The following is a 142,073-nucleotide window of genomic DNA, read 5'->3' on the forward strand; positions in this document are numbered from 1 at the left end:
ATTGGGTGCTGGGAACTGAACTTGGGTCCTCTGCAAGATGGACTTGGGAATTAACTCAGGTTTTCATGTTTGCAGGGCAAGCATTTTACCAGCTAAACCCTTTCCTGGCTCCTCTTAGGTTTTGATTTTGATTTTAATTTTACATCCATTTACTAGGAACTGAATTTGTAGTTCAGAGGTAGAGCGTTTGCCTAGCTCTGTTCAAGTTCCTAAGTTTGATTCCCAACATTGTGCTGTGCATACAAAACCTTACATAAGCTAAAACCAAAAAACACAACCTTTGAAAAACAGGCCTCAAGTGTCGGCTCAGGCCTTTAATCCTAGTATTCAGTAAGATCCGAGTTCAAGCCCAGCCTGGCATACATAATGAGTTCTAGGCTGACCAAGGCTGGATATCAAATTTCTACCTTAAAAAGAAAAGTGGCATGTGTAAGAGCCAGAAGCCTAGGTGACGTAACAGGTCATTGTGCCTTCACACTACCTCAGCCATCTTGACAGGCAGGGTTTCACTCTGTGACAAGGTTGGCTTTGAACTTGAGGTCTTCCTACCTTAGCCATCGGACTGCTAAAATTAGAGGAGTGTGTCACCAAATCTCACTTTTGCCCTGCTAGAGAAAGAACCTTGGACCTCATGCATGTCCAAGCACTACCAAACAGTACCTCCCAGTAGTACACCTCACTTTCAGTGGATTCTTAAAAAACTATTTTACATGTATTTATGTGTGTATGCGTGGCGTGTGTGCCCCAGCCTGTATATGGTGGTTAGGGGACAACGTTAAGGAGCCAGTTCTCTCTATAGGTCCCAGGGATTGAACTCAAAGTCACCAAGCTTGCAGCATGTGCCTTTACCTGCAGAGCCTCTTGCTAGCCATTGTTGGGTTTAAATTTGTTTAACTTGCTTTATTATTATTATTTTGAGAAAAAAAAACTGGGTTTGATTTTTTGAAACAGGTTTCACTGTGAGATCCTGCCTGCAGGAACTCACTTCATAGACCAGGCTGTCCTGATTTTGACAGATATGTCTGCCTCTGCTTCCCAGGTGCTGGGTTTAAAGGCTTGTGCCTCCACACCTGGCTTGACTGGCTTCTTTGACTTTACTCTTTGCTCTGTTTCTTGTAGTAAGTGCATGTCAGTATCCAAGATCAATAGGAGATTGTGTGTATGCATTCACATGTGTATATGCATACGTATGGAGGCCTAAAGTTGACACTGAGTGTCTTCCTTGGTTTCCTGATTCTATTTATTGAGGCAGGAGCTCTAAAATGAATCTAGAGCTTATGGATAGGCTAGCATAGTTAGCTCCAAGAATCTCCTGTCTCTGCCTTTTGAGTGTTGAGTACTACCTAGCTACTAAGTGGGTTCATGGCATACAAACTCTAGTCCTGGTCCCTGTGAGGTAATGTTTATATCCACTGAGCCATTTCCTCCTCCCTGTTATCTTGTTTTAATTTTAGTGGTACAGGGGATTAAACCTAGAGCCTCACACATACGAGGCAAGCACTCTACCACTGAACTATATCCTCGTCCCTCATTTATTTTACAAGACATTGATTCTTCATTTGTTTTTACATTTTTTGTTTCCCCTTTTCATTTTCCTCTTCCTCCCCCCTTTTCCAAGACAGGGTTTCTCTGTGCAGCCCTGGCTGTCCCAGAACTCACACCGTAGACTAAGCTGGCCTTGAACTCAGGCATCTGCCTGCCTCTGTCTTCTGAGGACTAGGACTAAAGGCGGGCATGTATCACTACCACCTGGCTTTAAAAAACATTATATATAAACATACATATGTATGTATAATTTATATTTTATATACTTGTATATAAATGTATATATAAACATGCATATATTAAATGTATACATATATATGTATATATAAATTTTAAAATACATATTTAAGATTTTAACATAGGTACATCATTTCTCCCTTTCCTCTCCTCCCTCTAAACTCTCCACGTACTTCACTTAACTCTTGCTCTTTAAGTTGATGGCCTTTTCCTCTCATCTGTGCTGCCAAGACTAAGGATGTTACTCAGTGGTAGATCATTTACCTGGAGGAAGTGAGGCTATGGGCATAGTCCTTAGCAGCACAAAACAATAGTAAACTATGGGGTCACAGATATTCTTCCCCAGCTTTATGAGTGAGAGGTTCTGAAGTGGGGTTGATGATTTCCTGCCTCAGTGTTGGAATGCTGGGGTTACAGAATTCCTCAGTTGCTACACCCAGCTCCATTTTATCAATCTTGATTTGCATCAGTTGTTAAAAGTCCACATAGTGGGGCCTGAAAGGTGGCTCAGAGAGTAAGAGCTCTATCTACTCTTCCTGAGAACCAGGTTCGATTCCTAGGCCCCACAGGGCAACTTACAACTTACTAACTCTAGTCCCAGAGGATCTGATGCTCTCTTCTGGCCGTCTTGGGCACTGCACACATACAGCACTCATCCGTACATGCAGGCAAAACACCCAGACACACAAAGTTAAAAACAAAATAAGTAGTTCTAAAAAAGACTGTGATAAAATCAGTACCCTCTGTCTTCCAGCTTTTTTATGTCCATCTTTCTAAGCAGTATATTTATATGGAGAAACATCATTTGTGGTTATATATTGCTTTTCTGCTAATACCCCATGGGAGTGTGTGCATATTTGTGTGTGCGAGTGCAGGCACATAAATGGAGGTCAAAGAGAAGCCTCGGATGTTGGTCCTTATCATCTACCTTGTTTGACACAGGTTTCTTCTTATTTATTTTATTGTTCTGAGTTTTGAGACAGGGTCTTACTGTATAATCCTGGCTGGCCTGGAACTCATAGAAACTTATTATAGGGATGGAGAAACGGCTCATAGGTTAGGAGCACTTGTTGCTCTTGCGGGGCACCCACATGTTGATTCACCACCATCTCTAGTTCCAGATGATTTGATACCCTCTTCTGACCTCTGTGGGCACATGTGGTACACAGATGCACATGCAAGAAAAATACACACAAAACAAATTTAATAAAAGGTTAGGAAACTTATATTGTGTGCATATGATGAGGGCCTACCTGTACTGTGGTACATGCATGGAGGTCCAACAACTTTCAGGAGTTAGCTCTCACCTGTGTTTACTTAGGTTGGATTAAACTCAGGTTGTTAGGCTTACAGCAAGGATTTTGCCCGCTGAGCCATGTCACATCTGTTGTTCAGGATCTGGGATAAGTGGCTTCTAGGGACTCTCTGTCATAGGTATACTGACTACAGATGAGCTTAATTGTGGTCAGCTTTACACTGAGGATCTAAACTCAGGTTTTCATGCCTTTATAGCAAGCACTTTACCCACTGAGCCATCCCTCTGGCTGGTTTTTTTTATTTTTTATTATTTATTTTTTTTAAAGTTTGTTATGTATGTGAGTACACTGTCACTGTCTTCAGACACACCAGCAGAGGACACTGAATCCCATTACTGATGGTTGTGAGCCACCATGTGGTTGCTGGGAATTGAACTCGGGACCTCTGGAAGAGCAGTTGGTACTCTTAACCAACCGCTGAGCCATCCCTCCAGCCCCTGTTTTTAAGGCCTATAAATGTGGTGGATTAGGAGAATGGATAGCTATGGGCTGGATCCTTAGGGGTCGATAGACAGGTTCTAGAATGTGGATGCTTAGGTCCCAGGCCTAGCACTGCAAACTACAGAAGTGCCACTGCCCTGCCTCAATTTTCTCATCTGAAGATTGGAGTAACAACGTCAGGGATGCTTTAGAACAAATGAGATGAAGGAGGAAATTCCTCACTTAGCATCAATATGAGGTCCATGTGAAGCTGTCAGTGGCCATTCCTGCTGGTTTAGCAGTTCATTCTGTCTACATGGCATTATGAATTTATCCCATGAGTGTTGGCTGCTCTATACTATCTACATTTCTCTTGAGAAAGTCTTGCTATATGGCGCAGGTTGGTCTTGAACTCCTAGACTCGAGTTATTCTCCCACGTTAGAAGACTCCATAGGTACACGCCACTTCATCTGGCTTTAAACTCTTTTGAGTGAGGCAGGTAGCAATATATCTTTTAGTAACCTGAGTCTGGTTAGCGCTGTCTCTGTGTGTGCAGGTGTGTGTGGTTGACCTCTTGAGCATGGACAACCTTCTGGTGGTCACACCCTCAAAGGAGAATGGCCTTTCCCCAGTGGCCATCACCTGCCAGTAAGCACTGAGATAGGTGTGAACCTGGTGAGGTCCTCTCCCGTCTGTGTTGGAATTTTGACTGGTCTGATCCTGAGCCCCTCGGTGCCAAGGCCACAGCACGTTCAGAATCAGCATTCCCCAGTGCTGTTTCCGACTCAACTCTTACATTCTTTTCCTCCCCTCTTTTTCCAATGTTCCCTAAGCCTTATTTGGAAGGGAAATTATATAGATGCCCCATTTTATTTATTTAGTCTTTGAAGACAAGAGTTTCTCTGTGTAGCCCTAGCCTCTGCCTCCTGAGTGCTGAGATCAAAGGCAGATGCCACTATTGCTTGGTTCTAGATGCCCCATTTAAGGCTGAACACTCACAGTCATTTTCAGCAGACTTTAAATTACTTTACAAAAATGACAAGAATCTGGAACGGGTGGTGAATACCTGTACATAAGCACTAGGAAAGCTAAGGCATAAAGATCATGAACTCAAGGCAAGCCTGGTCTATATAGTGATGTCCATGCTAGCCAGGGTTACATACTGAGACCCTGTCTCAAAACACCAGGCACGCACGCATGCACGCACACAAAGGTGGCAAGGGCTATGGGTGTATTTAGAAACCTTTAATTTAGAAATAATCTAGCATGTATGAGGCCTTGAGTTCAATTCCGAACATTGAAAAAAAAAATGGAGGCGGCCTGTAGAGATGGCTCAGTAAGGTGCCTGCTATGCAGACAAGTCCTCAGCACTCGTGTAAAAGCTTGAGACGGTGGGAGTATATCTGTACCTTCACCCCCTGGGAAAGCAGAGACGGGGATCACAATGCATCTGACTGGTCAGCCAACCGGCCTAGAGGAATCAGCAAGCTTCAAGCAACTGGTATAGGTGACAGCCACACTCAAATGGACACACATACACCATACACAAAGCACAAAAAGTAAAAAAAAAAAAAATGTGTTTCATCATAATTAAAAAGCAACTACAGCGTCGTCACAATGACAACTAAAGGAGGGTGTGGTGGCTCATACCTGTCATTGCAGCAGTTGGGAGGCTGAGACAGGATTGCTGCAAGTATGAGGCCACTCTAGTCTCGATAGCTCGATAGTGAGAGCCTGCTAGGAAGGAAATAAAAAGAATAAAAGCAAGCTCACAAAGACAACCAAAAAAAAAAAAAAAAAAAAAAAAAAAAAAAAAAAAAAGACATCCATGAAAATATAGGCAAAAACAGGTTCGTCAGGAGTGATAAGACGGCTTGTTTTCTGCTTCAAATCATAGTCCAATTTCTTTCCTAGATCACTCGTGATCTGTGAATCAAATTCAAGTCGTCCAGGTAGCAGGTTCGAGCTCAGCCCAGCTGCTGCCCCAGGTGTGACCTTGGCCAGCAGGCAACTGAGCCTCAGTTTACCTGACAGGGAACTCGGATGACAGCTCGGCGCTCCCGACCCGGCCCCTCCCGTCACCTCGGATTGGCTGGCTCGGCCACCCTTTACAGGCGCGCCGGGCCCCAATCCGGAAATACGGCTCCTGGTCGGGGGCGGGACCCTCATGGCCCGCGGCGAATGATAGCTATACTGACCAATGGACGAGAGGAGCGGCGGCTGCATTGCGGAAGTTCCGCCCAGCGTCGCGCGGGGGCGGGGTGGCGCTGGGGGCGGCAGGCGGCGGGGCGGGCGCAGGATGAGGGCGGCCATTGCTGGGGCTCCGCCGCGGGGAGGAGGACGCTGAGGAGGCGCGGAGCAGCGCAACGCTGCGGGGGAGGCGCCCGCGCCGACTCGGGGCTCATGGCCAGGACCACCAGCCAGCTGGTGAGCGCGCGGCGGCTGTAGGGCGCACCGGTCCGTTACCCGGGAGCGTGGCGGTCGCCTGGGTTCTGCTGGGCGAGGCGGGGCGGCCCGGTGTCGCGGGCCGGGCGGCGCCTCACCTGCGGCTGGGTGGCGGGCAGAACTGTTGGCGCTGGCCTAGGGTACTTCTCGGCTGCGGCAGGGAGCGCGGGCCCGAGCTCGGGCTGGCGGCAGCAGCCGGGGGCGCTGACAGGGCGCGGAGGGCGGGGGAGGCCGGGAGGTGTCACCCGGCCGGGCGGGGTGGAAGTGCCTGGAAAGTTTGTTTTCGGCTCTGTGCAGCCTGGAGCCGAGCCTCTGGGTTTACCTTGAGGTCCTGCCCTCGGAGGAGCAGCCTCTGGCCTTTACCTGGAGGAGGGTCCTGGGAATCAGGAGATGTGAGTTCCTGCTTGTAGCACCTGATGCTGGCGTCTCCTTTCCAAATTCTTGGTCAGCGGGGCATTTCGGTACTCCTTTTGCCTGCCGTTCTACGCTGAGTGAGGTGGGAAGCCCTGGGAGGCCGGGCTTAGAGGCCCCAGTGAGGGGAGCCTAAGTTTGACAGGGAGGAGGGGTTGGGGGGTGGGCGGGCGGACGGACGAGGATGACAACCAACCACTTGTTGGGTGAAATGCTGCTGTTTTCTCCGTGTTGTTAAAAGTGTCCATAGTTGTCTTGTATTTTCTGTTTTTTTTTTTTTTTTTTAAGTTTTGAGAGTTCTTAGATCATGGATTCAGCGTGTCTACCTTGTATGAGATACGAAGTGGTTGATGAGAAGATGTCAGACGCCTAGCAAAATTTGGTTCAAAAGGCAGACCTCCTTGGGCTAGGGCTGTGGTTCAGTGATAGTCTGTTCAGAGCTCTTAGGTTCGATTCTCATCACAACCTTCTTCAGAGGGTGGGGTGGAGTGGGAAAGGGGTTGTAGGTCTCTTTATTCCAGGGGACCCAAGAAACTCACTTGGTTCAGTACGGTCTAGGACGTAGCAGTGGTAGTGGTTTTGAATGTTATTGGAGGGTCATGAGCCCCTTTGAAAATCAGAAAGTATGGGCTCCCTTTGAGAAGCATGCACAGCTGCATCGAATTTTGTTGCTACCTACCAGAGAGGCTCTAGAGCCTTCTGCATCTCATCCATGGACTCCAAGTTATAACCCTCTGCTGTGAGATGGATGGTAATTAATCCACATTCTAAAAGGAGGAGGACCTATCCAGTTGAGAAAAATGGTGAAAGGCAAAAGGGTGTTGCAATACTTGTGTCTTTACCCCGGGGTGCTTGGGCTAGCATGCAAAAACATGAATGGTGGAAGTCAGAGTGACAGCACTGTGGGTATCTATGAAGTGAACTTTGACACAGTGATGCTGTTGTAATGTAAGGTGTGTATGTGATGGTGACTATGGGAAGAGGAAAAGAGTGTGCTTTCTCACTTTGTCTTGACACTTCCATGATGGGCATTTGACATCTACAATTTTCTTCTCACCAGGCAGTTTTTTCAATGTTAAAAGCACTGGAGTTTAGTGAGCAAAAGAAATTACAGGATAAACAATAGACTTCTCTGTAAAGAAATGAGAAGAACTGGGCCTTACATGTTGTCATCTAGAGTTCCTCCACATGTAGACTATCCTTTGCTTCCTGTTAGGAAAGGCAGACATGGCTCCATTGATGGATTTTTTTTTTTTTTTTTTGAGAACAGGGAGATTTGCATGGTTAAAGTGTATTTGCATTTGAACTTTAACCTGGCTTGCTGACACTGTCTCAATTCATTTTCCTCAAAGCCTTTCCTCTTATCCCTTGTAAAGCCAATAAATAGTATGACCTGAGGCTGTGGAATTAGGCCTAGCTCAGTCTGCAGTTAAGGTGGGCAGAGGTTTTAAGTACAATTTATTGAGCTCTTCAAGGCAGGTATTTAGATGTGTACTTTACTCTTACTGTGTTGTGAGGTAGATATTGTTCCCATTTAACAGGTGAGGAAACTAAAGTAAGAGATGTCAAATACATGACTCATAAGTAACAGATTGTTTTTTGGCAGAGAACCTAGTGTCACTCTATCACGTGAGAATCTCCCAAGAGAGAATCTGTGGGCAGCTTAGCCAAGCACCTGGTGTGAGAAAGTCCTGAGTGCCACTGCCCAGGATGCATGGAGCTTGAGTATATTAGCCGTGCCTTGTTGGAGGAGGAGAGACATTCTATTTCTATGGGCAGATGACCACAGTCTTTGACACCTGGGGCCCATTGCAGTACATTCTTTCAGAAAACAACTGCTTGGAAGAAGCTATGTGTGATTTGCTCTCATCAAAGGCGGGTGCTCTGCTGGGGTGAGGCTTGGACTCCTGCCCCTTTGGAAAAAAGAGATGTGGTTTGGTCAGAGGGAGAAATGGGAAATTGAGGAAAATTTAAGATGATTTAGATTTTCCAGGGGTGCTCCATCTGTCAGGGAAAGTTAGAAAGCATGCAAAAAGTAGCTTCAAATTACCAAAATTTTTTTAAAGATAAGGATCTCATGTAACCTCTGAATAACCTGGAGCTTGCTATGTGGATCAAGCTAGCCTTGAACTCACAGAGATCTACCTGCCTATGTCCCTAGTGTTAGGATTAAAGGTATGTGACACAAACTAGACTGTGATACACTCTCTTTCTTTTTTTCTGGAGGAGAGGTGTGTGTTTAACACAAGGTTTCTTCATGTAGCCCTGGCTGTCCTGGAACTATAGAGATCCGCCTGCCTCTGCCTCCCAATTGCTGGGATTAAAGGCTTGTGCCACCACCTCCCAGTTTCTTTTTTTTAAAAATTTATTATTTCATGTACATTGGTATTTTGCCGACATTGTATATATAACTGTGAGTGGGTCAGATCTCCTGGAATTGTAAAGTTACAGAGAGTTGTGAGAATCCATGTTTGTCCTGGGAATTGAACTTGCCTCCTCTGGAAGAGCAGCCTGTGTTTTTAACCACTGAGCAATCTCTCCAGCGCCCTGTCCCCTTGTAAGATTTATTTTGAGTTGGGCCATGGTGGTACATGCTTTTTATCTCCTCTGCCAAGAGGCGAGGCAAGGTAGGCAGGTCTCTGAGTTTGAGGCCAGCATGGTCTACAGAGTTAGTGCAAGGATAGCCAGGGCTACACAGAGAAACTGTGTCTCAAAACAAACAAAAAATTTGTGTGTGTGTGTGTGTGTGTGTGTGTGTGTGTGTGTGTGTGTGCATGCATCTTATGTGTGCAGTGCCCTTGGAGGCTAGAAGATGGCATGAGATCCTTTGGAACTGTACTTATAGATGGTAGTTAGCTACTATGTGCCTGCTGGGAACCTGACCCCTGTCCTCTGCAAGAGTAAAAAAGTGTTCTTAACTGCAGAGCCATCTCTTGAGCCTGCCATGTTACATTTCTTGAGTTAGCTCTTACATGCTCTGTCTGTCATAGAACAGGTTGTATTTCCATCTCCAGCAATGACCCAGTTGGCAAGGCAAGGAAGAACCCCATAAAAGATGGTAGTGAGGGATTGTTGTATATTTCTTCTTGAAAAAATAAATTATTTACTCGTATGTGTATATTTATCTGTGAGTAAATCCCATGTGTTCATGGGTGCCTCAAAGGCCAGGAGATGGTTTCTGATCCCCTGGGGCTTGACTTACAGGCGGTTATAAAGCCACCTGGTGCTAGGAACCAAATTTGGGTTCCAAGAAAAAGCAGGAAGTGCTCTTAACATCTGAGTACTTATGTTTTTCATTGGTGTTTTGCCTACATGTTGTCTATGTGATGGTGCCAAAACCTCTGGATCTAGGGTTACAAACAGTTGATTGCTTCCATGTGGGTGCTGGGAATTGAACCTGGGTCCTCTGGAAGAGCAGCCAGTGCTCTTAACTATTGAACCATCTTTCCTGTATTGAACCATCTTTCCTGTCAATGTCTGAGTACTTTTGAAAAAATGTTTTTGACAGGAATTTTCTGAGAAGGAAAGTGTCTTAGCAGCTGTCTGCAGAAATATAGGGCTGAAGGCAGGCTGATCTTGGCCTCTAGGCTGCTTTCAGTACAGATTTGGGGAAGAGGAACAGGTGGCTCCTGGGGATATGTGTTTCCATTTTCAGCCTGTCCTCATCTTCTGAGCCACTTGAGCTGGAGTTGAGGTGCTCCTAGGCAACTGATTGACCCTGGTAGGAACCGGAGATGGGCATGTAAGTGTTTTAGAGATAAAGCTGTCTGAGGCAATGTGTTTGGAGAGTAGCCCTCAGCACGTGCTTTCCTCTTTCCAAGAAGTATCTTCTGTGGAGCACACTGGGAATCCCATGCGGGTTTTCAGTTCTTTGAGGAGAACAAGTCATTGCAGAGAAACAGTGGTCCAGAAATGACGCCCTTAGCAGTTGCAAATGTGCTGCAGGCCTGTCAGTGGGATGACAGGTGGCTATGGGGTATGCAGTGCAGTTGTTTTGATGGCAGGTTCAAAGGGCAATACAATGCAGGAGGAAGTGTTGTGTGGAAACTGTAAGTTTGGGACATATATCGGTCAAATCTTTTCAGTCATGCATTCTTCTGTGACTGGATCACATTGTTCAGTTGTTTGGTGTGATGCCAGACCTTTTTAAAGTTACTTGAATGTTGCAAACAGGTTGTATGTTCAGTCTCTAGCTATTAGATCAAAGGCAGTGAACATTTTCTTAGAGTAGGGATGGTGATGAGAAAGGGCTGTTTGGGATATTGATGGGTGGTGGGTTCTGCTTTAATACACTGGCTACTCTCCAGCAGACCTGTGTTAGATGTCCAGCACCCACATGGCAGCTTACGACCACCTGGGGGTCCAATGCCCTGCTCTGACCTTCTTGGGCACCAAGTACACAGACAGACTTACATGTAGGCCACAACACCGATACACATAAAAAACATTTTTTAATCTTAAAAAAGAAAAAGGAAACTATTTAAGTTAGGTTGGAAGGCTAAGACAAGAGAATCTCACTGAACTCACACATTTGAGGAAAGCCTGGATAAGATAATCAGCCTGTTTTTTAAGAAACAAAAAGAGCTATTCATTATAAAGGGCTGGGTTTTTAAAAGATTATTTATTGAGAAAGGGTCTCACCGTGTAGCCCTGGCTGTCCTGGAACTCACTATATAAATCAGGTTGGCCTAGAACCCACAGAAATCTACCTGTCTTTGCTTCCTTAGTGTTGATTGAGATTTGAAGGTGTATAACACCACTGGAAAGGATTGATTCCTTATTAAGGTGTCTGGTTCAGGATTGTGATTTTAGGTTGCTGGATTATATAGAGATCACAAAAGCTAGAGCAGCAAGTACTAAAGGTTCACCGCTTACTGCAGAACATGAATACATGATTTCTGCCTGCAGTTTTGTCAAGGGGCCAGATGAAGGTAGGCAAATTGTTTTTGGGTGGTCTGGTGAGTTCCCTCATTTCACAGACAGATCAGTACCCTTTCTGCTAGTCTATGTTTCAAGTAATTTCCATCCTGAGGGGAGTTGTATGTACAGACCTTGCTTGAAGTTCTGTTTAGATGCTTGGGTTGTTCCTTTTGAGGTATGTGTCTTGTGTGTGCCTGGGGGGAACTACAGCTGGTTCTCCCACTCAGGGGCCTCAGGTCTCATCAGACATTGGTCCAAATGCCCTCCATCAGAGACATAGCTTTTATAGCGAGATTGTGGTTAAAGCCCCATTCTTCAGCCTTTTTTCTCTTTTGAAACTTGAGTTTGTTACATGCAGTAGAAAGGAGTTGTAGCTTTAAGTGGCAGCTGCATATTGGATGCTGTTAGAGAGGGCTAGTAAGATCTTCAGAAACGATTCCCTGAGAGTCTCACCAAGAACTTTGAATGACCTGAGGTAGAAATGTGGGAAGGGACTTGGGCTGATTTTTCAGTTTTCCCTTAGTGTTTTGGGGAGACCTAAACTGGGCGTGGGTGCAGGGCCTACAATGGCTGTTTAGTCTTCTGAACCTTGCTGTGGAACCTTAGTCCTAGGAATTGTGCTTGTGCAGCTTTCTCTGGGTTGGAGGGAGACTGTAGTTCATTCATTCACACATTCACTGTAGGGTGGTGGTTCTTTGCATGTTACCCTACGTGTGACCTGCCCACTCACTGCATCCTTTGTGCTCTTATTGTTCTTTCCTTCTGGCTTCTCCCTTTCCTCCCTCCAAGGACTTGCTGGCTTGAATCTCCACTGCTTGTTCCCCCTCCTCTTCCTCCTGGATTGTTACTTTGTTTCATTCAACACTGTCACAGACAGGCAGACAGATGCACAAATGCATCTACATACCTATGTTCCAGCAGGTGTCCAGGATGTTTTGGGCTGCCAGGTTCTCAGTGACCTCTTGTCTTTCCCATGTTCTTTCTCTTTGCCTAAAGAAATTCCCTTCTGTGGAAGGTCCCTTACACACACATTTCCGTGGCTGTATAGCCTTGGCTCACCAGTATGCCTCATGGTGGTTTTCCTTTCCCCAGGCCTTGGTTCTACTCCATTTGTTCTGTGTTCCATATCTGTGTCTCTAAGATAAACTCTGTTATAGCCTTGGCTTTCAGAGCCTACAGCTTCTTGGTGACCCCTGTTGCTCTTTTCTCATTCTGCCCTCTTGGTTCTTATACCTAGGAGGGTGTTCTTTGTTATCAGTGAACACAGCCCTGTTCCTCAGTTCCCACTTATTTATTTGTTTGTATTTATTTGAGGCAGGGTTCTCTGTGTAGCTCTAGCTATCTTGGAACTAGCTGTGTAGACCAGGCTGGCCTCCAACTCACAGAGCTCTGCCTGCCTCTGCCTCCACAGTGCTAGGATTAAACATATGTACCACTGCTGTCCAGCTTTCCAACCCTTTCAAGACAGGATCTTGCTATGTCTCTTAGGCTAGCCTAGAATTTAGATCCTCATCCTCCTGACTTAGCTTTCCCAGTGCTTGGTTCTGGTTTGTACCACCACCTCCTGTTTACTGTCTGTCTCTGTCTCTCTCTGTTGGTGTTTGCCAGAATTCAACTCCTAGTATCATTTCCCTAGAGTCACCCACCCTTGTATTTTGAGACTCTCAGGGACTTGGGGCTCATCAACTAGGCTAGACTGCCTGGCAGCTAACCCCAGGATCTGCACGTCTCTATTTCCTGAGTGATGAGATAACAAGGGATTCACCACCACACCCAACTTTTTATATGGATTCTGGGAATTGAACTTAGGTCCTTTGCATGACAAGCACTTTACTAATTTATTCATCCGTGCCTTCAGTCTCTCTCTTTTTTTCTTTCTCTTTTCTCTTTTTTCCTTTCCCTTTTCTTCTTTTCCCTTTCCTTCCCCTCCTCTCTCTCTCTCTCTCTCTCTGTGTGTGTGTGTGTGTGTGTTTACATTTGGATGTGTATATTTGCCTAAGTGTGGAATGGGAGGTTTGACTTTATCTTCCCATACTTTATTTTGTGTGTATAGTATATGCTTGAATGTACATGAGTGTATGTGTAGGCCAGAGATCAATTTAGAATGTCTTTCTTTAATGCTCTCCAACTAGTTTTTTGAGGTAAGGTCTCCCAGTGAACCTAGAGCTCTCTGTTTTGGCTAGACTAACTGGTAAATGCTGAGATTAAATGCATACACTACAATGTCTAGCTTTTTACTTGGTTGCCAGGAATCTGAACTTAGGTCCTTATGCTTGCTTAGCAGCACCCTTCCCACTACCTTATTTTTGAGACAGAGTCTTCACTGAACCTCGAGTTCACCAGTTCAGCAAGACTGACCAACATACTATCACACCTCACATTTTACATAGGTGCTGTGAATCTGAACTTAGTACTTTACCAAGTTAGGCAATATGCTCACACACACATCACCACCACCCTCCACAGTTCTTTTATTGTTTATTTACTTATTTGTTCAATGTATATGAGTACACTGTAGCTATCTTCAGACACACCAGAAAAAGGCATTGGATTACATTACTGATGGTTGTGAGCCACCATGTGGTTGCTGGGAATTGAACTCTGGAAGAGCAGTCATTGCTTTTAGGTGTGTGACACCACAACCTGGCTGATCTTAGAAAAACAGTGTCTGATGCCACCTTATTGGTGTATATGTCCTTATGGTCAAAATGGAGTTATGGGTCTTGGGGAGAAGAATATGGGGTGGGTTAAGTATAATTTTCATCATATTACATAACATCAAGGGTGCATACTATCAAAGTGATGTATTGCTGCCTGAAGATAGTGGCACCTTTAATTCTAGCACTCAGGAGGCAGAGGAAGGTGGATCTCAATGAGTTCAAGACCAGCCTGGTCTACAGAGCAAGTTCCAGAACAGCCAGGGATACACAGAAAAACCCTGTCTCAAAAAACAAAAATGAAGGGATGTATTGCTGTAGATGTTGACCGTGATCAACCTGTCTAAGGGTCAGTCTTTATCAACTTTCTCCATTGTGAAGTGTGCCCTGACCCTGTGTATAGCACACTGCTAGTGAATGTGGTATTATATTCTCTTGGATTGTTACTTTTATACTTTGATAATGTCATAACTTAATTTCCGCACAAAGCTATGGATATGATATTATATGCCGCTAAACCCAGCATTCAGGAGGCTGAGGCAAGAGAACTATTTTGTCTTCTAGGACTGCTAGACAACAACAGCGGCAACAAAAATCAACTACAAAGTAGTGTTGGAGTAGGTCATTGATAGATTTTTATAAGGCACTTGTGATTTTTTTAATGTACTTTGTGTGTATGGTATGTGTGTATGTGTGGGTTTGCATTGTTTGAGTATATGTACCTGAGTGCAGAGGCTCAAAGTTTTTGGATGTCTTCCTCACTGCATTGAGGCAGGGTCTCTTGCTGAACCTGGAATTTGCTTAATTCTACCTACTTTAGCTAGGCAGCTTGTCCTAGAGATTTCTTGTCTCTGCCTCCTGTGTGCTGAAATTACATGTTTTCTACTATTCCTTCTCAGCTTTTTATGTGGGTGCTAAGGATCCAAACTCTGGTTGGCAAGTGCTTTTTATACTGAGCCATTTCCTCAACTTGTTGAGGTTATTTCTGAAGATCATAGATGAAGAAAAATGGTATTTTTAGCCTTTTTTTCAAGTTTTACCTTTGAAAAGAGATGACTAGGTATTTGCATACCTGATAGAACATTTGGTTGCATTGAAATTTAAAAGTAACTTGTTGGCAGGGTGATGCCTTGCACAAGTCTGCACAGAGGGTTTAGTTTTTGGCTCCTTGATTATGGGAGGTGGTGAGGAGGAGGTTGGTGCTTCTGGGTCAGCTGTATCCGAGCCAAACTTTGACTGCAGTGATATTAGGGTGTATGCCCTTGGTGGACAGTGCTTGACAGTCCAACTCTCAGACTGAGAGGGCTGTATTTTTTGCCTAAAACATCAGTCCAAACTTTGTCCCCATGTAGCTTGTATAATGGACATGCTCAATGCTCACAGCAGTCTCTGTAGTTTCCCTCCTCAAAGCAAGAGTGGCCTGGACATGTAGAGCCACAGCCAAGAGAGCTATATCTGGTAACTAAATTCTGAGCCTCTAGATGACATGATAGTTTTATTACTTCTGTGTCATCTTAATTGTTGTGACTTGTTTTTGGCTTTGTTTTCCTCCATTCCTCAGGAACTACTTAACCCTTGAAAAGTGGTATTTCAAAGCTATTGCTTACTTTGTACACTAAAGTCCTGCCTAAGAAGTTATGGCCATCAGATGTTAGGTAAAATCTTAGATTAGCTGAATTTAGTACTGAGCACCAGTATTGTGGGCTGAAGCTGTTGTCTTAGTTGTTGAGGTGTAGCTGGATCACTGTCCTCACACAACTGCATTCTCAGTTCCTGTAGAAGAGCCTCAGAGATGCCAGCCCAATCTCTGTACTTCCATGGAAAGGCCACTTCCCATAAGATCCTTAGGACTGGTTTACTGTGTATTCCTGAAGCCTTAGTACTATAACTACTACCTTCCTTAGTACTATAAGGCTTGCTCTGGTCTCTGCCACTTTGGGCAAGGTTCAAAAAAAAAAAAAATCTCTTCCCTGGGCTGGGCTTGACTATAATTGCCATGACGAGTTTTGTGGTAGCAAGAGTAGATGCTCTATGAATTGGGGCAGTCACCTACAGAACCACAGTTACATTCCCAGTCCTTGTATTGTTGGTGGTCGTGTGGTCATGTCCCTAGCACTTACTTCTGAGCAGGTCACTTTTGTTGGTGCCTATGCTGTGTGCCCATGCATGATGTGCAGCGAGAAGACAGTTGACATGTCAACACTGGTTGCTGTGCAGTACCATCACATGGACTTTTCTTTTGGATACTGATGGGAGCAGAACCACTTTGGGAGAATTGCTTGTTCAGCTTTTTCTAAGGATGCTCTGCAGAGCCACAGCAGCCAGATTGTAGGGAAGTTGGAATCTTAGAAGCACGATACCTATTCATTCCTGACCTGACTACTGTTTTCTGACTTCCTCTGTGGAGTGTGGGCACTTAGCCATCCTATATCTCCTCCAAATGGACTGTGACTTATTCTGAACCCAGAGAGAAAAATATGTATTGCTTCTTTTGTGCACAGTTGCAGAAATACACAACATTTGCTGCATTTTTTTTTTTAAATCAACTAATTTTTTTCTTGGTACAGTTTGACATTTTTAATTTTTTATTGGTCCATATTATAGTCTTTACTGATGGTATGTATGTACATAGCTGTTTATTATCAGATACACAATTTAAAAATGTGTGTCTAATTAGATTTTATTTATATGGATTCCCTTTATTCTTAGTTTAGAAAGAAAGAAAGCTAGCTTGTTTGCCTCAAGTGGTGCTGTTTTTTTGTTTGAAGGCAGATGCTTTTGGCACAGATGCTATTGGCACTGAATACTCTGTCTGGATCAGAGGGGTAAAGGAGGTGCCTGGTGGATAGTTTTAAAGAAGTGGTCATAAACAAAATGGACTTCATGCTCCTGGCCTGAAAAAACTCTTGGGTGAGAAACATTTCTGTTAGGAGACCGCTTGTATGATGTTTGTTTCCCGTGAAGCCAGCTAACCACTGACTGCCTCATGGCCTGAAGGAAAAGGTCAACAGTCTGGCATTTTAGGTGGTTTATGACTGGCAAGAATGGTGCTCTGCCAGAAAGATTCAGCCTTCTTGGAGCTGCTCTAGAGGGGTCTGCTGGAAAGACCCAGTTCTTAAGGTCGCCCTGGTGGGTAGACAGGGACTGTTCAAGGAAGAGAGATAAGGGCAATCTGGTTTGCCATAAACAGAGACTGGTCAAGAAGGTAGGAAGTTGCTAGTTGTAAGGACTGTTGTATACAGGCTAGGAAAGGCCAGGCAGTCCTTACTTGTTACTTAGCTTGTTTGCATAGGGACTGGGTTTATTTGTAGATTCAAGTCCAAGAAGTTGGTAATGTTAAGAAATTCATGCCAAGCATGGTAGTACACGCCTTTAGTCCTAGCCTGCATGCAGGGAGTCAGAGGCAGGAGTCTGAGTTCGAGGCCACTCTGGTCTATCTACAAAATGAGTTCCAGGACATCCAGGGCTGTTACACAAGAGAAACCTTGTCTCAAAAAACCAAAACAAACAAAACAAAAACCAACTGGAGCAAAATAGATGGTTTAGCAGTTTAGTACTTTTCTGAAGGACCTTGGTTCAGTTTTCAGCACAGGCATATATATGCAAGCCAAATTACCCATACATATAACATAAAATATAAAGTGAGAAAAAATTCATGCTAAGCCTTGTATAGTGCTGCATGCCTTTAATCCCACTACTTTGGAGGTAGGAGGATAATGAGTTGGAGTCTAGCCTGAGCTACATAGATACCGTCCTCACCCCCCTAAAAAAAAAAAAAAAAAAAAAAAAAACTTATACTAAACTCTATTTCAGATTATTTTCTTTCAGTGGTCCTATAAATAAAACTAGTTGCTGAATATTGACCCAAAGTTTTTACAACTTCTACAAGTTTATGCAAAGCTATTGTGATAGTTACCACACAAAAGTCATCATTATTTTAGTTTTAAATTACATTTATTTTGTACATGTGTGTTTGATTCTTTGAACATGTAAAGGTGGAAAGAGAGAACGGATTCCACCAAGTTGTCCTTTGAGCTCTACATGTATTTTGTGGCCCCTCCACCTTCATTCCACAAAAATAAAAATTGTAAGTAGGGCTGAGCATCAGGGTTCATGTCTTTAATCCCAACAGGGAGACAGCGATAGATCTCTGTAGGTTCAAGCACAGCTGGTCATTTCTAGGGCACAGAGAGACCCTGCCTCAAAAACTAAATGAATAAGCTTTATTTTGAAATATAGAGTTACAATAAACACCTGACTCAGCTTGCCTAGTGTACATACCTTTCAAAATCAGAATGTTAGCATATTGGACAGCACTACTGGAGGAACTTAAGACATATTTGGGATTTCTGTACTTTTCCCTAGAATGTTGTTTTCTGTCACAGATTATCATTGTTGCACTTAGCTATCAATGCTTCTTCCATCCCTGTGATCCTGTGACTTTTCTATTTTTCATGATTTTTTATTTGTGGAGGAGAATACTGGTTAAATATTTTGTAGGATATCCCATATTTTAGATTTGTCTGATGTTTTCTTTGTTTTTTAAAGGTTTATTTGTTTGTTTATATGAGTACTTTGTCTGTTTATATGCCTGCAGACATACCTTCAGATGCCAGAAGAGGGCATCAGTTTCACTGTAGATGGTCGTAAGTCACCGTGTGGTTGTTTGGAGCTGAACTCAGGACCTCTAGGAGAGCAGAACAACCAATGCTGTTAATGCTGAGCCAGCTTTCCAGTCCCCATTGATGTTTTTATGCAGTGGAACCCTATGGAATTGAGATGCCTCCTGCATCCTGTTGTAGTTCATGATAATCTGCATGACTCACCAGTCATGATCAGTTAGATGAAGTTCATTGTTCTTTACTAAAATTAAACCTGTGGTCCATGATGCTTTCAGTAAGTGTTATTTAATGTAGATTTTTTTTTAATTTTGTAAGTGACTTTCCTGTTTATCCAGTCAAATTTAGATGGAAGACACTGGGGATTTGTAGGGCCTGACTGGTGGAGGTTAGAGCTGGCTTGTAATACAGACTCCAGACAGTCACTATCTACAGGCTTAAACACCACTAGGATCTTAATGTTGGAATAGTCCTCTTGATAGGATTGGTTTCTCTTTAAAAAAGCATTTTAAGTTGGGCATGGTGGCTCACACTTTTAGATCCCAGCACTCCAGAGGCCGAGGCAGGTCTTGACTTTGAGGCCAGTTTGGTCTCCATAGTGAGTTCCAGGGCAGTCAGGGTTATGGAGAGAGACCTTATTTAAAACAAACAAAACAGCCACAACAACAACAGATCAAGGTTACTCTTGTAATAAGTCACTTATTTATTTATTTTACTTTATGTGGGTGTAGACATGTGTGTGCCACAGTACATGTGTAAGGTCAGAGAACAACTTCTGGGAGTCATTTCTTTTACCAGATATGTCCCAAGAATTGAAGTCAATTGAAGGGAAAAGTTAAATAAAGTGCCTTTACCTGCTGACCCACTCACTAGCCTGAGACTTTTTTTTTTTTTTTTTTTTAAATCAGGGCCAGATCCTTGTCTCCAGCTGCATTTGGAGATGGTACTTTGTTTCATACTTCTGCACACTTCAACTTTTGTTGCTTTCTCAGTGGTCTCAAGTCTATATCTTGGCTTTTGTGATATTTGTGGTTAACTTTGAAACCTCAAATTTGTTTTCAGATAGAACTAAAGTACCATTTATTGTATGACCTTTGCCTTGAGTCACATACAAATGTGAGGGCTGTTTGAGGCTTTTAATTTAAAAAAAAATATATATTTCTAAAGACAATTTTGCTAAGTAGAGCAGGTTAACTTAGACTCACTATTGTAGTCTAAGCTGGTTGTGATCATAAGACCCTCCTTCCTCAGCTTCTGAGTTCAGGTAACACCATGTCCAACTTAAATGTTTGTTTTCGGATCTGATCTTTCTATTTTTCCATGTTGGCTTAAACTCACAGTGGTGCTGCCTCAACTTTTCAGTAGCTGGAATTACAGGCACACTTCACTGTGTCAGCCTTTTTGTAGTTTTGAACTAAGACTGGAATTTTTTCAGGTACAGAATTTGGAAGACAAGAGTGTCAGAAAATTCAGGGCTTTGGTTTGTTTTTCCCCATTCTACAGCATTGTTTCTCAACCTTCCTACTGCTGTGACCCTTTCATGTGCTTATGTTGTGGTGACCCCAACCATAAAATAATTTCTATTGCTATGTCATTTTGCTAGTTATAAATTGTAATGTAAATATTTGATATGCAGAATATCTGATATTCCACCCCTGGGAAAGGGTCATTTGACCCTCAAAAGGCTTATGACTCACAGGTTGAAAACCGTTGGACTACAGTCTCCTTTGCATACAGCATCAGTAGATGGTAGGGAGGTAGAAATTAGGGGTTGGGATGATAGCACAGTCAGAAAGTACCTGCCACTTTACCATGAGGACTTTATAGTTCTAGTCCCTTGCACCCATGTAAAACACCAGGTAATCATCTGTGACACCAGTGCTGCTGGGAGGTTGGAGATGGACCCTGTAGCTTGTTTGGTCAGCCAGCCCAGCCAGTTGTTGACCTCCAGGTTTAGAGAAAAAGTTTCAAAAATGCTGTTGAAAAGTGATTGAGGAAGACACTGGATGACAGCCCCTGGCACACATGTCTTCTCCACATGCATACACATGTACACACAACACACACAGAGGTAGGGTGGATAAGAAGATAAGATAGAACAGCATTGCAAGTAATGGGGAGGACTTTGAGGAAAGGATGACGTTATCTTCTGGATACTGATAATTGGGGTCTTCACCAACAGTGGCTGACAGGCAGAGGGCCAGAGGATTTTCTGGCCTGTTGGAACCTGTGGTTAGGTACTCCAGAATTAGCTTTAAGAATGTGGGATTCCAGGCGGTCCTTTTCTTCCTGTTTCTGGTAACAAAAATTCTAAATTGGTAGAGGTGTGAGTGCCATGCTTGTATAGAAAGAGCTACAGATGTTCCTATACATGTTGAGAATGTTTTGAAATTCTCCTCTGGACTTAGCCATGCATAGTGACGAAAAGACTGTTTTGCTTGGTCATTATTGATTTCATCAGTAAGAAACTCTTTATCCAGAATGTATAGCTATAAAGAGGAGCCCAGTAGGAAGATGGTAGGGCTAAAAACTGAGCTCTTGATTCTGCTGAAGGGGATTCCTGTCCAGTGGCCTTTACTCACTTGGTTGAATAGTATTTTGGGGACTAGTTTTATTATTACTCTATTTCAACCACAGAATAACTTCTAAGTAAAAACAAAAGTTTGACTTAATCCAGCATTTTCCTTTTAGAGTATTTCAAATATAATAGTCACATTACTATGGTTGTACATTCATACATGGGAAATACTGGGTAAACAGTATCTTTAGGGCTCTGGAACTTTCTGACAGGCCATGTTTAGCTCCCTTGGACCTTGTTTAGCTCCCTTGGCCCTTGCTTGGAGAGATGCTGTTGATGGTAATGGATAAGCCATGCCTTCTGAGATAGACTTGTAGGATAGTAGGAGGGGGGAGGGCACAGTGAGTGAATGTGAGTGAATAGTCAGTCTAACTTCTTCTATAGCAGTGACATGTCTGGAGGAGATGAGAGACCTTAGCTTGCCAGATCATAGACTGTCTTGGAGGGCTATGGTTGAATAAAGCTGGAACACTAGAACACTAGGGGATTGCACGCCTCTCTCTCTCTCTCTCTCTCTCTCTCTCTCTCTCTCTCTCTTTCTCTCTCTCTCTCTCTCTCTGTGTGTGTGTGTGTGTGTGTTTTCTCTCACCCCCCCACACACTTTGAAGCCCCTGGAGGAAGGTTCTTTCTGCATAACAAATATTAATATGAGTTCATCTAAGCATTTGACTTGGAGTCCTGGAGGCCAAAGTTGCTCTAGTAAGGAGCTGGGGCTAAAGCTGGAGGCTGATTACAAAGTGCCAGAGACAGAGTTCTATTCTGGAAGGGAAGTACTCTGCCTGCAAGCCCTGAAACATTCTGATTCTTAGACTAGATTTTGAGAAAAAACATTTGTTGAATGAATTTAATTCTTAAGGAAAGATTCATGTTTAAGTAGTGTATAATATGATTTCAGATTAGAAACACAATTATTCTTGGTTTTCAACTTTAATGTTTTAATTTTAGCAAAGCAAAAGCAAGAACCTATTATTACTGTTTTCTGGTTTGCACTTAGAAAAGCTTCTAAATAGATATTTGTTCTAAATTTTACCCAAGGTTTTGGCAATAAAATGTAATTTTTGTAAAAGTTTATTTTATGTGTATGACTGTCACCATGTGTGTATGTGTACCACATGTATGCCTGGTGCCTACAGAGGCCAGAAGAGGGTTTTGGATTCCCTGGAACTGATGTAACAGATAATTATGAGCCACCATGTCCATATTGGGAACTGAATGTGGGTTCTGTGCAAGAGTAAGTGCTCTTAATCACTGATTTCTCCAGGCCTGGAAATGGAATTTTAAGTCCATAGGTTGGATTATCTTGCTATTTATTTTATTTTTTTAAGATTTATTTACTATCGCTGTATTCAGCCACACCAGTACAGCACATCAGATCCCAGTACAGATGACTGTGAGCCACCATGTGGTTGCTGGGAATTGAACTCAGGACCTCTGGAAGAGCAGTTGGTGCTCTTAACCATTGAGCCATCTCTTCAACCCTAACATGCTATTTCTAAAACAATTATCATAGTTGCTGATTTCTTCCTGTTCTGTACACAAATCTGCATTCTGAAGGTTTCTTCCTGTTCTGTACACAAATCTGCATTCTGAAGGTACTAGTTCAATTATCTGTTCTTTAGCAAATAACCTTAGTGTTAAATTACTCATTCCAAAAGAAATTAACGAACAAACGAATGAATGAATGAACTGGAAGTCCAAAAGGCTTTGGGGACCTCATGTTGTCTCATTAATAAGGTTCTTCAGAAACTCATGTCTGTTCCCCACCAAGACCTTCTGCCCACATCTTCTTTCTAGAGCCTGTTCTAGTTGATGTTCCTGCTGCTCCAGAACACTCTTTGTCTTTTAAGGTTAAGAGATGTTGTCTAGGTTAAGAGTAGCAGTCTGTCCTTTTATCAGAAATCATTGCTTTTAACTCATTGGTAAATTGTTGTGTACCGGATGGTGTTTTGTCTTACTTTCTCCTAAAGTTGCACATGAATTAAAAAAAAAAAATTCTTAGATTGGCTGTATAATTGATGTACTTTCTTTCCTTCTTTTGAAAAAGGGCTTTACTGTGTAACTGTTGGCTTGACTGGAACTTTGTATTAGACCAGGATGGTCTTGAACTCAGAGATCTACCTGCCTTTGCCTCCTGAGTGCTGGGATTTGTTGGGGGTCCACGAGTTGCCCCACAAACACCAATCTCAGTCAGAGATGATTTATTGAACACACACCTAAAGACTGACCAAATAGGGCAGTCATTGAAAGCTTCCATCTAGACATTTCACAGGGCCAGTTTATAAAGGCCAAAGCCATAAAACCACAAAGAGCTCGTATATAGGTGCAGGAAGTGCTGCCCAGTGGCCAGCCCTGACTCAAGCCATTTTAGACATAACAGTTCATATTGACCTTTAATTTGATGGGTCCTATGTGAAGCTTATAGCAGTGAAATTTCTTAAGATTAATGAACCTCAGTATGTAACAGGGTATGTGGTCAGCATGACCCTATTCTGAGTTGAGTTATTTTTATGTGTCAGTGACTGGCACACATATTACTGCAACAATATGAAGTAGCTGACAGGCTTGAAACAAAATGGCTACAGCTATGCTAGGGGAGTAGTCCTCAACAGGACTGTCCTCACCTGATCTTTTTTTTTTTTTTTTTAAATAACTAAGAACCATCTTGTTCAGGAACATCACTACCCAAGCCTCTATCCTTGGGTAGACCAGTCTGCCCCATGCAAGGTTAACTTGCTACCAGATATTTAGGGACTATGAGGTGCTTTAAAAATGTATGGTTCTGGGCTGGAGAGATGGCTCTGTGGTTAAGAGCACTGACTGCTCTTCCAGAGGTCCTGAGTTCAAATCCCAGCAACCACATGGTGGCTCACAACCATCTGTAATGGGATCTGATATCCTCTTCTGGTGTGTCTGAGGACAGCTACACTGTACTCATATACATTAAATAAATAAATCCTTAAAAAAATGTATGGTTCTACATTTAGCAAAAATTAGCCTCTATGTACCTAGAAATTAGTCTCGGGGAGTTAGTGAAGCTACAGTCTAGCTCTAGAAGACTCAAGATACCTGATGTGTGACTTAGAGAAGGCAGAGAAAAACCACCAGTCATTGTTTTCTTGTGCCTTCATATTTGTATCATAGTGTATTTTCTGGTCTACACCTCAGAGATCCGCCTGCCTCTGCTTCCTAATTGCTGGGATTAAATGTATGTGCCAACATGCCTAGATGAAGCTTCCATTCTTAATTGCAAAAGTGAGTGACTACGAATTGGGTATAGATATATGTTGGAAAGGCTAGTGGCTAGTCTGTGAATATAGGGAGAGAATGTGGTTTGTTTTTGTTTCTTTTGCTTTTTACAATAGGGTTTCTCTGTAGCTCTGGCTGTCTTGGAACTCACTCTGTAGACCAGGCTAGCCTCAAAGTCACAGAGATTTCACTTGCCTCTGTCTCCTTAGTGCTGGGATTAAAGGCATGCACAACCACCACTTGGCTGAGGATGTGGTTCTGGAAATAACAAGGTAGGACAGGCATAGGTTTATTTATTTTTATATGTATAAATATTTTCTCTGCATGCATATATGCACACTATGTGTATATCTGTTGGATATCCTAGAACTGGGGTTAGAGGTCTTTGAGAGCCACAATATGGAAGCAGGGGATCAAACTAGGATCCTCTGGAAGAGCAAGCAGCTAGTAATCTTAACTGCTGAGCCATCTCTCTAGCCTTGAGGCAGAGGTGTTTTTTGTTTGTTTGCTTTTGACAAGATCTTGTTGTAAAGCCTTGGCTGGCCTGGAACCCTTTCCATAGACTAGGCTAGCCCCTGGTTCATCTTTCCCTGCCTCTGGAATGCTGAGATTAGTCAGAGATTTTTTTTTTATTGTTTGTCTTTGAAATGTAATTTTTCTCAGGCTGATTTGCTCAAACTGCTAGTGATACTTACTGTTAAGTGCTTGGGGGCATATGTGTGCCAGTACACCTCGCTTTGGTAAATGAGGTATTCTGACTTCCAGAGAGAAGAGAAATAAACTGGCTCTTTGTTGCTTTAGATTTCTCCAGAAGCTTAAATTTCAGAATCTGTTGAGTAACCAGAAACATTAGTTTACCATAGTTTTGGGTTTTTATATCAGCAGCAAAGTTGATGGAGTTGTACCTCAAGGGTATGACTCACCTCCATACCCAAATTAGCCAGGCTCTCTGGCTGTGGGGCCTCTTCAAGAAACGGGTTAGAAGAGACAGCAGGGTCCCCTTGGCATATGGCCCTCTGGGCATATAGAGTGTGGTAACAGTCTGAGAGAGCTATGTATGAAGCTTAATTACCCACCTAAAAATGATATAAGATAATGCTCTTTCTAATAACAGCTGTAGTACAATAAACGTGTAGACTTTACACTTGAGGGCTTTTTTCTCAGGCATTCCATTTTGTAGCTGGTACTTTAAAATGTGACATTACAACTATCATTACCCTTTACTACAGAAGTAAAGTCAGTCATTAAACCATAGTGATGGTTGCATATTATGATGAATTGAGGGGAGGTACAACCATATTGACCTTGTAAACATCACCAAGGAGAGGCCATGAGAGGAATTTGGCTGGTGCACTGTAGCTAAGATAGGAAGAAATAGCAGATTTCCAGGAAAGCATTAGGTTGCCAGTAGATGATTGGCCTGGGCTCATCAGGAGCCCAGGATTGGTGCATGAACATGTGGGCCTCGATAGTAGTTAGACTGGTATCAGGATGTGCTTGGGTTCTTATGGTGATGAGTCTCATTGTTACCTCTTTAGGATTCTAGAGGATGCTTACCCCAGAAGGGATCTTAGGGTGTTGAGGTCCCTGTCTAGTACCCAGGGACTCTGGAGTGCCTATGGTAGTAACCATGCCTAGACTGCTAAGCTGAGAGCTGCCTTCCAAGCCTTTACACTGGCAGGTCCTTTGTGAGAAGACAGAGAGCTTTGAGCCTTTGCATTTTTGATTATATGGTCAGATGTCACCATCCTAGTAAGAGCATCTGTTATTTTAAAAAAAAAAGTGTTTAGTGTTTTTCCTGCATGGTATGTATGCACACTACATGCATATCTGGTGCAAATGGATTTTAGATGAAGGCATTGGATTGCTTGGTACTGGAGTTACAGATGGGTATGAACCAAATCCCAGGTCCTCTGCAAGAGCAATAAGCACTCTTTTTTTTTTTTTTTTTTTTTTTTTTTTTTTTTAATGCACATGAGTACACTGTCGCTGCCTTCAGACACACCAGAAGCGGGCATCAGATCTCGTTACAGATGGTTGTGAGCCACCATGTGGTTGCTGGGAATTGAACTCAGGACCTCTGGAAGAGCAGTCAGAGTGCTCTTAGCCTCTGAACCATCTATCTCTCCAGCCCCAATAAGTACTCTTTTAACTGTCGAACCATATCTCTATTCCCTAATAAGACATTTTTTGATTGAAAAGGTACTGTTCCCATTGAAATAGTACTGTCATTCTGTGTAGCTTCTTTGTTGGTGATGTGTTTTTTTTCTTTGTTTGTTTTGTCTTTTGTTTGTTGTTCTATCAAAGTGCTGCAGCAATACAGAACAGACACCAGGCACTTAGCAGGCGGAGTTGTTTTAAAGTGTTTTGGGTCTTTGGTGGTTGAAATTAGAGTATTGCACTAGACTCTGCAGTCTTACATGTGTTTGTGCTAGGAAGCAGGATGTGAGGCCGTTAGCTGCTGTCATTACTTCAGAAACCTAGTGTCCATTTATCACTACCACTTTGGTGTTGATTTCAAAATGGTTTTCTTTTTGATATGTAGAGACTGCTTGTTAGATTTCAAACTTTAGAATGAAGTAAAACTTTTTAAAAGAGCAACTTCACCCTTCTTGGGTTCCTTTTACTTTGTCCAAACATTTTGCCCAAAAATGGTCTAGCCTCATAGTAGCCAGGTCTACCCTGGTTCTTCCTGAACTCTCTTGGGTGGCCACCGAACTAAGACTGGGTGGCTCTAAACAAAGAGAACATGCCTGTCTGGCCCCAGGAGCCTTAATTTACATTCTTGGAGAAACTGATGTACAAAATGAATGAATATTTGTTTGTGAAGTCATAAGAGCCTGGGGGAATGTGGCATGCTTGGAGAAGTCACTCTTTGCTCTGTGCTGTTTGTAGCAGGGTATGCTAAAGATCCTGGTTCTTAAGTTTTCTGGGGCTGTGATATGCTGTGAGCTGTGTAAACAATGCAGTGCCTTCTATGAGAGGTGTGCCCAAGGGGGAAGGCAGCAGAATCCTGGGGTTCTTATGTTAGAAGTAGATGGTGGTATTTACTAAAGGTGCTGCACTGTGGTGTGCTTCCAAGCAGAGTGCCATTTCTCTGTTCTTCTAGGGCCAGCTATTGTAATTCTGCATTTCATTAATATGTACTTGCCTGAGCCTCCTATTCTTGTCTATAAAACTGATGCCAGGTTGGATTAGCTCAGGATTTAGAGCATTTTGTACTTGCCCATGACATGCTGATGGTTTTAGACATGTGTCAGTAGCAGAGACATCTAGTTTGTGTTGTTTTGTACTGAAGTGCTAAGTACAAAGAAAAGCTTATTTTTACTTTTGAGGATCTCTATCTATCTATCTATCTATCTATCTATCTATCTATCTATCTATCTATCTATCTATCTATTAATCTATTTATCTATCTTTGAGGCATTGTTTTATGTTTTACTATGTCTCCCTGACTGGCTTGGAAATTGCTGTGTAGACCAGGCTGGCCTTGAACTCACACAGAAATATGCCTTGCCTGACTCTTTTCTCCTACGTAGCTTTAAACTTAAAATAAATACATAAATAAATAAAAATTTAAAGAAATCAGCAGCTGGAGAGATGGCTCAGTGGTTAAGAGGCTCATTGGCTGCTCTTCCAGAGGACCTAGATTTTGTTCTTTGAGCCCACGTCTTTGCTCACAGCACACAGTCTGTAATTCCAGTACTAGGGGATCTGACACCTTGTTCTGATCTCCATGGCACTGCATGCTTGTGGTACATAAGCACATATGCAAGCAATCCATATACATAAAAACAATTTTAAAATGATCATTTTATGTATATGGATGGTTTTTCTGCATATGTCTGTATACCATGTGGAGGCCAGAAGAGAGTGTCAGATCCCTTGGAACTGAAGGTATAAACTGTTGTAAACTATCAAATTGAACCAAGGTCCTCTGAATAAGCAGCCCATCGTAAGGGCTGTCAGGTGCAGGACCACATCTAAAGGTCAGTCCTTCAAGAAGAACCTATGCTACTAACAGCACAAGTTCTATCTGAGAAATTCTGGCAAATACTCTTTCCCAGAGGCTCTCAAGTAGGGTAAAACCTGTTAAGGACTAGATTTGGTATTCTCACATATGGAAGAAAGTAGTAATGGCAGTCAGGGGACAGAGGCAGTGACCTCATTAAACAGTCTAGAAAGAAGAGGGCAGACACCCTTGCAACAAAGATAGACTAAGAACAGATCCTGTAAGAACCTACTCTGGTCTCCTCGGGAGCTTGAAACTGTGTAGCCACCCCTCAGAGTAGAAAAAGTACACGCCTCAGGGATAGGGATGCCAGATGCAGAGAGGAAAAGCATTGGTTCACTAACTCAGGCTGAGGTGGTACCACAAAGGATGAAACATACTTGGCAAAGATACCAGAAGCCCAAATGTCCAGACAGGAGCTATCCAAGCAGCTGGTTTGTCATCTCCTCCTCACCTCCAGCAATTTATTCAGCAGGACACCCAGGCTTGTGCCTGAGAAAGTGCTACTACCTAGGTACCATTCTTTACTTTCTGGTCCAGCTTCTCTTGGCCTCTTGGCATAAATTTGGCTGGACCTCTGCTTGACAGTGCTGTTTCCAAATGCCAGTCTTTGTGGCATTTTACTTTCTCTGAAATTATGCTTAGTATTTCTCTGATGTAAGATTGTATTTATTACTGATGAAGTGAACTGTTAGCACAAAACTGCAAAGAAAGAAACACCTAAGAATTTGTATCTAGCTGCCATTAAAAACACCCTGTTTTTTGTTTTATGGTACAGCAAGTCACTGCAGAATACAAATGAGACAAGTCAAAAACCTAAAGAAAAGGAGTCTGCCTGAGCCTACTTATAGTCTATATACTTCTCAGAGCCTATCATAAGAAGGATTTCAACCCAAATATTTCTTAGTTGTGATTACAAGACACTTAATGTTGATTCCTTTCCTTTAAGATGCCTGGCAGTATTATTCAAGCCTAAAATAAAATTCCATTGAAAAGTTCAAAGTGGGGGATCTAAGTTTCACTCTTGACACTCCCCCTAATAAACACTACCAGTAGTAACAAATGCACATTTCCTGTTCTTCAGATCTTAGCTCTCATGCACCTCCTAACCTCTCATATACGTGCTTAGGTAAACTGGGTATTTTCTGTGGCACTTTCTGTCTCGTGTGGATGGGTGTTGCAAAAGAAGTTGGCAGGGTTTGTGCCCAGTAATGTTCTGCCTTTTTCTGAGTCTACTCTGCCTGGTGTTTGGAGTCTGCTGGGGTAGGTTGTGATCTGTCAAATGAGCCCTGTGTTTTCTAGTGAGCCCTACTCTGGCCAGCAGCTGCCATAAGAACCACTCTTTTAGGCAGATGCTTGGACAAGGGGGTCAGTAGAACCCAGTTCAGGTACAGACTCATCTTGGAACATAATGCTCTTCTCTGAGCTTCTATTCTAAAGGCTTTTATTGTAATCATGGAAAACAGATGGTAAAAAAAAAAAAAAGGTTCTCGAGGCACATGCTTAAAAACCATAGACCCATGTATCAGCTTCCAGTGGTTTGTCTTCCAGTGGGCAGTCAGAAAGCATGAGCTGAAGATAGCATTTCTTAGTAAATGTTCCTGAGGGTGGTATAAGAATTTATTGTTTGTATTCCCCAAAGGGTGTTTGATATCAAGGTCTTCTATTCCGAAACAACCAGTTTAATGGGGGACCATCAGGCCTATTTCTTCTGTGACCTCTTGTCTTCTTTCCAGAAGAATGCCTGCAGCCTTTGTGCAGTCATTGTGGCAGGCCTTTGAAACTCCTCTTGTTTTTGAATGACGCTTAGCACCTTGTAGAGCTTGGGTCCCAACGACTATGAAGGGACAGTGTTGCCCCCTATTGGGGCTATCATGTGGATTGGGGTGCAACTCAGTGGTAAAGTGCATGCCTAGCATGTGTGAGGCCCTGGGTTTGGTCTCAAGAAGCTTATTTGGCTTCTTTCCTGGATTTGTTGGTTCAAGAAGTATGTTGGTGTGTAGTTAGGTCTTCAAGATCCTGAGTCAGCTTGTCACAACCTATTTCTTAAGATTTTATATTTTGAGTTAGGTGTGATGGTGCACAGCTTTAATCTGAGCATTTAGGAAGCATAGACAGGTGGATTTCTGAATTTGATGCCAGCTTGGTCTATATAGAGAGTTCTAAGGCAGCTAGGGCTACACACACTGTCTTCCCAAGAGGGAGGGGGAAGTAGAAGGATGAGGGAAGGGAGAGAAGAGGTAGAGGGAGGAGAGGTAGAGAGAGGAGAGGAGAAATAGAGAGGAGAGGAGAAATAGAGAGGAGAGGTAGAGAGAGAGAGAGGTAGAGGTGGGGGGGGGGAGAATGAGAATGAGAATGAATTGTGTCTTGGCTAAGTGGTGGTTCATATCTATAACCCGCAGTGGGATCAGGAGTTCAAACCACCCTGGCCTACATAAAATCCAATTTCAAAATAACACCAAAAGTTTGTGTCTGAAATTTTCCATACCACAGTGACTTTGCTTTTTTGCTCTTTTGCTACACAGGGTTTCTCTGTGTAGCTTTTGGTGTCCTGGAACTCACTGTAGACTAGGCTGTTCTCACAGAGATCTGCCGCCTCCGCCTCCCAAGTGCTGGGATTAAAGGCATGAGCCACCACTGCCTGGTGCACACTGACCTTTTGAGACAGACTCTCATGTAGCCCTGGCTGGTCTAGAATTTGCTATATAGACCAGGCTGATCTCAGACTCATAGAAACTTGTCTCTGTTTCCCCAGGTGCTGGGATTAGAGGTATATATCACTATAACTGACTAAGTCTAGCTTCTTGAGCCTGTGGGAGTTCATCACAGAAAACCACTTGCCTCCTTTTTTACCAGCACAAACCCTGAAACCATTAGGCTTAAGTTTATTTAATTTGGTTTTTGATGTTGTTCTATTAAAATGTGATGTAAGCAATATTCTGTAATCCAATGCCAGGTATCCAATGTCACCCTCACCCTCATCACTTTCTTCTATAGAGCCTACTATTTTTATTCAATTAGTTCTGCCTTATACATATATTTTACTGCTTGTGCGAGCACATGTAAGTGTTTATGTGTTTTGTGCCATCTATGGGTATACATGAGGTGGTAAGAGGGCAGCCTCAAGTGTCAGTAGTCATTTCTCACCTTGGTAGAGACAGTTTCATTGTCGGCTGCTGTGCTACATACTTAAGGCTAGCTGGTCTAAGGGTTTCTGGAGAATTCTGTCTCTACTTCCTATTTTGCTATAGAAATATTGAGATTACAGACAATGTTATATATATATGTTTTTAACCTGGCTTCCAAGAATCTAAAGTCATATAATCAGGCTTGAACAGCTCAAGGTTTTGCCCATTAAGCCTTGTCCCTTGTCTAACAGGTTTTGTATGTGGAAAATATTTGGCTAGTATTGATGTGTTCCTTTTTATCCAACTTTCTAAGTTCTATATTCGATGAAGATTTCACTGAGACTTTGAACAATGTTCAGCACACAAGAAAGTGAAAACTTAATTTTCTGCTGAGATTCCTAGATCCTTATTATAGTCAGGTGATCATATTTCATTAGTAATGTGTTTGGTTAGCTCCTTCATATTTTTACACTTTGCTTGGCATGATGATGGATTCAACAAACCCCCCTGAAAGAAAAAGCTCTTTCCTCCTGCCACAGAGCAGGTACAGGATTGCTGATGGTAGCTGCTTAGCGAGGAGTATGATGCTGCTACCCTGGCCTTTCAGGGAGGCTGCTCTCAGGAGCACACACTGCACTGTGGGTAGGCAAGGCATCCTCCCGTGTTAACATCTGCTCTCCCTTCTCCACCTCCGTACTCATCATGTTTAGGTCACAAGATGTTCTGTCTAGATTTGTTAAACATTTTGCAATCTCAAGATGAGCATCTTCTTTAACTCTTCTAGGTGACTGAGCTTTCCTTTGCTCGCTCTTGGCTACTGTGTGCACACCTGTCCTACTGTGTTTCCAGAGCCTTGGCTGCTTTATGGTTCTGTGTTTCTGTCTTTGTTTATCTAGAAAGCAATCATCCTTGTCTGTCCTAATTAAATCATACACAGACATACTGCTACGTTTACATAAATTAATTAGCCCAAGCCCACATTTTTTTGTTTGTCTTAATTGGATTTAGATTCTATGCTTACAAATCAAGTAATTTACTGACTGAGCTATATTTCCTCGTTATTATAGTTAGGATAGTGCCACCACTATGAGGACATGCCAAAGGCAGAACTGAAGAGAAAGCATTTATGGATGTGGGTACCATGTTTGCATACTGCCAGTTTAGCTCTGAACACGTATTTCCTTTCTCAGTGACTCTTTCCTGACTCCTTCTTTGATTTAGGATCTTGCTATGTAGCCTAAGCTGGCTCAGAAGCCATGATTTTCTACACGCTAGGGTTTCAGGTGTGCACTACCACACCTAGCTTATGCTTCCAACTCTGTGTTTCTTCTCATATTTCATATTCTGTCTCATTGACAGTTCTATAATCATTTTGTTGATAGTTGCCAAATTGCTTTCCAAAAACATTTTAACACCAGTTTTGGGTGCTAGCCATAATTGTACAAGTATTCTTGCTTTAGCATAAGTCTTGCCAGCATTGGGTGTCTGTATAAAGTAAACATTCTCCAGAATTACAAATGTACAATATTATATCTGCTTTCCTTAGCCTGGCTTTGGGGAGTGGTTGGAGTAGTGCTAAGAGAGATGTGAGAATAAATATGAGCAAGGGAGAGGGAGTGAAGGGCTTTGGCTCCAGTGGACGCACAGAGTCAGATATACTGGCCTGCCTTCAGCAGTATCATAAAATGCTTGTACTTGGTTCATCTGCTCAGGACAATAGAGCTATTTGACTCTTACCTCTTTCCTCTGTGTCTGCAGTATGACGCTGTGCCCATTCAGTCCAGTGTGGTGCTATGTTCCTGCCCATCCCCATCAATGGTGAGGTCCCAGACTGAGCCCAGCTCATCCCCTGGCATTTCTAGTGGTGGTAGCAGGCAGGGATCCACCATGGACGGCACCACAGCTGAAGCCCGGCCAAGCACCAACCCCTTGCAGCAGCACCCTGCCCAGCTGCCACCACAACCTCGCAAGAAACGCCCTGAAGACTTCAAGTTTGGGAAAATTCTTGGCGAAGGCTCTTTTTCGACAGTGAGTATGTGCCTCTGCTGCTGTTGCTTGTTGAGCACGGGTTCTCTTGGGATCATTGACTACTGAGAACACCCGACTAGGCATTGTTCTCCCTATTCCCCTGTGGGTTGTTTCCTGCTATGAATGCCACTAGAGTCTTGGAGGGAGTGCACCTGAAGAAAGCATAGCTAAACTAGATTTTGTCTCTTTCGGTCCATACTGGGGTTCCCTATACTAAGGTGGCTGAGGCAGAGGAGTTTGAACAGGGAAGTTTCAAGGCCTACTTGGCAACATATTAAATGCCTGTCTCAAAAACAAATAAACAAAAGCATTTTTTGATTTATGCTCTATATCTTCCTGTCTTAATGGACAGACCATAGGAATCCAAAAGTTCTTTAGACTGAAAGTTAGTATCAGAGTTAGTATATCTTTGGAGACATTAGGTAACATTAAATGAGATTACCCCCCCACCCCCACCCCATGTGCCCTGCCCCTCCTTTTCCCCTTTTGACCTGTTTTTGTTTGTTTGATTCAGCACCTAAAACTATGAAGGTAAGTATTTGTTGGGGAGTTGGCCTTCAGATTTTTTGTTCTAACTACCAGGCCAGGTGGGTATTGCTGCAGAGTGGCCCAGGCATGGGTCACTCACAGTTCAAAACATTCTCCAATGAAGCAGATTTCTGTGTTCCAACTCTACTCTGAAATAGGCACTCCAGGGTAATTCCAGAGGCTCATAACTTTCAGAGAGTTCCTAAAAAGCCAGTTTTTATTCTCTTCTTGTCCTTTTTTATTTTACAATTTATTTTATGCATGTGAGTACACTGTAGCTGTCTTCAGACACATCAGAAAAGGGCATCAGATCCCATTACAGATGGTTGCGAGCCACCATGTGGTTGCTGGGAATTAAACTCAGGACCTCTGGAAGAGCAGTCAGTGTTCTTAACCCCTAAGCCATTTCTCTACCTCTTTAGACTTTTTTAAAAAAAGATTTATTTAGTCTTTTTTAGTTTTTTATTTTAGTTTTTTGAAACAGAGTCTCACTACCTAGCCCTAACTAGCCCAAAGCTTTTATATAGCTTAAGTTGGCCTTGAATTCACAGAGATCTACCTGCTTCTGCCTTCTCAGTACATTCATTAAAGATGGGCACCACCATGACTGGCCGAAATTTTTTACTTATTCTTTTTTATATTCATGAAAGATTCTAAAAAACAAAACATAAAATATAGCTTACTTACATTCCTAACATCTCATCTTAAATTGACTTTATTGGCTCTCATACTGTAAGGTTAAGTCTTAATTAGCAACTCTCGTGAAGTATCTTAGAGGGATGTGGCCTTATGAAAAAAGCTTCCAACCGTGAAGATCACTCACCACGCCTTAGAGAAAGAGAACTGCTTGAAACTCGTAGGTGTTGCACTCAGCTAGAGATGATATTCTAGTGAAGTTTTTTTTTTTTTTCTTTCTCAGTTTACTGCTTTATATTTATCTTCACAGGGCTGTAAATTAGGCACCACTCTTCCTGTGGGCACAGTCATCCTTACTCAGTGCCATTTTGAACTCATGCCATGAGGCACCTGGGAAAGAAAGCACTGCAAGCTGGAGGCTCCTTCCTGGCTCTTTAGAATCTGTAGCTCTGGATCTCACATTAGGTGTTACAGTGATTCATCTGTCTGTTCTTGAAATAGTGAAAACTTATATTGGATTCCCAGGGGAGGAACAAAGGACACACAGTTACCAGATTGAGCAGGATATTCACTTGGCAGAACCTGAAACTAGTGCTATAGAGCAGACAGGCTCCCAAGTTCTCTGTCACATCCAAGATAGTAGTGACATCACCCTGGTGACATGAAGCAACATGTCCCATGCAGTTCTTTAGAAGCCTCTGTTCTGTGGGAAACCTGCTTAGGAAATGCTAAGTTTAGAAATCTGGTCGCAAGCTGGGCATGATGGCACAAGCCTTTAGTCCTGGCACTTTAGTCAGGAGGCTAAAACAGGTGGGTCTCTGAGTTCAAGGCCACTCTGGTCTACGTAGTGAGGCCTAGCCCAGCCAAGGATACATAGTAAGATCCTATCTTAAAATAAAAACAAAAAAAAAACAAGCCAAAAACAACCCCCCCTTCCAGTAAACCATGGTGCTTTCTGACTGCTCCTTTCCTTTCAATAAATAGGAAAACATGCACACATCTTATGAAGGAATGTGAGCACACACACACATACACACACACACACACACACACACACACACACACACACACACACACAATCTCCATCCTGGGGGAGTGCACTGCTCCAGCCTGCCCCCTTTACCCTCATGACTAGAAGTCAGTGTATACAGTATGTTCCTTCAGAAAGTTTTTTGAGTTCTTTCTATTTAAATACATTCAGTCCTACCTTGTTCCTGGTTGTGTGGGTATCTCAGTGCTTTTCTAGGATTGTTTCTAGGGAACCCTGTCACAGGATGTAACTTACAATTAGAATCCAGGTGACCCTGGCCTGTGGCTTTCTAAATTTTTTTCCAGGCCTAGTGGAGTTTCATCTGCACTTTGGTTATCAGTCTATCATTTTGCAAGTGTCTTAAAAAAAAAAAAAACACATCCATTTATATTTATTGATCATGTTGGGGAAAAGCTTTTTTAAAACAAAGCTGCCCCTTGTAGGCTCTGGTTAAACCTTGGGCCTGTCAGCTATTTTCAGTCTGGAACCTCAGATGTGCACAGGGTTTGCTAGTACTCTGTCCCTGAAATGGGTGGCACAGGCAGAGATGTGCTCTGTATGGAGATCATTCTGTGAAGATGGTTTGTTCTGTGCCGTTTTACCTCTTGGTACACAATAGAGTCATAACTGTGTTCATGCTGTCAAGTGAGATGTATGATAGCAAACGATGAGAAGCCTAAATCAGGGGCAGCTTTTTATTAGGATCTATATTAAAAAGACATATTCTTTTTTAAATTTTCTTTCTTTCTGTTTTGTTTTTTAGGAAAGAGTTTTTCTGTATAGCCCTGGCTATTCTGGATCTTGATCTGTAGACCAGGCTGGCCCCAAACTTAGAGATCCTTCTGTCTCTGCCTCCTTAGTGCTGAGAGTAAAGGTGTGTGCTGTCACTGCCTGACTGAAAAGGCATATTCTTGAAGTTTTTCTGAAGAAATATCTAGTATCTACTTGTGGCTATATTAGGACATGTCAGCCAACCAAATTCTTTGTTTGTTTGTTTGTCATAGAGGGTGTTGAGAGACAGAGTGTCATTGTGTAACCCCCCAGGGGTGCTTGGAGCTTGGACTCCTCCTGCCTCTCTCTGGCTCCCAAGTGTTAAGATCATAGATGTGCACTACCATGCCTATTGGTTCTTACATTTATACTTTGTACTATGAGAACTTTTGGTAGCTGGCTGACTATGAACTTCTGAAAACAATAACACAAGCACTGTTTACCGTTTCATGTTTGCTATCGTGTTGCTGTTAGCCATTAGAACATGCTAACATAAGCAATGGCTTTCTGCCGTTCGTTAGTACAGAATTCAGTGTAGCTTTAAATGTAACTTCAAATCTTGTGTATAGGCTGGGCAGCTTGTGCAGGTGACAATGACTTATCAGACTGATCTCATTATTACATATTTTTTCTCTCCAAATTAGGTCGTTCTGGCCCGAGAACTGGCCACTTCCAGAGAATATGCTAGTAAGTACTAACTCCAGTGAGCTGTGTGTCTAGGATTCAGGGGAGTGCCACTTTTATGCATTTGGCAGCCTGGGTAGTGGCAGGACCTGATGCTGAGTTTAGAATCTATGACAGGATTAGTCTTCAGACCTTCTAACCTTGGGTGGGTGGTTTTGGGACAACTTCAGTTTGTGCCAGTTACCTCTATAAATTTACTGGGGTTTGTTGTTGTTTGTTTACATTTTTCTAATGTTAGTAAACTCACTTCTCTCTTACCCTAAGTTAAAATTCTGGAGAAACGTCATATTATAAAAGAAAACAAAGTCCCGTATGTAACTAGAGAGAGAGATGTGATGTCACGCCTGGATCACCCCTTCTTTGTGAAACTTTACTTTACATTTCAGGACGACGAAAAGCTGTGTATCCTTTGCATGGTCAGTGCAAACCGTGGTCTGAAATCCACCTTGTGTTTTAGATTAGTGGATACATTGTTTGTTCCTTGAAAGGAAAGGTCACAGCACAGACCCCTGTGGGCACTGATAGCCTTGGAGGCAATAGACAGTACCAGCACATTGCTGAGACTCACCAACATGCCCACAGTGTTGAGGTGTTAGTTGATAAATGTTGTACTTAATGGTCTGGTATTGTTTTAGCTGTGGTTGCTGGATGTTGACTCCAATGTTTCTTCATTCCTCCAGCAAATGTACTGTCTGGAGTGTCTGGTGGGTATTATTGACTCCTTATTTTAAAAAGTTGAGGGCCTGAGAGGAAAAAATTATTATGGGCCTCTTTAGGCTTTTGGAATTGGCATTAACATCTCTATACCCTCTTCTATCCCGAGTTACTGAATTTTGTCAGAAGGACAACTTGACTGGGTGTTGAAATTTAGGAGTAACTTACAAGAGTCTAGAGTACAATCCTCTTGAAGCTTTATGGTTGCTGGGCTGGCTCAGCCCTTCCAGCTCCTCAGCTGTTCAACCTCCTCTCCAGCAGGTTCACTTTTCGTGTATGTTCATCATCATGTCCACATTCCTCTTTCTTCTCCTCCTTTTTATTTGCTTATTTATTGTCCTTTCCTCCCACCCCCCAAGGTTTCAGCCTTGGCTGTTCTGGAACTCACTATGTAGACCAGATTGGTCTCTGAGTCTCAAGTGCTGAGATTAAAGGCATACACCAACATTCCTACCATCTTCTTTCACTTTTAGTGACAACTCTGACTTCTGCTAGATGCTTTGTTCCATCCATTCTCCCATTTCAAATTGCTTATTTACAGGGAGATAAGCAAAATGCTGATAAGGGAGGGCTCTTCCTTCTTTGTGGGATTGGTTATACTTTGGGAGAGCTTGTGCACAGACTATTAAAAACTATGTCACAATGTCCAGATAACAGGATGAATTGGGAGGACAGGTGTGGGTGTCTGGAGTGTGAATCTTTGAGCCTGTAAATATATGAAGGCAGAAGCATGTGGGGCCCACAGTGAGCCACAAGTCCTCGAGGAGTTGTGAAGTCCTGATCCAGTTTTGTTTTTTTCTCCTAGTGTGGAGGAATATGGGGTTTGCTCTGACTCTGGTGGCTTGTGGTCCAGACTTGGAGAAAGCAAAATTAGGTGTCTTCTGAAGGTTTTTTTTGCCTTCAGAGCCTAGTCTACACTGTCATCTGTTATTGAACCCAGAGAGACTGGCCAGTGGCTAGATGGGAATAAGTTTTCATATGATGTATGTGGTGTTAAAGGTCTGAGTGGGTCCATTCTGAGGAGGCGATAGACAGATATGAGTTGTTACCCACTTGACCCAGAAGAAGCCTATGGGATCATGGAGACTCAGGCCACAGATCACATAGGTTCTGATGAGGGCCTGCCCAGTTTCCAGGCTGGCAGTCTAGTATGTGGCCTATGCCTGATCAGAGGATTATTAGCCCACGAGCAAGTTATTGAAAGTTGGACAGGCAGTTTCTTGAGGGCAAAGTTCATGACAGAGACAAGGCAGCAGAGACAGACCAAGTGGGCTTTTTCCAGAGGGCCTGCTTAGAGAGTACTGTGGAAGGTCCAGTAGGTTCCAGGAGAACAGATGTATTGATGGTGATGGACTTTTGAGCAAGTGGAGCTTGCTGGTCCCAGTATCCCTGTTACACTACTTCTGCTGTCATGGTTCACTCCAGCACCTATCAGTAGTGTCTTTATATTTTATTACTTGTCTCTCTGAACCTGTGTTGATTCCTCTTTTATGTCCCCTATGCATGAAAGTACCCCCCCTTTTTTTTACCCATGAAATCTGTAGTTATAAGATGGAGGTCCAGGCCTAAACTTTCTTTTAATTAAATTATTTTATTTATTTATATTTCAAATGTTGCTCCCCTTCTGGTCTGCCTCCCTGAGTTTTTTAACCCACTCTTAAACTTTATAATTATAAGCCCTTTATAACTTTTGACCCAGAATTGTTCCTGTCTAAAGGCCTAAACTTTTCGCCAGTGTTCAGAACAGTGTTTTTCATTGGCCTTGAAGCTCTGTTATTAGTCAGCTTTGTGTCATTGCTACAAAATGCCTAGGGCATCTAGCTCTTCGAAGGAAAGAGACTTGTCCAGATGGGATGCCTGGTGCATGGTGTAGCCCTGTAAATAGTGGATAGTTGACCATGTGTGAAGAAAGGATCACATTTCACGCCAGGAAGTATAGCCAGGAGTAGGTGAGCTTAGGTTTGCTTCTTTCATGGCAATCTTCTTTGGGGACTTTGCAATGACCAGTGAGTCTCAGGAACTCAGTGACCCACAGACATGTAAGTAAACCCTGCTTCTTAAAGTTCTCACCACCTCACACTTCTACTACCTGGAAACCAGGTCTTCTAGTCCCATGCATCCTTGAGACACCCAGATTTCATCACGACAGAATGAATAACCAAGACAGAATCAGTCACAAATGCTTGACTTCATCCTCTGTCTGGGACACAGTGGTAGGATCATAGTTCAGAAGCCAGACCAGAGTGTTCTTGCTATTTTATTTCCAAATGGGACTGGCCATGTTAGTTCAGGTGGAAAGAACTCTAGGTCTTTGTCTAATGACACAGACTGTTCTTGGTCTAAGACCCAGAGGGTCACAATGGCTTTCTTCCTTGCCATGAGAGTGAGATCCAGTGACCTCTGCCTCACTCACTGATTATCCTTATTATGCATTGTATTATGAAAGAAAAATGAAACTTTTGCATAAAGAAATGTTCAGATATGAGATGGCACTGCCCTTCATTTAGCCATAATTTCAAGTGGAGGAGAAGGACTACTAGTTCTTGTGTATTCACAGATGTATCATACAGAGACTTGAGGGTTCTCTATCAGATATACTCTGGGGCCCTGGAAAAGTGAGTCCAGAGGTTAGGTCAAGCGTAAGGTTTCCCTATCTTGGGCATAGTCTGACTTCACCAGAGCCTAAACAGCAGGGAAACCTTCCTTTTCACACACTGATGAAGATCAAGAGATTTCAGACTCAGCTGCTTTCCACCTTATTATCTTTGAGTTCCCACCAGTCTGCACCTGCTTGTCCTTGTGATGCCTCATTTATAGCATAGAGTCAGGACCATTGCTTCTTACCAGAGGACTGGGTTCTGGTTCTGGTTCTGTCCATTGTTTTCTTTGTAAACTTGAGTCAATTGCTTAATCTCAACCAGGCTCCTCCAGTTGCACATATTGGGCTCTTAGGCTCCCTGGCTCTGTTAAGGCCCCTGTTAAGGCTTGCTCTTCCAGGAGCTCACCTAGTCTGTGACATCTTTTTCTGTCCTGGAGAACTGACTATGACCAAGGGAGTGGAGGATGTTCTTAGGCTGCACATTACATTGATGAGGTTTATAAGAACATTCTAGAATGGGAAAGGATATGACTGCAGAGAATCATCAGCCTGGGAAATTATTCCAGGCACTTACTATATTTAAGAGCTACAACTTGCCTCTGCTTTCCTTCTTTGCTGAGATCCATAGGTGGTGTTCTCACAGGAATCAGGAACCAGTGAAGGGTCAGAGCAAAACCATGAAGCTGGAAAGAGTAAGAAGTTACCCCTGTTCTCTTGACTCTATGACCAAGAGTGTGGCCTTATATCTGGGCTCCTAACTAGTGAGGACCTGCTGTCAGCCTCTGTTAGGCCAGAACTGGTGGCCCCCTGGCATGTCTTAATGTTTCTGCTGCCATAATAAAATGCCATGACCATGAACAACTTGGGGAGGAAAGGGTTTATTTCAGCTTAGAGTTCCACATCACAGTCCTTCACTGAGGAATGTTAGGACAGTACATCAGGGCAGAAACCTCAAGACAGGAGCTTTTGCAGAGGCTGTGGAGGAGTGATGTTTACTATCTTGCTCCTCATGGCTTGCTCAGCCTGTACACCCCAGGATTACTTTCCTAGGGATGGCACCACCCATAATGGGCTAGGCCTTCCCATATCAATCATTAATTCAGAAAATGCACTAGAGACTTGCCTACAGGCAAATCTTAAGAAGGTAATCTTTCAATTGAGAGTTTATCTCTTCCCAGATGACTTGTGTCAAGCTTACACAAACTAGCCAGGACAAGGCATCAGCTTTCCTTTTGAAGGAGCAGACAGATGTAGCTGGGCCTAAGACCCTTTCTGTTCTCCATAGTACAAGTTTCAGGTCTCTGTGAGACTTTGTGTTAGTTGAGAGGCATAGATTGTCAGAGATAGCCCTGCCAGGGGCATCTTTACCAGTACAGCTTTGGTTGTAGTCCTGTCTCTTCTGGGCTTGTTTCCTTACCCAGAGCTTCAGGCTCTCTCCTTGGTTGTTGATAGCAGCACCTTGGCAGAGACAAAAGCCAGAAAAGAACAAGAAGTCCACTTTGGCTTCTTGTAGGAATTTCAAGCTTGGCCTCATTATTACTACTTAGTTTAGTCAGCATTTGTGCCCCTGTGGCTCAGGCTGCCAGAGAGGTGTTGAACCTGGAGATTTCCAGTAAGAAACACAGATGTTTACTGCTTTGGAGAAAAGTGGTCATTTGGAGCAGTTTTTTTTGTCAGTCCTCTTGAAAGAAGGAAAGCATGAGCAGAACACATGGTAGCATGGAGGTATCGGGAGTGGTGATTTCTCACCTCCCCAGCAGGTGTTTCTCAAGTAGATAAGTGAATTGTTACAAAGCATGACATTTTTATGTCTAGAAGGGCGAAGGGCTGTTAGCCCAGCCTATGGAATACAGCAGGCTCAAGCAAGGCTTACAGTGGTGGCAGTCATTCAGGATTCTGTTAGGACCCTGTCTTCAGAACTGTGTTCTGCACTTTAAAGCCTTCCACGTGTTGGTGCCTTGGCCCTGGTCTATTGACCCAATAGCCATCTAGAGGCTTCCTTTCATAGGCCACAGTGGCCTCTGGGGACCATTCATCTAGAAGGGCACCTGAGCTTGAAAGGTGCTGTCCGTGTTTTTTTCAGGGATTGTGTCTGGAAATTCTGTGCTGGCACCTGGTCTTGGAGCTGGGGCCTAGATTTAACTCCAAAAAAGGCAACTTATCTTGGAGCACAGGTACCTTTAGTTTGCATTTGATGAAAACAAAGTTCTTATTGAACTTTTAAAGGTTAATTTTTAGAAAAATATTTTTTCATTCTTCCTTAACCACAAAATATTCAGATTTTGGCCTCAGTTACGCCAAAAATGGAGAGCTACTTAAATACATCCGCAAAATTGGTTCATTTGATGAGACCTGTACCCGGTTTTACACGGCTGAGATTGTGTCTGCTTTAGAGTACTTGCATGGCAAGGGCATCATTCACAGGTAATGGGCACTGCCCCCAGTGGTTTGTATAGTACTGTTCCTGGGGTGATTAGGGCCAGTGGCTCTGATGAGTACAAGTAATCCACACCACTCCTCTGGGGTTGGCATTGGCTGGCCTTATACAGTTGTGATGTAGGTATTTTCAGATGATGGCTCAATGAGAAAGCTGTAAACATACTAGAAGTAAAAGGACCTTGCACTTTGAAAGTTCATGTCTAAATCATCAGTTCAACTTGGGTGGTGTGTCTTCCTGTGACACTAGCAGCTCAGATGTTTGGTGCTTTTTATTTTTGTCAGTTGCAACTTTTGTATCTATTTAATAATTCTAGCCACATTTTTTTTTTGATAAAAGGCAAATTAGAACTGTGCTTTGTGAACTAAGAAAATAAGTTCAATGATATGTTGCTAAAAGTGGTAGATGAAGCAGTCAAAGTTGGCCATTGGAAGCCAGATCTGTTAAGTTTGTAACAACACCTGTTTTATAAAGATAAAGTGATATCAGTTATAAAGTGATATTGAGGTACCTATATCCTGTGCTGCTGTGCTGTTGATACTTGTTTGATATGAACTTTGGGCTTGTGTTCTTGGATTTTAGTCTTGTAAAGGTAAATTCACTTTATTTTGTTTCAATTAAAATGTTGAGCATGTGATAATACTGCTACTTTTAAACATTTCATCTCAAAGGTAAAATTCTTTTACAGAGACCTTAAACCAGAAAACATTTTGTTAAATGAAGACATGCATATTCAGATCACAGATTTTGGAACAGCGAAAGTATTATCCCCAGAGAGCAAACAAGGTATGTTTGTTTGATTTTTTTTTCCCCCCTTTCTCTTAACAGAGCCTTTTTCTGAACTTAAGGCTGAGAGCAACTTTGAACATGTTGCATTGTATAGTCATTATCACTAATACAGAGATTCCTTTTATTCAGTTTGTGAACTCTAGTAGTAGGAGAAGGACCAAAGAAAGCTCTGCTAGTTCTTGCTCCATAGAACATCATGTTAGGTCACTTGTAAACTAGGGGTAGAGTTGGTGGCGCACGCATGTGTGTGTGTGTGTGTGTGTGTGTGTGTGTGGCAGGTGTGTCTTATGGAACACATCCTGGATTCCATTGCCTTCCTCTCACCTATCCTTCTGTCGCTCCATCTGATATGTACAGCTGCCTATGATGGCCCAGGCAGCCTCAGGAAAGTTCTAGGAAAATTTTACCTGTTGATATTCACCAACATTCCAAGACCTGTTCAGAGTTAGCATATAGCATTAGATCACCTTCTAATGCCTTTACTATCAGGGGAAGTACTATTGGGAATCTTTTGGTCCAGAAAAGTAGGATGGCTTGTCACTCACCTTCTTACTAACTGCCCATCTGGAGGTATAGAAAAGGGAATAATTAGACACCTCAAGACTGTGCCATAGCATTGAGTAGAAACAGTAACCTACTGATGATGCTTCTGGGGGGGAGGGGCGGGAAGGAAAGCTGGAAAGTTAATAATGTCCTTGATTCTAAGATGCATTCAATTCTTCAGAGCTGCCTGGCCTTTTTGTCTATACTTGGGGTCTCAATATGAGAGAAAAAGACCAAATCAATTAAGGAAGGTACTGTGGGATATGATTGGCCACAGGCTTGGAGCAGTTAGTGGAAGGAAGAGTTGATAAAAACTTAGCAGTTGTACTTTTATGGCTTTGGCTGCTTTTTGGAAAAGGGCATGAAAGAGATTTCTGGCCTATCTTCACATATAGCAAGCCAGTAAGGGGGAGCCAGAGATGATTGCTGCTGGGGCTAAATAGAGGTCCAGGTAATGAAACAGTTTTTGTTCTCATGGTGCTGTAGGAGGTGGCCTGCTGTCGTTTCTTCATGCTGTTCCTGTGCATGTTCTTTGTCAGATTTTATCTGTTCTTTACCTCTGTATACTTCTCCTGTATTGGTAACATATTTACACCCACCCTTCGGGGATAGCAAGTCTTGCCTTTGAGGAAAGAGACTTCCACAGGTGGTACAGTATTGTGCCCTTGCTGTCCCTTCTTTCATTGCTGAGATGCCCTGATACCTACATCTGATTGACTCATTCCTAGTAAGTAGTAGTCATCTCTGTGTCCAGCAAAGCTGACTTTATAGGCTTGGTGTATAACCTGTATTAGTCTTGAACATTATCTATTAAAAAGTTGAGCCAAATAGCCACCCCAACTCTTAACTCTTTCTTGTCGGGAGAGTCTGTTTTCTCATCTTGTCTATGCCGACTTTTCCTTTGTGAGACCACTAGGATGTGTCTGTGATCCTGAATGAGCTGTTCATCTGGGCTGTGCTTTGGGCATTTCTTTCTTTGTGTAGATTCTTTTCAGAATTTGATAATTCAGCGTAACACTAATCTTACTACTCTGTAATCACTTTAAAAAGGATAAAAATGTAGCCCTGCTCTATCTGCCACATGGAAGCTGAGTTCTTATGCTTCTCAGGAGCCTGGAGTAAATGGGAGGTAGACCTCTGATGTGGGTTCAGAGCAGATGTTGTTCACCCTTAGCCTGCAGATGGGTGTCTCCTGGGCCAAGATTATAGGCAGTGGAATATAGAGGGTCCCTGGGCTACAAGCCTAAGTCTCATTACTCTAGTACCCTGAATACCCAGACAAGTGGTGGCTAAAAAGAGGATGGTTTCTGACCTGTATCTGTTTTTACCTTTGTGTGTTCTATGTATATTTAAGTACCACAGGTCTAGTGATGTGCACCACAGACAGGACCCTTGTTCTCACATTGCTCTGCTTTAGTGACAAGATAATGAATGAATATGATGAGTACCTCCTGCAGTTGAGTGTTAGGTAAGAAGTGCCAGATGGATAGGTCCTTAGGTAGTGTCTTTTAATGGCTCAGTCTATTCCAGGTTACAAAGCTAATGACCACCTTCCGTCTGTATAAGTTAGATATGGACACCTTGAAGAATAAATACACAAAAGGACTGTGTGGTGGGGGGGGGCACTGATTGCATTTTCAAGTATGAATTTCTTTTTTTCTCCCTCACTTGTTAGCCAGGGCCAACTCGTTTGTAGGAACAGCACAGTATGTTTCTCCAGAGCTGCTCACAGAGAAGTCGGCGTGTAAAAGGTAATTTTTTAATACAACTGCCCCTCTCTTCTCTCTGTGATATCTACTAGGTTTAATCATAAGGAATTATTATTTGAAAGAGAGACTTTTGTAGGTCTTAAATGGTGAAGTATGAGCCTGGTATGGCAAGAAATCCCTTATAATCCCAGCATCTCAGAGGAAGAGTTAGGAGGATCATGAATACAAATCCAGACTGGGACCATGGTAAAACCTTGTGGCCAAACAAAAATGGCTGGGCATAATGGTGCATGCCTTTAATTCCAATACTTCAAGTCAGAAGCAGGTATGTCTCTGAGTTCAAAGCCATTTTAGTCTATATAGCAAGTTCCAGACCAGCCAAGGATAGTGAGACCAAAAGACAGCAGTCTTTTTTTTTTTCTTTCTTTTTTTTAATTTCTTTTTCTCATATATATATGCATTCTACTTTTGTAATTTTCTTGCTGATTGTTGCGTTTTGGGTAGAAAGCCATCCAGTGGACAGATGTGGCCGCCATACCATAGGACTATAGCAGCCATGTGCTTATTGTACTGCCATGGATTCTTTAGAGTGGATAGAGACCCTGGAGGAACAGAAAAATCAATGTCTGGCCCAGAGCATATAGTCCCTGAGTAGGCCTGGCAATGTAGCATTGAGGTTTTTTGGGAGATGCAGCTGTATCTTGGTGGTGGTCTCGTTCATTAATAGTAGAAGCTTTGAGTGTGTGGAGTGACATTTGTCCTACAAGTATGCCTGTGTACCATGTACATGTGTGGGATCCATAGAGACTAAGAGACAATGCCTGATATCTTGGAACTGGAGTTAGGATGATTGCAAACCACCAAGTAGGTTCTGGGAATGCAACCTAGGTCCTCTGGAGGAACATTCAGCACTCTTAACCACGGAGCCATCTCTCCAGCCTCAAAGGGATAGGAATTGATTCATTCATTATTTAGTCATTCATCCATCCACTTACTTGTTTGTTTAGAGATCAGAGTTAGAGAGTAAAGAAGGGCCGTTTTGGAGGGAGATAATGACCTAAGGTCATACTAGTCAAAGGCACTGTCTTGAGAGATTAAGGAGCAACATTAGGGTATTGATCAGGGTTTGGAGAGCAGGTCCTGGAGCCAGCAGTTTGTGCAGCTTTCCTGTCAGTTCTTGGCCTCAGGGTTGCCCTCGCTTCCTTCTGATGTAACAGACAGGGCTGGAGCTCTGGAGTGCCTGCTTCAAAGTTTCAAGACTTGGCCCAGCTGAGACTTTAGAAAGCCTTGATATGCTACTTCTAGAGCCAAAACGAAGATCAAGATGGGATGTTGAGATATTCCAGAGAGGAGAAGTTCCCTAAGCCCTTCCTGTTGAAGTTCCCACATTTTGGAGGGACTTTGAGAGGCCCTGGGTGGTTTGGCTTACCCTGCCCTTCTGCTTTGTGTAGCTACTTTTCCACTTGATTTTCTTGTTACTCTGTATTATCTAGACAAAGCACTAAAGAAAACCAGGCATACAGAATAGTAAGATAGGGCTGGAGAGATGGCTCAGTGGTTAAGAGCACTGGTTGTTCTTCCAGAGGACCTAGGTTCAATTCTTAGCACCCACATGGTGGTTCACAAACATTTCTCACTCCAGTCACTGAAGGTCTTGAAACCCTCTTTTAGCTTACAAAGGTACACGTGGTACATGCACATACATAGTACATACATACACACACACACACACATGCATACATACAAAATATACACAGAAGATAAAATATATACACACATATACAAATAGTGAGGTGGGCATGGTAATATATACTTTTTTCTTCTAGCAGTTGAGGTAGGAGCAAGATCAGGCATTAAAGTGAGTCTTCAGCTCTAGCAGTACAGGCCATACTGTGCTGCATAAGATTTTTTCTCAAAAACTAAATGCAAACAAATACCCATCTCCAAAGTAGTTACCAGCTATATGTAAAGTGATTTTTTTATTCCTTCACACTGTTAATCTATAACTCAGATTTCTAATTTTTAGAATTGTGTTCAGTCTCAGGGCCTTACCTGTCCCAGGCTCATAAGTGCTAGTGACATCCCCTCAAGGACTGAGCTTGGCTGAAAGATTTGATCCTGTGCTGCACTGTTGACTTAAGTGATGGTTGCTGTTCATATCCTATGATGCCAAGTTACTGCTAGCAGCCTACAAAACCTGCATACACCCAGGACTTGGGGGCAGTTGAGAATAGAAGGCAAAATCAGGTATATGATGTCATCTCAGTGACTCGAGAACACAGGAAAGCCAGGTGTTCCAGGAGAGCGTTTTGACAGAAGAGGGGCCAACCTTTGGACTTTGGGCATCTGTGACATCTAGCTAAATTGAGAAAACTACTAAGAGACATTCGAAATGGTACATTTGTAAGACTGAGAGAAGAGGATGGATTAAGACTCTTGTGAGTTTGGGGTCAGTTTGGGCAGTTATAGTAAGACCCTCTCTAAAATGTAAAAAGAATAATTACAAATAAAATGGACAGTCTTAATTTTTTGGGCTTTTTTTTTTTTTTTTTTTTTTTTAAGTTTTTTGAGACAGCCCAACTATCCTAGAACTTAGTTTGTAAACAAGGCTAGCCTTGAACTCGGAGATCTATCTGTCTCTACCTCAAGTGCTGGGATTAATGGCCTGTGTCACCAAGCCCTACTACTAATCTAGATGTTTTTAGAAGAGGAGCAGGACTTTGTTTGACAGAGTCCAAAAAGGAAAGGACAGGGTTCAGACCATGTATTGTATACATCCTGGGAAGGTCCTTTTGAGCCTCACATGCATCTAGATCTCACATCTCTCCTGAGGTGAACACAGTTCATGCCCGTAGAACATAAGAAGTAGTCATAGCATATCACTATGCTATGCAGTGACAAAGCTGTCTCCCAGCCAGCCCCGTTGCAACTCCCACTTTACCTGCTCTCCAGCAGCCTGATATGGCAGGATGTTGGCAGGGGATTATGCTCTCTCCTTTCAGAATAAGAAAGGGACACATGGAAGCTATTAACCTGCAATAGAAGTGGCATCTGCAGGGGAGATGAACCAGCCACTTGGCATTCCTATCAAGTATAAGTACCATTTGACTCAGGTCACAGGGAGATGCCCAGAAAAGCAAACTCAAACTTCCAACATCCCTGCTTTTAAGGAATAGAAGTAAATTGGAGGCTGAAGCTGAGGTGGTATAGGCAAAGATTGTAAAATGAACCTTATTTGTCATTTAAATTATACCAATGCCATTTTTCTTTGTGTTTTCCCTACCTTAAAGTTCAGACCTTTGGGCCCTTGGATGTATAATCTATCAGCTTGTGGCAGGACTCCCACCATTCAGAGCCGGGTAAGAGGGTCCTGTACATCTCAGGCTGCTGAGCTCATCACATAACCCACTGCCAACAGCTAGTGGTTGTGCCCAGTTTTGGCAGAACCTCCACCACAACTTAAGAGTTGTGTGATTCTTGGGGCCTTTAGTAAGATCTGGCCTGGGAGGTGAGGGTGACTTTGGGTTGTTCTATTAACAGTACTAGTAGTACTAGAGATTTGAAAAACCTTTGCCCAAATAACAGCTTTCTTTTTTAATTCACAGAAACGAATATCTTATATTTCAGAAGATCATTAAGCTGGAATATGATTTCCCAGAAAAATTTTTCCCTAAGGCAAGAGATCTTGTGGAAAAACTCTTGGTAAGTATTTTGAAATTTCTTGAGCATTCTTTTGAAAGATGTGTTTAACATATACAGTGGCTATATAGTCAAATATTTTCTTATTATATTTTCTTTCGCTTTTCCAGTGCTTAATTTTTGACTTTAGTAAGACAGGAAGTGACTGTATTATTTTGCATGCTTGTTAACATCACATTTTAAGTGATTGCTACTGAGTGTCTGGGTAAGTCCCAGTGGCAGACAGCTGTAAGTTTACTTCAGTGACATCTGCCAGTGACATCTTTAGAGTATAAGCTACATGAAGACTTTGAAGATCAAGGTAACAAGGCAGAGAGAAAGAGGTTTATCCTAGAAAGATGTGCCATTTTATATTCAGAAGCTATAGATCTCAGCCCTGTTTGCTTCCTTTAATTCTTTGGTAATCAGGGTCAGTCCTATATTCATGGGTAGGCCTGGGGTTACTTCTCAGCCATCCGTCTGGACTCTTCCTTCATTTCCCTCAGTAGAGATTAGGTTTAATACAACCTCACAGGCTCAGAAGTGACTGTACCACAGCCTTCAAGAGGTATATCTTTTAAAGGAGATATACCTAGTGAGTGCCTGATTGTTCATTTTTTTTGATCTTGGAAGCAGTCTGTTAATTTTTTCCCCCCTTGTGTTAGAATTTTTACTTTTATTTATTTTTGAGACAGACTTGCTGTGTAGGTCAAAAGTTGTCCTAAATGCTTAGCAGCTCTCCTGCCTCTGCCTGAGTGCTGTAATTATAGTTATGCACCACCATGTCTGCCTTTTTTTGTTAGTTTTTTTTTCCCCCTTCTTTTTTTCCCCCCCAGACAGGGTTTTTCAGTCCTGGCTGTCCTGAACTTACTTTGTAAACTAGGCTGGGCTTGAATTCACAGAGATCCGTCTGCCTCTGCTGTACCACACCACCCAGCAGCACTTTTGTTTTGTTTCAGAAGTATTTCTTTCCCTCTTTTTTAGATAATATTTTTATTCTTTAAGAATTTCAGACATTATATTTTCAACATATATACTCCCCAACTCCTTCTATTATTACCCTCTTAATCCCTTCCCAGCTTTGAAATTTTTCCTTCCTTCGTTCCTTCGTTCCTTCGTTCCTTCGTTCCTTCGTTCCTTCGTTCCTCCCTCCCTCCCTCCCTCCCTCCATCCCTTCCTCCCTCCCTCCCTCCCTCCCTCCCTCCCTCCCTCCCTCCCTCCATCCCTTCCTCCTTTCCTCCTTTCCTCCCCATGACCCATCAAGTCCCAGTTAGTCTTGGGAATGGGCCTGCCCTAGTGTGTAGTCAGTCTACCAGGGATCATATTGTTTTATAATATTTTGAGCTGCGGGCTTTAAAAAGATATCTGTTGTTGCCCTCTGTATTTTGAGGTTGAGATTTGTTTTTACTTGTGGGAAGAAAAGGGCAGAGCCTTGGCCTGAGGCAAGAGTCCTAGTCAATATTAGCTTTTTCTGCCATGGCATAAACAGGCCTGGGGATGGACCACAATGTTCCTATTCTTTTCAGGAGGTCTCAGGGCTTGAAAACACTTCCACAAAGTAAACAAACAACTAATTACATTTCAACCCTGACAGTGACATGTCTTGGCTATCATTTAAGGTTTTAGATGCCACAAAGCGTTTAGGCTGTGAAGAGATGGAAGGGTACGGACCTCTCAAAGCTCATCCATTCTTTGAATCCATCACATGGGAGAATTTGCACCAGCAGACACCACCGAAGCTCACAGCTTACTTACCAGCCATGTCAGAGGATGATGAAGACTGCTATGGCAATGTAAGCTGGCACACATGGGGAGTGCACTGCCCAGGCAGAGAGAGATCCTGCTTGCCATGCTGTGTGAATATGATTGATTGGGGGCCTTAATTTGTGCTATTACTGGTTAAAATGTGTGAGTGAATATTGTGGACTTGGTGACTGTTGACTGCTTTGCTGTAATAAGTAAATGACCAGCACACTTGTGTAGGCTGATTCCTGTTCTTATTTCCTCAGCAGATGAGCTTTTACCTGTTTGGGGGATGGAAGGGAGGCAGGATGTGGTCTGGACCTGTAGATGAGAGACCAGTGTTCTGCCATAATTCCTCACCTGCTGACACTGGGTCCTCTGGAGCTCATCATTGCTAGCTTTTTTTCTTTTTTTAAATACTTGGGAATGCTTTTCATCTTTCTGAGAGAGTCCAGAATGCTGCTGATTGTAGTTTCTAGGATGTGATGTGGGAGGGTAGACACCAGTCCCTTTAGCTACATGCTCAGCAGTAGGCGCCTATTTTACTCTGTGCTCAGGGGTATCACCTGAGCTTGTGGGCAGTTGCTGTCAGTGGCTTCACAACTGCTTGTCTCTGAAGAATTGAAAACAGACACAAGACCTTAAATATACTTTGTTCTTAAAACTTTCTCTCTTGATAAATGGGAAATACCAGCAAAAGAAAGAGATAAAAGAAACCACAGCATGCTTCCATTCTTATTTTACCCACTCTTCTAACTTTATGACCTTTATATTTTAATAGTTCATTGATTCAAGTTAGTTTTCCTCATTTGATTTGATTTCTTGGCTTGTTCTTTTTTTTAAGATTTATTTATTTATTTTTGTATGAGTACATTGTTGCTATCTTTAGACACACCAGAATAGGGCATCAGATCCCATACATATGGTTGTGAGCCACCATGTGGTTACTCGGAACTGAACTCAGGACCTCTGGAAGAGCAGGGGCTGCTTTTAACCTCTGAGCCATCTCTCCAGCCTTTCTTGGCTTGTTCTAACCAGTTGCCATACATAGAAATTTGTTCTACTGACTGAGCAGTTCTAACATGTACCTAAAAGCTTTCCAAAGCAGCTGGGATTGGGGGCAAAGAGATGTGATTTCAGCATTCAAAAGGTTCGATTTCCCGCACCCATGAGTTGGCTCACAGCTGTCCATAATTTGAGTCCCAGAAGACCCAACATTTTTTCCGCCCTCTGGGAGCGCTAGTTACATACATGGTGTATCTATCTATCTATCTATCTATCTATCTATCTATCTATCTATCTATCTATCTATCTATCTAATCTATCTATCTATCTATCTATCTATCTATCTATCTATCTATCTATCTATCTATCTATCTATCTATCTATCTAATCTATCTATCTAGATTTCTCTCGATAGAAAGATGGTGGGTGAATGAATGGATAGACAGACAGATGTGCAAGCAAAATTCCTGTATGCATAAAATAGTAAATACAAAGATTGAAATTTCACAGTCAGTCTGGCTACAAAGGTAAGCACTATCTCAGAACAAAACAAAAAATCCACACAGAGATGGTCTTCTAAAGCTAAATTAAAGCCATTGCTATTTGGTATATCTCCATTTTTTTTCTAAAATGTTCTTTGTGCCTGGACTTGCAGGGAATGAAACTCAAGTTTTTGTGTAGTGTGCTCCCTGGAGAAAACGTAGACCCTGAGCCAGGAGTTCCTACTTCTACCCCCAAAGCCTCTTAAATACTCATGAGTGGTGTCCTTTTGGGTCATGTCATGGGTGCTGATAGAATCCTCTCTACTAGGACTCATCCTTTCAGAAGTTAACCAGGAATGAGAGGCAGTCCTTCAGCTTATGGTTTCTGCCTTCTTCCCATCACCCCAAGAGCAGCTGTTTTTAAGGAAAGCATAAGCTCCATTATCTTTGATCTCGGCAGCTAGGAGTGCTTCTTCATGTGCATTTGTACACGTATATGCATTCAAGCATCTCTGCACTACTGAGGACATGGATTTTTTTTTTTCTTTTGAAATCTTTGTATAGTCTAGCTCTTAAGTGACAGCAATTTGGTTTTGTTGGGTGGCTGCACAGCTCTTTCGGGTTGGTTTAAGGACTATGAGCATCTAGTTAAATAGCTTCCTGTACCAAAGTACACCTTTAGATAGTGAGACTGGACCTGGGGAGTGCTGGAACAAAGTCTGCTCTGAAGTTGCTCCTTCTACGTGGTTGGGGCAGCCCAGTAATGTGGAGTGGCAGCTTTACATTGAATGTTGGTTTTAAATTGAGTGCTGGCTCTGAACTTCAGTTTTTGTGTCAGAAATTGAAGCTACATACTGACTCTGAAAGTTCTTGTGGGGACACCTCTCCCTCCAGTAGAAGTATGGTAGTCATCTCTGTAAATTGAAACAGAGACATCCTTCCTCTCACTGGGGAACCTTCATGAAGGAAGTGGAGACAATGCCAACATGTGACTTTGTAGTCAGCAAGATGGAGCTGTGACTGCTGTAGGGCTGTGCAAGCATAAACAATCCAGAGGGCCACTGGGCAACAGCCAGGAGGTGGACACAGGGCTTATAGAATCTGCAGAGGATAGAGGCTGATCTCTGTAGAATAGTAAGCCAGGGCTCTCTTTACGGTGTGGAAGGCAGGGCTCAGGAGTGTGAGGCCTGCAGCCAGCATAGCTGTCTGACCAGGGTGACCAGACCTTAATTTAGCATGTTCAAAACTCTTGCCTGGGAGTGTGCTACATGAAATGTGGGCTCCCCATGTGGCATGTTGTGAAGTTTTGCTTTGTGTCTACACTGGCTTGTATTTTAAAAACAAATGTAAGCTAAATCAAGCTATACAGTGACTCTAAAACCTAAGACCCCTGGACTAAAAGGAAAGTGCACCTGATTACTTAGTTCCCTGCCAGGGGCAAGGCCTGAGGTGCTGTGCTGGGTAAGCGTCCCAGGTTCCTTTTCCCTGGAAATGAAGGATTTGGTATAGCCCCTCTTTGACCTTTGTTTCTGTCAGAAGAGGAACCTGTAGCAGAGGACCAGCCTTGTCTTGGTTCAGTAGTCCAGTGGCCATTGGGAAAGAATCTATTTATATACATCAAAAGGGACAGGTTTTTGCTTTTGAAGTGTATGTAAGCTTGCCAGGTTATGAGTGGTTGTGGGGGCCAGGTAATGTGGGAGGGGTCTTTGGCCTTAAAGACAAATTAAGGTAGTTTTCTCTTCTTCTTCTTCCCTCCAGTACGACAATCTCCTGAGCCAGTTTGGCTGCATGCAGGTGTCATCCTCCTCCTCTTCCCACTCCCTGTCTGCGGTGGATGCCGGCCTGCCCCAGAGGTCGGGCAGCAACATAGAGCAGTACATTCATGATTTGGACACTAACTCTTTTGAACTAGACTTACAGTTTTCAGAAGATGAGAAAAGGTTGTTATTGGAAAAGCAAGCCGGTGGAAATCCTTGGTAAGAAATATAGGCATCAGCAGCCCCATCTAGAATAGAGGATGCATGGGGAGCCAGCCGTGGGCTGGGTTAGTTGTCCTTGCCTCACCTTTCCAGTGCTTTTCAAAGAAACAAAGTTCCAGGTTATTAGGAGACTTTTTTTTTTTTTTTTTTTTTTTTTTTACATCTCTATAAGTTGTTTTTAAGACTCATATATAAAAGCTATTCTCTGTTTTGCCAACATTTTCTTCAGTTTATTTCTTCAGTCTATTGTTTTATAGTTGTAACTTTACAGTGTCCATCCAACTGGTTCCTGTTTTGAATCTGAGTCTGCTGAAGGGGCTTTAGTATTTTTACACCCCCTCCCCTTTTTTTTTGGACAAGGTCAAAAGGCCTTTTTGATAAGGTCACTATGTAGATCACACTGGCCTCAAACTGATGTAAATCTGCTTGCCTCTGCCTCTCAAATGCTAGGATTAAAGGTGTGCACCATGGTGCCTGAATTTTTCTTGTAGTATTTTTATGCTTTTACTTCTAAATTTTTAAGTTTATTCTCTGACAGTTATATACATGTATTTAATATATTTTGAGCATATCTATCCCCATTACACTTTGACTTTCTTTCTTTTTTTTTTTTTTTTTTTTTTTTTTGTGGCAATGAGCTCTCTCAGGAATATGTATTTGGGTGTAATGGGGAGGAGGAAAATTGAGGGCTTGTTAAGGCAGGAGGGAAGAATGTGCAAGACTCAGGAGACTTGTGAGGAGGAGGAGGACCTTTAGTAACTTTTTCTGAGGGATGCAGGTGACTAAGACTGGAATGTCTTACCATCAAGACGTATTTTCTCTAGAAAACTTAAATATAGATATTGGCTCCTAGGAGTCTGGAGAGATGGCTCAGTGGTTAAAAGCATGGGCTGCTGCTCTTCCAGAGGGCCTGGGTTCTATTCTCAGCACCCACACAGTGGCTCACAGCCTCTGTAACTCTAGTCCCAGGGAATTTGATGCCCTTTTTTGGCCCCTATGGATACTGTGTGCATGTAGGGCACAGACATTTGTGCAGGCAAAATGCCAGTACACATAAAACAAAATAAACTTTTGAAAAAGAATTGTTTTAGAAGAGATGGCTCAGCGGTTAAGAGCACTGACTACTCTTCCAGAGGTCCTGAGTTCAAATCCCAGCAACCACATGGTGGCTCACAACCATCTGTAATGGGATCCAATGACCTCATCTGGTGTGTCTGAAGTCAGCTACAGTGTACTCACATACATAAAAAAAAATAAAAAAATAAAAAAAAAAAAAAAAACAACAACAACAAAGCAAAGATATTGGCTCCTAGTTCAACCTACAATTCTGGGGAGTTTAATTTGTCTCTCAACTCCTTCTTTCTTAAGGTGCTAGTACTATTAAGGACAGCAGCAAAGAATTTTTGGTTTTGTTCTATTTTTATTTACCTTTTTAAAACAAAGACTAAGTTTGTTCCATATGTTTTGCTGTTGTGAATAATGGAACAGTAAACATTGATGTGTATCTTTCTCTGTCTATATATATCCTAGGAGTGATGGAAGGGAGTCATATGGTGGTCCAAGTTTTAGTTCTGTTTTTAATTTTATTTTTTTATTCATGTACTTGTATCTGCCACATGTTTGTGGGTACCTGAAGTGCTCAAGAGAGGGTGTCAGGTCTCCTGGAGCTAGAGTTATGGGTAGTTTTGAACTGGCTGATATGGATTATGGGAACTGCTCTCAGGTCCTTTGGAGAGAACAGACTATGCTTTTAACCACTGGCCATCTCTTTAGCTCCTATCATTTTATTCTTTTGAGAAATCTCTACACTTATTTCTACTCTGAACAGCAGTAAGAGTTCTTATTTCCTCTGTGTAGCCCTGGCTGTCCTAAGATACACTGTGTAGATCAGACTGGCCTCAAAATCAGAGACCTGCCTCCAGAGTTTCTGCCTCCAGAGAGCTGGGATTAAAGCTGTGCACCACCACCACCCAGCATCATTATTTGTTTTCTTTATGGTAGCTATTCTGACTGGGATGAGATAAGATCTCAAAATAGTTTTAATTTACATTTCCCTAGTGGCAAGGATGTTGAATACATTTTAAAACATGTATTAGCCATTGTATTTCTTCTTTTGAGAACTCTCAGTTTAACTTATCTATTGATCGGCAGTTTGGGTTTTCTAAGTGTTTAATTTTATAGTTCTTTGTATATTCTAGATGTTAATAACCCCTGTGTGAAGTCTGGCTGGTAAAAATTTCTCCCATTATGAAATCTAAGGAAGATTTTGATCAAAATAATTTTAGCTGTTAGGTATAGTTCCAAGCAGGAACTTTCTAAGGGCATCCTGGGTTTCTGTATGCCCGGTTCCCAGCTGTCCTGCTTTCTGTAGTATTATGCAGGAGCCCTTCCTCTCAGAAGCAGTCTCCATGGATATATGTGTTTCAGCTCTTCTGGGGTCTTTGCCTCTGGCTGGAGCTGTGAGTGTTGGACAGACCGGGAAGCCTACTGTTTCTTGCCTGTTGTCTTTGGTTTTGGGATTCTCTATTCTTTCCAGTCTTAAGCCAAGTGGTAGTATTCCCAGTACTCAAGAGGCAGAGCCAGAGGCAGAGGCAGCCTGATGTACAAAGTGAGTTCCAGGACAAGCCAGGGCTGCACAGAGAAACCCTGTCTCAAAAAAGAAAAAAAAATTAGTTCTGTGTGGAAAGCAATGCCTCTGCAGAGCTTCACTGTTTCCTATCTGCTGATGCTAAGATAATGTTTGCCTTTTTCTCACGTATTTGCTGCTGGTATGCAGTGGAGTTTTTCAGTGTCACATACTGGAGGGTGGACATTACATTACCTTGACAGTATATAGAATGTATGTATATGTTATTGTCTTTGAATTTTCTATGTAGGATCATGGCTTAAAGTTGTATGTTTTTGAGATTGATATATTGTAGTAGTTCTATTCTACTCTAACTAGCAATCTTTAGTTATAATCTATAGTTAATTTGTAATTTTAATCATCTAGTAAGTCATTACTTTAAAAATCCTGACCATTCATATACCTATATAGAAATACAAGTAAAGTTTGTTAGTCTGTTTTGCAATAGTATTTAAAAAATATTAAAGTACTATTAAACTTCTGTAAGTTTTATCTAAACCAGTTACTTCTGATACAGAACATTTTTAATACAAATGTGAGCATGGATAATAACTTAAAAGATTTTTTTTTCTCTGTCACAGAATCACCATTTAAATCTAAAATGATGTAAGTGGCTGTGGAGATGGCTCAGTCAGTAAAATTCTTGCTGTGCAACCTTGAGGACTTGAGTTCAATTCCTAACAACCACATAAAGAATGAGGTGTGGCAGTGTACACCTGAATCCTCAGTGTTGGGGAAGCAGAGACAGTATGATCCTTGGGGCTTGCGGCCAGCCAGTCTAGCCAAATTGGTGAATTCCAGGTTTGGTGGAGAGAGCCTGTAAAAACGGCTCAGTGGCTAAGAACAGTTTTTCTTGCAGAGAGAACTCAGCTTCAGTTCCCCATACCCACATGATGGCTCACAACCAACCATCAATAACTCCAGTTCCTTTTCTGACTGTCACAGGTACCAGGCACATACATGGTGCATGTATATACATATAGGCTTGTATACACAAATAAGTTTAAAAAAAAAAAAAAAGATAAGGTGGTGTCCTAGTCATTGTTTTATTGCTGTGAAGAGCTCCTAAGACCAGACAACTTTTATAAGAGAAAGCATTTAATTAAGGGCTTAGTATCTTTATTGTTGGGAACGTGTAGCCAGGTAAGAGTTGGAGCAATAGCTGGGAGCTTTACATCTGATCTGCAATCACAGAGAGAGACTGGGCCAGCTGTGGGCTTTGAAACCTCAAAGTCTACCTGTAATGACACTCTTCCTCCAAAAAGGCCACACCTTGTAGTCTTTTCAAATAGCTCCACTGCATGGTGACTAAGCATTCAAATATATGAGCCTTTGGGGGCCATTCTCATTCAAACTACCATAGGTAGTAATACACATAAAACCAGGAAAGGAGGAAAAAAAGATCAGATGGGAGACACCTGATACTGACTTCTAGCTTGTATATGTATGAATAAATGTATGTGCATATGTGTACACAGAAGATTTGAGTTTTCTGAAGAAGACATGGTTGTAAGAACTGCAGACACATGTTATTGTTTCGGGCTCATACTGTCCACTCTCGCAGAGGAACAAACTGGTAAGGAGGCTATAAAATTGCCATACCTTCTAAGGATATCAGAATACCATAGAACCAAGGTGGCAATCCACTGAACTAGATTAGCCTACCCAGTCCAGTATAGAATCACTGTAGAGAGTATGCCCTCTATGACACACAAAGGAGGCATCTCACAGTGAAGAGACCAGTTCTGAAAATCACGGCAAAAAAAGTACACTGGGGGGGGGGGGTAGGAGGAGGAGTAGACACACAAGTGATGGGGAAGATCCACAGATGAAGCACTGGCTATTAACATTGAGTAGGTGCCTTTCATCTCCAGGAAACAAGACACTATTGCAGATGGCTATTTCAGCAAATTATCGGTTTAAAAAACAAGAAGGATGCACTTATGATACGGCAGTATAGAGTAAGTCAGTTGTAGGCATGTGTAGGAGTGCAAGTGCACACCACAGAGTATGTGTGGAAGTTAGGCCTAATGGCAAGGGCCTTTAACCCCTGAGTCACTCTGCTCTTCAGGTTAATTGTTTTGTTTTGTGGGTTTTTTTGTTGCTGCTGTTGTTGTTTGCTTGCCTGCTTGTTTTTCCTGAGGCAAGGCTTCTCTGTATATTCCTGTCCTGGAACTCACTTTGTAGAGCAGGCTGGCCTTGAACTCAGAAATCTGCCTGCCTCTGCCTCCTGAGCACTGGAATTAAAGTGCACGATTAAAGGTGTGCACCACCACTGCCTGGCATGTTTATTATTTTTAGTTTAATAAATAATTGAACCTGGGAATGGTAACATATACCCATAATCACTGCACATAAGAAGGCAGAGGCAAGAGGATTGAGGCCAGCCAAGTCTGTGATGGTTCTAGGCAAAGCAAAACAAAGAAATAAAGGTGAGTAAGTACTTGAAAGCATGTGTTGAAGTTCTCTGAACTGTGTATAATTGGTAGTCACAGTCCAGAGAGAACAATGCTAACATCACTGAGTCTTCTTGGGGTCTCCTGTGGATAGCAGATGAGAGAACCAGGCGTTGCAGTTTTGCATTACATTGCCATTATGTAGTTGACCGTGAGTGAAGCATGAACTCCTTAGCCTCTGTGTTGCCTGTTTTAGGAGAGTCAGATTGCTATGTATGAATTCAAAGTTGCATATCAAGCCCTGGCATATCAAGTTGCAGTGAGACTAAACACCTCTGAAGCTATCTTTAAAGAATTTGTGATTATATATAACTTTGGATTTCTAGCCACTCTTAGGTATCCTAGCTTGAAAAGTAATTTACAGATTCTAATACTGATTTACAGTGGCATCCAAACCTTTGTGGAAATTTTTTCATCTAGCATGTTGTGTTTTGGTTCTTACTGTTTTCTGAGGCAAGTTCCAGGCTAGCCTAGAACTTGGTATGTAGGCAGGCTGACCTTAAACTCCTGATCTTCTAACTTCTGCATCCCAAGTTCTGGTATTAAAGTTGCCACCACACCCAGCCTCACTGCAGCTTTTTTGACATCTTGGTGATGGTGGTGGTGGTGGTGGTGGTGGTGGTGGTGGTGGTGGTGGTGGTGGTGGTGGTATGTATTAGCTTGTTTCTGTGGCACTATCTCCCAACCATCCTCTACTATGCAGGTATCTCCAACTAGAAGATGATCTCAGGAATAGATATGGCCTGTATGCACAGATAGAATCTGTACACATTGCATCACTACCTCTGGGGTATCTCCTGGACCTGAAGAGAGGCTGCCTCTTTGGGGTGGGATAGGAACAGGCTTTGATGGATACAGAGGCCCTGTGGGGTTTGGAGAACTGCTGGGTCATTCTTCTTTCTTTCCTTTTTTTAGGCACCAGTTTGTAGAAAATAATCTAATATTAAAGATGGGCCCAGTGGATAAACGAAAGGTGAGTCGGTTCCCTGATCCTCTTCATCCTATGACTTCCTACTGCTTCTATCTCGTCAGTTCTTCATCCTGGGGGTCCTGCCAGGAATTGCTGGATATGGCATTCTTCATCTTGTCATGATCTTTGCAGATCATCCCTAGATTTTTATAAAGCCAGGAACACTCAGACTTTCAGGGAAACATTTCAGTCCTGTGGAAAACCAGCTGTTATGCTCTGGCCACAGGGTATGGTTGCACAAGGCCCAGCTCACTGTGCTAAGGTTTCTGTCACATTGAGGAAGATAGATAATAGTCCAACAAGTAGTCTTTCATTAGAAGATGTAAAAATACAGAGATTGTTTTCTATTACGTTTTCTGGGTATCAGGTAGTGCAGAATGTGTCGTACTGCTAACAGGAGTGTCCTGAACACCCTTCCTGGCTGTGTATACTTTAGAAGTGAGAATCTCCATGAAGGTGGACTGAGGCCTGGCCCAAGGGCAGGATTCTGCCTTAGAAAAGCTGAGGGGCCAGGACACTACAAGCTAGCCATTGAATGGCATATTGTGAGCTAAACAGCAGAGACCTGTGCTTATATTTTTCCCTGATGAAATTAATGTGTTGGACCTAGGTTCCAGGTTGAGGAGGAATTGTCTCAAGTGAATAGAGAGGTGACTATCAGTCAACTATATGCTGAGCTTCTTACAAGTTAGTCCCATCTGTATCTTATCATTTTGCTTATTTTATTTGTACTAGGGTTTATTTGCAAGACGACGACAATTATTACTCACAGAAGGGCCACATTTATATTATGTTGATCCTGTCAACAAGGTCTTGAAAGGTGAAATTCCATGGTCACAAGAACTCCGACCAGAGGCTAAGAATTTTAAAACCTTCTTTGTCCACACGGTGAGTTTGTCCCTATAAGCTGTCCGATTATAGTCTTATCACAGGCTTCTGCATCTCTGTTGGAAGTGTCCCTTGCTTTGGCCAAGGAGGCATCTAGTGTTAGGTCAGCTTCTTGTTTTTTAGAGAGAGACATATATGAACAACTTAGGCCTGAATTGGGCCAGGAGATAGACTGTGCTTGATTTTTGCATTTTGTAGGTCACCTGCCCACATACTTTAGTTTCTGCACTTGTAGAATGAAGAAGCCCACTGTGCCCACAGGCTTCAGAAAGATGCTGGCAGTATTGACAGCAAGACAGGCTGGGTGGGGATGGGACTCCCTGAAGGACATCAGATGCTCTCTTTTGCAGCCTAACAGGACATATTACCTGATGGATCCAAGCGGGAATGCTCACAAGTGGTGCAGAAAGATCCAGGAGGTTTGGAGGCAGCAGTACCAGAGCAATCCAGATGCTGCTGTACAGTGACGTGGCCTGCGGCCGGGCTGCCTATCGCTGCCAGGACACCTGCCCCAGCGTGGCTCGGCCGCCACCAAGGACGCTTTCAGATCACCTGCCAGCCATCTCAAGAAGAACATAGATGGCAGAAAACTTGCAGCTTTTTTATTTAAAAGAAAAGAAGAGAAAAAGAACCCAACCACACAAAGAACAAAACAAATAGCCAACAAACAGGAATTCAGGGTCGCTTTGCTTGCTCTCTGTGCTCTGTGGTGGCTTCCATACACTGCTGTGGCCATGGAGATACAGCTCCTTGCACGGTAGCCCAGCTTCTGCCCAGACCAGTGGCCAGGTTTGGCATCACCAGCCCCTCCTAGCATCCACAGGAACTGCATGCCTGCCTCTACCCTTCCCCACCTGATAAACACAGCTCCTGCTGTGACTGAGGGACTGGGTGTATCTGGCCTACCCCAGCTGTTGCAGAATCCTTCACCAGGAGCCTCTTCACTCCTCTGCTGGGGTAGTCACCACCTTACTGTGGGTACAGGGCTCTTAGCTTGTGTGTGTTTTCCCTTCCTTGAATCCTTGTATGGCTCTGGAGATTTGGTCAGGTGTGTTTCTGACGGGATTTCTGCAGCTCCTGCCTTACGGTAGGCAGCTTGTATGGTGAGAAGAGTGAAGCTGTAGTTACAGCTGCCCTCACTGGGCTGCGCTCTGGCCTCCACTTCCTAGTTTATCCAGTGAACTAGACACCAGGTCAAGCACGTGTCCAGGAGAGGTGCTGTCATACCAGCACCTAGGTAACGCCAACTAGATCCTTATTAGACACAGAATCTTGTCCTGAACCTGGGCAAGGCTGGAGGTACTATGGAGGATCCAGCCTGGGCCACCGCTTCCATGTAGAGAAGTGGGACAGCAGGCACACACTGAGAAGACCCTGGGTGTGTGCCAGTATCCCTCCCAGCCTCACCTGGGATGCTGTGGGTAAACACTCAGCTAGCTCCGTTTTTACAACTCTGTTGAAAATCTAAAAGCCGTCTCATGTTGCCTGGTCACTTACTACCATAAAGTGTGGGCCTTACCTGGAAAGAATGTTACCACTGTCTTGCTCACAGGAACAGCCCTCTTAATCTGAGCCTGCCTATGCTGGCATTCTTTGCCAGTATTGGGACACTTCTTTGATGCTAAACTGACAGTGCTTTGATCCATAGTACAGATAGCCTGGGATATTTTGGCATTTCTTGCAGAGTGCTTCTGATGGACTTGCCTGCACCTCTTTTTGACTAGGATGTCCCTGAAAGTGTCTAGTAGAGAAAAGTAGGTGTCTGCCTTCGTAGTCTGCTCACAGAAACACCCCAGACTCCCATGTTCCAAAGGCAGCAACAATTTTGCCATTTCTGTTGACTTTCACAAAGGCACCTCCAAATACCCACAACAACAGAGTTACCCAGTTTTGTCTGCAGTGATCACCTGTGGGCCAGGCCATCTAAACTGAGAGGGGAAAGATTCTATTCTCAAATCTTTAACTATAAGAGTCAGTTCTTTTAAACTGGGTGCAGTGTAGATGAAGAGCTAGCCATCATGCCACGGCAGGGGTGCTGAACGGGAACAGATTTTATTTACACTTAGCTAGATTGTGTGATAAGAGCTTCAGGTGACCAAGAAGCAGGACCTCACTTGCCTGTAGAATCCAGGGAACAGGTATGGCCTAGTATGCTGTCAGCCTGTGAGTGAAAGTGGGCACTCCTTTCTCTTGGTTTTTGAAGAGCCTGTATTTGCTAAGTATACTTGGCTATTTCCTCCTTGAAGTCCTGTTCTTGCTCATGCCTTGTGGCTATTTAGTCTTCTGAGTGCCCTGTAACCTACATTTGCACATGTAAGAGTGGCTTCCTGCCTCTCCCATGCATGCAGACACAGGGAAAGCATCTCTGAGGGCACTTGACTACAGGGGACCACAGGACTGAGGCTTGGCTTGAATTAGACCACATAGCCAGCTGTGTATGGGAGAGTCCTCTGTTGCTTCCTTCCCTGGAGAGCAACACTACCTCCTGGGCTTTACTAAGCACCACCCTAACCTCCAATATCAGGGTTCAGCTGAGCTAGTAGTGGGTGGCCACCATGACTGCCCGATGCTACAATAGTTGAACTCTTCCCAGGTCACCTTTGTCCTTACTGCCCCCTTTTCCTTGATTTTTTTTCTTTAACCATGCACATTCTTTTCTTACCTTGGCTTAAATTGCCTTCATCTTTTTCCAGTTGTCCTTTGAGCCGTCACCCCGTGTGCAGGTGCCTTACTTTGTAGGACAGGATGTGGATGTCAGTGTGTGTGTGTGTGTGTGTGTGTGTGTGTGTGTGTGTGTGTGTGTGTGTGTGTGTGTGAAATAGTAAATGCAGGATGTATGTAAGGAGAGAAAGAAATGCCCTAATAGTTCCTCTAGAAATCATGTGTCCTAAGAATGGCAAGGATGGAAAGAAAGTTGAAGACTGTTCTCTGGCTTCTCCTACCTAGGTACAGGGGGCTGGATCTCACAGACCACTGAGCCCTGGCTTCTCTTGGCATCACAGATGAAACTTACTTTGAATGGGTCATTTCCACCTGTTATTCTGTAGTCCAGCTGGGCAGTGGGCTCCCCACGTAGAGTTGAGTTTTCCTACCCCAGGGACTGGCATCATGGTTCAGTGGCCATTCTGAGCAAAAACCTGGTAGATATAGTAAAAACCACTTTGAGAAAGATGGCTTGTGTTAGGCTGAAACTGATAGAAACTTCACCTGCTACAGCCCTCTTTGGGCTACCCGAGTGTTTGTGATTCATGCTTAAAGTAACCTTGCAGACAATTGTGTGGCACAAACTCCCAGTGCCAGCAAGGGGGCCATAGGTAATTGTGTGCTTTCTTTAAAGAAGTGCATGTTTTCTGAAAGCAGATGAAGAAAGGAAGGCCCACCATTCAGAGACCACTGTGAGCATTTTCATGTAGATCCAGTTCTCCCTAACTTTTTTTTGTTCCAGTGCTGGGAATGGAATTTCGAGGTTCAGGAGTGCTAAGCAGGTGCTCTGCCACTGATGCACATCCTTAGTCCTTGTTTGCTTTTTAAACCAAACTGGGAACACACACCACATTCATCATTTTACATCTAGCCTTTTCACTTGACATTTTCTCTTAAGCATTTCTCTATGCCATGAGTAGTTCTTCAAAAGCATGTTTTTGATAATTGTGGAGTCAAATGATTGTAAATTTATAAGTTATCCAATTGTTTCCCTGTTGTAAAACATTCAGGTGGTTTTTGCGTTTTCTTTGTGTTTTGTTTTTATTTTTTGCTATTTAAATAATGCTGTGGTGAGTATACTTATAAGTCTTTGATTTTTATTCTGATTTTACCCCTTCCTCACATACCTGAAGTGGTATTTTTGGGTAAAAGAATTTATTTCACAGCTATTCTTCCTTGGTCTGATGTTTAGATGCTCTGAGTTCCAGTTACAAACCTACCTTCCTCGTGTCCTACAGATTCTGAACACATCAGTTCTTGCTAAGTTGTGTGTTCCCAAGAAAGTTTGACAAGGATTGTGCGATCTTGAGATATCTCTCTCTCTCTCTCTCTCTCTCTCTCTCTCTCTCTCTCTCTCTCTCTCTCTCTCTCTCTCTCAAATGTCATTACTGTAGATTCCTTTGTGACAACAAAAGCCAGTTTCTTCATTTTCATTGCAAGAATTTTCTTTTGCATGTTACTTCTTTTCCATCCTTGCTGCTAAGTGCTTGGTGATGTTTTCAGAATCTTGTACTTTGTGTCCATGATGGTACTGAATCTGCTTCTACACAGTCAGCAGAGATAAAGTGTTGAACTGACCTTGCCACATGCCTAATGGATAATTCATAATTAAGTGTATAGACTCAGAAATGCATTTGGGCCATTTGGGAATTAGTAGCAAAGCAGAATAACAAAGCTCTTCTTGGAAAAGAAACCACACAAATGATTGGGTTTTACAAAAAGTACACTTGTGAATGTTCTTGCTCCACACCTCAGGTTCAGAACAGCACAGTAGCCAGGCTTTCCCATTGCCAAGGTTGGGTATCCCAGCGGATGCTTATGTAAACCTCCTTGTGTGCTGCAGTGCTGCAGGTAACTATAGTGTCCACCCAAGCTGGATAGTATCTTTATCTGTTTTGGGTGGGGCCTGCTGGTACAATTTGGAAACAGGCAGCAGAGACTTTTCTGGGCACCATACTCAGTGTTACTTGACTCTGTCAGAGCTTAGGGCTGGAGATGTGCAGAAATCAGTTTCCTGCCCTTCTCTGCCTCAAGGCTTCTCCCCACTGTTCCATAGACCCAGGGTGTTCATAGCTGAGACTTGGGAGGCAACAGCAACTCAGAGTATGGTGAAGATGCTCATACACTTTTCCCATTTGTTTTAACGCAAAACCCAACATAAACTGATGGTGATGCAAGTGGCTGTAGTACCTCTTAGGTAGAATGTATAACAACGGCTCTGACAGATTTGACAGGGCTGGGACCACTCTCAGAACTTCTGAAGGTAACTGGCTCTTGGCCTAATAACCTTCAGGGTTATAAGTCAGAATGTGGAAAAGTGGCCTAGGAAGGAAGTTGTTTCTGTCAAAAGCACTTTTACAGCGGTAAGCAAATGAATTAGCAAGAATTACCTGAGAATTCCCTGTAATTCATTTCTTTCATATGAAGAATCCAAACTGTACAGGAACTTTAACAAATGGCAAAATTTTTCCTCATGTAGCCCACCCTAGTTTAATCATCTGGGTTAATGACTACAAGTAGGTCAGTGTGAAGGTGAAAGCCTCCATTATGACCATAGTGTGATTGGACATGGGCAAATTAAAAACTGTTACAGTATTTAGAGCTGCTGCGGCTGTTCCCTAGCCACGTACAGTAGGATGAATCAATAGTCTATTGCTGTCATTCAGGTTGGTGGCAGTCAGTTAGAACATATGTAATAATCTCTACCTGGTCTGTAGCTGTAACTGTGATGTACAGGCAAAGGAAAAATTAAAAATACTTATGAAAACAGATAATGCAATGATACTAGGATATACACTTTTGTATTTTTATTCTTATATAAGGTTATTTGCTGGCTATTGTCGGCCTCTAGTTCAGTCTGTGTTATTTAAATTCTAATATATGAATTATTTGGATTGAATTCATGTTTGGGGCCACGTTGTTGTATGTATTGATGTACAGCCTTGAATGTGAATAATTATTGTAAACTATATTTTACAACTTTTTTCCTGGCTTTATTATATAAATTTTCTATTTGGTCATGGTTTAATCATATAATTTAATGAAACAATTTATCTTTTTTTTTTTTCAAATATCTGTGCTTTAGATGTAATTACCGGATGATGGATTTCCCTCGTATGCTCGGTAGTCTTGTAATAAAAGCATGTAGAGTGTACACTTTGTTCTGTCCTGGATTCTCTTTGGGTGGGGGCGGAGTTTGAGTCGAGGATACTCGTGGGAACCCGAGGCTTGCTCGGGCCGGAAGCGGTAATCTCCGGTCTGCTTTTTGAGCTGGAACTTCCGTCTTGCACATGCGCCCTGGGCGGGCACTTTATTGGGGCGTACCTATGGGCGGGCCAGCTCGGAGGACTGTATTAAAGAACGGACGCTTCCGGCGAAGGGGCGCTGTGGCGGGGCTTGTTAGGATCATGGCGGAGAATCACTGCGAGCTGCTGCCGCCGGCTCCGAGCGGCCTCGGGGCGGGGCTGGGGGGCGGCCTGTGCCGCCGCTGCAGCGCTGGAATCGGCGCCCTGGCTCAGCGCCCCGGTGGCGTGTCCAAGTGGGTCCGGCTCAACGTCGGCGGCACCTACTTCCTCACCACCCGGCAGACGCTGTGCCGGGACCCGAAGTCTTTCCTGTACCGCTTGTGCCAGGCGGACCCCGACCTAGATTCGGACAAGGTGAGGGCCTCGCGGGTCAGCAAGGGTCTGGCCGCCCTGGTAGCCACTCGCGGCACAGACCTCTCCACACTTAGGGCTCCCAGTGGAGCGGCACTCTGAGCCTAGCGTCCTGGGCCGGAGGGAGGGTGACACTTGTACCCACCTGCTTCAGTCCTCTGGTTTAACAGTGCCTCTCTTGCCTTTTATGCTCTTCGGTTGAAAAGGACCCAAGCTTTGCTGTGGCCCTACTTCTCCCTAGATTATTTTGCTCAGGGTGTGTGACTACCACCGCCCAACTATTTGCTGGCTTTGGAACCTGAGAACCCTTTGCATTCATCTGGTCTTTTCACATTCCAGACGTTTAAATTAACGTAGGCCTTGAGGGTTGCCACAGTGGCTACTCTTTTTTTCCCCCAGTGACTTGCAAAGTTTTGTGCTTCGTCCTTCTCATCCATAATAACAGGCTCCGCAGCTCTTAGAGGGTACCTCCTGAGTAAAACTGTTCAAAGGTGTCCGTTTACTTCTAATATATGAATTATTTGTATTGAATTCATGTTCGGGGCCAAGTGTAAAAAAATTCTTGGGTTGTGAAAAACAGACCAGGTAGAGAATCGCCTTTTCAGACTTCATTTTCCCACTGCCTTTGAAAAGGGTAGGAATTTCCAGCTTAGTTTGTGGCTTGTTTAATCTTCAATAAAACGCTAATATTGTTACACCTGTGGTAATAGAAAGTATTTTGATTATTATCACTACAAAAGGTGTGTGGTATACTGCATAAGTGATAAATCAGTATTGTGCAGGACTGAAACTTAGGGAAAAAAAAAAAAAACAGTTCTCTCCCCTTTCCCCCTAGGCAGTTTACTAGCCTTATAGCGAGTTTTCTGGTTCAGCTTACGTGTTGGCACTTGATTTTGTGCCTTGCCGGCCTGAAAGTTGCTACTTGGGAGGTTTTCCAGAAAGATTGGAGCCCACTGCACTTTAACTGGTCTGGCAGAGCACCTTCTCTGTGAGCCTGGCATTATGACCAGGAAACAAGAATTCTAGAGTGACTGCAAAAGAATCAAGAAGTTGGAGTTTGGGATACTACTGTGGTAGTTAGTTCTTCACATCCTTCCTCCCAGCTGTTCCCATTTCTGAGGTGACCAAACCTCTATTTGTAGAGAATTGACCTTCCAAAAAATGACAGAAGTCTAGAGGATAGAAATAGGCTTTGGTCAGTGGTGTTTTCTTTTTATAGTGAGGTTGTATGTTTTGCTGTTGGTTGTTTCAAACAGTCGGCATTTATACTTATTCTTGTCTTTCTACACAAGCACATCTGTTTTGTGTATTAAATCAGATTTTAAATCAGCCTTGGCCATTTAAATCAGCTTCTGGTGTTTTGCCTACTTAGCACTGGAACACTGGATTTATAATTGTTTGACTTCAGCACAGTTAAAGTCAAATATATCTCTTCATTTTACTGTCTTTTAAGATTACTTTATAAATTATCCTTTTTTGTGCTGGTGAGATGGCACCTGCTGCCAACCAAGCCTGACAGATGCAAGCACTCAGGGGTGGGGGGGTGGGGCTAGAGGCAAGAAGATATATCAGTCTGAGGCCAGCCTGGTCTACAAAGCAAGTCTCAAAACTGCCAGGTTACACAGAGAAACCCTGATTCAAAAACAAACAAACAAAACAAAATGGCTGGAGAGATGGCTCAGTGGTTGAAAGCACTGGCTGCTCTTCCAGAGGCCCCAGGTTCAGTACTCGGCAACCACATGCAGATCACAACTGTCTGTAACTCCGGTTTCAGGAGATCCAGCACCCATATCGACCTATGCAAGTAAAACACTAATGCACATAAAATAAGTCATTAAATATTCATATACAAAAAAGCCTGGTGTGGTAGTGCATGCCTTTAATCCCAGCACTCAGGAGGTAGAGGCAGACGAATCTCTGTGAGTTCCAGGCCAGCGTGGTATACAGAGTCAGTTCCCAGACAGCCAGAGCTACACAGAGTCTCCAAGAAAAAAAAAAGTTGTATACTGTTTTCACTGCTCATTATGGTACTTGTGTGCCCACACACAATACATAAATAAATGTGTGTTTGTGTCTGTATGTGTGTATGTGTTTTTCCTTTATTTCAATGGAAGATTATTAGAATATATTTTAGTATATTATTTAGGAACTAGAGAGTTGGCCCAGTGGTTAAGAACACTTGTCGCTCTTACAGAGGACTCAGGTTGGATTCCCAGAACTTCTCATAGTGGCTCATAACCATCTGTAAGTCTACTTCTAGGGAGTGTGACACCCGCCTTTGACCCATTTGGCATCAGGCATGCACATGTTGCTCAAAAGTGTGGACATCCAAAACACTCATAATGTAAAATAAATCTAAATTTTATTTATTTAAGTAACAAATATAACAGCTGCAGGTACAAAGGAAAGCACCTGTAATCCTGGCATTTTGGGAGGTAGCAGCCGAAGAATTGGGAGTTTGAGGCTAACTTAGGCTACATGGACCCTGACTCCAGAAAAATATAATAGGTCCAGTCTTGGTCTCATGGTTGAAGCATTTAAGTCACAGGTTGCTATAAAGAGTAGTTCTAATTCATATTAGCTGTGTTGCTAGAGTGTTCAGGTACGCAGATCTGTAAATATTCTGTTCGCAGCATGCCCATGCCCCCAACCAGGTTCTGATGAAAGTGTCCCAAGCGATTCCACCTGAATAATTAAATCCTAAAGAGGTTAGAAGGAAAGGGGTGTTAACAGTTGGAGGCCATTAATTACATGATGGCAGATAAACAGGATGTTGATTCACGTGGAAAGCTCTCAAAGCTCTGACCTCATAGTTAAGATCAAGGAAAGGAGACCTGGCATATACTCGTTAAAGTTGAACTTTAACAGGGACCTGGTGGAAGATTCTTTCTGGCATTTGATTGGTTTTTATTGAGTGCTTACCTTTGCAGAATGTGATGCCAAGATGGGACCTGGGTGAGGAGATCTAAGGGAAGAAGTTAGCAAAGGAACTTTCTGGGTTTCACGATGATGGGAGAGCACCAAAGACAGACTGTTCTCTGGGGTGGTAGACCATGAGGTACTATGGGGAAATACATTTCTGGAGACACTTTCCAAAGATGCTGACAGACCGATTGCTAGGGGATAGAGAATACAAACACACTCAGGGCTTCTTTGACTGTCCTCTGGGCTGTCCTGTTCCCCAGGTCCTCACAGCTCATATGGGGACTCACTCTACACGCTGTGCTTTGTATCCCTAGACCTTTGACTTAGAATTTCAGGGGCCAACTTGGAACCCACTGATCCGTTCTCTCTCTAGACAGCCTGAGTGAATTCTCACTTCCTCTTGGGACACTGTCCAGCGGGACTATGGATGTGTTGTGCATCTGAGCATCTGCTGTTGTGTGTCATTTTCTCTCCAGTGTTACCCCTGGGGACAGGCCAGGTGTGACACTTCTAATCTGCTCATGGGAAGTGATTCGCAAAGGTTTGATATTTGATCCATTTTGGTTATATTTCAGCATCCCATGGTGTGTTGAGAACAGGGTTGCTGTTTGTAGCTCAACTGTGATTTAGTGTGACAATGCTTCAGGGGGAAAAGGGAAACGGCAAATACTGTGTGGTTGGAAGCTCTCCCGAACTACGTAGTGTCCAGTCTCTGACTGAGGCCTATCTAGAGAAATCTAGAGGCCACCTGCATATGGACTTCTGCCCTTGGAATAGGGCCACTGTCCCAGCTTTGAGCTTGTAGACATAGTTACAGGTTCCTACAGTCTTTCTCTAATCTATTTTGGGTGTAGCTGGGGCTGGTGAGTTTTAGGGTTAGAAAGATATGAAAGGAATATCACACAGACTAAGAGATGGGATGTAGGTGGGGAAACTATCTTTGAATCAGTGGCTTGGCAAGAGAAGTGGGGATTACTTAGAGTGTAAATGGCAGATGTTCTATGTAACTAAATCAGAGAAACTAGCCAGTAGAATCCATGAGCATCCTGGGCACTGGGCAGAGTTGCATCGGCCACAGGCTGTGAGTGGGTGTCTCTAGCGTGCATGTGTTTTACTTCTTCGGTGCATAAGGATATGGCTGTGAGTATTCTTGGCCCTGACGGTGCATCCTGATGTTGTGCCCTCACCCCCTTTGCAGTTGGTGCCTGTTCTCACTATGTCTGCCAGTGTTCCTCATTCAGAAGCCTCTCAGTCCTGAGCAGGCCAAGAGGATTTGTCATCTCATGAGGAGCTGGATGTCTCTCGGGGTCTCAGGGAATCCTCTGATGACAGGAGGGTGGCTGGCAGGCGCACACCCATTTCTTCTTTCCGTCCACTATTGTGCAATTCAGTTGTGCTTGTCCAGCATGGCAGTGCCTGGTTTGATTTTGCACGGGGATCAGAAACTCTGGCTATCAGCCAGCTTTCCCACATCAAGTATTCTTAGAGCCTGGAGCTCTTCATTCCCCTACGGGTAGGGTATGGATGCTTGACTCTGAAAGTTCAGGATTGAAGAAAACAATAGGCCAAGATACTTGCCAACCAGACCTTCTTAGAGAGTCTGCTGCTGGTCCCAGGAGCAGAGGCTTAGGGGTGGGAGGTGTCTGCCGCTTCCCGGGCGTCAGTGCAGGCTCACAGTGGTTCCTTTTCAGAGATGTCAACAGTTTGCTTTTTCTCTCCTCTGCATACCCTGGGCTATTAGCCAATGGGAGAGTCTGTGTGGCTAAATCTAGCAGGCTGCCCCTGTTTAGGTGCAAGCTGATGCTCATTGGGCAGCTTCTTTTCATCTTGCTGTGGGAAGGAGCAGAGCTGCCTGGTCTAGCACTGTTTTCTTATAAGAAGCTTGATGCCTTTAGGTTTAGGAAAAACAGCTGCGGAGCTCTGGTGCAGCGCTCAGTGCCATGGAGATGGCTTTGAGGTAGTCCACAAGACATTTCAGGTGGATTGCCCCCAGCACTCCCACTGCCCTTGTTCTGGTGGGTTCTTGCTTAGCAGTTGACCTTCACACTTTTTGACCTAGTTTTGCAAATGAGGCCTGAGTGGTCAGCTCCTCACTACAGACTGATGTTGGTTATTCAAGTTGATGAGTGAAGGTGAGTGTTACTGGGTGTAGGACAGTCTTTAATGGGGGGAAAGGAGAGAAGGAGGAACTGGAGGCTTGCGCTCTGAGCCTAGCAAGAAAGTAAGGAAGAGGTCAATGCTCAGTTTACTCATGTGGCTACGTGTGAGGAGGGTAGACGCCACCTTGAAATTGATGGGATGGTAGTCTCGGAGGTAGCTGAGGAGATTTCACAGGTGAGTTGTGGACCTCTGGTTGGGCTGTCCTGGCCAGAATGCCCTGATCTGATGACCTATTAACTAGAATGAAGAGGCTAGTGCTCCGGGTTTGAAGATTCTAGAGCCAGGAAAGGGGCTTCCCCTTGGGCACACCTGGTCTCCATCCTTGTCAGTGGTCATATTTCCTGTTTCTCTTCTCTACTGTCTGGCTAATGATGGCAGTAACCTGTTAAAAACACACTCTAGCTGGCAGAAAGGAGGCAGTGTGTGGGGAGATTGTGTGTAGGTCTTCTTTACCCAGTGTACCTAGGGAGGAAACCACCCAAGGAGCCTGGAGACTGGAGAACCTTCTGTGGCAATGCAGATGTTTATGACAGGTTTATTTACACAGATGGTAGGCTCTGGTGCAGTTGGGAAGTCTCTCCCCATGAGGGCTCCTGTCTAGTAAATCTTTAGGACACTACAGCAGACCTTGGCTCAGGGAGCCTGCCCTGGGTGAATTCCAAGCATTCTGGTTCCACAAAAAACCTCGAGCCTCATTTGTGGGGTCTGATTCACACATCTCACATCTTGTAAGCTTTACCACTGTCCTCAATTCTAGTTCCCAACTAGGGACATCGCTTCTGACTGGTGTGTGGCGCTGGTGTGCTGTGGCAGCCCTGAGTCAGAAGTCCACACATACTGCCTTACTCTACAAATCTAAATGTCTCTCCCAAGCCCTGGGTCTCTGAACCTCAGTTTCCTCATTTGCAACTGGTGATGTCTAAGACCCTTTCTGGATCAAAGATACGACAGTTATATATAAAGCAAATCAAGAAAGTAGAAATAAAGATTTGTATGTGGATATGTCACTGGAAAGGGATAATTTCGGAGTAAAATCTAAGCATTCATAAATAGGTTGACTGCATGTTGGCACATACAAAATTAAATGCATTTGACTTAGTGGAACAGTTGATGGAGTATTCTTCCAGACTGAGTTCACAGCACTCCTCTCTTTGTTTCAGTTGTTTTCTAGTGGCTGCACCTTGTCCCTTCCGTTGGGATGGGTGCAGGTGCACTGGAGCCTTGAGAGTGAATCAAGGAGCTACTGCAGACCTGTGACACTGTCCACCTGCATCTCCAACTTAGAGGCTTGCCTAAGGGCGGTGACTTCAGCCTTCGTCTTCATGTTATTCCAGACTCAAACGACTGTGTTAGGATCATGCCCTAAAGGACTACAGCTGGGACTATGTTCTGATTGGATAACTAATGACCAGCCTCTTACTAGGCCTTTCGGGTTTGTTTCTGGAGGTTGTCTCTAGTTCCCATAGAAATTGATTTGTGGAGTTAGGCCTCCTGGGAGCATGCTTGATGAGGGCCTAACCTGGCCTTTGCCCATCGCTTCTTTGGGGAAGATGCTCATAGGCAGCTACTCTGGCATGGCCAGGGGAACTACCTCACAGGCCCGAAGACTGCCCTGCCTGGCTCAGCAGCCAGTTAGCCCAGGCTTGGGGTTCAGCCTCCACATTATGCCCACTCAGTGCCAACTTGGGCATCAGCAACTTGTCTCACATATGTGGACTCGTGGTGTGTATGCGTGGGCGGAGTTGGCTCTCCTGTAATGTTCAGAGCTAAGTCCTTGATCCCTTTTTTTATGCCATATTTCCAGCCAGTACTGCCATAAGTAGGTCAGACACAGATCCACTGAGAAGTGGGGAAGGAGGGGTTGGTAGAGGCAAATGATTGTGTAGAAAGCAGCCTTAATTCTGGTGCTTTTATGGTAAAACAAACCTTCCCACCATACTAATGCAGCACAGGCTTTCCCCAAATCATGTTAGGACTGAAGAAGAAGAGATAACAAAGACCCCAGTGACAGAGCTTGTCTGCTTCCTGGCTACTCTGAATCTGCTGGGTTTTGGAAGTGGTTTCCTTACACATCTTGTGTGCTCTTGGCATAGCTGAAGATGGCATTCCTTCCTCATTTGACTCAAATTACTGTAGTCAACATCCAGTCTTGGGGGCCTGATATGGAAGGGACACACTTTTAATCTCAGCACTCAGGAGGCAGAGACAGGTGGATCTCAGTGAATTCAAGGTCAGCTAAGGCTATATAATGAGAAGATACCGCCTCAAAAATAAATAATAAAGACAGTCATCTTCCTGATTTTATGTGAGTGAACTGAAGTCTTGTGTTTGGATTTGTGTCTCCTGGTTTTCTTTTCTCTGTTAGGCTGGAGGCCCTACGCTGTAATCCCAGCACTGGGTGCAGTGCAGGAGGCTCACTTGTCAGTCTCCCAGCACAGCCTGGCAAACAAGAACACAGCCGGGAATGCTCTACAGCGGACCCTAAGCTGCACTGCCACGTGTGCCCTGGTGGGAATCCGTGGGATATGGGTTTGTGTGGAGATGAAGTCTCCGGCAGACCACTCCTGAGGAGTGTGATGAGTGGTGCTTACACTCCAGACTCTGGCCTCTGTGCTCGGTGGCTGTCCAGGCAGCTGACCTGCTTGAAGGAAGCAGCCACCAGAACAAACTGGCCTGAGAGCTTTGAGATGAAGTGTAGAGGAAATGACCCTCCAATTTCCCTTGATTCCTGTGAGTGTGAGCCTAGACTTTGGAGTTTTAGACAGATTGTGAATATTTTTAAAAGACAAGACTTTTAAAGTTTGAATATTTATAAACTGCAGCTTTCAAAGTTTGTAGTGTTTTATATTGTGATTTTGGTGTTAATAACATCTTGGGGACAACAAGAAAAGAAAGGTTATGGTTTAACAGTGATGCATTTGTGTGTCAAGTTGTCAGTTGTGTTGGTTAATCTTATTTTTTAATTTAATTTTGTTTTTTTTCAATACAGGGTTTTTCTGTGTAGCTCTGACTGTCCCTGGAACTATGTAGACCTGGCTAGCCTTGAATTCAAAGAGATCTGCCTGCCTCTGCCTCTTGAGTACTGGGATTAATGGCATGTGTCACCACTGTGTGGCTAAAATGACTTACGTATTTTATTATTTTGTGAGTGTTTTGTCTATACTAGGTATATGCCCTGTGTGTATGCTTGATACCCAAAGAGGGCATTAGGGTCCCTGGGACAGGAGTTACATGTGGTTGTGAGCCACTATGTGCGTGTTGGGAACCGAACCCCGGTCCTCTGCAAGAGCAGCAAGTGCCCGTAGCCTCTGAGCCATCTCTCCAGCCCCATTGGTTAGTTTTATGTCAGTTCACAATAATCTAGAGTCATTTGGGAAGAGGGAACATCACTTAAGAAAAATATCCCCAACAGATTGGCTTATGGGCCAGCTTGTGGTCGATTTTCTGTTTTTGTTTTTGTTTTTTTCCCTTAATCAACGAATGATGTAGAAGAGCCTCACTGGGTGGTGCCACCCCTGACCTGGTTTTCTGCTATAAAAGGAGGTGAGCAAGCCATGGAGAGCAAGCAATTAAGCAACACTCCTCCACCGTCTCTGTATCAGCTCTTGCTTCCAGGTTTCTGTCTATCTTGAGTTTTTTCTCTGACTTCCTTCAGTGATGAAATGTGGTGTGGGACTATAAGCTTAAATTCTTTCTCCTCGGGTTGCTTTTGATTATGGGAATTAACACCTCTGGACATAGCACAGTGTAGACCACACTACCTCATCCGGTTCTACAGCTTTACTTTCAGCCAGTGACCTCCGTGTTTCCATTTCCAGTGTGTTCCTGTCCTGCCACCCTTGGCACATGCTCTTTTCCCTGGGTGACCTGGAGGCTTGGTGCTGGGGCCTTCACAGATCACATAGGACTATGGTTGTGTTCATGGTCCTGTTGTTTACCCTGCCCTCTAGCTTGGCTCAGCAAAATTTTTTTATTACTTTGGTCTTTTTTTTTTCTTTTTTTTTTTTTTCTTTTTTTGGAACTCTCCACATCTAAAGTGCTTCTTTACTAGATACAAATGGAGACCCCACAAAGTACATGGCTTGCCCTTCTTTTGTGGCTGGGTTTTAAGGCAAACAGGACACTGGGCTCCAAGCACAGGATACTGGCTAGGAGAGTCTGAAGCTGTAAGAAGTTTCCTTGGGCTGCTGTCCCCATGTTACCACTTTAAGTCTTTATAGTTCATGGTAGTGAGCCCTCGGATCTAAGACAAAGAGAAACTCGGGACAGGGTACAGCCTTCTGCTGTTAGTCTCATCCTAAGTGATCCTTGCCTGAAAGAGGCCTCTGCTCAGATGTGGTCTTTTCTAGGCCAGAGGGGCTTTGGGTCAGTAGGCAGGTCTTTCAAAGCATTTGGTCAAAAGGCTGCCTCCTATAGGGCATGTTCAGTGAGAGCCAGCCACACCCAGCGCATGAGCTGGCCAGGCTGTGCAAGTGAACATGGCTGGGCTGAGGCTCAGTACCGCTTCATGATTTTCAGGCCAACTGCCAATCCATTGGTGATGGCTCCTCCGATCAGTCATAATGGCCTAGGTCCCTTCATCCTCTAGGGCTTGGGAGGCCTAGGTCACTTTCGGACAGTCGTGTGCCACTTGTTATTCTGGAAGCTTCCAGGAGGATGCTGAGCAAGGGCACTCAATAGACAGCTTTCTCCTGTTTCTCCCTTTCCTCTCCCTTCCCCCTTAGTATTCAGGAGGACTTTAGGCTTTTTGTTGCCAGGGGAGACTGGACTCTGAAGCCATGGCCAGCATGACAAGAAAGGCCCCAAGAGTATCCTGTTCAGGATGAGCCTAGCTCACTGACTTTTTTTTTTAACCTATCAGTGGTCTGTCAAGGGGCCATTGTGCTATGAATATTCCTGAGCAAGGTGATGTAGAAATGTCACACTCCGGGGGGCACTTCCACATGAACAGAGTGGAGAGCTCTTGTGGTAGGACTTTTTTTCCCCCTGTAATGTGGGAATAACTGCCATTACCCTTCTGGACCCTGGGATGACGGGTCCAGAAGACAGAGACTGGAAGGCACCCCCACCCCTACTCCATGGCTGTAAAAATAAAGGACTGTGGCAGTGTAACCCGTTGTCCTTAGATGAGGGCATGCGGATGAAGTTGGGAGGGCTGGGGTGTAAGGACAATCACATTGGGTGGAGCAGAGACCCTAGGGCAAGCCACTGGCTTCCATCATCCCTGCCTCCTGGGCCTCAGTGATTTGATGTTAGCCACAGCTCAGGTTTCTCCCTTTGATCTGAGAAAAACGAATTTCTATCATTCTGTGCCTGTGGATGTTGGGAAGAACCCTTGAAAACACCAGTTTTTATTGCCCACAATACAGAAATGGATGTCTGTGAAGACAGCCTCTGAAGGCTTATTGCTTTGTGGCTGAGACCTATGTGAGCTCTGCTACCCATGAGCAGCTACATCCAATGCATGTGCCCCATACTGTCCTCTGTGCCTGGACTGGCAGGCTGCTCCCACAGGGCAGTGAGTACAGCATTTTTCCATGGTCTGCACCTACAGGAGCCCCTGACGGTGTTCTGGTCAGGGAAGCCTCTGTTGTATTGATTTATGGAGTCGATTTCTTTCCCTGGTATTTGGCAAGGCCTTGCTGATAGGAAAACGGGTGGTGGCCGTGCCTTAAGAGACTTGGAGCCCACTCACTGCATCCTTCGGGCTCCTGTCGTGGGCTATCTGAGAAGCAGCTCTGAGGCTGCAGTGGTGGAAGAAGCCCCACCCTTTATCAGCTTGTGGGGATCCACACTACATCCCTGTTAGACTTGGCAGCTTCCGCATTAATACAACCACTCTATGGCAGGTCTGGAAGAGGGTGTGACAGAAACTCACTGGCCCACACCCTGGGCGTGGATGTGTCCTTGTAGCTTCTGTGCATCACCCTCTTTGGTAGTCCCCAATGCTGCACCTCCTCTGACCCCAGCCAGGTCTGTGGCTCTCACACTGGACATGTTTTTAGCAGGTCTGCATGGTAGGAAACATGGCTGCAGGAGATGTCCTCCATGGAGGTAGCCATGGTAAACATGTGAGGATATTTGTCCTCTACTGGGGCTCCTGCTCTGTCAGGTGCATATATGTCCTTCAGATGGCTCAGACTCTGTAAACCACTGACTACAGAATAAGGCTTTCTTTAGAGATTGTGATCACTGAGAAAGCCTGAGGACTGTGGTTCTGCAGAAAACGAAGGTACCCTGTGTAGTCACTTAAACATGTCACTGCCCCAGGCTTCACTTGTTGCTGTAGGAGACCCCTGATTGTAGGCTTTGGGGCTCAGCATTAGAGGTGCTTTCTCCAGTGGATTGCTCCTTGGACTTGCAGTCTCTTCTTCAAGATGCTCTGGAACAAGGAGAGTAGGTAGACAAGACCTGAGTCTCCACTCAGAAGTTGAGCCATGGAGCAAGGTGTGGTGGTGCACACACACACCTAATCCTGGCACTCAGGAGGCTGAAGCAGGATTGCAGATCTGAAGCCAGCCTCGGCTACATGACAGTGTCAAAAGCCATCCTGGCCTAGACATCATAGCTGTCCTGTCCTGTGATGGGAGTGGGTGAGGGATTGAATTGTGGCTTTCAGTCCTTCTTAGCTCTTTCTCAGAGGCTTTTGGAGCTGGAGGAATACCTGGTTAGCTCAGATCAGTAGACACAGAGAGTAGTTGAAATGACAGCTGAGACTTGCTTTGGACCATAGCAGCAGCAGACAGAAACAGTGTTTGAAAGTTCCCTGAGACAGGTGCATGTGCCGTTGTGGAACCTACACAGTTGTATGGCCTGGCCTTAGTCTGACTGCAGAACCACTGGTGTGCACACAAGAACTGACAGCATTTTGTTCTTTGCAGGATGAAACGGGTGCCTATTTAATCGACAGAGATCCCACCTACTTTGGGCCTGTACTGAACTACTTGAGACATGGAAAGCTGGTTATTAACAAAGACCTTGCAGAGGAAGGTGAGCTGTCTGCTCTCACAGGCACAGGAGCTCTGCACTGGTACTTGGATACTGAAGGTGCTTCAGCAAGGGACTGCATTGCTGAAGGGTCCAAGATGTGTACCACTCGGCCAAAGACTGTGGTGTGGACAGTTTCAGGAGTCTTGGTGATACAGTGTGGGTGGTTCTCCTAGGTCTCACAGTGCTTTGGTTTTCGCAGTGTGAGACTGTGTCTCATGGATACTCTGAGAAAGTCCTGGGAAGTGGGGTATGGAGCCCCTGCCTGCTCTCCTTCCAGATCAACTCAGGGGCCCTGTGCATTTTGCATATTCTCCTCACTAGCCACCATTCTTTCTTGCCTGGTCACAGAGCACAGGACGCACAAGCACTAGCTTGTCCTGACCCAGAAAATCTAGAGTCATTTTAAGACAGCCTTTTAGCACGTTCTGGCACCTTTCCTGTACCAAGTGGTCTGGGTTGAATTGTGGCACTTCTCTATGAAACTCCTACCCTGTCTCTTCTTTCTTTAGGGTCCCTGACCTGGTACTGTGTCAATAGTTATATGGAGATCTAGCCGTGCTCATTTCCTGCCAGCCTTTCATCTGCCATTCCTCTCTGCCCTCCCCACCTCTCCCATGTTGCCATGCCATGGCTTGCTTTGAGCTGACCTGGTCTGGTGCAGCTTCCCTTTAGGAGTGGGAAAGCTAAAGAGACAAAGGCTGTACGATGAGGAAACCTTAAAGCAGGCCTCTTGCAGTCTAATTTTACGTTTCTGGGAAGTTTGAGTCCTGTGTGTGGGACATTATATAGCAAGTTGTGGGAAAGCCTAGAAACCAGGAGTGACTTTGGCCAGGGAAATGAGGTGTCTGTGACTGGGACACGTGCAGGAGTCAGTGGCTTCCACACTGTTCTGGCTTCTTCAGGTTCTCAACAGGAAGAGCCAGTAGCACAAATAGGCACCTTCCAGGCTGCAGAGAACAAAATGTCAGTTATCTCCCAGTATAGAGAGGACACCAGCTGAGAGCAGGTGTCCGGCCTCCACGTGTCACCTGTAGTGACAGTGCTGTAGTATGTCTAGTAAACTGACCGGCATTTTCAGTCCTATGCTGGGTGCTGAGAACGGAAAGGTCTGAGGATGTTAGGAGAAGCTGGACAAAGAACCTCAGGTTAGGGTAGGATCAGGGATGAGGTACTTGCTTTGTCTGCTCTAGTAGAAATCATTTTTTTTACCTCTATTTCAGGAGTGTTGGAGGAAGCAGAGTTTTACAATATCACCTCACTAATAAAACTTGTAAAGGACAAAATTAGAGAACGAGACAGCAAAACGTCCCAGGTGAGATGGGTGACTAATCTGCCAGTAGCTTCCAGGCTTGGTGTATAAACAGGTGTGGCTTCTCTGTATGTGACCTTGGACCAGAATTATCCTATTTCCATCCTGGTGGCCACACAGCTTTGCCTGGTCCCTTGTCAGGGAGTCCACTGCAATCTGTGGAGATGAGCAGTTCTGTGGAAGTTGTGTGGTGAGTGCACAGAGGGGAGGGAGGCCTGTGGCCAGCACGGCAGTGAGGAGAGCAGCAGTGAGCTCACTGGGAGGGAGGACTTGGGCTTTCTGGGGCCTCTGCTGCCCAGCAAGTGTGTGTGCTTCGAGTGACCCACCTCTGAGGATGGTCTCAGCACTGGTCTTATCAGCAAGCTGGCTCTGCCCTTGAGAGTGGTTACGCCCTCTCACCCAGCGCACAGAGTGAATGCTGGCAGCACCCGGGCTTGGTCCACTCGAAGCTTTGTGTCCTGGGCACTTTCTCTCTGCACACCTTTAGACTGTGCCTGTGTGGCTCACTGATGGCTGGGAGTGGAACGTACGCTTGTCTGAGCAAGCCTTCCCCTTAGTAGCAGGGAAGAGGCTCCTCATCATCAGGGCCTTAAAAAGTCCTAAGATTCCCTCACAGTTTGCCTCTTCTTTCCCCTTTATCCCAGTCCCACTTGGATAAAAGTGGTCTGACTACTTCAGGCTCTTTCTACACTGTGGAGGTAAAAGATCCTCCTGGCAGAGCCAGGCCTCACAGAAAGGTGGCAGCCATTGTCACCTGATGCACTTGGGTGACAGTAAAGCCAGTGTTTGCTGATACCCCTTTGCCATTAGCATGAAGCACCACCTGAGCAACAGCAGCCTGGGGCCCTTACCTGTGCTCTACTTACTGGAGGAAGAACAGATTTGCCTCTTGGCTGTCTCCCACCCCACATAGACCAGGATCTACCCGGAACTGCCTAGAAAATCCCTGTTGGGCCGGGAAGATTAAGCAAAAGATTGTGTAGCCCTGCATGGAACATACAAAGGGTTTCTGTGTATTCATATCTAGCCACAGGTGCTCTGAGAATTTCAGGAACATGACTCATTTTATTTTAGAATTTAGAAGTAGAAATATTTTTGAAGGGGAACAGGAAAGCTGCAGGAGCAGCTGTTGAGGCTGTAGGCTGGATGTGTGGATGTGCTCACGGTTGCTTTGAACACTGACCTGTGATGGTATAAGGCCAGGGTTGCTTGGGTGGAGCCTGGTCTCATGGGGCTTTTGTCCTTATAGATGCCAGTGAAACACGTGTACCGCGTGCTGCAGTGCCAGGAGGAGGAGCTTACACAGATGGTATCCACCATGTCCGACGGCTGGAAGTTTGAGCAGGTGATGAGTGGGGGCTCATGGGAATCTTCGGATCCCAGGAACCATTACCTAGTCCCTATCCTCTCCGACTCTGTGGTGGTTTTCTAATGCCAGCTCTTTCGCTGAAGATGTTGTGCGCCATGCCCAGCACTTACTCTCTGTGTGTGGAACTGAACTAAGTGCTTCCTGACCACACACACATCAGGTGCTGCCTGGTCTCTGTCCTGGGGGCCTGGCGTGTCTTATGGGCTCAGTATGTATGTGTCTTGTGCCCAGACCCTATCAGAACTACAGCAGAGACTTGGGCAGGAGCCTAGGCATCGTGTCCCTGGCATGTGGCCCAAGAAAGGCTGTGCTCTGGAAAGCAGCTGTCACAGCTTTCTATATCTGTGAACTGGGTCGCCTCATTTGGAGCCAAGTGCCATTTGCTCTGTTGTCTTGTGACTTTTGGTTGGGAGAGAGTCTCCTCCCATAACCAACTTCAACTTTGTCCTTAGCTGTCCTAGAAGATCCTAGACCCAAAGCACAGGCAGTCCTCTCTCCCCGAGTTCTGACCTTTGTGCAGTCGCCCTGGTTGGGCCTCCGCTATCAGTTCTTTCTGGTGAGACCCAGGGAGCCTGAGTCATGCTGGCTGGTAGCTGCACTCTGCTTCCTTAAGTGGGGCTAGCACTGCACTGACAAGCTTTCAGAGAACCAGGATGAAAACACACAGTCCCTCTGAGGTGTGCAGTCCAACCCAGGATCATGTGGGGTCAGTGATCAGGTCAGAACGGAGCTGCCGTGTGAGGACAGAGTCTCTTGGAGGACATGAGAGATAAAGGTCTCAGTGGGACCCGTCATAACTACCCATCCAGGCCAGGCCACTGCAGTCCGTACCCATGTGGTAGATTTCTCTCCTGTCCTGTTTCTGATGTATAGACACATGAGCAGAGGCCACAGTGGCTACTGACCTTTGAGCCACCCCTGCCTCCTCACTGTGCCATTGGCCTCCTTGAGTGGTTTCCCTGAGTTATTTGTGTTTAAAAGAACAAAAGGGCTGGATGTCTGTGTTGAGCTCTGTCTGGGACTCATGACTGGAGTAATGAGCATTGTTGTGGCCCAGCAGCATATGTGGTGACCTGGAGGCTTAGGAGGCATGTTAGAGCATGCGGGAACATGTGGAAGCAAGATCTCTGTCAGTGTCAGTCAGGGTCAGGCTTTTAGTGTTGTTGACCTGTCCCCAGCCCAGCCTGGGGTCTGCCCCAGCTGGGCACTAGACTTAGTCTGCAGAGGCCCTACTTACCTCAGAAGGGTTGCTGGCTGCCATCAGATACAAGGACAGCCAGCAGTAGGTGCTCAAGTGGTGTTTGTACATGAACTCTGGCCTCAGCTCTCTCTCACCTACCCGCCCCTGCCTAGGGTAGCCTGCCATCATCCCCTAGGGCCCAGCCAGGAGCATCAAGAGAAGCTCAGTATCTACAGAGAGCCTGTCCCAGCATGTTGTGCAATTACATAGGGGTGCAGGTGTGGGCTCCCGCAGTGCACTGGGGGTTTGCTTCCCGTTAGTTCTATGGAAAAACCTTCTGGTGACAGCTAGCTCTCATTTCCCTGAGCTTCCACAACGTGTGCCATTTTCTTACTCCTGAGGCCAGGTTCAACTGAGCCACTGCACCTCATCACAGACTGTGTCTCCTTTCTAGCTGGTCAGCATTGGCTCCTCTTACAACTATGGGAACGAAGACCAGGCTGAGTTCCTCTGTGTGGTTTCCAAGGAGCTGCACAACACCCCATATGGCACAACCAGTGAGCCAAGTGAGAAAGCCAAGGTGAGTGCCATGGGGTCCTGCTCTTTGGGGCGGGCACTGGGCCTTAGTTTTCCTCTTCTTTTTGCCTCGCTGATTTTAGTTATTTCCTTTAAACTTTCAGTTGTGAGTCTCTTGGTGGTTAAAGATCTGCACATGAAGCCACCTGTCCATTAGAATTGAGGGGCCTTTTTAGCACGTATTTCCATAGCCACAGGACAGAATCACTCCTAGAAGTGCCCAAGACTCGTGTCCAGTTGATTGGCCTCCATATTAGGACTGTTGCTGTGGCTTCTTTCTCTGGAAACAGCCTCAGGCATGAAGGGAAGTCTTGGGACATAAGTTGAGGGCAGCTCCTCTGAGCACAGCAGCTGCCTTGCTGCTCACATCTGCTTTAATGTATAAAAGGGATTGTCCTTCAGTCCTGCCCTCCAGTGTTAGCCAAGGGCGAGAATACAACCTGTCTACTTTCAGATTACTCTGGATGCTGAATCTCAGTGACCTTTCCCCTGAATGCCTTCTACCTCATGCTCAGGCCAACAGATGCACAAGTTCCCACATTGTACATTGTCGAGCTGGACTGGATGATTCCTGGGCCTTGGTGTCATTTGGTGGTGGCTTGCAGTCAACTCAGGAGGAACTGGGGGTCTAAGGGCATTGCCAGGGAGCTTTATGAGTTTGGGAGAATAGGCCGGTCATGGTGAGCTTTACCCAGAGACTTGATGACAACTTGACCCTCAGTTGGTTGCTTCTATCTCCCTAGGCTTTCCATTTTCTATCTTCCTAGCCTTTTCTGGTCTTTAGGGTGAGGACTTAAGAAATGGGCGGGTGTTGGGGGTGGGGGGAAGCAGAGTTCCCCGGAGGATCTCCAGGAAACCATACTAGCTGGTTCTCAGCATTGTTCCCACATTACTCCAGGTGATCATGTGACAGGTGACTTTGCTATTGGCTGATACAGTATACCTTTAGAACCTCCTGAGTTCCTGTCCTTAGCCCCTGTGCGATCATGAAAGGTGAAGAGGGTTGAGGAGAGGACACCCCTCTGTCCCTGCTGCCCCAGCACAGGATGTCATGAGTCATGCAAGAGTTGAGGCTCGGCAGCAGATTGGGGAGGCCAGAACCAGCACCTGGCCCGGGGCAAACTTCCCTCATGTCCTAAATAAGCAGGCACCCCCACCTTCTAGAGCCTCTGAACTCTAAGCATAGACAGGTGCTCCTGTCTGAGCAATGCCAGGGCTCTTTCATAAATTTCTTTTTAAAGGTTTTTTTTCTCCCTAAATGTGCGGCTTTCATAATGAAACTCCATCTTTCTCTATCAAAGCCCCTCCTCCATGGCTTTGTAGCTGCCAAGAGGACTTACTCTGGGCTGTGAGGAGGTTTGGGCGAGGCCCCAAGTCTCTTTGTCCCTATTCCTCACTTCAGAAATATGTGGCTCTGAAGTGGAGCAATAATAGGGTTTCCAGGTGTGCTTGACAGTAGTAGGTTCCAGGGCCCAAAGCTTTGGGGGTCCTGAGAGCCAGATCTAGAGGAGAGGAGCTTGGGAGCACGTGTACCCTGGGCCATCCCTCTGAGAACATTGGATCCCTTTGAGACGTGTGTCCTCTATGGTCAGCAGCTACCATGTGCACACTGAGCCCTGTCAACAGATGTCCCCTGAGCATGTGACAACCTGGTACTATCACAGTGTTTTCCTGTTTCAAGTGGGAATGGTAGGAGTTAGGGGCTGCCAAGGCTATGGGACTGTAGCTTCTGTAAGGAGTCGAGCCGATTGTGAGGATGAGGGGCAAGCCCCAGGTGAGTGAGCACATTGCCTCTAGTACCAGCTCTAAGTCGAGCCTTCCTTAGCCACTCAGACCTTCCATCTAGCCTGATTCAGAATGCAGTGAGCACCCTTAGGCTTAGGGTCCCCCTTTGTGTCAGAGAAGCTACTTACTAGAGGAAATTTCTGGGGCTAAGAGCAAGAGAGCCCTCTGTGTAACTAGGTACCTGTGTGACACAGAGTACCTCACCTATGAGGGAACCTCTCTGGATCCTTAGGTCCAATGTGATTCTGGACCCCCCTCTTACAGACATGATTTATTGATGGGCTGATTAACATTTGCCTACATTGGCTGGTCCATGTCAGCTCCTTTCGACAAGGTCCCACCTCTATCATGTAGTGGGCTTTTGATGGAGCCAGGTCCACTGAGTCATTTCCCAGGACCAGGGCTACAATAAAGGTCTCCTTAGGCAGGGCTCAGCTCCTTGGCCTGCCTGGGAGCTGTAAGGGCGGGTGCCTGCTGCAGGTGAAGGACACACGGTTCAACCAAACCTAGGACTCCCAAGGTTTTCCCTGGGTGATAAACTGGTCAGCCCTCCTGCAGGCCTGCACTGCTCAGGCTGGGCTCACAGCTGTCTTCTTCCTTACTTCCTGCTGTTCACACCAGAGTGACAGGTGACTGAGACCAAGGCACTGACTCAGATTAAGCGTAAATGTCACGGTGAGCTCTGCAGCCCTTTAAGTAGACCCAGTACCATAGTCTCCTTTCCCCATAGCCCCTGGTAACCTTTGCCTCCACCCCTCCTGTGCTTCTATACGTCCTGTAGTTGATGGAAACTCTAATAGTTGTACCTGTGTATCTGCCATAGAGCTCCCTGTAGGAGGGACAGGTGGAGGGTGTGAAATACTGGTGCTGCTCATTCCTGCTCTGTCAGCGTCCCTCCATGGATGCCACGGATGCCATGGACAAGATGGGGGCTTTGGGTCATGTGAGGCTGAGGGTGTGAGCAGGTGGGAGTAAGAGTAGTCCTAGTGCCTGAGGGGAGCACTGCAGTGGAGCTGCAGGCTGGGAGCACTCACTCCTGCCCTGAGCACCTCAGTATACAGGGAGTGTGGGAGGGAGGCACCTGGCTTCTTGAAAGCAAGGAGTATTCAGGGAGGAGGGGTCTCAGGTCCGGGCTGGAACTAGGTATGCCTTTTCCATTTGGAGTTGTACCCTTTCTTTTTTTTTTTTTTTTTTTCTTTTCTTGTTTTTTTTTTTTTTTTTTTTTTTTTTTTTTTTTTTTTTTTTTTGAGACATTGTTTTACTATGTGTAGCCCTGGCTGGCCTGGAACTTGCTATAGAGACAAAGCTTGTCTTGACCTCACAGATCTGCCTGCTTTTGCTTCTGCCTCTGCCTCCGGAGTGTTGGGATTAAAGGCAAAAGGCATTGGCTATATCATACCTGCCTTCTGGAGTTCACTTTTAAGTCATTGTGTAAGTGTACACATAGCAACTGTAGTCTTGGTCTCTTGACACTCCGAGTATTTACAGTCTAGCCCTTGAAAAGAGTTCACCATGAAGCAGTCAGAGGGAAACACACCTGTAATCTCAATACTTAGGAGGCTAAGGCAAGAGGATTCTGAGTACAAGACCAGCCTAAGCTACGTTGTGAAACCCTTTCTCAAGACAGAAAAAAACAAGATCAGTGGAATGTCTCAGTGGGTAGTCACTTGCCTTGCAGGCCTGGTGACCCAACTGTGACATCCCAGAACTGATATAAGGGTGGAAGCAATTCCTGAAAGTTGTTATCTGACCTCCACACACTGTGATATGTGTGCACAGATTACATCATCATCATCATCATTATTATTATTATTATTATTATTAATAATAATAATGATGATGATGATGATGATAATGAAGTTAAGAGGGCAAGGTATGAGACACACTTTTAATCCCAGTACTTGTAGGCAGAGGCAAGTAGATTTATGTAAGTTTCAGGCTAGCCAGGACTACACAGTGAGACCCTGTCTATAAATAAATACATTTAAGGGCTGGAGAGATGGCTCACTGGTTAAGAGCACTGACTGCTCTTCCAGAGGTCCTGAGTTCAATTCCCAGCAACCACATGGTGGCTCACAGCCATCTGTAATGAGATCTGATGCCCTCTTCTGGTATGTCTGAAGAGTGACAGTGTACTCATACATAAAATAAATAAATCTTTTAAAAAAAATACATTTAAAAAGTAAAGGAGACATGAAATTTTAGAGATCGGTTTGGTTTTTGTCACCTGGGCTGGTTGGTCCAAACCCCTAAGGCCAATAATCTCCTGTGCTAGCCTCCTCAGTAGCTGGCTCTGGTATGTCATCATACCTGACTGAAAGGATAATAATTTAATATAAACCATACTGAGGTAAATTTCCTGTCCTCTTTTCAGTGTCTGAAATCAGGTATATGGTTTATGTTTCAGCACCTCAGTTCTAACATTCCTTTGGAAAGGTTCTGCAGCCACCTGGGTAGAAGATTCTCAACTGTGAGCTGCCTTGGGTGTGATCTGTGACAGGCACTCAACTTAAAGCATGGTGGGACTGACAGACTCAGTGGAGCCATACCTGTCATCAGGTTGGCTGGAGAAGGTCACCAGGAGGTGCCCAGGCTTTGGAGGCTTTCGAGTACCCTGGGGAGAGGGCAGGCGTCTTTCTGAGCCCCAGACTTCCTGAGAGTCTTTACAGAGCATGCTTTGGTCACTAGCTCTGAGGTGGGCTTGTGGGAAGGAAATAGTGGTGCTGGCAGGGCAGACCTGGAGGTCCAGCTCCCAGAGGTTATGGATGAAGCTTCCTCTCGGTGGAGACAGGCGGGGGCCTGCAGGAGGTGGTCTTGCACTCTCAGAGGCTGACATGCTGCATAGCCCCAGCATGTGGGTTGGTGGTCTTGCTGTCTGTCATAGGCAGCGTTTTGTAACTGCTGCTCCCGTTACCATGTCTGCCAGTGTAACCTTCACCTCTTCAGTAAGAGTCCCCTTCATTTGTCCTGGAGAATTAGGAGATTACCCGTCATGTGGAGCTTGCCGTTATCTGATTAGAGAGCAACACTGTCTCAGACCTCGGAAGTTCTTTGAGGTGCTAGAGTAGCAGTTTCTGTCTTCCACAGCTCTTAGTAGGGAGGGCTATCTTAGGGGCAGACATGGCTTTTAGGGTGCTGGTGGGTATGCAGGAGCAGCTTGAGAGAGCATGGTCTTTTCTTGACCCCTTGCACAGCCTCTCAGAGCCAGATCTCCCTGACACTTTCTGTTTGGAGTCATATCCTACCTCAGCATGTTTTAAAAAGGCCTCCAGGGACTTCATCCAGCGGGATGGTCACAGCCAACTGCAGTTTACTAGTTAAGGGGCCAGGACAGTTTTCCAGCCAGATGGGAGCAAAGGCTGAGGAGGCAACAGGTACCGCGGGTTAGCAGACTGGATACAGAGGGCTGGGACCAGTAGAAGGGTGCAGACCTACTTCTCATTAGTGGACGGGATGCTGGTGTTGATCTGGTGGATGGAGGGGACCTGGAGGCTCACATCAGTTAGCTGAGGTCCTGGCCTACAGTTGAGGGTTCCCTCTGAACCCTGAGCCAGGCAAGTCTGAGCTCTGCTTTCTGAACTTGGTCAATGCCTACATGCTCACTCTACATTTGATATGTTTCAGATTTTGCAAGAACGAGGCTCAAGGATGTGAGGAGTGCTGACAGCTGAAGAAATGATTTTATTTTCCCCAAGATAAAGTGAACCGCCATGTGCAGAAAGCATGGCTGTGAGAAGAAACCTGCTTTTGATCATTTCTCTTGAGATCTGGGTGTGGATCCTTTTTTGCCTCAGATGTGGGCGGCGAGAGACAGCCCAGCTGTCAAGCCAGTCGTCCCCACTGGGAGGGAGGCAGCTAGGGCTGGGGTGGCAGTCTCTGAGGTCTCACTGTTCTTTCCAAGTGCTACGTGGGACTGAGGCAGGATGCTGCTGACCAGCCCATGCATTCCTGAAGATGATTTGAAGGACAGGGTCCTTGGTGCTACACACAGTCTGCAACAAGCAGCCTGGGCCTTGCCAGGAGGGGGGGCAGTAGCCTCAACTCCTGTCCAGTGCACTGTGGCTTAGGGGGTGGGTGCCTGCTCACCAGGCCTACATCCTTGAGTCAGGGAGGCTGCTCTGCCTCCAGGCATGATCGGTTGATTTCTCTCGACCTCGGCTGAGGCTCCTGACAAAGGCAGCCTCCACATTATCACTACTTCTGGGCACCTCCCTGGACTATACTCCTTCAGAGCCAGGCTCTTGTTCTGGCCTGTCAGCTTGGCCCAGGATCATCAAGGCTTCTTAATTTGTATTTTCCAGGCAAGAGGACTTTGTATCCCTTTTTTAAAGTGTGGATAGACCACCCGGTGTTTATACTCTTTAGAAATGCCTAAAAAGTGTTGCTACATTTTGGATTGATCTGTTAAATCATTTATGGGAGATAGAGGTTTTGCCTCATATGTCTCACCTGTGGGCTCATGGGGGAGCTGGCGCCTACCAGTGCCTTTGTTGTGCCTGGGATGGAGGCTGGGGCGGGAGGCCTGTCCACCTGGCTTCTGGAGCTGACACTCCAGGTCATGTTGACACTCCAGGATGTTTACAGTGCAAACATGTCTCCTTCTCACTGGCTCTCATTTCCTTGTATAACTATGCAGTTCTCTCGTATTTCTGGAGTGTTTGGGACTTCGCACAACCTGCATGGGCCCTGTTCATCTGATACGACATTGGAGCTGCTAAGGTCCCTGCAGAGGCTGCGCCTGCTGGCTTGAAACAGACCTTTCTCAGCTGGTTAGGGGATTGTAGCAGGCCACAAACTTGGCCCAAGCAAGCAAGCTCTGTGCTTCTTGACCCCTGGCTTCCCAAGGGAACTGTGCAAACTGACCGCCATGGCTGCCTGTGTACAGGCCGGGGCCTCCAACACTGCTTGTTTCAAATGCTTCCGGAAACTTCTTGCCTAGACCCTTTTCCTTCTCCTCTGCCAGTAACTGATTAATCAAGTTCTCCAGCATCTAGGACTGACCTCCTTTCCTAAGGTCTGTTGTATGTTGTTAAATGTTTGGCTTAATGATTTGTAAAACCTGTCTATGGGGTTGGTTGAGCCTTGGCAGCCCTGTCCTCCCCAGAACTCTGGGGGCAGTAGCTCTGCTGTTGGCCATGGGGAATATTCTGGGGAGTTGCTGGACACTTAGCATTGTTTGGTTTATGACTCTGACATAGGCTTGTGGGGTTTTTGTTTCTGTTTTTTTAATTTAATGATATTAAAACTTAATTCACTAAAATTCTAAGGGGATATTTATACTTTTATACTTTTTTAGGTATCCGTATTTTATCAGCTTACCGTTTAATGCCTAAGTTTCCCCTGGAAATAGTAAATAAAATTGTGTATTTATGAATGTGTTCAGCAACTGTTAATGTCTTGAAGTGTGTGGAAAAGTGTTGTCCTGATAGACTAGTATGGTGTGTTCCTGCTTCTAGAGCGAAAGCTCTTCCGGGCTCCCTAAGGACTTGCTTCCCACAGTCAACAAGAGTATTTTTGCTGTACAACTCCTGAGTCCTCTGTCCTGTTGTACAGTCAACCCAGCCGGGTTGGTGGCCCACTGGCCCAAGGGTACCAACAAAGGCTGTACGGGTAGGCTCCTATACTCGGTTATCTGGGCCATGAGGTATCCTGGGAATGAGTAGGGTTAAGGGTCTAGATTCTGCTCTGAGAGGTCTCCTAGTGCTGACCTGTCCCACAGCCCAGAACATGGCATGTCTGAGCAGAAGGCTAGCACAGAGCAGACAATCTGTTGTCACCCTCAGACAGCCTCCCAGCCATGAGGGTGTCTGAAGAGGGACTAAGGGCACGGCTCAGGCAGTTCTGCTGATTTTGGGAAGCTAGCAGTCGGGGCAGGAGAGGCAGTGTGTGGCATCCTCAAGTAGGCGCACAGTTACCGGACTCTTCAGAGCCCATGCCTGGGCTTTTGGACAGGACCACACCTCTGGTTGGATGGTACCCATGGGTCCAAAGGAACAAAGAGCCAAGGCCTGAATGCAGCTTTCCGAATCAACGTGGAAAGGTGTCACCCAGCACCTTTGGACAGAGCCATCCTTCCTAGGGCAGTTGATTCCGGGGTCAGTGTTCAAGCCTGTGTGCCTCATACCAATGCTTACTGATTGTGATGGCCCCGAGCTTACATCCCTGCAACCTTGTTATAGAGTAGAAGAGTAACCAACCACTCTTAGGCCAGACACTCAATCTGATCTAGAGAAGGCACTCAGCAGCCAATCCTTAGAGCCCAGTGAGCAGACATTGGGAAGAGGAACCCTAGGGGGTTGCTCATGCATGTTTGGTATATAGTAAGTGCTAAGTGATCTATTCTGGGTTTTTTTTTGTTTGTTTGTTTGTTTTAGTTTTTTTCCCCAGAGACAGGGTCCCGCTCTGTAGCCTGGAACGCACAATATTAATTAGGCTGGCCTTGAGCTCATAGAGATCTTCCTGCCTCTGCTTCCTGGATGCTGGGACTAAAGGTGTGTGCCACTTCACCTGACAGTTCCCATTCAGTAAATAACAGTGCCTGCTCCACCTGAGGCAAGTCAGGCCTGCCTGTGTGAGCGTGTAGGTGAATGTGCATATGAACATACACGTGAGTGTAGCTGGGTGTGAGAGGGCTGGTTTGTGAGTGTCTAGTTCTTTCCACTCCACTCTCTTGTGTTAACTAGAAAGTGAGAAGTTTGAGGTTAAGGAATGGATCAGAAAAGGAGCCTCGGGGCTCAAGGGAAGAACATGGAGTATATGTTGCCCCTGAAGTTTTATAAGAATGTACTGGTCCTTTGATGATGTGAGAGAGGTGGGGTTCTTACTGAAGCCCTTGACATCTTGTAACCTGTCTCCCACCTGTATCTGTCACTGTCCTCAGGGCTGAGATGGGACAACCATTGGTGTTGAAGGTGGTGAGGCAGCTGGGTCAGGCTACAGAGCATCTAGCTTGGGTCCCTACAAAGGTCCCGTCTCTAGTAGGCACGCCCTCTCAATCTTCCCAGCTCACAGCTTGTTGGCCTCTAAAGGCCTATGAAGATCCCCACATGGTCCATGATGCTCTGTTTTTATTTTCTGGAGGTGAACATAAATAAAAGCAGCTGGCGTGTAAGGGGGGGGGTAGTATTTACAAATGTACACTGGGTGGGACTCCATCTGCCAGGCTGGGAGGCCCTAGAGGATTCTGAGCAACAGTGCTCCCAGGGCCAGCACAGCCGCATGGACAGCCAGGCAGGGGGCGGAATTCCCCACCAGGCGCTGCCCACCTCGGGGGTCTCTTTGCTGCTGCTGGCTGCCAGCCCTCCCCTGAAACTGCAGTTCTGGGATGATTTGGTGGATCCATTTGTAATGAGAAGTCACACGGATGTAGACACCTGGGCGATTCCGGCGGGCGCAACCTTCTCCCCAGCTGATCACCCCAGCCTGCACCCATGACTGGTCTACAAGGCACACCAGTGGGCCTCCAGAATCGCCCTGTAGGGAAGCAGAGGGCCATCAGAACCTACCCTGGCCTCCCCACTGGATCTCTCGAGCCTGCACACTGCTGCTGTCCCCAGGCTGCCTGTCAGTGGCACACACCTAGTGCAGTGTTTGTGGGAAATGCAGCTTCTGGTCCCCATTTCATGCCAGCTAATGGAACCACAGTTAACCCTCGACCTGGGCTGGACTCCCTCTAGAAGAAGCTCCCAGCCTTGGTGACCCTTTAATACAGTTTCTCCTGTTGTGGAGAACCCCCCAACCATAAAGTTGTTTTCATTGCTACTAATTTTGCCACTTACGAATTGTAAACATCTGGTATATAGGGTATCTCACACATGACCCCTGTGAAAGAGTCACCCAGCCCCCAGCACGGTCAGGACCCACAGGTTGAGAACTGTCGCTCTAACGCCTTGGCCATATCCTACCTTGCAGGCGTCCTTCTTGCCTTCTGCAAAGCCTGCACAGAGCATGTCGTCTTTGATGGCTTTGGGCTGGAAGTCGGTCTCGGCATCTTTCCTGTACAGCAGGTTGCACTTGAGCATGTCGATGATGGGTACAGCGAGTTTCTGCAGGATCCGGGGGTTGGGGAGTTGGTCTGGGGAGGGAAAGGCAGCCTGCAGCTCAGCGGATGGGCTTAATCAGGATCCAGAACCACAGCCCCTCCCTGGGTTTCCTCAGAACTTAAGGGACTGTGTTTCTTCCCTCATCAGTAGGGCCTGCTTGTCTTCCTCTCCTGTCTCCCATGTGCACAGCAGTTCCTTCAACCGCACCCGCCCCACTCATGTGACTAGAGATCCTGAACACCAATGTCAACACTGTCCTGGCCCTTCTTAAGCCATATCCCCCTTCCTCCCCAACTCAGTCCCCCTCACCTTGTTCACTGGGACTGCCCCAGCCAGTGACCCAGCAGCTCATGCCCGACTCAAAGACCACCGAGGGATCAGGGAGGCACACAGGAAGGATGTAATTGGTGAAGGTCACAGGGACCTGCAGCTCCACCAGAGCCACATCTGCACTGGAGGCCATGCCTTGGTACTGAGGATTGCTTTTTACCCGCTTCACAGGGACATACAAGGCATGCGGTCCTGGCTCCTGCAGTTTCAGTGCCCCCAGCAGGACCTGGTATATGGATATGTCTGAAGTGCTGATGAGAAAGCAGAGCTAGTGAGGGTCCTCCTCCATGAGGAAAGGACCCACAGTGGGTAGCTTGTTTCAGTCCACTGCGGTATCCAACACATCTTTGCACGAATAGCGCCATCTCCCTGATAAAGGTTGTAGAAACTGAAAATCACTCACCTGCAACATCTTTCCCTGGTTACCAGGTGGCCGTGGGTAAATGACCTAACAAGTTCCCTGTGACTCCGTTTCCCCATTTGTGAGATGAGGACCCTAAGAGTCCTACCTGAAAAGCCTGCTGTAATACATAACCCTATGAGGTACAGTGAGGCCCTCTGAGCCCCAGGTAGGCCACCTCTGAGCTTTTTGAATAATTGCAGGGGCTGGAAAGATACAGCAGGTACAGGTGCTTCCTGTGTGAACCCAAATGCCCAAGTTTTATCACAAAAAAACAAAAACAAAAGAAGCATAGTGACAGGAGAAAACCGGCTGAAATGTTGTCTTCTGACTTCCACAAGCATACTAGGACATGTGCCCCTCCCCCAAACACACAATAATAAATAAAACAAAGGGAAAAGAGGAATTGCAGATCTGTGAGAGAAGAGGTATAATGGTTGGAGACCCTGAAAATCTGTGGCCAGTTGCCTTACGTGGATGTGTGGGTTGAGGAACTGTTCTCTGAGGTGATCTTAAATGGGGTGAGGGAGAGGGACATTCTGTTCTAAATCTTAGGCTTATCTGATATCCCCAAACGTATCACTGACAGACCAGCTGGTGGAGCAGGAACTGGGGTAGTAGTTGCAGCTTCCAGGCTTAGGGTTGGACCCAAAGGAAACTTTTAAATTATTTTTATTTGTGTGTATGAATGTTTTGTCTGCTCATGTGTCTGTGCACTCCAGAAGAGGGTGTTGATCTCCTGGAAATTGAGATATAGAAAGTTTCGAGCCACCGTGTGGATGTGGAGAGTTGGCGTGGTTCTCTATGAAAACAGCCAGTACACTGGGCTATCTGTCCTGTTCCCCAAAGGAAAACTTTGGGAGACAGTGGGTGTTACTGGACAAGGCGTAGGGTGGGGGGTGGGGGGTGGGGTGCCAGTGGTGGTGCTGTCCGTGGTGCTGGACAGTTGTGCACGGGCTCTGTCTTGTCCCAGCCACTGGTGAGACGCTGGAAAGGTCAAGGCCACTTACTTGGAGAAGCAGTGTGCAGCAGTGAGGACCCATGTTGGTGCGATGAGGCTGCCCCCACAGAAGTGGATTCCATTGCGCTGGATGCTGACCTGCCAAGGCCATTCACCTTCTAAGGCGTCCTCCCCGCCCACCATCCGTTTGAACATCCTTGGATGCCCACAGGCTGGAAGAACATGAAATCCCTCTGAGGGAGGGGGCTGGTTCTACTCCACCCCAAACCCCACCTGGCAGCTCTTACTTTCTGTTCGTTTCCTGCCCTTTCTGGCCCCTGAGCCACTCAGGACATTGGCAGATCAGAGGCCCAAGTCTCAGATATAGGCTATCCATTTCTAGTTCTGCCTTCCCATGAACCTCAGACCTCTCACTTATGACAAGGTGACAAGACCCAGTCCAGGTTCAGGAAGGTTGATGTGACAAGGAAAATTTACACTCGGAGTTGGACATGGGTCCCTGAGCTTGGCTAGACGGCATGCCTTCCAAGGGGTTGGTGAGCCAAAGGATGGTCATGGCACAGCAGGGAAGGTGTCACCGATCCTGGGACTTGTTCCTGATACCTCTACCATGTATTGTTTTGCTGATCACATGGGAGATCTTTTCTTTCATTGCCTTCTGGACTCTAGTTCTGCTTGGACACTCTGACTGGCTTTCCTGTTGCCCCATGCCTCTCTCCTGTTCTTATCCTCACCTCTCTCTCTCTCTCTCTCTCTCTCTCTCTCTCTCTCTCTCTCTGTGCGTGTGTGTGTGTGTGTGTGTGAATGTCCAGCCTCATTTGATCCCACTTACCTCTCAGAGCCCTGGCCCCTTCAGTCCCTGCAAAGAAAAGAAGGTCATCAGTCAACTTTACCAAGCCGAGGTCTGTTCCTCTCCGCTCCTGCCTCATCGGGGGTCCCTGTCCACTGAGGACAAGAAGAGACAAGCAGAGAAGCTAGTACTGAGGCCACATGGGTGGGTCTCCTGCCTGAGGCAGGTTGACACTCTTCTTGTCTTTGCCTTGAAGTATGGAGGTGCGGATGGTGCATGGGCCTCAGAATTCTAGAGATGTGGAGTCTGTCCCTCTCTTCACGCTCTAAAGGCCCGGCTCTGAATGACGGAGGAAACCCCGGAGGCTGCCTCCACAGATTGCCCATCAGGGCTCCTCTCAGTCTTTCAGAATAAGTGTCTTCAGCTTCTCTCTAAGTTCAGCTGAGGTCCAGACACCGGTGGTCACTCTCTGCTCTCAAGGGAACAGAGTTGGCTTAGAAACCTCCAAAGGCCAACCTCCCAGGACTGTAGAGGAATGTACTTCCTGAGGACTAAGCCCTCTTCCAACTATGACTATGTTGACCATCTCCGCTGGACCACCATCGAGGTCAGGGACAAGCAGAGAAGGGGATAGGACAGACAGCTCCAAGGACATCTGGAATGGGGTCCATTTCCTACGGTTCATCACCCAACCTCCATAAACTCCATTCCAGACTCAGGTTTAAGGCCAGGCATCCCTTATACCTGAGACATTTAGCTGTACTTTTCTAGTTACTGATCCCTTGGGCAGGTCTGTGGGAACTGGATGGGGTTTTAGCATGGTCAGGTCTCTCCTTCTTCTTAGTCATATTTTTTCTAAGCCCCACCACTTGAGCCCAGAGGGAGGGATGAAAAGAAAAATCATTCTGGGATGCTGAGGTCAAATGGCCATGCTGAGCCATTCATGGCCTGAGGTGACCAGAGCTCTTAAGGATATCATGGGACTCCTCTTCCCTGTGGAGCTCCCAGCCATGCAATTTGCAATGCTACAGGGAGCCAAAATCCAGAATGTGGGCTTGGTGATTCAGTTGTGGACAGGATGTGGTGCTTAGCTTGATATAAGCTAGAATCGCTTGGGAACAGAGTCTCAATATAGGTTCATTTCATTGGGTTACCCTTGGGTGGGCGGTTGTCTTAAGTTAATTGATGAAGGAAGTTAATTGAAATGGCCCACTATGGATGGCACTATTCCCTAGGCACAGGGAGTGGGTTGGTCCTGAACTGAGTTAAACATAAGCAAGGGAATATACATACATTCATTTCTCCCTACTCTTGGCTCTGGATGTGACCGGCTGTTTCAGATTCCTGTTGCCCTAAAATGATGGGTTGTCACCTGGAATAGTAAGCTAAAATAAACCCTTTACTCCCCAGGCTACTCTTTGTCCTGATAGTTTGTCACAGTGCCAGAAACCCAAAGGAACCAGAACATAGAGGAACAAGAGGTAGCTACTGCTGGGGACAGGACCAGATGTTTCTCAAAGCAGGAGATCAAGCAGATAGGGCATGTGTGGTGGTCTTGGGAAACAGGGGTTGTGCTTTAGACTCTGGCTTGTGAGCTTGTGTTTACAAGGTGCCCTTTACAACACAATGCGTAGTATATAGTCGGTCATAACTGTTACCCAGTGCTCCCCACTCTCAAGAGGCTGAGGCAGGAGGATTGCCTGGAACTTAAGGCCAGACTGAGCTACACAATGAGTACCTGGCCAGTCGAAGCAATGTTAGTATAGATGAAATGGCTTAGTGGTTGAGAGCACTGTGTTCTGGCAGAGGACCTGGGTTCAGATCCCAGCACCCACGTGCTGACTCAGCCATCTGTAACTCCAGTTCCCGCAGATCTGACACCCTCCTCTGTACTACATGCACACGGTGCACACTTATACATGCAAATAAAGCATTCATACTAGTAAAAATATCTGTAAATAAAGGGCTGGAGGGATGGCTTGTTTGTTAGGAGCATTTCCAGCTTTTACAGAGGATCCCAGTTCGGTTCCCAGAAACCCCTCTGGTCTCCACAGGTAAACCACCTTTACTTAAACACACACACACACACACACACACACGAGAGAGAGAGAGAGAGAGAGAGAGAGAGAGAGAGACAGAGAGAGAGAGACAGACAGACAGACAGACAGACAGACAAAGAGAGACATGAAGAAACCAAAAGAGAGACACATATAAATAAAAATAAAATCTTAAAATAATATAAAAAAATGTAACCAAAGAGATCCACCATCTTGTTAGAACTCAGTTGGAACTAGTCTCCAGGTCCAAAGAGCCAGCTTGCAGTGTTGCCTAGCTGCCCTCTGACCTCCAGGGCACAGGTCCACGGCAAACCTCCTCCTCCTCCTTCCTCCTGGAACTTGCAAGAGCCTCCCGCGTGGTTCTCAGTCAGTCGGCCTCCTGTCACCCACTGTCTCTGCTGCTCGGTCCTGCGGGCTGAGGCTCACAGTCTCTCCAAGTCCTAAGGTCAGTCTTTGTCCATTCTGGACACCTGATGGGAGTGGCTGAGGTCTGAGAAAAGGCGAGATCAGCCAGAGGACTACTGGGGTGCTGGTCACCCTGGGCTAAAGTGACAATGTCACCCAGGGGTTCAGCTTCAGGATACAGCAGTTTGTGAGCCAAAGGAAGGCTGCTGTTTCTGCTTTGGCAGTGACCTCAATTGATCCACCCACAGGAGCCAGCCTGGTGTCACACCCAATGGAAAGGGGCTTTCGATGCTATCATTCCTGCTGCTAGAGGCCATGGAAAAAACATTCCTTCGCATTGGGGGACATGGGGACATCCTCACAGAGATGCCCCCTAATGTCCTCCTAACCCCGGATCCCCGACTGACATGGTCTGGGGTAACTTGGGCTGGCCCAGGGAGGTGAAGTGAGGACACAGAAGCTGGCTGCCAAGCTGGCCCATCTGGCCCAGGAATGTGAGAGAGTTCCCTGATAGAGAGGAGCCCATCCCACAGGAAAGGCCCTGGCAGGCAGAGCACCTGGCTAGAACTTGCTGACCCCTGCTCACGATGGACAGGAGCGGCTGCTTTCCCCTCTGAAGACAGGAGCTGGGACCCTCTGCAGCCTGCAGCTCTTGTCCCTAGCTCTCTGTTGAGCCTCAGTCAGATTCCGAAGGCTCCTAGTTTCAGAGGGCAAGCTCAATTCACATAAGCCCAGGAACTTGGAAGTCTGCAGACCTGGGTTCAAATCCTAAAGGTATGGAGGCTCTATCATCTGTAGAATGAGAAGAGGGGCCTCTCAGGGAGCCCCAGGCTTGGAACATGACACACAGTGAGAGTCTAGGAAGATGGGGGTGTGGCTCTAGCTAAGCCCCTGTTTTGGGTTCCTCTCAAGACCATGACCTCATACTTTGTCAGACCGTCCCACAACACCCCTGGGGAACTGAGCATATTCTTTGGGGATCCCATCACCAAGAAGAGAAGGTTCCTTTCAGACTCACGCAGGCCCAGGGATTGGGGGGCTCGGATGGAAGCCAGAGCAGAACCGAGGGGCCCCTACAGAGAGAGATAGACGGCAGTAAGACTGTCTGCCCTCACACTGCAACTCACCAGGTCTCAGCAGTGGCAGCAGCAGCAGCAGGGCAGCTATGTGGGGCTGCCCCATGTCCTCTGGCTTGGTGGGTGTTTGAGTCCTGGTCAGTGGTGGTAGGAGCTCTCCCTAGTGCTACAGAGGTTTGGGCTCCATGAAGTGAGGTTTTATGCTGGAGGTGAGTGTCAGCTCTGCTATGCCATCCAACCTGTCAACCCTGCCTGCCCAGCTCCTCTTCGGAAGGAAGGAGGTGCCCAGAACACCAACTCCATGACCCGGCCCTGAACTCCAGGACCAGACCCCTTTCTTTGTACACTTCAGGATTTTGGTAGCAAGGTATTGCTCCCCTATATGAGCTGACCACAGAGGACCCATTGTCTTCTATTGACCACAGGCCCCACCTAAGTTGTCAGAGTCTACTCCATCCAAGAGGCCTTTCATTTCACTCTTCACTCATTCATCCACTCATTCACTAACTCCATTCATTCATTCATTCCTTCATTCCTTCATTCATCCATCCATTCATTCAATACTTATTGGGCACCTACTTTTAATCTGACACCTGTGGCCCAAGGTTGATTTATAACCTGATGGCGGAGTAGACACTAAAGAACTAAGGTCAGGTTGCTTGAGCAACCAAAGAGGGACTTTGTCCGGCCCCCGCAGCCCCCCCCCCCCCCCGCCAATACTCCTGGACCACACACTCATACATCTGCAGATTGGCTCAGGGAATAGCAACCTTTGCTCCGCCCCTGCCAGTCTGGAGCTGCACCTTCTGGGCGCGGCAAGAGCTGTTCTGGGAAGGCGGCACAGTGACCTGCAAGGTGGCTGTCCGGTTCCTGCCCTGGGTGCGCCCGTCAGGCTCCCGGCGGAAGTGTCCCTGGGAGGAAGTTATTTGGGGCAGGAGACTGACATCAGACCGAGCTGGACAGAAGTTCTGAAGACCACTCCCTCCAAGCAGAGGAGTCAGGATGCAGGACCATATCCTGAATGTCTCACAGTGGATCCTGCCAGGCCAGGGAGCGACGCTGGACAGCGGGCCTAGCCCTGCCTTAGTTTCCCTGCTGGTGCAGAGGGTGCAGCGTCGCACCCTGTTAGTGTGAGCCAGCGGAGGTCAATCGCCCAACAGGGTAGCGCAGGGTCACAGGAAGTGCAATGGCCTTGGTCTCCCGGGCTTACTGTGGAGACTGGGTCCCTCTGGTGGCCGTCACCACTCCTGTGTGGTCCCTGGCTGCTGTGCCTGTCCCCGCACCACAAATCTCTGCTCTTCCAGGTCTCATAATGCCTGGAGGCGGTAGCATTCGCACCCAGGACTTCCCCAGCGGTTGCCACCTTCCCTCCAACTCCTACACACCTAGGTCCCCGCATTTCCGGGTGGGTGCTCAGGCACTGGGCTCCTCTAATGCTAGAATCTCTAATGCTAAAAGACAAAGCTGTGGGAAGAGAGAGAACTCTGGACTCCTTCCTTCCTTCCTTCTTTCCTCCCTTTACTCTTTAGTTATTTTCATTTCGTTTGTTTTTGAAACAGGTTGGGCTGGAACTCTGTAGACCAGGCTGGCCTCGAACTCACAGAGATCCACCTGCCTCTGCCTCCCGAGTGCTAGGATTAAAGGCAAGCTTCGCCATCCATTTGCTCATTTTTTCCAGCGTGTTTATGAAAGCACCGGATGAGAGGAACATAGGTGTCTAATAGTTTTAGGCAGGAGACACAGAAACGGATACAGGGCTCGCCTTGGAGTATGGGCAAGGCTGGGAGACATACCTTTGAGGAAAAAGGTCTTATAAACCGTGTAAACGGTTTCAAAGCAACCAACCGGGTGGCCACACATCAGACAGACATCAGTGATCAATTAGCCCTACTCTGAGGCAGTTTCTGACCCTTTGAAGATAAGGGCTTCGGGGGCCCCTTTCTAGTTTTTCCTCTCCCTCCTGTCTTCTAACACCAAATACTTTGCACATAACTCTGCCTTGAAGTCAGGTGAGCAACAAAAGTGTGGGTCCAGGGAAGCTGGGCTCTTTGGAAACCATCTGGGTCCCTCCCACTAGTAGTGAACCAGACCCCTCCCCCCCAGCCTCCCCCCTTCCCGCAGTCAGTGAGATGAGCAACAGCAAAAAGCTAGATGCTCCACAGAGGAGCTGAAGGATTCCGACCATAAGGAGCATTTTGTCTTTTTTTTTTTTAATGTTATTATATTCATTAATTCAGTGTGTGTTCATGAAAGGGTGTGTGTAATGTGAGGGAGGGGGGGGCAGTCAGCCAGAGGACAATTTGCAGTAATCAACTCTCTCCTTGCACTAGATGGGTTCCAGAGATGGAATTCAGGCCGGCAAGCTTGGTGGAGAGCTGTCTTCCTGGTCTTCTAGAGCATTGTCAAGGTTAGAAGTCACAGGAACTATCACAAAAGAAAAGAGCTACAGCCCACAAGTTAAAAACACAAACATTGGTTACAAATAGAAAAGGTAAACAACAGGGGAAAAAAAAAATCAATGTAGATACCCGTGCCTGGATAATGACACCATTGTTACTCAGGGTTCTCAAAGAAAATTAGTCAGAAAACAAAACAAGACAAGACAAAGAAAATTCAACAAAACCCACTGAATCCTAAAGGCGAGATAGGTAAAGAACAGAGACTGGTGAGGAAGAGGAAGCTAACTTGGCTAACCCAGCTGCTGGGAAATGTTCACCTTAGTAATTAACTGAATGCAAATCAAAGCGAAGAGACCTCAGCTGTCACTCACAGGTTAGCAAAGCCTGGAAGAATGCTCTTAGGCAAGGCTGCAGGGAAGTGGGTCAGAGAGTGAGCATAGGTCTGCCTTGGGGAATTGCTTTTTATCTTGGGAAAGAAAGGGTCATGTAGCCCAAGCTAGCCCTGAACTGACTATGTAGCCCAGGCTATGAAAAAACATTTTGACTAAAGATGTTGTATTTGCTCAACTAAACCTATCTGTAATTCTGTAATTCTATCAGTCAGGAGTCTGGGGCAGAATAACAAAAACAAAGAAACAAACAAAAAACCAAATGAGGTTAGCCTGGGCTACATAAGTGAGATCTTCCCTATCTGAAACAAAACAATTTTTTATTTGTCTTAGAGGCAGAGGCATCCCTGTGAGTTCAAGGCCAGCCTGGTCTACATAGTCAGTTTCAGAGCAGCCAGGGCTATGTAGAGAGATAAGAGAGACCCTGTCTCAAAAGTTAACGGGAGGAGAGGGAAGGAAGGAAGGAAGGAAGGAAGGAAGGAAGGAAGGAAGGAAGAAAGGAAGGAAGGAGAAAAATAGTTGTACAGAAAGTACAACTATAAAAAGATTAGATTAATTTTGTATTTTATTTTGATTTTGTGTGTGTGTCTGCTACATGTGTGGAAGTGCTCAGGCCAGAAGAGGGAGTTGGGTTCCCTGAATCGAGAGTTAGAGGCAATTATTCCAGGTGTGGGCTCTGAGTACTGAGAAGATGATGTAAACTCCATTTTAGGACTAGGCCTGACTTCAGAAGAGAAGTTATTTCAGGGACTGACCATAAAAGCCCCCTAAGTCATAAGTCACCATCTCCAGGAACAGACCATAAATGTCAGGAACAAGGCCATAAAGTCCCCCATCCACAAAACAGTCCGGTGATACCCACAAGGATGGGGAAATATCTTACCTTAGGATGGTCCATCTGTGCAGGGTAGCCTTATATGGTCTGGGTATCTCATCCTGTGGTTAAATGTTCATGACACAGGAATGTGGTCCTGGACACAAGCCAATCAGAAACAGACCCATGAAACATCCCAGCACACACCAATGACGTTTTGATTACCTAACCCTAGCCAAAATTACCCCAGTTCCCTATAAAAGGGCCTGAATGCCTTTGTCTGGGGTTGTCACCATTTTTGCAAGTGGCCAACCCCTTCGTGCAGTCTTCTTGCTTTTGTGAAATAAGAACACTCTTGCCAATTGCATATGTGATGGTGGTCTCCGTGTGGTGCTTTCGGGCTTAACAGGTACTACACTTGAGTCCTCTGAAAAAGCAACAAGGACTCTTGACTGCTGAGCCATTTCTCCGACCCCTATTAAAATAGCATTAAATTAGCCAAGGGGTGGTGGCACACGCTGTTAGTGTATAGGCAGTTCCAGTGGCCTGCTCTCAGGGACTTTGTAGCTGCCATCAGTTGTCACCCGTCAGGTGCAGGTGCATCAGGTGCAGGTGCATCAGGTGCAGGTACATCAGGTGCATCAGGTGCAGGTGCATCAGGTGCAGGTGCAGGTGCATCAGGTGCAGGTGCAGGTGCATCAGGTGCAGGTGCATCAGGTGCAGGTGCATCAGGTGAATCAGGTGCAGGTGCATCAGGTGCAGGTGCATCAGGTGTGTGCTTTGGATAAAAGGGTTCCAACCACCCCAGATCTCTCTTTGCCTTCTCCCATACCTCTCTGATCTTTGCCCCTTCTCTTTGTCTGTCTGTCAGCTTCTACTCCCCAGGTCTCCACTCCTCTCCCCAAATAAACCTCTTACACATGGTCTGTTGTGTGGCGTAATTTCTCAGGGGTATCTTTTGCCTCCCCTCCCCTTGTCCACACTTTTAAATAATTTCACAGTCCATTAATCCCAGCACTTGGAAGGCAGATCTTTGAGTTCGAAGGCAGCTTGGTCTACAGAGTGTCCAGGACAACCAGGGCTACACAGAGAAAATCTGTCTCAAACTACAAAACAAAACAATAGCACAACAGAACAACAAAAGAAAAACGGTGTTAAATTGCCTTCCTTCTGTGAGAGACAAAGTTATGTTTTGAGTTTTAATTTCTTTGCCTGAGAGACCCCTGCAACAAAATGCCTGTGACCTGTAAGCCGCTTGCCCAAGGACAGAGACTTCTTGAAATGCTATTATTTGTGGGAGGTGACAAGCCATGTGTGTGTTTTCCCGACGCTAAACAAGCTTAATTTCCAACTACGGCAGATGTGCTTGATCACCTGTGGGCAAGGAGGCCCGTAGGCAGGAAATACGTGAGGATATTTGATCGCCTCTGATTGGATCTGATGGGAAGTGTGGTGAATTGTGGGTTTTGCCTTTTTAAGTCCCTGCAAAATGGAACTGGACCATTTTCCTAGGAACCTGGGTCTGGACTTGGCCAGTATTTAATTAAAACTCCTTTTTTAAAAAAAATTTTAAAGATAGTTATTTATTTATTTGTTTATTTATTTATTTAATGTATGTGGGTACACTGTTGCTGTCTTCAGACATACCAGAAGAGCCGTTGGATCTCAGTACAGATGACTGTGAGCCACCATGTGGTTGCTGGGAATTGAACTCAGGACCTCTGGAAGGGCAGTCAGTGCTCTTAACCGCTGAGCCATCTCTCCATCTCTTAAAACTTCTTTTAAAGTTGGCTTTAAATTGTTTAGTGATCTTGTTCTCAACCAGTGGGACCAACACTTCCTTTCTTCTTCCCTGTCACCTGATGGATGGAAAAGTTAACAGAAAGGAAAGCACATGACAGCTCCTGGCGTGGTGGAGGAGTTTATTAAAGACACGTGCGAAGGTACAGCCAGGGGCAGGGACATCCGAGAGAGTACAGAGGGGACATAAGCATTCTGAGCTGGGCCATGGGTGGGGGTGGTGAGGGGAGCAAGTGCAACCACCTGTAGGCCAGGTAACCAAAATGTCTTATATATCACTATATATAATTATATAATATAAGGAAGGACCTCTATAGGAAGGCATCCCAGCCCCTGGGCTAAAGAGCTCAGGGTAGGAGGCCAGGTCTGCTTTGATGATAAATAGGCCTCTCAGTGCATTGTCCTGGGTTTGAAACTGAATAATTTCCATTCTCCCTGTTTTCTACTTTCTTCTCCTTTTCCTTTCTTCCTTTTCCTCTTCCTTCTCCTCTTCCCCTTCTTCCTCCTCCTCACCCTCTTCTTCTTCTTCTTCTTCTTCTTCTTCTTCTTCTTCTTCTTCTTCTTCTTCTTCTTCTTCTTCTTCTTCTCTTCCTCCTCCTCTTCTTCTCCTCCTCCTCCTCCTCCTCCTCTTCCTCCTCCTCCTCTTCCTCCTCCTCCTCCTCCTCTTCTTCTTCTCTTCTCCCTCAAGACCTGGTTTTTTTGTGTAACCCTGGATGTTGAAGAATTCACTCTATAGACCAGGCTGGACTCACAGAGATTATCACCCTGCCTCTGCCTACTGAGTGCTGGAACTAAAAGCATGGGCCACCACCACCTGGCTAGCAATGTCTTAGCATGTAGTCCTAACTTGAAACTTGTGACAACTCCCCTGCCTCAGCTTCCTGACCACTGGGATCACAATTGTTCATCACCATACCTGACCAAAAACATTTAGGTTCAGAACAGTGGCAGCAAAAACACCCAAGAAGAAAGGCTGCCCTGTGTCTGGTCATGCCGAGCCATTCTGACATCATGTGACACCCTTTCAAGAGCACATGTCAGGAATCCAGCCTAGACTTGGAGTTTATGATGGGTGGTCATGGTGTGTGATTCTGAGGCTCCCTGTGATACTCTGACTAAAGAAAGAGCTGGAGAGTTCAGGGTAGGGGCAGGGTATGCATCCCCCATCCCCCAGGGTCACTGCCTAGCTCTGGGGTACCCCAAAGCACAGCACTCTGAGGTGACTCCCTGGGGTAGTTTCATATTGCTTCCTCAGCTGTCCTCAGGGAATCCCCGCCCAGAGGACCAAAGCTTTTCCACCTTATAGTTGTGGATAAGTCCAAGGCAGGGCATTCCCGGCTCTGCTTCACTCTGGCATTGTGATTGGCTCACACAGCCACAGTACAGGGGTTTTTAATGGGGCAGAGAGGAGGGTGCTGGGGACATCGTCTCTGAGACGCCCCAAAACTTTACCCCAGAACTTCTACACACAATTCTTGGAAGCCACTGAGGAAAGGTAGCTTCTGACTGAAGGAACCAAAAAGTGGAAGAGGGAGGCCATTAAACAAACAAACAAACAAACAAACCAGCAGAGCAATAGGGTTTCTGCCATGATGACAAAGGGAAAAACTCCAGAATAGCAAGGTGAGGGACGTCGGAGGGCAATCGGCCATTGCAAAACACCGTGGTTGCAGTTGGAATCCCCCACTGTTGCTATCCACCACGGTTGGGATACTGATCTAGGAGTTTCTGGCTTTCGAGGACTGGCGTCACTGTGCGCTCTGCCACTGCGCTGACTCTAACCCGATAAGACTATTAAAGGATGCGCTCCAGCACAAGACTTAGCTGAGAAAGACCTGAGAGGAAAGGAACCCAAAGCAGGGAGAGAGGAAATGAGATACCAACAGGGCCATGGGAGACCTCGAAGAGGAACTCGGTGAAAAACGATGGAGTTCTCTGAGCCGCAATAAGTTTTGTTAGGTGTAGCTTGCTTAGATGAGTACTGCCTGGAAAATGCCTTTTCCTTCTTTTTGTTTCCATTCTTCCTTCTATTAAAAAAAGTACGTGCATGTGTGTATTTGTAAGTACATGTTCCTGCGCATGCGTGGGTTCCTGCGTGAAAATGTGCCTGCGGAGGCCAGGGAGTTGATACTGGTTTTCTTCCTTGCTCTCTCTTTCTTAGAAAATGAGGTTTCACTATGTGTTGAGCCCTACTCTGACCCCCTCCCCCTCCCCCTAGCATACCTGCAGCCATTTTGTTCCCTGCCGGCCAGCTACTTCTTATTGTTGCTGTAACATGCCTGCCAGTAACTGACAGAAAAAAAAAAAAAAACTTAACTCAGAGCAGGGTCATGCTAACCACATCCCCTGTTATGTTCTGTATGTTCTTAGGTTTATAATCTTAAAAAATTCGACAATCGTAAGATCCACTTAGGACCAATCAGAATAAATGTCAGAATTGTTCTGTCTAGCTAGTCAAAATAGATTGAGTCAGAGCTGACCACTGGACATCACTTCCTGTACACAGACCTAATCGACCAGTCTTAGGGTGTACATTCGGTAAAACATCCCTTTCTGACTGAGACTGGTGTTTGTGTTGTTTGTGGGGCCACTCCTGGACTCTAACACTATGTAGCTCTGGCTGGCCTGAATTTCCCAGAGTAGACCAGGCTGGCCTAGAATGAACAGAGATCCACCTTTGCATCCCAAGTGCTGGGATTAAATGTGTGTGTCACCACCCTCAGCTCTCTGCCTTAATTTTAGAGACAGTCTCTCACTGGACTTGCAGCTCATTGCTTGGGCTGGGCTAGTTCGCCAGTGACTTCCAGGGCGTCTCGGCCCCAATCCCCGCACTAAAATGACACACGTAGCACCCAGGTTTACATGAGATCTAGGTGCTAGGGATTTAAATTCACACCCTCAAATCACGCCTATAAAACAGGCGCTTCACTGACTGAGCCGTCCGTCCCCTCAGCCCCATTAAAAATGTTCACTGCTCTTTACATGTGGTCTCATTCGAGTCTTCCTCAGGGACTGCTCAGAGTCCAGGCACAGCAAGGATGCAGCCTGGCTACCATGAGTTTCCTCCACATTGGTGCCAGAAGTCTTTGGGTGGCAGCTCCCCTCCCTCCCTCTGAAGTCATGTCACAACAAATCCCTACACATAACTCCTGTTCCAGATTATGTTCCTGTTCAAACCCTGACAGATGTCACAGAGATGTCCTCTGCTGACCTAATTTTGAATTGGAGAAGGGTTTCTTATCTGTCATGGCAGACTCTCCCTCTGTAGTCTAGACGGGCTTCAAATACTGGCTCCTTTTGCCACTGGCTCTCTAGTGCTGATTCTAAGTGTGTGCCACCATACCTGGTTAAAGTTTGCCTGCCTGTCTGTCCGTCTGTCCGTCTGTCTGTCTGTCCATCTGTCTGTCCGTCTGTCTGTCTGTCTGTCTATTGTGTGTATAAATGTAGCATCAGACACCTTCAGCCATCCTGGAGACTCAGGCTGCTTTTCTGGCCAGAACACCAAGGGGAGGTGGAAAGAGTTTGGAAGCTCGAAACCCATGAAACTTAAGCACACTGTCTTCCTAACCCCTATAGCTGATCATTCTCGATCACCTCAGCCTCTTCTAGGGTCACCTTCCGTCAGCTCCCTAGGGAGCTTCCCGTGCAGGGTTCTGCAGACAATGGATATTTTTAAAGAGACAGTTTTTGAAGTATTGAAAATGTAAAGACTGTGGAATTTTGAAAGCTATATGTACTCGGTCAGTTTTGTGATACAGACCTGAGATCTTGGAGACGAGGGAAAGGCTGTTGTTAATAGTATTGTACCTAGTGTATCACGTTGACAAGGGGACGATTGTGCTGGCTAGTTTTATGTCAACTTGACGCAAGCTAGAGTCATTTGAGAAGACTCTGAATTGAAAAATGCCTCCATAAGATTTACCTGTAGGCTCTGTCCTTCACACACATGGCAGGTGTGGCTTTGTGTCACCTGTTTGTCAGTAAGGGACAGAGAGGAGACAGGCTACATCTGTGCTCAGTGTTCTGATGTGCGAACATCTGAAAAAAAAAAAAAGCAGACTCAGGGAGAGAACCCTGCCTGAGAAGACCCCTTCCCAGTGACATAACAGCACCCTTGAGACCACTCCTGAGATGACCCCAGACACTCAAGGGACCCCGAGTGCCACTAAAAGGAGCAAGTAAGTGGTGGAGAAATGGAAAAGAGAGAAACAGGAAATGGGCACAAGGAAGAGAGCAGTATTCGAGACTCAGGGGAGTGAGGATCAGCCTGATGTGAGTCACCGTGATGCCATCTGGGGTCACATTTGGGTCCATGGCCTTGTAGGAGCAGAGGTCTGTTATCACCCAAGGCCAAGAAAATGTCCCTGGTCTGGACTGCTGCCAGGGGGCTTGTTGTTGCTTAAGGGCTGTGCAGAACTGGCCCCAACCCCTTGCGGGGCATTGTGGGAAAGCTCACTCCGAGGGCAGAAGAGCAGGGGAGCTGCTGGCTTTGTCAGCAGGAGAACAGTAGGAGCACTCACTCTGGTTGTGTGGGTGTGACCAGCTCAGAGATCTCGAAGACCCAGATCCAGGGCTTTGAACTGGTCCACCCCAACATCTACCCGTGGATGAACTGCTAGAGTTCGTGAAGGAGTCAGTCCAACAGATCCAAAACTACAGGATTTCCATGAGACCGGGCAATACGGGATATCCGAGAGGGGTCCCAGTGAGGTTCCAGAATCGGTGATGTTGCAAAAGTCAGAGGCCTCAAGGCAAACCAATGACTCATCAAAAGGAACATTTGCTAGCAAAGAAGTGTGGACAAAGGAGTGTACTGTGGGACACACTGTAACACACTGCATTGGTTCCTGCCTCCGGCTTCCTGCCCCTGGCTTCCTGCCCTGTTTGAGTTCCTGCCCTGGCTTTCTTTGAAGACACACTGTAATGGGGGACTATAACCTGAAATAAACCCCTTTCCCCAAGTTGCTTTGGTCATGGTGATTTATTGCAGCAGTAGTGACACCAATTCATATCTCCTTCTTTTCAGGGTTAACTTATGCCTGCCTTCTAGACTTAGCGCATCTCCCTGTCCAGAAAGCCTCTGTGGTTTGCAAACTAATGCAGTGTCTTCCTGTGGGGTCCCCAGGAGCTCATCCTTGCCTGTCTCCCCATAGATTACAAGCCAGATGCTGTGCGGTGATTATGTTTCTACCGTTTCCTCTTGTTGGTCAGAGCGCCTCGAGGACAGATCCTGCACATCCAAGCACTTGATCCCGTACTCACATTTCCCACGCCAGCCCTGGCGAAGCATTTGTTGGACTGGATCTGAGTCAGCACTTGTCCATTTGCCAAATGGAGTTCTTGTATACACTGCTCTGAAATGGACAGAGTCTAAAATAAAATAGAATGAAATAAAACCAGATGTCCGGTAAGTTTGGATCGCAGACGCTGTGTCTGAGACTGTCCACCTGTGGTGTATTTATACTTAATGAGTTCCTTGTTTACGTCAAGCCCTATGCTTACCCAGGCTCTCTGAGCCTATTCTTACCCTCATAATTGAAAGCTGACTTGGATAATGAACTTTCTGCAGGATTCCCGTTCCCTGCAGTCCTCAGTAAACCTGAGGCTCTGCGTTTTTTTTTTTTTTTTTTTTTTAATTAGTTGCCCCGCCCCCGCCCCAGGGTGCAGCACAAGGATTCTCCAACCGTCCTTCAGTGGCCTCCAAACACGCACAGACAAGCCAGTGGTATCTTAGGAGCAGGGAAGATGCGCAGGAGAGGTAGCCAGAGAGGGAATGGCAGAGGGAGGCACACACAGGTCTTAGTCCTTCCTCTCTACCCCCTGGTGCGGGTTCTTGGCTCACAGAGGGTCAGCACGGGTTCACTGTAAATGCAGTGTCCCTGGACTCTCTGAGGTTGGAGGAGGGAAAGCATGTCTGAAGCCCATGGTGATGGTGGCCGACCCTGACACCAACCCTTGGCTCCTCTCAGCTGAAGAAGTGGCTTGTCACAGCTCTAGATCTGGGTCTGGTGTCCTCACCCTCACCTTGTACCTCAGGCACATTCCCTGCCTTCTTCTCTTGTCGTCTGCTTGAAAACGGCGATGTCGCCCCAAACTCACTACATATTTTATTGCTGTTGTCAGCATTTTCGAGACAGGGTGCTTTAGTTAGGGTTTCATTGCTCTGAAGAGACACCGTGACCATGGCAACTCTTATAAAGGCAAACATTTAGTTGGGTCTGGCTTACAGTTTCAGAGATTCAGTCTATTATCATCATGGTGGGAGGTATGGCATTATTTGGGCAGACGATGGAGGAACCCAAAGAGTCCTACATCTTGATCCAAAGGCAACCACGGGGAGGCTTTTCTGCCCTGGGCAGAGTTTGAGCACAGGAGACCTCAAAGCCCACCCCCACAGTGACACACTTCCTTCAACAAGGCCACACCTATTCCAACAAAGTTACACCTCCTAATAGTGCCGCTTCCCTTGAGCCAAGCATATTCAGACCACCCCACATGGTTTCTTTGTGTAGCTTTGGGTGTCCTAGAACTTGCTCAGTTGACTATGCTAGCTTCAAAATTACAAAAACCCACCTGCCTCTGCCTCCCGAGGGCCGGGATTAGAGTCATGTGCCATCGCCTGGCTCTTTTCTTTTGTCTTTGGTCTTCTTTTCTTTTCTTTCTTTCTTTCTTTCTTTCTTTCTTTTTTTTTTTTGAGAAGTCTTACTTTGGAGCTAAGTTTGGCTTTGAACACTGACTGGCCTCAAACTCACAGCAATCACCCTGCCCCAGCCTCACGAGGGATTAGGGGCACGAAGCCCCCATGCCTGGCTTCTACTTAAATGTAAACTTTGAGATATCTATTTATGTGCATGAGTGTTTTGCCCTGTATATATGTCTATGACCCACATGTGTGCCAGGTGCACACGGAGACTAGAAAAGGGCATCAGATCTCCGGGGGTTTACAGAAGGTTGTGAGCTGCCTTGTGGGCGATGGGGGTTTAAACCCAGGTCCTCTGAAAGAGCAATCAGTGCTCCTGATCTCCAGCATCCTAATTCAATATTTAACACACACACACACACACACACACACACACACACACACACACAATTATATTTGCAGTCATATACCAGGGCTTCCTGCAGGCTCAAAACAAGTGTTCTACTTGTGAGCTGTACCTGGAGCCCCTCAAACGTGTGAGTGTGTTATATCCTGGGGATTAAGCCCAGAGCTTTGAGCATGCTAGGCTAATGCTCTCAAAATGTTTTTAATATCTACTTTTGCAAAATCCCCAATAATTTAACCACCAGCTCTGGAGGTTCGGCTATCAGCGAGGCCTGAGACTCCGCCCCCGGCCGCTAGGTGGCAACAGACACAGAGATTCTCAGCTGGCAACCTGAGACCGGTGGCGCGCTGATTCCGTTCCTGTTCTGCTCCCCGGGGATATGACGATGCCTTTCGGGGTCACACTCGGGGGTAGTAGGGATCTGGGGACGTCCAAAGACTGTTTGTGGCCTCGTTCGCAGTCTGCTCAACAGCCCCCTGGTAACCATTACCCACCAGCTGCCTCTGAAAGCCAGCCTACCGACCTTCCAGGCATCTGTGGGTGACCATACTTCCTCCTGTCTGGGCATCCGCAGAGTCCAGACACTAATTGGCCGGAGTTAATTAACCACAGGTCCCTTGGTTTATATTTTTGTCCAGCAGGATTACTAAGGAGGCTCTGGGAGGAGCTCTTCCCCTGAGTCACCCCGACATCCCGCTGAGCACCTGGGCAACATAGGACGGGCCCCTGCTCAACGGAGGGGTTCAGAGGAGGAAGGCTGGAATCTCCAGGAGCTCCCACCATTGTACTGTCTCCGGCAGAGCATTAACTTGCTGTGTCAAGGTTTCATCCACAGACATGCCTATTTCATGTCTAAAACCCATCAGATAACCAGCTTCTAGAAAACGTTATTGACGACTGGCTGGTCCAATAGTAGAGTTTGGTGTGCACCGGGTTAGGAAAGAGCCGTGCCTTGTAAGCTCTGCCCAGAATAAAGATGGAGAGAACAAAAATGGGGGACCGTGGATTAGGGGTCTGCTTTAAGGTGGGCTTTTTCCTGTAAGACCTAGGGGGGCTTGGCTAGGATTATGTTAGTACTGCTTTAGTGTATCGTGGTGGGAGGGCCTCCAAGTCTTGGGAAAGTCTTGTGATTGAGGTTTTTCCGGAACTCAACAGTAAGGTTATTTACAAAGTTTGCCTTCCTGGACAAGTGTTTCCTGGACCAGTTAAGTCACAACGCATCTGTAACATATTGCTTCACGTTGTGAGGTGGAATCCTTTGGTTCATTTTATTCTTTTAACAGTTTCACGGAGCCCATGCTGGCCTCGAACTTGTTATGTCCCCCAGAGTGGTGGTTTGAATGAGAGTGGGCTCCCTACACTTACAAATTTGAATACTTGGACTCCAGCTGCTGGAACTGTTTTGAGGGAAGGATTAGGAGGTGTGACCTTGCTGGAGTAGGTGTGTCACTGGGGCTGGTTTGAGGTTTCAAAAGCCAATGCCATTCCCAGTTAGGTCTCTCAGCCCAGTCATTAGATCTTAAGGTGTGAGCACCCGGCTACTGTTAAAGCACCATGCCTGCCTGCTGCCTGCCTCCCTGACACCATGCTCTGTTCCATGATGATCACGGACTCTAACCCTCTGAAACTATCAGCCCCAAATAAATGCTTTCTTTTCTAAGTTGCTTTGGTCATGGTATCTTATCACAGCCATAAAAAAGTGACTAAGGCACCCAGTTTAGCCTTGAACTGATGCCCTTTCCTTCACCTTCACCTCCCTAGGGCAGAGATGTGGGCATGTCACAAGAGAAAAAGTCTGTGTGTGTGTGTGTGTGTGTGTGTGTGTGTGTGTGTGTGAGAGAGAGAGAGAGAGAGAGAGAGAGAGAGAGGATTGCCATCCCTTCCTGAGCATGATCTGATAAAATACATTATTGACAGGTGGAAATAAATGTATTACCTCTGACCTAGTTATTTCCCAACTTGAGGAAGTAATTAGAGATGCTTTCAAGGATTTTTGAGCAGGTTTTATTGAGACATTACTTGTAACAGTTTGAAGGCATGGGTGTCCAGTCTGAGAAGATAGACTCTTCAGTAAATGCCGTTGCATTTTACAATGGCATATTACACAGGCATTAATAACCCTGCCATAAATGGCTCTCTGGCATGGGAAGGTGCCAGACTGTATTACAATTTAAATCCAATTAGTGTAGTAGTATGAGTCTAATCATATTAAAAATATAGAAATATATAATCTACAGCTTGTTGAATTAAGTAAAAAACATTTGAGACTTTCTTTTAATTTTATTGGTGATTTAAATTTTTTTGTTTGTTTGTTTATGTGCATGAGTGCTCTGTCGGTCTTAGTTACTGTTCTAGCGATGTGGAGAGACACCGTGACCAAAGCATTTCATTGGGATTTTGCTTACGGTTTCAGAGGGTGAGTCCATGACCATCATGGCAGGGGTATGGTAGTGGACAGGCAGGCATGGCGCTGGAACAGTAGAGGGCATACATCTGATTTACAAGCATGGTGGGGGCTCTGGGCCTGGCATGGCCTTGGTTAAGGCTGCTTACTGCCCCTCTAGAGAACTCAAGTTCAGTTCTCACCGTCCATATTGGGAAGCTTGCAGTCATTTCTAACCCTAGCACCAGGCACTCCAACACTCTTCAGACCTCCTTGGGTACCCACATATACACTGGATATGTGCACATAAACACACACATATACACGTAAATAAAACATTAAAATAAGTGGGGGTATAGTGGTGCCTTTAATCCCGGCACTCAGGAGACAGGGACAGGCGGATCTCTGTGAGTTCAAGGCCAGCCTGGTCTACATTGTGAGTCCCGGGACAGCCAGGACTACATAGCAAGACACTGTCATAAACCAACAAGCAAAGCGTTAATGAGAGAAACGAATGGTCTACAGAAAGGTCAGAACAGGCACCACGGTGGAGGAACCTGTTAAGACATGCAGCATGCTGTGGAGAGATGGCCCATCAGTTAAGAGCACTTACTCCTGCTACAGAGGACCCAGGCTTGGTTTCCAGCACCTAGACGGCTCACAACTGCCTGTAACTCTACTTCCAAGGGATCTCATGCCCTCTTCCGACTGTCCCAGGAACCAGGCACACACGACACACACACATTTATGTACACAAGAGAGCCATAGACATACAGATACATAAAGCTTTTTTTTTTTTTTTTAAGGTATATTTATGACGTGCTCGAAAGAGGACTCGAATCACTCCAGGTTTACAAAGAAGGGATGTGAGTCTGTGTGGCCGGCGCCACCTGCTGTGTGTGCTCTGGACCTGTGTGCTTTAGTGGCAGCTGCGAGCCACGTAACTTCTTTGTGTGCCTCCTTTGCCTCCAGTTAGACGCTTCTCAGCAGACGCTGCAATGCATCCTTGGAGGCTTCCACCCAGCGCTTTCATCTTCTACCTCAAGCCTTCCTCGATTTTCCAAGCAGGGATGAGTAATAGGATGCGGCTTGCACTAAGCCTGAGGAGAAGATGACAACTCTGGACATGGCTCAAGCTCTTCAGCCACACGGTGCAGCATGTGCAAAGGCCCTGAGAGGGGCAGAGCAGAAATAGTGGACCAGTGTGGATGCTGAGGAAAGAGCCCAAAGCAGTAAGGAGAGAAGGCACAGCAGTCAGCAGGATCAGCCGGCCGAGGCCTTAGACCCCTCCAAAAGCAGCGGTTACGGGAGGCTTCTACTGGAAAACTAGATTTAACATTGGTTTGTCTGAGTTTGTTTACTTGAGGCAGAGCCTCTGGTAGCCTAGAATGGCCTGGATCTTTCTATGTAGCTGAGGATGACCTTAAAAGTTTGCTATTATTACATTTGTGTGTGTTAGTGTGTGTGTGTGTGTGTGTGTGTGTTCATGCAAGTATGTACACACTAACACTGGCACACCACAACATATATGTAGAAGACAGAGGACAGGTTACAGGATTTGGCTCATTCCTTCCACCATGTGAGTCCTGGGGTTAGAACTCAGGTTGTCAGACTTGGCAGCAAGCACCATTCTAACCTGAAGAACCACAGCTCTGGCTCTAATGATTCTTCTCACATACAACACATCTAGTCGGAAGCCTCTCCTTCCTCCACTGCTCCCAGTTGCCCCCACCTCCTCTCTCCCCCAGATCCACTGAGCAGACATAGTAAGGTGCAATAAGACTAGGCACAAACCCTTATCTCAAGGCCGGAAGAGGTATCTCAGTAGGAGGAAAGGGGTCCCAAGAGCAGGCAAGAGTCAGAGACAGCCCCACTCCCATAGTTAGGAGTCCCACAAAACCAAGTTAAACAACCACAGCATAGATGCAGAGGACCTAGCACAGACCCATGCGGACTCCAGATTGCTGCTTCAGTCTCCATGAGACCCCTATGAGCCCTGCTTAGTTGATTCTCTGGGCTGTGTTCTCCTGGTGTCCTCGACCTCTCTGACTCCTACAACCCCTCCTCCCTCTCTTCTGCAGGGTTCCCTGAGCCCCACCTACTGTTTGGATGTGGGTCTCTGCCTGTGCTCTGTCTGGGGAAACTTCAGGACAGCCTGAGCTATGAGGCTGTTGCAGTGTCTGGGTTTGCCTGTGGGGTCTGTGGCCATGGAGAAAAGTCCCCGGGTCTTCCAGGCCTTCACAGTGTTCATGGGATGTGGAAGAGAGATGTAGGTGGGGAGGAAGAAATGAATCAAGGATGATTCCCCAACCCAAGTCTTGAGCAATGAGGATCACGGTGCCAATTTCTGAGCGTCTGATTCGAAGGACTCTCTTTGAGACACCTGCTCAAAGTTCAGGTCCCCAGAATGCAGGCTGTGGTTTGAAGAGAGGATGTATGGAAGCAGGAGGGGTATGTGTGTGTGTGTGTGTATGTGTGTGTCAGGGACCACCCAGCACACAGGGTGGCCACTCCCTGAGGCTGCTGCTCTTTCACACACCTGTAGCTCTCCACCCTGCCAGCCTCCTGGCTGCAGAAACAGCCACACTGACTGGTCCCAAGTAGAGCTCATTAGCAGCAATTAGCAGAACTAGTCATTTCCCTGGAGGGAAGAGGGGGAGGAGGAACAGGCTGGGAAGTGGCTCCCACCCTGCGGGGGTGGCCCAAGCTGGTTTCTCCATGTTTCCTCTGTGGCAGGCATGATGTGACTGCCGAGGTCATGCCTGGGGTGGGGGACAGCTAGGCCATGGATTAGAGGTGCTCCCCCAAGACCGAGACCCGAAGTTCTCAGCTATGTTTGCAGCTCACCTGGGAACTGTTGCTTTTAACCTCCCCTTAAGCTAGGCAAAAACCCCCATGTGGCCAGTAAGTTACTGCCCTGTGAGTCTCAGACACTGGCCAGGAGATAGCCTCGGCCATGACCTCTGTCTCAGAACCCAGAGGCCCTACCTCTTGTCCAGTGAGTCAGGATGAGTCACCAGGTGCGTGAGGAACAGTTCAGCTTGGCCAAGGGCACCCCTGGGTGTCTGTAGCCCATTTTCTCTGGGCTATTTTCCCAGCTGGATTCTGTGCCTGACTCCCCCTGGACCTTCTGGCTCTGTTCAGGGATTGTCCTGTTTTGTGGCCTTGGCTCTTCTGCCTTATCAAGATGCTAACGTGATGCCAACCACTCGATGTTTGCAAAGTATTTGGAAATTTAGCTGTTGGTCCTGCCAACAAGTAGAGCCGATGACATTAGCAGACCCATCACCATCATTGTTAATCTATGTTATTGAGACTTGACTGGCCTGATTCTTTCTCTATAGCCCAGAATGCAAAACCTGCTGCAATCCTCTTGCCTGGGTCTCCTGGGTGCCGAGGTTACCCCCACATCTGTCTTCCACATGGTGGGTGAGCTATCCACCACTGAGCTCTGCCCTCAGGGGCTGCGCTCCTTTAATTAGCCTGTGATTTTAAGGACAAACAAAATGAAAGGGGAACTCACCTGAGATCCTGTGAATCACCCACAAAGAAGTTTCTCGCTCCAGCAGAGGGAGCAGGCTGGGATTTTGGAGGGGTGTGAGGATACTGGAGCCCAGAGTGGACAACCCAATAATATTCTTGTGGGAGGGCTGTCACGTTCTCCTCCGGAACCCCTCCCAGGCTGTTGGGCATTATCCATGAGAGGCACAAGTCAAGGTGGAAAAAGTGGTTTATGTTGGGATTCTGTAAACCCTACCCCTCAGTTACCTAGCAACAGCCAGGTATACCCCACCCCTCAATTACCCAGCAGTAGCCAGGTATGCTCCGCCCAGTGACCTGACACTATAAAAGGAGCTGCTTGACCCCTCCTCTCTCTCTTGCTCTCCCACCCCTACCCCTCCTCTTCCCCTTCCCTTCCCCCCTCTCTCTCCACGTGCTCATGGCCAGCCTCAACTCCTCTACTCTCTCTCTCTCTCTCTCTCTCTCTCTCTCTCTCTCTCTCTCTCTCTCTCTGCCTCTGCCTCTGCCACCCTCTTAACTCTCCCATGACCTGAATAAACTCTATTCTGCACTATACCGTTGTGTGGCTGGTCCCTCAGGGAAGGGATTCCCAACATGGGCCCCTCAGAGGCATCTCCCTTGCCCTCAGGCCTCGCCGCACCTCCATGGGCCATATGCCCCCCACTCTCTTCATCCTTCCCCTAACATTGGTGCCATGACTTGGATCGTCATCTTTTCACAACATTGGTGCCCTGTGACTTTTCCTTTCAGTGACTTTTCCTTTCATTGGTGCCCCGTCATCTTTTCCTTACAGTTAATGTCTCAGAACTCCGACCGCTACTTCTCTTTTATTTTATAAAGCTTTTATTTTAACATCAAATGTATTGTCCGTCTGTCTGTCTCTCTCTCTCTCTCTCTCTCTCTCTCTCTCATGATAGGACTTCTCTACTTAGCTTAGGCTGGAACCCACAATCTTTCTGCCTTAGCTTCCAAGTGCAGACAGCAGGTATATAGCATCACACTAGACTTAGTCAACGCTCCAACTGGAAGGGGAGCTGCTTTCAAAAGACAGAGAAAATAGGGACTCGAAGGGGCCCCAGAGACAGGGATGGGTGCAGCTTTGAAAACATGTGAAATGCAAGAACCAGCTGTGCTCTCCACTTCAGACATTCCCAGCCCGATGCTCAGGGAATCACGTGGTTATCATGGAGCTCCTAGAAGCCCAGCATCCAGAGAGTCGGACAGATGAAACTCTGTATTTAGACGGTGTGGGCTGGTAGATGATGAGGTTTAAGGGCCCACCGGGAAGGATCCCTGAGAGAACAGAAAGAAAGGCTGAGCAGGGAGAGAGATGCTTAATTTCCACTTGTAGGAGACGTTGAACCGGTCATGTGAAAGGACAGGGAAATCTTTATTCTCAGAGGTCAGGAGTGGGAAGCTTTCAGACCACACAGCCCAGCGTTAGAAAGCAGGAAAGTGAAGAAAGGATTTCTCGGGTGTGTTCTGTGCAGCCCCCATCCTAGCATCGTACCCTCAGGAGAGCTGTGACACAGCACAGGACCAGATGTGGTGGTTTAGATAAGATGTCCTCAGTGATTATTTGAAGAGAATTAGAAGGTATGTCCTTGCTGGAGGAAGTATGTTACTGGGGGCGGGCTTTGGGGTTTCAAAAAGATTCCTACAGTTTCAGGTGAGTCTCTCTGCTTTGTTTGTGACTGGGGATGTGTGAGTTCTCAGCATCAGATCCCACCACCTTTGGCTTGCTGCCTCTGGTCTGCCATCATGGACTCTAATCCTCTTGGACTGTAAGCCCTAAACAAACTCCTTTATATGTCTTGGTTGTGTTGCCTTACCATAGCAGCAGAAAGGTAGCTGATACAGTGGGCTTCTGGTGGAAGGGAAGGAGAGGCAGAGATTTGAGGTCGAGAGGAGCCTGAATGGAGGCAAAAGAAACGTGAGGTCAAGGGCATGGGAACATTGGAAGGCTCTGAGCGGGGATGTGGGGTGTGGTGGGGGCGGGGAGACCACAACCCAGGACTGGTTGAAGTCCAGAAGAAGCCAAGTTTCAGAGAGGTAGAGAAACCCAAGTGCCATATAGGTTCCCAAGGAAACAGGTTACCAGACCAGCTGGGAGTGTGATCAAGTGGGTTACAGGACATTTTCATAGGATAGTGATAAAAGGCTGTTGGAGAGCATCTCAGTGGGAGGACCTCAATGGGAGCACCTCAGTGGGAGCATCTTAGTGGGAGCATCTCAGTGGGAGGACCTCAATGGGAGCATCTTAGTGGGAGCACCTCAGTGGGAGCATCTTAGTGGGAGCACCTCAGTGGGAGGACCTCAATGGGAGCACCTCAGTGGGAGCATCTCAGTGGGAGCACCTCAGTGAGAAGACCTCAACGGGAGCACCTCAGTGGTAGTCTAGTATCCTTAAGGCCCGACAGATGAGGCCTCTCAAGCCCATTCATGCTCCGGTGAATCAGTGAACGTCCAGCTGTGCATTACTTACTTAAGGAAGGCTTGTGGTTTGAGAGGATACAGTCCCTTACAGCATGAAGGTGTAGAGCCGGGAGTGGCTCACAGCCGTGGTCATGTGAGGAGATTGGTTGCGACAAGTTGTCAGTCAGGAGGCAGAGAGAAGAGAATGATGGCCATTAGGCTTTCCCGCTTCCTCTTTGATTCAGTCTGAGCCCCTGGGCATGGAATGGTACTGCCCATGTTTAGGCCGTGTCTTCCAACTTCAGTTAACATCTCTAGAAATATCCCTGGCAGGCTACAAGGTGTGTCTCTTAGGCAATTCCAAATCTGATGTAGTTGACAATAAAGATCAGTTCACAATCACAAGCCCATTTTCCCTCAATCCGACACCAAACCAATTATTTTTATCTGTAGCACTTCAGCCTTTCCCTCAAAGGCTTACATTTGTTCATTGTGGGTCCCCTCACACCCAGAAATTCTTTTGTTGCTGTTTCTGTTATTGTTGTTGTTTGTTTATTTGATACAGGGTTTCTTTGTGTAGACCTGGTGTCCTGGAACTCTCTCTCTGTAGACCAGGCTGGTCTTGAACTCAGAGATCCACCTGCCTCTACCTCTCAAGTGCTGGGATTAAAGGTGTGTGTCATCAAAGCCTGGCTGAGTCCCCCAAACTCTTAATAGTTCCAATATAGTCAAAAAGTTGGGATCTCTTCTGAGACTCATAGCTATCTCTTCGAACCCCTCTGAAATAAAGATATATAAGCTATGCATTTCCATTATAAAATGGTACAGAGTAATTTCTCCCTCGGTGCTGCCTGCCAGTGACTGCCACCTCCTTTGCAGCGTCGTGGCTGCCCTCCAACCCCCAGAGAAACCCAAGATCATCAGAAAGTGGTCCAAGAAGTGCACCTGGCACCAGTCAGACGGATGTCAAAATGAAGCAGGACTGGCCGGAACCCAGGAGCATCAGCAGCTGGGTGTGGAGAAGACTCAAGGGCAAATGATGCCCAAAATTGGTTATGGGAACAACAAGAAGACCAAACACATGCTGCCTGTTGGCTTCAGGAAGTTTCTGGTCCTCAGCAGGAGTTGGAAATCCTCCCAATGTGCCACGGGTATCTTACTGAGTCATCTGCAATGTTTCCTCCAAGAACCTCGAAGCCGTTAAGGAAAGGGCAGCATGGCTGGCCATCGGAGTCACTGATGCCAATGCCAGGCTGCACAGTGACAACAGGGGACAGAGAGGCGCACGCGCATGTTCTCTCTGTGCTTCCACAAATCTGCAAAAGTGAATGGCACAGAGCCAACAGTCCTGTTCCGGAAGAGAAGAATGCGGAGATAGAAGGGAATAGGTGGACCAAAGCAAGATCGAGACTTTTGAGGAAAGCCCTACAGTTCCGTGTCTGGCATCTGAAGCTTGTGGCGCAGAGTCTGGGTTCCGACAGGCTTAGGCAGTCCCTGTGGTTCTGCAGCCTGCAGTACAGGCAGCCTCTCTTAGCTCAGCTCTTTCTGTGCCTGTAGTTTTCCTCAGTGGATGTTGGAGCCTTGACATTGTCAACAAACTAGAACAGTGGTTCTCAATTTCCCTAATGCCGTGACCCTTTCATACAGTTCCGCATGCTGGGGTGACACCCCCCCAACCATAAACTTATTCTTGCTGTTACTTCATAACTGTAATTTTGCTAGTGTTATGAATTGTAACACCAATCTATGACATGCAAGATATCTGGCATGTGGCCCCTGTAAAAGGGGTGTGGGGCCCCCAAGGGAGTTGCAACCCACAGGTTGAGAACCAGTGTCCTAGGGGCTCCAGTACAATTTAGGGTTCACTTTCATAGCTTTGCGTGACAGACTCCTTGCACGAAAACCTGTTGCGGTAAATATTAAAAAGATGGTGACTAGTTTCGGCATGGGCACCGTGCCGTGCTGCCCCTGGTGGTCTGTCTCACAATGGTTCCAGCACCAATGGGCCATATAGAACTAGCATTATATTTATCTCAGCGGCGGCCATCCTTTGGTTAGTCTCTCTCCTGGCTATCTTTCTGCTAGCCCCGAATTCTGCCCACACTCCAACCAGCCCGACAAATTCAAAACTCCAGAAACTTGTAATTTAGCAATGGCTTTATCTCAGATCTTCTCTGTAAATTTTACATACCACAAAACGTCCACACTATAAACTCAGAGCCAAATGATACGATATGAACTTGCCCATCTAGACAAGACGAATCATCCTGTACAAATCCATCCCTTATAAAATAGTCATATCTACCTATGACTAATTAAGGCCACACGGGTCCGGGTCATCCTCTTCATTCTCCATCTTCTCTTCTCTCTGGCTTCTTCCTCCTTTACGAAACTCTGTCCCCAACTAGATAAGACAAACTGTCCTCTCACAGGCCTTGTGCCAGGCCTCCTTGCATAAAGACAAAAACCTACAGAAACTGACCTTGCCACACATTACCTGGCCTCAGTGGTTTTTCTGGAGCCTTGGTGCAAGCTTCCGTGATCTGGACTTAAATGGATGCGTTAGGGAGTCATCTGGTCTCGATGACTTATCAGCTGAACTTGCCCAAGCAGGGAGCCCTTCATGGCGTTCTTGATCCAGGCTTGCTTCTTTCCTGTGAATTTTCATCTTTTTGTTTGGCAGCCTTTGCTGTGACAGGGTCTTGTTGTCAAAGAGGGTCCACCCCAGGGCAGAGTTCAGTGTTTCTCTATAGCAGTGCTAATCTCTCCATTCACGGCTGCTTTCTGCATCTCTCTCTCTCCTACATCTTTAAGCTCATACCTTTTTCTTATTGAACCACACGTTTTCCTCATAGTTAGAACTTTCTCATGGCAGAACTGGTTAAAAAGCAGTGAGCAGTAACCAGGGGGCAGCTTGAATGCCATGCTACTACACATATTAGTCCATTGCTTCTCAGCTCAAGCCATGGGCAGAACGCCAACCGTTCTTAGCCAGAAGATAACACAAATGGACCATAGTCCCTAGCTCTGAATAGAGTCATACTTTCCTCTGAAGTCTCACCAGCCTGGGCTTTACTACACACATTTTTTTTTTCTTGGCAGTCTGGTTCTCCTGACGCTCACCAGAGTGGCCCATAAGCTGATCACAGCTCTAAGGCTTACCAATGTCTTCACTCCTCTTACAAACCAGTCCGAAGGTTTGTGCGTGCAGGCCGCATGGTCACACTCTTTACACTGATGTCTCATCGGTAGCAATTTTCTACCTTAGTTACTTTTTTTTCATTGCCATGACAAGATAGTTGTGTTTCCGGGTATAATAGCCACCATCTTTGTTAGCATGGCTGACTATGTGCAAGAAATCCTGGGTCTTGATGCTGTTGACGTCCCCTTACAGGAGGAGGGGGTGGACAGGTCATTAGACCCTCTCCTGCGAGTCCAGCTGCTCCCTCCTGCACTGACTGGCCACTTGTATGTAATTCTGCTCTCACTGTCTGTGGCCTTTGTTGCTAAAGTGCACAGGCTGGGGAGGTTATCTAAGAGGTGAGGGTCTGTCCTCACATCCACGAGGTAGTGGACAGCCACTGAGAGCAAGCTTTTCTAGTAGTGCAACAGCTTTGAGACCATCTGTGCTTCTGTAAAAGAACACCTTGTCTATGGTCTGTACACGGGCCTAGTAAACGCCTTGGGTCCATAACTTGAGCTGTAGTGTACTCTGGTTTGTCACTGGGACCCTGTAAGGACAGGACAGACATTTGTTTACATCTCCCCAGAAGGGAGTTCTTGCAACAAGCCAACAGATGGATATAAGGAAGAGGCTGATTTTGACCTACGGTTTGAGGAAAAACAGTCCATACGGCCAGGAAGGTATGGCAGCGAGCATGAGGTGGCTGGGTGTGATGTTTGAGGAAGCAGGAAGAAATGAACACTGTTGCTCACCTGGCCTTTTCCTTCCCCCCTGTAAGTCCTGTCTGTATCGTCCGTCTGACAGGATAGAATCACTTCTGACAGAATGTAGATGGGCCTCTGAGCAAACTTTTTGGGGAATTTCCTTTATTATGCTAATTGATGTGGGAAGATCCATCTTGGTCATGAGCAAGGCCATTTATTTGTCAGAGGATCCTGGGCTGTATACAGTGGGGAGAGCCCGCTGAACGGCAGCACGAATTCCATCCCCATTTCCAGACTGTGGGTGTCATGTGACCTCCATCCACTCTTGTGGCCTTGATGGATTTATATGTTGAATTGCAAAGGAAAAGAACCTTTTCTCCTTCACGTTTGCTCTTGTCAAAGTATTTTACCATGTTCACGAAGACAGAACAGGAGGGTCTAGGACCCCAGCTCATGGGATGGCACCACCCACATTCAGGATCATTCTTCCCCCAGTGGAACTTCTCTGGAGACATCTCACAGATGTATGTACCCAGAGGTGTGTCTCCTGGGGGATTCCAAGTTCAGCCAGAGAAGACTGAGGCCAGCAGCCCTTTCTAGCCCTCCAGCCTTTTCTCATGAGGCCATGAGGCTGAGGGCTGGTTCTTTTCACAGGAACATGAACTGAGGCCCTGGGCTGAGGGTACAATAAAGTTTAAGCAACTGGGAGATGCCTGTCACCCACTATAAGAGGTAACTTTGCTTTGTGTCTTGTTATTTATTTATTTATTTTAAGATTTATTTATTTCATGTATGAGTACATTGCAGCTGTCTTCAGACACCAGAAGAGGGCATCGGATCCCATTACGGTTGGTTGTGAGCCACCATGTGGTTGCTGGGAATTGAACTCAGGACCTTTGGAAGAACATCCAGTGCTCTTAACCACTGAGTCATCTCTCCAGCCTCGTATTCTTGTTTCTGTTTGTTTTTGAGTCAGGGCCACATGTAGCTCAGGATGAGCCTGGAATTCACCATGTAGCCAAGAATTACCCCGAGTCTCTGATTCTCCTGCTCTAACCTCCCAAGTGCTGGGATTACAGGCATGTGACCTCTGACCTCTGGGATTACAGGCATATGACCTCTGACCTCGGGGATTACAGGCATGTGACCTCATGCCCAGTTTTATGTGGTGGTGGTGGTGGGGGGGAACAGAACAGGACTTTGTGCGACCTAAACATTCTACTAACTGAGCTACATCTCCACCAACCACCCCCTTTTTTGGAGACAGTCTCTCATGTTGTAGCCCAGGCTAGTCTAGAACTCACTATATGGCTTAGGCTGGCCTCAAATTTGCAGAGATGTTCTGGCTTTTGCCTCCTGGGTGCTGGGATTGGATTGCAGACATGAGACGCCGCCTTGGCCAAGTCACTCGTTTTCCAGTTCCATTTCAGCCACTAAAGCAAGTGTTGGTTTGGTTTGTGCCCTCTCCCCATCCCCCCAACCTCCCATATTCCTCCAATCCGTCCCAACTCTCCTGCCCCCCCTTCTGACCCCCCCCTCCCCCTGATGAATGATGACTGATCTCACTGGTTGTATCTTATTTCTTTGTGGATGACTCTGGGATTTTGTACAAGGTCCAAAAGAAGTAGGCGGTGCCCTCTAGCCTTTGGTTGGATAAAGAATGGATAACCTTGTTCAACAGTGTGTCCCCTAACTCCCTGGGCCCACATCTGAACAACCACAGAGGGTGAATCACTTTTTTTTTTCACCATTGCTAGCTGCAGCTGTTCTTAGCCTGCTGATACTCCAGCCCTATCAGCTGTCAACACCTCAGTGTGAATTGGCTGGTCTCCCTGAGCAAGCTGGCAGGGAGTGGTGTGGGTGGCAGGGCTGGGCACCTCATCCATCTCTTGCATAGCATAAAGATGTCCAGCTGGGATGCTGGGTGTGAGTCTGGCACATGGTAGGCACTCAGTAAATATTTTGCTGAATGTTGAATCATGCCAGGAACTTTGGGAACTGACTTCACATCCTAGGAAATGGGCAGTAGCCAGTGGCTCCTGGGGAGGGGAGTATCTCTCCCAGAGCTTGTACCAGATCATCTTTATCTAGCTTTTTGGGTGACTCCCACAGAGCCCCTCTGCTTGAGGCTTCTTTTTGGTCACCTATCTCAAAGAAGGCAACATACTGGGGATGTGCCTGCCTCTTAGGTCCCAAGGACAGTGAGTCAGGAAACTGGGAAGGGCAGAGGAAATGTAGAGGCAGGATCCTGCAGCTATTGATCTCCAACCTTGTATCTTCCACAATCACTTATTCATTCAACAAACATCTGCTGAAACCCAGGGTGCCGCAGGCAACAGGCTTGGATCTGAGGGTGGCTGGGGGAGATGCCCCTCCCCCAGGACATACAGCATACTTCTAGGTCCATGCTTCTGCCCACGTCTGAAGTACCTCCAGGTTATTACTTAGCTCCTGGGAAATGTGAGTTTCCTATGTGGTGTGAAGGACCCTCATTCCTCACTGGGTGTCCCAGTGACCCTAGCTCAGGGCTAGCCAAACAGTAGGGACCAAAGAAATGTCTGTGGAATGAGTTGGGGTGGCCAAGGCACTCTGTAGATTGGGGCAGTGTGGGAGCAGCTGAGTAGCCCTGAGGGCCCTGAGAGGCCACTCACGTGATTAGGTGAGTGAGCGTTTCCCCCACATTTGCTCTATAGCCTTGGGGGTGTCTAGGGAAGCTGGCCTCATCTTGGTCATTCCTGTAGTGACACCCACAATCATAGGGGAGGAAGAATGTGCCACTGGGGTTCCCGAGGCCACACATTTTGCATGTTTGGTGTGGGGTGGAGCAGGGGCTCTCTGTCACATCTTGCCTGCAGGTTAACCCTGACCTGCCTCCTTACCCACACAGTGGCCTATAGAACACACCTCAGCCTGTCTGCAGCTTACAGTACCCAGACAAGGTTATGCGGGATGTCACCTTGCCAGAGAGGGAGAAATCCATGTGCTAACTGGGCCTAATATCTCCTTAGTCCCAAACAGTTGAGGTGGGCAACACAGGGAGACCTGCAGGGTCAGCTCTGGGCAGCTTGGAGACCCAGGTCAGGGAACTCCCAAGAAAGCCGTGGCTGTCCCAGAGGTGAAAAGAGACCAACCTCTCTTTCTTTCTCTGGGTGCAGTGTTACTGTTCCTGTTCCCACATTTATTCTTGGGCAGCTAAGTTCATGGTATTTTCTTCAGAGCAAGCTGTGTGGGGCACCCCCAGGAGGGTCAGGCACCTCCGATCCTACCGCTGGGGGCGGGTTGTCACTAAGTTCGAGAGTCAACCTGGCCAGTCTATTGACCTCCATGAGACAGCCCAGATTTCTTGGGTGATGAGGGGGCTTGGGGACAGCACAAAGTGGGATGCAGAGTCTCAGACTGCAGTACTGTTGTCATCGAGCCCCATTTCCTCCACAGCTAGGTCTGATCCCAGAAACTAACCCTGGGGAGAGGAACACGTTTGGTTGGGATGATGTTGCTGGTTTCTGCTTGAGGTGAGGGTGTCACAAGTATAGGACACTGAGTCAAGGACAATCCACACAAGCCTCTAGCACCCCAGCTTCCCAAAGCCCAGATCCCTGGCCCTTTGTGTGGTGTCCCATGGGGGTGAATGTGACCACGGGGTTAGTCCTTCTCAAGTGTGTGTGGAGTGCATAGGCTGTTGCTCCTGCTTTGGGGTTGGCCTGCTCCCTGAAGTTCAGGTGAAAAATGAGTCACCTAAGGTTCACCTACAGTGACAACTAAGAGGAAGGGCCAGGGACAGATTGGTCAAATGGCCAAGAGGACATCGTGCCTGCCCCTTTGGGGTCTGAGTCACAGCTTTCGGGGAAGTGGGCTAACGGGATTCCAGGGCCCCAAGTGTCTGGCTTGAGTCATGGAAGCAACCAGAGCCCTGGACTTGGGCCGTTAAGGAACAAGGTCCCCCAGGCAACCCCAGCCAAAGGCCATCCCAGACTGAATCATTTCCTACCCCAAACACTCTGCAAGCTACAGGGTCATTCTCTTCTCACCGGGACAGTCAGTACTAAAGCCATGCCCTAGACAGTCAACAAGTCTCTACCTGCCCCTCTGCAGGGTGCACCCTGGGCACACATCTGAGCCAGAGTCCCCCATCCAGTCTCTTGGTAGTGCCCCTAGAGCTCAATAACTGGTTGCTTCCTTCTGGCAACCCCACCTCCTCCTTGACCCACAGTCTGGGTGGCCCAGTCTGAGCCACCTGAGGGACTGGTCCAACAGCATTCCACCTCACAGGATAAAACCTGGGGCGACCTGTAGGGAACCCTACACACTACAGCCACCTGCCTTGCCAGTCTCAACCAACACAGCCCTTAGGTCCTTTGAGCCGGCCAGCAGCCTTGCTGGGTCTCCACCCTTACCAGCGATGGTGATTTCCAGACCTCCCGCAGTACTGGGTGGGGACCAGTTCAGGATCTTAATCCTGGTGCTGTTGACTTCCACAGGTGAGCCCCAAGAACCTGCTCCTCCTCCACACATCCTCTCTTCCCTCCTCCTACCCACTGTCACCTCCTCTTTGTCAGCTCACCTCAGCTTAGCGCCTTCCTTTGAGTTCGTACTCTCTCCTCGCCGCTGTCTCCTTGCCGCTGTCTCCGTCTCTGTTCCCCTTCCTCTAGCATGTGGCCTGACTCCGTGCCCCATGCCTCGGTTTCCCTAGCAGCTATGAGGACTGAATGCATGTGAGCGCCTGCTCAGGAGCTCCTCTCTCATCCGTGTGGCTCATCATACCCGGCGGTGTTGCTTCCCCGTGTCCTCCATCTTCTGTTTCCTCTTCCACAGTTTCCATCCCGGGTCTCCTGTTCTGGATTAGGAGGACAGTTGCCGGGCTTTCATGGGAGCTGGGGGAGAAATTCTGAGTGCCTGTGTGTGTGTGTGTGTGTGTGTGTGTGTGTGTGTGACAGGTGGTGGGGTAGCGAACAGTGCTGGAGGGTCCAGGATGTCTGTTCTCGAAGGTGGGGGATTCCCCAGGGATGGGGCGCAGGGTTCCTCACTGCCAGGCCTGACCTTCTCCACTCTCTTGCCCTCAGCTACAGTCAACACTGCCAACATCCGAGGTGAGTGTGAGCAGGGTGACTGGGTGGGTGGGGGCGGGGCTGTGGTGTGGACACTCTTTGTATCTGACTCTATAGGGGAGGTCATAAATGGAGACCCCAGTCAGAGGGGAATGTGAGATTGAAGAGGAAGGGGGGGGATACAGGCAAGAAGAGCTGGGGAGGGGTTTAGAAAGGTGACAGTTCTAGAGGAGGGAAGGCTGAGAGAACAGAAGGGTGAGGGGCCAACAGAACCAAAGAAATCAAGGTTAAGGGGAGTGGGAGGGAAGGCCAGATAAAGGAGAGGAGAAGACAAGGGCCAGGCCCTGATAACTAAAGGGGACAGGGACAGGGACAGGGACAGGGTAGGCAGGCACTCACCTGCAGCAGCAGACTGGGCTGGGTACAGGTTTGAGGCCTTGGAGGGCTTGGAGGTGGTTGACAGGCAAGTCAGAAAAGACAATCGTGTCTACCGAGATGACAGAAGATGCCGTCCTCTCTGCCAGGGTCCCCAGATTGTGGGAAGCCTCGGCAGCTGAACAGGGTCGTGGGAGGCGAGGACAGCATGGATGCCCAGTGGCCTTGGATTGTCAGCATCCTCAAGAATGGCTCCCACCACTGCGCAGGCTCCTTGCTCACCAACCGCTGGGTGGTCACAGCCGCACACTGCTTTAGGAGGTAGAATCAGGCTCGCGTCTGACTCTCTGGGGCCCAGACTTTCTGCCTCAGGCTCTTCAGGGATCTTGATGCCATTGTACCAGGCATTCTCCCTCTGACATCTCTTCTTTCTCCTTCCAGCAGTGTGGACAAGCCATCTCTGTTCTCGGTATTGTTGGGGGCCTGGAAACTGGGGAACCCAGGCCCCAGGTCTCAGAAAGTAGGCATTGCTTGGGTGCTGCCCCATCCCAGGTATTCCTGGAAGGAGGGAACCCATGCAGACATTGCCTTGGTGCGCCTGGAACACCCCATCCAATTCTCTGAGCGGATCCTCCCCATCTGCCTACCCGACTCCTCTGTCCGCCTCCCTCCCAAAACCGACTGCTGGATTGCCGGCTGGGGAAGCATCCAGGATGGAGGTATGGTTCTAACTCCAGAGAGCTCTAGGGATAGCTGGGGACCGAGGGAAGATGCCACTCAGATACAGATTCCAGGGATAGGATCCGGTGGAGACCATATGTACATTATAGAGGCGAGAAAAGATGATTTGTGGACTGAAGAAGTGAACTCACGAGAAGTCAACTACCAATTTTAGGTCATGTCTAGTTGAGTCTTTAACTGTATTTTAAAGCATCAATAGAGACTTGCAGCAAGGAAGAAGATAAGGAGCAGGAAGAGGGAGGGAGGGAGAGGGAGGGAGGGAGGGAGGGAGGGAGGAATGAAGGAAGGAAGGAAGGAAGGAAGGAAGGAAGGAAGGAAAAGCTGGGCATGGTTGTATACATCTTTAGTCTCAGTACTCAGGAGGCAGAGGCAGGCAGATCTCTATGAGTTAGAGGCTAGCCTGGTCTACAGAGAGCATTTCCAGAACAGTTAAAATTACATAGAAAGACCCTAGAGAGAGAGAGAGAGACAGAGAGAGAGAGAGAGAGAGAGAGAGAGAGAGAGAGAGAGAGAGACAGACAGACAGACAGACAGACAGAGAGACAGAGACACAGAGAGAGACAGAGAGACAGAGACAGAGAGAGTCAGAGAGGCAAAGCTATATCCCCAAGAATGGGTAGATGTGAAGGGTGGGCTGGCAAGATGGAACTGTAGCCACCCCTGCTGGCAGCATCTGTGAATAGCAAGCAAAATTCCCAGGAGGAAAGGTCTGTTCCTATAAAGCCCAATTTCAAACCAAGTCTGGAGGTTTGGAAAAATATTATCTAGAATCACACGCCAGAGGAACTACAGAGGTAGAGGAGAAGCAAGAGGAAGGCAGGTGGTAGACAGATAGACAGCCTGGGACAGACAGACAGAGCCTGGGATTGACAGAGCTGGGATAGACAAACAGAAAGAGCTTGGGACAGACAGAGCCTGGGATTGACAGACAGACAGAGCCTGGGATTGACAGAGCTGGGATAGACAAACAGAAAGAGCTTGGGACAGACAGAGCCTGGGATTGACAGACAGAAAGAGCTTGGGACAGACAGAGCCTAGGTTAGATAGACAGACAGAGCCTGGGTTAGACAGACAGACAGAGCCTGGGATTGACAGAGCTGGGATAGACAAACAGAAAGAGCTTGGGACAGACAGAGCCTGGGTTAGATAGACAGACAGAGCCTGGGTTAGACAGACAGACAGAGCCTGGGATTGACAGACAGAAAGAGCTTGGGACAGACAGAGCCTGGTTAGACAGACAGACAGAGCCTGGTTAGACAGAGAAAAGTCATCTGTGGAAGACAACAGAGCCGAGACCTAGAAGACAGAGTTTGAAGGAGAAACTGGGTATTGACAACAGGGGAGGAGACAGAGCCCGGACCTGGGTCAGAACCGCTCAGGCACCAGCAGGTGCTAGAGCTCTGTGGTTACAGCCTTTCTTTGGGGTCCTCAGACTCGATTCAGGGAGGGTGTGGGGCAGATGCAATTCAGAACCTAGGGGATACCAAACACGGAAGTTCAGAAACACCACCGTGTTTGATAGCCCTCTGTGGGCATCAGGGAGCTGACTGAGGAAAGAACCTAGGGCCATGCGTCCACGTTTGAATTCAGGAGATGACAGCCTGGGTTAGGGTTTGGAGGAGCGGATCCAGTCACCTTTGAGAAATGCTGCTGGGTGGATAGAGGGTCTCGATGCTCACACAAGGCCTGAGGTTCTCCTTCCTTCCTAGTACCACTGCCTCTCCCTCAGACCCTTCAGAAGCTCAAGGTGCCCATCATCGACACTGAACTCTGCAAAAGCTTGTACTGGCGGGGAGCCAGCCAGGAAGCCATCACTGAGGACATGCTGTGTGCTGGTTACCTGGAAGGGGAGCGAGATGCTTGTCTGGTGAGTGCCCACCCTTTGTCTGCCCCTTCGGGGAAACTTTATCTCCACCACTTCTGTCTATGCCTCCTCTCTCAGACTCTCCCCACGGACAACATCCTCTCTCACCTCTGGCTGGGTCTCCTTTAGCCTTTCGGGGCTTTTTCTTTATTCATGGGATGTGTACAGAGCATTTCAGCAGTAAAACGCAGCTTGGCAGGTGTTATTCTGGGGAGCGCCCAGTGGTTCAGAACCCTGACCTCAAGGGCCAGTCACATGACTGAATGAGGATGGTAGGATGGTGGAGTGGTTAGACCTGAGGTGACCAGGATACGGCCTGGCTGCAGTGCCCACATTGCCACTGGTATAAGGACTTTCTAAGCCTGTAGAACAGACGCGATCTCATCTCCCGCTCCTTGTGGTTGTGGGGAGGGCATGCGACCAGAAGTGGTCTCGTTTGGAAAGCCTGTTCTTCTAGGGCCTTCACAGACTGGTTGGCTCAGTACTGCAGCCTCGAGGACTCATTGCCTGCAGGTGTGGCTTTCCTGACTTCCCTTCTTCTCTGCAGGGCGACTCTGGGGGTCCCCTGATGTGCCAGGTGAATGACCACTGGCTACTGACTGGCATAATCAGCTGGGGAGAGGGCTGCGCGGAGCGCAACCGTCCCGGCGTGTACACCAGCCTCCTAGCTCACCGCTCCTGGGTGCAGAGGATCGTGCAGGGGGTGCAGCTGCGCGGGCGCCTGGCGGACAGTGGGGACACGGGGAGCTCCAAAGTTGGGATCTGAAGATGAGCAGCCTCCTGCTATTGTCTCTGCTGTAAATATGTCCTCTACCTCCTGGGGGCGCCGGCGGCCTGCGCGGGAGAACAAGGAAGTCCTGGAACCGCCCATAGAGAGGCCCTGCCCCTCAGTTGAGGCTTGTGTTTGTGTGTGTGCTACTGTGTGTGTGTGTGTGTGTGTGTGTGTGTGTGTATGCGCGCGTGCGTGCGCGCACGCATATGTAATGATTTAGTTTTTTTTTTTTACAGTTATTTGTAACCATGCCCACATATTTATTCCAGTTTCAATAAATTATTTATTCTTAGTTCTTGAGTTTTCTTTACCCCCCCCCCCCCCCCCGTGTATGGTACGAACTCAGCTGGAACAAGCATGCTGGGGGGCTACCGTTGGTGTGCGGTTGCGCGTGGGCTGACCACAGCTCTAGCTTGGCTCCCTGGACAGGCCCACCCTTGCTTTGGCTAGCCTTTTCTCTGAGTAGGAAGGAAATAGACTTTGGCCTGAAGCCGTGAGTGTGCTCTACTGAGGAGGGCAGGGTTGGGGTCCCCACCAAAGACGAGCTGGCTATGAGAGGCCTTTGTCTGTGAGAATGGGGGTTGGCTCCTCTTGAGGCTAGATCTGACTCCCCTCTCCCCTCGTTGTGTAGGACCCCCTTTCGGGGACCCTCACTCGAGTCTCGGGACACGGGGTTACCCAATGAAACGCGAAAAACCTTCTTGCTGCGAAAGCATGAGGTAGTTTAATGGCGGAACTCCAGGCCGATATGTATCTCACCCAGGAGACAGAGGTATCGACCCTGAGACTCGAAAGCTGGGGGTTTTATAGAAACGGGGGGGGGGGAGGCTGGGAAGAATTAGCGAGAGTACAAAGCTCACCCAACACTCACAGCTTACGTGCAGTCAGGAAGTCAGGAGCCAGAGCCCCACACAATGACCTCCTCACCCCATCCCCCCATGTGAGAGCAGGGATTCTTCCCAGGACCCTGGTGTCTACACAAGAATTAATTACACTCTTGGTTCCGCAGTCCCAGGCACCGTGGTTTTTATACAAGATAAGTTACAGCTTTGCTAATGACTGTGAATTCTGGAGCTCCGAAATCAATGGTGCCCAGGTGTCCTGAGAAGGCAGTTAAGCCCTAAATCTCCTAGCTAACAACTGACAAGATACCTCTCTCTGTGTGCTCACCCTGCATCCCATCTCCTTGTATGAGACAGTCTAAACAAATCATATTCAGAAAACTAAAACTAAGGGAAGTATAGGAAACATTATTTCTCCTTAAAGAGAGAATTCAGCATTGCAGAGACTGTCAGATTGTGGAAGGTCTTAATTATTAAAGACTAAAATATACTATGAAGAAACTACCAAAAACCAGCAACAGGATTATCAGACCTTGAATTTAATTTCCTTTCAATTGCAGGACTCAAAGCGAGTTGCTCTTGAAGCAAATTATCCAGGCCAGCCTCTGCCAGATCTTGTCTCCCTGATAGGCTTGAGCGGCTACACCCTTCCAGTTGCTGAGTCATAGGATGTCTTTACTGAGTCCATAAATTCAGCTCCACCAAGGAGATACAAAACATTGAGGCAGCAGGCCGGCGTCTCCTTTCCTCTCCTCTCCCCTCAGAGCACAGCGATGGCATGATCTAGGCTGTGAGAGGGTCTGTGGCTTCCAAAATGTCTGCCACCAAAACCTGACACCCTCAGCCCTGCAGCCCAGCCCCCCCCCAGCCCTCCTCCTATCCCCACCCTTACCCCCCCACCCCCCCATCTCCCCGGCCAGGGCTGTGGACTTTTCCCATCTGCTCAGTGAGGTGGCTGAGCCACTAAAACTGGATGAATGTGTACTTTATAGTGGTTGATACCTGGAGATTCATCCAAAACAAAGGCCAAAGAACAGCCAGCTGCAACGGTTGACTAAGACAATCTTCACTAAACAATGTCTCCTGCCAGGAATAACAGAGGTGGGATGTCTACAAGGACACTGTCCAGGCTTGCATACGTTTCATGCTTTGTGGAGAGTCCAATCCTGAAACGTTTGTTCCCCCTGTCCTACGCACATTAGAGGAGGGACCCAGGGCCACACACACACACACACACACACACACACACACACACACACACACACACACACACACACACACGGCAAGTCCCTCACCACCACATATTGCACCTGCTCCTGCTGCTTTGATTCCTTTTGTTTTGTTAGAAAGCAATAAATGTTGTTTAAAAACAAACAGCCCAAACTGGTCACCTGCTTGTGAGGGATACAGCCTGGGAGAGTTTGGTGACTCAGGTGTCCCAGATCCCAGCATATGCCTAGCTGAGTTCCCTAGAGCCTCTCTGCCTATGACCTAGTGCACTCTATCTACAAATGTCCCCCGTCCCTCCCCCTCTTGTGGTTATCTCCTTTGTTGGCCCCCCTCCTTCCCTAAGGGCCTCTCCCTCTCCTGGTGGCTCCTCTTCAAACTCTCACACCGCCCTGTCTTGGTTCTGACCCTCTTTTTAATTTTTAATTTTATTTTTAAGTATATGGGTGTTTTGCCTGCGCCTATGTGTATACACCATGGGCATAGCTGGTGCCCAAAGAGACTTGGAGAGGCCATAGGCTATCTCAGGACTGCAGTTACAGGCATTTGTGAATCTCCATGGGGTGCTGGGAATCGAACCCAGGTCCTTCTGGAAACAACCAGTGTTCTTAACCACAAAGACACCTCTCCAGCCCTCTGTGCCTCTATTTTATTCTTTTTCTCCTCTGGTTTACCCCTTTCTGTCCTTCTCACTTGTACTCTGACCCTGTTCCGTCCTGTTCCTCTTCTCCTTCTCTCCCCGCCCCCCCCCCCCCCCGTGTGTCTGACTCTCACATCTTTCCTCCAATACATCCTTTCTGAAGTATCTTCAACAGCTACCTGCAGCCCCCAACTAGTGGCTTAACAGGCTGGCGGTGTTTGCCTTTGGGAAATCTCTTTTGGGAACTGAGATTATAGGGGGCTCTGGCAGCGCCTCAAATGGCATTGTAATCTAGTAAAGGAAAACAATAAGCCCTGGGGGGGGGCAGGGCATGGTCTTCACTGAAGAAATTCCTGGAGAATTGAAGGTTTCCAGCTGGGAAGTGAATCCCCATCACCTCAGTGGTCTGGTAGTCAAAGGGAAGGAGGCAACTTTCTCTTCAAGTGTTGACACTTCTGCCAAGGCGGTGACGTCATAAGGGGTCCTGCGAGTCCAGGGCTCCAGGAAAGCGTAGGGCATGCCAAGGGGAGTTGGTGCACCGGGATTTTCTTGACTTGTTTTCACATGGGGGACTCTCTAGCTAGTACATCGGTTCCTGTGGCTCCTGTATGCTAGGGCATACTCCAGGACTCACAGTACACGTGGGCCTCTGGCCCACAAAGGCAATGGCCTGAGCGTGTCCTGCTCTGGAAATGGGACATAAGACTTGCTGGGGGCTGCAGATGAAGACCCTGGGTCTTGGGGCAGTCACGGAGGATTGAACCCCTGACTGGTGAACATGCCTTTCCTGGAAATCTTCAGAGCCTGACATCCTCTCCAGAGCTGGGTGGGGACCTTTTGGACAATGACCAAAGCTTTCACAGCAAGAATACTGCCTTCATCAGCCAGCCCTGAGGTCTGGATGCTCCCTTCCCAGTTTGCTCCTTGGTGCTCTCCTCCCAGTTTGTGCTCCCCTCCCAGTCTGTGCTCCCTTCCCAGTCTGTGCTCCCCTCCCAGTCTGTGCTCCCCTCCCAGTCTGTGCTCCCTTCCCAGTCTGTGCTCCCCTCCCAGTCTGTGCTCCCCTCCCAGTCTGTGCTCCCCTCCCAGTCTGTGCTCCCCTCCCAGTCTGCTCCTGGGGGGTGCTCCCCTCCCAGACTGTGCTCCCCTCCCAGTCTGCTCCTGGGGGGTGCTCCCCTTCCAGTCTGTGCTCCCCTCCCAGTCTGTGCTCCCTTCCCAGTCTGTGCTCCCCTCCCAGTCTGATCCTGGGGGGTGCTCCCCTCCCAGACTGTGCTCCCCTCCCAGTCTGCTCCTGGGGGTGCTCCCCTTCCAGTCTGTGCTCCCCTCCCAGTCTGTGCTCCCTTCCCAGTCTGTGCTCCCCTCCCAGTCTGATCCTGGGGGGTGCTCCCCTCCCAGACTGTGCTCCCCTCCCAGTCTGCTCCTGGCTCTTTCCTTGAATTCTGAATTCTTGAGTGTGGGGCAAGTAGACCATGCCACCAGACAGAAGAATTCAAGCTGCTAGCATTCTAATGCTAATGGGTCCCCCAAAACTGTGCCTGGGAGGGCCTGCGGCAACTAGCTTCTGGAAACCTTCCCCCAGTTAATTCTGATTGGTAAATAAAGATGCCAGCAGCCAGTAGCTATGGGGGAGAAACAGGCAGAGTTTATTTAGGGTTCTGGGCTTGGGAGCACGGGGAGGAGGAGGAAATTAGTAAGTAGTATCAGGAGTTACAGGTGGGAGGTGGGTTCTAACAGCATGGAGGGTAGGCAGTTGCCCAGATACTGTGCTGCTTAGGGCATGTTAAACTATAAAGGCTGTGTGTGTGTGTGTGTGTGTGTGTGTGTGTGTGTCTTTCATCCAGAAACATAAACCACTGAGGTGGGCAGTAACCTGGCGCCCAGATTTATTAGAAATATCATTATTACAAAGAAGTGGTAAGGTTGAACAGGATCAACACCTGCTATTCTCAGTTCTGAGGTTCCCTGCCAGTCATGTAGGGGCGACACTTGAAGTCCTTCTCTGTGCAAATAGAACATCCCCAGCACCTCAGACTGAGCCAACAGGAAGCATCTACCTCTGGATCCCACCTTACTCTCAGAATGTTTATAAAGTCCCTGTCCACATGGAATGAAGTGCAGGAGTTATTTCACCAAGAATCGTCTGAGAGCATCCATTCTATGGAGCAGTAGCATTCTGGGAACCAGTTTTCTCTCAAGTGCTGGTCTCACCACAGCTGGACACCCCTGCTGCTGGCACTGGTGCTGCTACAGGAAAGGGAGAGACCCTGGCCACCCTGGATAAGTTCTCCACCATTTATCTCAGCATCCCAGTACCCAGCAAGGAATGTCACAGTCTAGGTCATGGTCAAGTTTATTTTCTCACCCAGTTAAAAGATTAAAAGGCGAGCAAGTGCGTATACACACACACACACACACACAAATCTGGAGCACAAGTATCAGCAGAAAAATCTCAGGTACAGCAAACCGGAGCAGGCAGAATCAGTGGCTGAAGATTCTGGGGGTGTAACACACACACACACACACACACACACACACAGGGGGGGAGCGGGAGAATCTCAACAAAAGCAAAGCAGGAAACTCAAAAGTGAAAAACATCCAGCTCTTTCCTTGGCCTGGGGTTTTAGCATCTCCCTCCCCTGATTTATGTTTGCTCAGTTTGAGGATGGCTGATTGACTTACAACTGTGTTGACATGACCTGATCTAGCCCTTGAACATGGTTGGCCAGTCCATCATCAGTGGTGATGAGCCAAAAGCCTACCAGTTTTGTAGTTGTTGTTGTTGTTGTTGTTGTTGTTGTTGTTATTGTTGTTGTTCAAGCTGTCAGGGCTTTGTCTCAGATCAGGAGGGTGAAGCAAAAGCTGGCCCTGAAGTTCACTATTTTTATTGCCTAGCTATGGCCCCTCTCCCTTCTGCCTGTCTCCTAGTCTCTCCTCCACTCCACATGCAGAACAAGGATGTTTAAAACACACTAAGCCACAACGCTTCTCTACTGGTTGCCAACACCTCTCTCCATTCTTCTCTCTTGCTTCTTCTACCCCAGACACTATGATTTCTCAAGTTTCTCTCCTAGTCACTAAGTCTCATTCTATGGGACTGTTGACCAATGAGATGAATGGTTTCTTAGTAAGCCTTGTCTCTGATAAGAAGGGACACGCTCAGCTGGGGACATCCCTTCCTGTCAACTTACCTTTAGTCATAGATGCAGATGCAATGCCTACACATTAGCAATCATCTGATGATCACGAGGATACACATTGATATCTGTGATAGTTCATCTCAACCTTGAGTTTGATGAGATCCGGAAGCACCTGGGAGACTGACCTCTGAGCATGTCTCCGGGGAATTATCTTGGATTAATTGAGGTGGAAGCCCTGCCTGTTGTGGGTGGCACCATTCCCTTGGCTATGCTCTTGGACAATATAAATAGAGCAAATGAGCTGAGTACGTACCATGTATTGCTTTGTGCTTCCTTACCATGTGAGCAGCTGCTTCAAGCACCCACCACCCACCAACTCCACCAAGATGGATTGTAACCTCAAACCAGGAGGGAAATACTCCCCTTCTCCCTTGAATTTCTTAGGTCAGATAATTTGCCACAAAGAGGAAAGTGGCAGACAACCCAATGGCTGAAAACAAAGACTCCAAAGTCATGTCGAGAAGTCGCAGTTGGATGCAGCTGGAACCTGAGGGAGCTCCCTTCTGTCTGGCTTCCTTTTCAAACCCTATTCCCAGTGGTTGGTGTATAGACATGCAAAGCCACTCCATCATATGGGTAAGGGGAAGGAGAGAGAGATGGGCCAGAGGATGGAGAGTTTAGAGCAGAGCGAGAAATCAGTAGACTGAACATGGCCAGCAGACTGGACCCGGGCAGGAGGGAAGCAGGTGTAGAGCAGAGAGATAGAGAGGGGGAAGAGAGAAATGGAGATCGAGAGACAGACAGGGTGTGAGCATGCCTGACATATCAGTGTGTTCCTAATGACATATTTGTTTTGAACATTCCATCTCATAAGATTTTTGAACTTGTAGGAAGATTTTAAGCATTAGAAAGCATGGGGCAGAAAGGTAAATGCTGGAAGCACAAAAGTTGAGATCAGTAGAAGCCCCTAAGAATGGTTATGCAAATGATCATAAACCAGTAGGTGCTTTCAGAACTCCCGATTGTAAATCAGTTTTGCCTGGACACACCACAAGGGGGCAGCTGTGCAACTCTAGCCAAGCCCCAAAAAGTCGCCTCCACAGGAGAGAGTCATGTAGACTTTAGCCAAATCAGCCACTCCTAAGTCCACCCCCCCCCCCCGTGTACACACACACACACACACACACACACGTAGTGTTAGAAAGACAACTATGGCCAATCTCAGAGGCAAATGACTGGGAAGCGGGTGGTTGGATCCCGGGCTGTTTAAAAAGAACAGAACAAAGGAGTGAATCGTACGAAAATAAAGACACACATTGAAATCTGTTCCTCAGTCTTGGCTCCTGTGTGGTCCTGGCTCCTTTGTCCTCCGTAAACGCTCTATTCCAGAGCTTTATCACCAACCCTGCACTGCTACCAGGCAGCCAGACTGGGGTTAATAGCCCAGCTGGCAGGGCTTTAATCTCAGCACCCAGCTGAGCATTGACCCACCAGAGTTCATAGGCCTGACAGCGCCCTGTTGGGATTTATTCCCATGCTGCCTAGCCTTAACCCCTGCCGGCCAGGCAGTGCAGGACAGAAGCTGCCTTTCCTCAGACAAGAAAGTTCCATAAAGGCTGGCCTTAAAAATCATTGAGGTCTACTAGTTATGCAAGAGGCACAGTTAGATGTCATTCCCATAATCAAATTGTAATAAATCACCCAAATGATGAATGGTTTGGGCTCCAACCTGCTCACTAGAATTTTAGACTCTCAAATCGTCCTCTGGTTGTTTTCAGATGTCTTTGGTTTTCATTTCACATTAATTAAAGAGACCGTCTTTGTTTTCTCTCTTTCTGCAGACATCCCAGTCCACAGAGCAGTATGGGAGAGAGTCTCCTGGCTGTCCTTGGGGAGCCTTGTGTCTTTAGGGTCCCTGGACTGCCATTGATTATAGGCTTTACTGGGCTGTGTGGATTACATACGGTGGTAGAACAATGGCTTCTCCTTCCCGAGTCACTGACCCTGTGTTCATGGCTCATCCATCCAGGTGACCAAGGACTGGCTCCTGTGGGTTATCTACAAATTGCCGTAGATAGCACAAGGTGACGAAAGCATCCAGGACACAGTCACCTCTGCCCATGTAGAAGGGCTGCACTGGCTGTTGTATTTTATTAAAAAAAAAAAAAGCCAGAAATATGTTTGGTGAAGGCACCATATGGTGTGGGAGAAGAGGGTGCCTCTGTGGGCCCAT

The 142,073-nt window shown here is 46.4% G+C and overlaps 4 protein-coding genes across 7 annotated transcripts; 3 read left to right on the top strand and 1 right to left on the bottom strand.

Annotated features, from left to right (window-relative positions):
* The first annotated feature begins 5,822 nt into the window (after positions 1-5,822).
* PDPK1 (3-phosphoinositide dependent protein kinase 1) lies at positions 5,823-67,654 on the top strand. The gene is made up of 14 exons (XM_080942270.1): positions 5,823-5,946; positions 33,294-33,563; positions 37,173-37,215; positions 37,477-37,614; positions 42,805-42,949; positions 43,651-43,748; positions 45,970-46,045; positions 49,294-49,362; positions 49,609-49,705; positions 51,301-51,474; positions 54,670-54,887; positions 60,888-60,945; positions 61,678-61,830; positions 62,181-67,654. The coding sequence occupies exons 1-14, from the start codon at positions 5,923-5,925 to the stop codon at positions 62,295-62,297; spliced, it is 1,680 nt and encodes a 559-aa protein (XP_080798396.1). The 5' UTR covers positions 5,823-5,922; the 3' UTR covers positions 62,298-67,654.
* Positions 67,655-67,931: 277 nt separating this feature from the next.
* KCTD5 (potassium channel tetramerization domain containing 5) lies at positions 67,932-116,413 on the top strand. 4 transcript variants are annotated; one of them, XR_013975640.1, is made up of 8 exons: positions 67,932-68,192; positions 80,156-80,264; positions 81,485-81,576; positions 82,823-82,918; positions 84,577-84,702; positions 90,108-91,497; positions 111,100-111,353; positions 116,182-116,413. XR_013975640.1 is itself a non-coding variant. In XM_080942079.1 (6 exons), exons 1-6 carry the CDS (start codon positions 67,941-67,943, stop codon positions 90,135-90,137), a joined length of 705 nt encoding a protein of 234 aa, XP_080798205.1. In that variant the 5' UTR covers positions 67,932-67,940; the 3' UTR covers positions 90,138-91,865. The 4 variants fall into 4 exon arrangements, 1 of the variants encoding a protein (XP_080798205.1); XR_013975641.1 differs by lacking the exons at positions 111,100-111,353; positions 116,182-116,413 and having other exon boundaries at positions 90,108-90,254; positions 91,120-91,865; XR_013975642.1 differs by lacking the exons at positions 111,100-111,353; positions 116,182-116,413 and having other exon boundaries at positions 90,108-90,212; positions 91,120-91,865.
* PRSS27 (serine protease 27) lies at positions 93,657-100,699 on the bottom strand (the record flags this gene model as incomplete). Its single annotated transcript, XM_080942297.1, has 6 exons — positions 100,596-100,699; positions 97,049-97,075; positions 96,266-96,428; positions 94,835-95,106; positions 94,388-94,557; positions 93,657-93,956 (listed from the first exon to the last, which is right to left on the bottom strand). Exons 1-6 carry the CDS (start codon positions 100,648-100,650, stop codon positions 93,657-93,659), a joined length of 987 nt encoding a protein of 328 aa, XP_080798423.1. The 5' UTR covers positions 100,651-100,699.
* A 13,186-nt stretch (positions 116,414-129,599) lies between the features above and the next one.
* On the top strand, positions 129,600-134,020 carry LOC308440280 (brain-specific serine protease 4; the record flags this gene model as incomplete). The annotated part of the gene is made up of 6 exons (XM_080942298.1): positions 129,600-129,678; positions 130,261-130,287; positions 130,770-130,941; positions 131,062-131,339; positions 133,071-133,228; positions 133,773-134,020. 6 exons carry the CDS (start codon positions 129,600-129,602, stop codon positions 133,989-133,991), a joined length of 933 nt encoding a protein of 310 aa, XP_080798424.1. The 3' UTR covers positions 133,992-134,020.
* Positions 134,021-142,073: the final 8,053 nt, after the last annotated feature.

This window comes from Micromys minutus, assembly GCF_963924665.1.
Source record: "Micromys minutus genome assembly, chromosome: 31".
NCBI lineage: Eukaryota > Metazoa > Chordata > Mammalia > Rodentia > Muridae > Micromys > Micromys minutus.

Excerpts from the sequence above, each read along its gene's own strand:
- PDPK1 (XM_080942270.1), top strand. The coding sequence starts at position 5,923 with ATGGCCAGGACCACCAGCCAGCTG. Across the intron at positions 49,363-49,608 it reads CTCCCACCATTCAGAGCCGG|AAACGAATATCTTATATTTC; the intron begins GTAAGAGGGTCC and ends TTTAATTCACAG. Across the intron at positions 61,831-62,180 it reads AAACCTTCTTTGTCCACACG|CCTAACAGGACATATTACCT; the intron begins GTGAGTTTGTCC and ends TCTCTTTTGCAG.
- KCTD5 (XM_080942079.1), top strand. The coding sequence starts at position 67,941 with ATGGCGGAGAATCACTGCGAGCTGCTGCCGCCGGCTCCGAGCGGCCTC. Across the intron at positions 81,577-82,822 it reads GAGACAGCAAAACGTCCCAG|ATGCCAGTGAAACACGTGTA; the intron begins GTGAGATGGGTG and ends TTGTCCTTATAG. Across the intron at positions 82,919-84,576 it reads ACGGCTGGAAGTTTGAGCAG|CTGGTCAGCATTGGCTCCTC; the intron begins GTGATGAGTGGG and ends TCTCCTTTCTAG.